This window comes from Delphinus delphis, chromosome 2, assembly GCF_949987515.2.
Source record: "Delphinus delphis chromosome 2, mDelDel1.2, whole genome shotgun sequence".
Taxonomy (NCBI): domain Eukaryota; kingdom Metazoa; phylum Chordata; class Mammalia; order Artiodactyla; family Delphinidae; genus Delphinus; species Delphinus delphis.
The window spans coordinates 76,962,544-77,068,084 of record NC_082684.1 but is presented as its reverse complement, the minus strand read 5'-3'; the positions used below and the strand labels follow the sequence as shown (position 1 = coordinate 77,068,084).

The following is a 105,541-nucleotide window of genomic DNA, read 5'->3' as shown; positions in this document are numbered from 1 at the left end:
TGGGAGGTAGAGACTATCAGAATGAGAGGCTCCCGTGGCTTTACCTAACCCTACACTGTCTTGGATGGTATGGCTCCTAGAGACAAACAGCTTCAGCAGTCAGCTTTGGGTGCAGAACAAGTAGGCAAGGGACCGTGGAAACGGGAAGCATAAGGGCTCAAAGCATGGGAATAAGACCCAAGAAGGTGGAAAAGAAGAGCTGTGGTTATCTGGCTTTGAGGCCGTTACTTAAGCCACTTGCTTGCGTTCCCTGCCCTGCCCAAGTATCATCTACCCAACACCCAGCCCGCCACCCCTTCTCACAACCACATATAGAACAATATCTGTCCATTCTCCTTCTAGCTGGTCCAGCAGCGACTCCTGCCCTTGGAAGAGGAGGAGGACGCAGAGGCACCTCCAAGCTGCAGTGGAGCTCTATTGGACTCGCGTCCTTCTGTTTCTGATGAGGATGAAGATGGGGCTGGGCGGCCTCGGCCCTCACCTGGGCTTTGGGTGGCTGGAAAGTCTGCTTCTCTGGGAAAGCGGGCAAGAGAAGTGCCTGCTGGGCAGGAGCAGGACTTAGATGGCCTGAGGGGGATGTGCAGGGATGGGAACACTCTGCCATCCCCCAGTGGCTGGGACCTGCAGCTAGAACTTGCAGCTCCACAGGGAACGCAAGGGCCCTTACGTATAGAGAGAAGAGGGTCTGGGAAGGTTACAAACCAGATAGCCCCACTTCAGGATGGCCACCTGGGAGGCGCTGAGTCCCCCGGGTGCTCCCTGGTGGGTGATAGGACTTCCGAGGCTCTGCCCCTTTGCTGGCAGGAAGGCCCCCAGTTCGAGATAGTTCTCAGTTTGGATGCTGGACTTGCAGAGCTGGCTCCTCTGCAAGGACAGGGGTCAGAAAAGCAGGCCCTGGGGCTGCAGACTGAACGACAGATAGGGGGTCTTGGAGTGGCTCCCCAGGAGACGGAGCCATTAGCAGTGCCCCAGGAAGGCTCTTCAGGGGCTATGTGGGGAGATGACAGAGGTCCTCCCACGGTTCAGAGTTACGACCAGAACCCTTCCCCTAGAGCAGGTGGGGATAGGGGCGGGGACGGGGCCTCCCTCAGTCCGGGAGTTTGGCTCAGCAGTGAGATGGATGCCGTAGGCTTGGAGATGCCCTTACAGATCGAGGAGGTCATAGAGAACTTCCATGATTGGGAATGTGTCACTGAGCACCAGCAGGGCGGCCAGGCATTGGGCTCCAGAAGCAACATTTCTCTGGGTCCTGGAGAAAACACAGCACCTGGGGATGTGGGAAGCAGCATAGTTAGCTGTGCAGGCACAGATGCCACAGCTGCCCTAGAAAAGAGAAACTACTGCAGCTCGTCAGGACCTCTGAGGGCCAACAGCCCGGCCTCAAGCCTTAAAGAAAATAGAGAACAGAGCCCTGAGACTCTATGGGATCCCAAGCATCTGTGGGTTGAAGGTTGCCCCCCGTTGCTAGAAAGCAGAATTGGTGCCTCTACACTGGGGGCTTCTGAAGAAACCCTCCTGCCTGCAAATCAAGGCAACATCCTTATCCTGGGGACCCAGGATACCTCCTCCTTCCCTGAGGCCAGCCCAGAGGCAGGGAGCGGAGGCAATTCCACTTCTCCCCTGGTGGAAGCCACAGATCAGGTCAACATACTAGATGTTAGGGATGCCGGTGGCCTCCAGCTAGGGGTCAGTAAGGATACCTGCCCACTAAGTTTTAATTCTTATGACCCCCAAGGAGAAGGCAGGGAGGATACTGATTTATCTGAGCCTAAAGACCTTGCTCCCTTACCAGGAGATCCAGAGTCTTACGCACATGGGACGCCCAAATCAACGGCTCCCCACCAGGGCCTTAGAAGAACTTCCCCTAGATTAGTTCTGAGAGAAGCCTCTCCTGTCAAAGAAACATGCAGCTCAGCAGATGGGGCCAAAGGCGAGGAGTGGGGGGACGAGGAGGACGAGGAATTCTCCAACTTTGCCCACCTCTTGGCCTCTAAACTTAGCCTCTCACCAAGGGGGCCTCCCCTCAGTTTTTGCCCTGCCTCAGGCCTGTTCTCCTCAGGGGGTCGGGGGGCCCAGAGAGCATCCCACTCCCTCGTTGCTGAGGCAAGAGGCCTCAGCCAGCCTCCGTATCCTGTTGCCAAGTCTGGGAAGCGAGCTCTAGTTGGAGGCCCAGCCCCTGCTGAAAAGAGGCCCTTCCAGGGAGCTGAACTTGGGGCACCTGGGAAGAAACCCCTGCCTCTGGGAGTGGTTCGGGCCGCACAGCCTCGTAAAAGAAGGCGTGATGGTTTCCTCACAGGCAGGAGGAAGAAACGATGTCGTACCCAGTAGGGGGCAGCGGGACCATCCTGTCCCACCTGCCAGTCCCTGCAGCTGGGGGGCCCAGAGTAGATCTCACCCTGGGGACACACCAACTGTTGTTCTCAGCCCTAAGTTGTTTTATTGTTCTGCAAAAGTGGCAAGCGTGGGAAAGGGCTAGGCTAGAGGTGGTCCCCTTGGTGAGAGGTTGGGGGGAGTACCTTTGGAAGTTGTATGGGGAAAAAAAAAAAATAAAGATTTTGTTGTTGGAAAATGCTTTCAGTGTGCCCCTTTGTATCATGTCTTTGCTCTAGCTGTGGTAAGATGCTGAAAAGAAGAAAGGAGGTGAGGGCGGCCTCGGATTTGATGGGTCCAGGTGACTTTCCAGCCTCTTCTAGGCCCTCTGATAAGCCCTGGCGCTGAGGGTCCCCCATGATTACTTTATTCCTCCCTCATCAGAAGCCTGGATGTGGTGTTCGGAGGGCTTCTCTGGATATCCTACCAGTATCTGTTTCTCTTTAAAAGTCCATAGATGGAAAAGCCCTTCTTTTTAACCTGTCAGATTTCTGGGATAGGTATCTGTTTTCTAAATCTAACTAATTTCCATAATTGTGCCTAGACACAGCACCTTCTTTAGGGGGGGGCCTTTTCTTCTTCCTTGAAAAGCAGCTGGACAGAAGGGACTTATATGTCCGCAATTCATCCTACGGCAGAAACCCCCTGGGCTGCAGGCAGGACGGTTAGTTCCTAACACAGGTCTCTGTCCCTACTATGGCGGGTGGAAACCAATCTCAGTAGGATTATTAAACATGAAATGGTAATTAGCTATTTTTTAACCTCTAATGAGGACAGAACAAGAGGGAATAAGCTGAAAAGAGGTTTGTGAGGAGGCCTGTTAGAGGGTATGACAACAGGAGGGAGGATACGAGATCTGCATGCTCCGTCTGGAAGTGACGAGGACTCATTGGCTGTGGCCAAGAGGACTGACCTTGAGAACCTTTGGGATCTTCCCATGGGCGGTCTGAAATCATGAGTCCCTTTCCTTCCCAGCTAATGATACCGCCAATGTGACTGAGCTTCGTTGTTTTTTTTAAATAGATATAGATATATATTTATATATAAAATAGTTTCTTACAAAATAAGACCAAACGAACAAAAAATGAAAACCAACTTAAAAAAACCAACAACGATAACAAAAAGTCAAGCAGGACAGAGACGGGCTTGAGGGCCAGGGTTGGCCTCTGGCGCTGCCCTGAGTCTGTGGGCGGGTGCGAGCTGGGGAGGTCGAGGTGCTCAGTCGCCCTTCTGCTTGGGGGCCTGCACGGCCCCGTTGGCCAGAGCAGGGACGCTGTCTGGGGAGGAGGCGTTTGGTGTCTGCGAGGGGCGCAGGTAGGTGCCGAAGAGCTTCCCGTGGAGCGGGTGGTGAACGGAGAAGTCCTGGAACTCACCTGCATGGCAAGAGCGAGACGGGAAAGTAAAGACCTGAAGAGGAGAGCAAGTGGTCCCCAACCCTCTTCTCAGAACTGGTATGTCCTGTTCCTCGCATCTCAGCCTCACTGTCTCAAATCCAAGTTGACATCCTCTGCCTCCCCAGCTGGTTCCTCCCAGCCTTGCCCCTCGGACGTCCTGTTCCCACAGGGTGGCTGCCGGTCCTGTTCCCTCCCAGCCCAGTGCCGGGGGCGCTCCGAGTGCCCGCGAGGGGCCTGGGAGGCCATGACTCACAGAGGGAGAGGCCCTGGCGGGCTCCTGCCTGGCACAGCTCGGCGTGCAAGGTCCTGGCAGCAGGGTGGGGCGAGCCCAGCAGCAGGTGCAGGATGGTGCTGAAGCCATCTTTGTACAGCAGGCGGCCGGGCCCCTCGGCTTGCTTCTCTTTCTCCTCGGCTTGCTTCTCTTTCTCCTCGGCAAAGAGCTGGGAGGGAAAGGGACGCAAGTCAATCTCTCTCCTCGTGCTGTCGCCCCGCATGTCTGTCTGACAGGCTCCTCCTCTTCCAAGAGTGTGGAGCCCAGGCCTCCTGCCCCCCACCTCCCACCCCGGGCCCTTTCGAAATATAATCGTCACGGCTGCTGCCTTCTTCCTGTTGCCAGCGAGGCCTCGGCAGAGACGCTGGGTCTCTGCGGTTCAGACAGCGTGGCCCTGGGACACCGAGCGCCTACCGTCCGGAGGCACCTGAGACTGTACACCGCACAGGCCTCCAGGCAGGGTGAGCACAGCCTCCACGTGCCTCCCACCCCAACGTCCTGATACCTCAAAGGCCAGGCGAGTCAGCTCCTCCAGGCTCCTGCCCCCATCCAGAGCCGCCAACGCAAGGGCCACGTCTCGGAAGTCCACCAAACCCCTGGCATCCTGGAGGGTGGAAGATAAACCAGGGCGATGCAGGGACCAATCCCGTGTGCCCCTTCCTGCTCTGGATCTCAGCTCCTCCCTCTTCTCGTCAGGCCTGGGGGGGACCCCTGCCTGTGTCCACTTCCCTCAGAACCGTGAGCCCTAAACTCTCCGGGATCTCGGACAGTCCTCTCGGGGCATGGGTTTGCCTGGTGACAAAGCTCTCCTATAAAGGGATCTCCTAGGAACGATAGAATCCCTCAGGTATGCTGAAGTTACCATCAAGTTTCTGATATACTATCAGGGCATTCTGGACCCCAAGCTGGAAAAACTGGTTCTCTTCTGACTTGGCCTATGTGGGAGAACGGGTCCAACAAACTAACAGGGGGCCACTGGCATAATTCCTTACCAAAAAACTCCCTGAGGATACCTGCTGTGTCAGATCTATGTGGGACTGGGGCACCTGGGTTTTGGTTCTGTTCTTCTACAGGCTATGATGGGAAGCTCCTTTCAGGGACTGTCTGCCCCAGTCCAAGGACTCAGCACACCTGGATCACTCTCTGTTCTCTGAGAGGATGTTGAGAACCATGGTCTGCATCTTAGGTCAAAAAGAAGTCCTTGGGACCACTGGGAGTTGTTCATAAACATTATGAACCTTCTGGGGTTATTATAATTGGACAAGACAACCTGGTTAAATCCCAGGAAATATACAGCTCACCAAGATTCTTGAGAAGGTTCAGGAATCCCCCAGAGAAGCTCTGGGATATGTTTTAAAAATCTGCCCAAGTATTACACATACTTCTGGGTCTCAAACCCTTAACTGTCTAACCTGTCCAATGTTGTCTCCTCTGTATGTCACCTTCCCACCTAACCCTCCCCCAGTGCCCCACAAGGTCATATGATCCCCATCTCTGCCGATCTCCAAAATGCCTCAGAAATTTATGGACCTCATTGACCATCATTTCTCAATTGTTCTTTTCCACAATGAGTAAAACATTGCTGTTCTATGCACTGGACACTCTCTATATAAAAAATGAATCTCCCAGCAGACCTCAGAAGATGTCCATCGAACAATAGCTGTTAAGAGCGTCCAGCCCAGACTCCATATTGGCCATCCACATGGCCCCTCGGATACTGTACTTATATCTCGAGCATCCCAGCCCCTTTACCTGCTGGAAGTAGCTAAAGGCACCAGCCACCATCTGGGGGTCAGAGAGCTGTAGCTGCCTGGCAAACTCTTCCTGGCTGATCATTCGACTCCGGCCTGGCTCTGCCTCAGTGTCCACACAGCCAGGGGACAGCCTACAAGGGAATTGTCGAAGGTGCAGAGCTGACTCAGTTTCCTTCTGGACGCATCACCCAGCAGGATCCTGGCCTCAGTGCGGGTACATGTGGTGTTTTTCTAAGATGTACTCTGACTCATAGTCCCCGGAGAGCCATTCCTACTTTTGTCACTGGGGTTATTACGTATCTTTCTTTTTTCCTCCTTCCTTTTACCCCATTATCTTTTAAAAAATTCCTCTGTCTTCCCACTTTTTCTTTTTTTCTTTTTCAAGACTCTTCTTCCTCCTACCCGTTCTCTTTTTTCTTCTTTTTTTCTCTTGCCCACACCCTCATCTTCAAGGTCACTTACCCAGCCTTCCGAAGCACCCTTCCCAGTTCCCAGAGCTGCGGCTCCAAGGCCACCTTCAGCCGGCCCACCACAATCACCGGCAAGCTCCCTACAAACTCACACTCGGTGGCTGGAATGCCCAGGGCCCTACAGGATGAAGAGGGATGGAAAGCAGGGGAAATGAGGCAGAATACTCGCCTGTGCATTCATTACTGATTCTGGCCTGCCGACTACGGAGAGATCAGGCCCCTTTCACTCTCCCCTCCCCCACCTCAGCTGTCCAATAGCCCTTCCCCCTGCCCTAGCCATTCCCCTCCCCACATGTGTGCCTCAAAACCCCAGCCCTCCTTCCCCTCCTGTGGTCCCTCTGCCCTGTATATCTGTTCTAGGAAATACCCTGTGGGACACTTACTGTGCCATAACCCTCTGGACGTTGTTGGCATAGAGGGTGGGGTCCCTGCTTTCCTCCGGGCTGGGGCGGTACACAGGGAGGAACTGAAACACACACACACAGACCTCTCATCAGGACCTCGAACCTAGGGGTGACCACTTCCACCCTCTTTCCGCAAAGCTTCCGGGCTCAGCAGGTGCCCACTCTCCCACCCAACCCACGGGGGGTCATACCTCCACATCCACGATGCTGCAGGGCTGAGAGGCTGTGAGCCAGAGGACTTTGAGTCTAAGAGAAAAGAGACCTCAGAGGCTCAGCAATCTCTAACTACGGGCTCCCCGCACCCCAAGGATGGAGTGGCAAAGTACTGTCCACCGACGTAAGAATAAACCACTAGCCATACAGTCAGCTGGATGACTATACAGCCGGGAGGCAGAGGGGCCAGAAAGGCGGCAGCATAAGAGAGAGAACGCTGCAGGTCTAGGCCAGGGGAAGACGTGCATGCGAGGGTTTTCAGTAACCGGCAGAGGAAAAGAGGCAAGCCGGGTGGTGCGGACCACCGAGCGAGAAAAGCTAGGCAAGTAAGTCAGAAGTCACTATGATTACAGCAGGAATGATTAGGTGGGACAGCTTAAAGGCACTTCCAGATTACAGCAGGAGATGGGAACAAAACAGAGGGACAGGGGCATCCCCTTCGCTAGAGTTCTCTCAGTCCCAGGACGAAGAAGGGCTATTCACCTTGTCTGGAGGGTGGAAGATGCACCAGGAATTCTGTGGGACCCCACTTCCCACCCTCACCCCAAGAACACCACTACTCACACTCCAGGGCCCCTCCATGCCCAGCTGGTGGTATCCTATGTGGTAAGCAGAGGTGAGGGGAGAAAGGCATTATTTTTCTTCCCCGGAACTGGCCAACCCTTTTGGAGCAGAGGCCCTGACCCTGACCCTGACCCACCCCACATGCACATCCCATGGTGGCACTAGGGGTTTTCACTGATTCCCATTCAGGGTGGACTTGTGCTCCCCCTCCCCCCTCTCGAACTAAGACTCACCAGACTGTTGGGGTAGCGGATGAGGACAGGCTGCACAGGCACCCCCGCGATGAAGGCTCCTAGATCCCGTTTCCACCCCCACCCCCCAGGCAGAGGTTAGAGAACGGAGGTAGCTAGAGGGCATGAAGTATAGGCATCTGGATCAGCTCTACAATGAGATCTGGGCTTGCTCCATTTCATTTATAATTTTCTCTGACTCACGGAGACTCTTCAGTGTCAGCTAGGAGGCTCCCCGTCTTCCTCCCACCCCCCCACCCCTCCACTTCTTGGGTTATTCCAGAGTCCCTCTCCAAATCCTGGGCTCCTTTTTCCTACAGCCCTACCATCCACTGCTGTTTTATTCACCTGGTTTGAATTTAAGCAAAGCCTTCTTGTTGGAACAGGTGCCCTCAGGAAAGAATAGTACCTGGGTAAAAAAAAAAAAAAATCAAGAGACCGGAATGCGGTGGGTGGAAGGGGACGAGAGGAAAAAGAAGCCTCTTCAGGAGGACATAAAAGGCGAGGAGGTTTAAAGACCCTTTTACCCACCTGGGGCCACTTGCCTCCTGAGGTAGCCCGCCTTCGGACCTCCTCCACCACCCTGCGCCGAGAAGCCGGGTCATGCCTGGACACTAGGATGGCTTGGTTGAAGCGAAGAAGGGCTGGGGTCCGGAGAGGATACAAGGAGTCACTTGGTTCTTCCCCAGGGGTAGTAACACCTGCAGCCTTCCCTTCCTCAACAGTAGGAGATGCTTCCCGATTATCTCTTTGCCCTGGGGACCCTCCTTTCCCGGTGTGTTATCCCTTTTAGGGTACTGACCAGAGCTCCCTGCTCTCTTCTAAGCACAGAGCTCAGAGTCGAAGAGGTTGCTTTTCACAAATGGTGTTAATTTGCATTTCATTTGCCAGCATCAGGCAATATCCCTTCTAACTTCTCCCTCCCCGCTTAGGGCCAGTCCTCTCCAGAGTCTCTGATTCCTGTCTCTTTCGCCCAGAGTGGTCATCTCCCCTCTTCACTCCTCTTAATCTCTCACCTCCAATGACAGGAACAGAAAGGTTCTCAGCTCGAGACACAACCTTGGGCAGGTCACAGGGCAGCAGAACAATGGGGTCAAAGAACGTAGAGTGAGGGGCAGCAACCAGGACGGGAGCTTGAAGGCGGGAGGCCCGCTGGCCCCGAACTCGAATCCGGAGGAAACCGAGCAGGAAAAAGAGCAGGCGGCTGAGGCCCAGCACCCCGTTGTGGCACACGGTCCTGCAAGGCAAGGCTGGGCATCAGCGGAGACCGTGATCCTGACCTTCACTCACCCCCCAGGCTCAGACACCCAGGAAAGCAGGTGTCCTTCTTTTGCCCTCTATTACCTGGCAAAGGCGCTAAAGTCTCTGGTTACTTTGGGACATATCAGGGTGCAAAATTTAGAGTTGAGGTCCTGGGTACCAGGGACTGGGCCTGGCTGACTCATCTCACCTACCCAGGCTGGGCAGGAGAGCTTCGGAACCCTCCCTCCTCCTCTCCTTCAAGAGGGAGCAGAATGGATAGCAAGGAAGAGGAATGAGAAGCTGGGTCTCCGGGGGCTGGTTCCTCACTTACTTTCTCCATCCTGTAATCGGCTCCTGAAGCTGCTCCTCAGTAAGACCAGCTACTTGCAGCCAGGCAAAGGGCCAGAGGAGAAAGAGGACGATAAAGGCCAGAAGCACTCGGATGGGGGCCAGCAGTGCCCCCAGGAGGCAGAACTGCAGAGGGTGGGAGAGGAGGCCACTTCAGGGTTGAGATGCTCCCTCCAGGCTTCCCCTCTCCCACAAGAATGGACCCAGGAGCAGAGGACCATCACCCCTGTATACCAGGAGACGAGTTGTGTGGGAACAGGAGATGGGACTGGAACCCAAGGTGGGATGAAGACACCAATGAGGGAAAGAGGATAAAAGATGAATGGCATCAGGGGCCTCACTTTCCCGTCTTTCAGCTGGTGCCCATCACACCAACAAAACTGAAAGACTGTTGAGAGGATTCAAGGATAACTAGTGTGAAAGCGCCCAGCACTGTGCTTGATGGAGGGTAGGCTAGAGATGGTTCCTCCTCCCACCACCACCTTCCATAAATAGCTCCTACGTCTAACAGAAACCAGGTGCACAGTCCTTCCACTTCGGGTCTGGGAGGCAGAGGGTTGGGAAACAGAGAGGTCTACTTTTCAGACCCAGGCCATTCTCTAGTTCTGCCCAGGAGCATTTCCCCAGTACTGGGGGAAAGGCGAGAAAAGAGATCGGCCCTACTCCACAGGGTAGGGGTTGCCAGGAGCCAGGGTGACTCCATGGGCTGCCCTGGGGAGAGTGCAGGTAAACAAACCGAGCCCCAGGAGCCGGCCTCAGGGGAGGTGAAGGCAACAGAAACCTCGGACACTCCCTTCTCATACCACTCCCCAGGCCGGCGCAGCCCTCCACTTCCTGTAGCCAACCCCCCTCTCCACCTCCCTCCCCCCACCCCAGCGGGAGGTGCTGCAGTGCATGGGGGGTGGGGTGGGTAGTGGAAAGGAGGGGTTGCTGGAAGAGCACGGGGGTTCAGGCTCCGGGCCCAGAAACCTCTTCCAAGTCAGAGCCTCCCAGAAGCACTCAGCACGCCCCTGCCCGCCCCCCCCCCCATCCGTGGCCTCTACCTCCATCCTAGCCCATCGGCCTCCGCAGGATGTAATCCGCAGTCTCCCGCGTCCTCCACCTCCCCTACCCGTGGGTCCCCTGCAATCCTCCATCCTCACCTAGTCAGTTCTCACACACCTTCAGCTTGTCTGTCGCCCAAGCCCGCGTCCTCCCCAGGACTCCTCGACCACCCCCTGCCGCCCCCACGTGCGCACCCCCTGACTCCCGCCCCGCTAGCCTCTCACCGACCCCTTTTCGGATCCCCATCTGTATCAAGGCTCCAAAAGGCCTCCTTTTTCTATCCCCACGAGTCCTCCCGACGCCCCCCGCCCATACCTTACCTTAACCCTCTGGAGGCGGGAGAGGTGTAACTCATGCACGAAGGGGTTGGGGGGCGCCGGGGGTCCGGGGGTGGGATAGAGGGGGGCCCAGTCCCCCGGACTTCCCTGGCTCATAGCGGCGGGAGAACGTGGGAGAGAGGGCACCCCAGCCCGGCCCCGGGCCCCTCTTTGCAGAGCAGCAGCTGCAGCTGCAGCAGCGGCGGCGGCGATCTAGCCCCGGCCCCGCCTGGTGCGGGGCGCAGAGGGGCGGGGAGCAGGCTGCGCGGTCGGGCCCGCGTTGTCAAGGAGCCGGCCGAGGGGCGGGGCTTCCAGCGTCCCGGCGCCCCAGCTCCCCCGCGCTCGCCACAGCGTTCGCAGCCCCTCGGGCCATTGTTACGAGGCGGCCGGATGCTGGAGCGCGGCGCCTGCCTGCGGGCTGACCCCGGGCCTGCCCCTCCGGGCGTCCCTCTCGGAAAACCCGGCCCGCGCCTCCCCGCAGGCCTCCGGCTCGGAGCGAGTTTGGGGCGGCGAGGAGCGAGTGGAGCTGAGAACGCCCTCAGACTCTGCCCGGGCGTCGAGGTCACCCTGTCAAGCACAAATCGGGGTGGGGCCCTCGGGCGGATGAGAATGGAAGGGCGGGCACGCAGTGCGCGGAGGCCGGCAGCTCGCGGCCGAGGCGGGGCCCACCACCTCTCGGAGGCCGACCACCTTTCCTTCCTGGTTGGGTCGACGCCATCGCGCGTGGACTTGAGGCGCTCGCGCCCTCTGGCGGCCGTATTGTGCCTAACAGCTCTCGGCATCCGCGTCCTGCCTGAGCTAGGCAGGGCTGCCTGTTCTGGTGTGAGGACTCCATCAAGGAGTGAGGTACCGGCAACCATCAAGACGCTGGTCATACATTTACCAGGGCTCAACCAGGCCTGAACGGGTAGTGCGAACCTGAAAATCTGGGATGACCCCGGACGCAGCCCTCTTTTTCCTCCTAGTCTCTTTTTTCTTTCTGTTTCTTTCTCTCCTTCGCTCCAGTGTGTAAGAGGACAAAGTGATACCCCTCATCCCCAAATTCCAAACTGTCCTAGAAAGCACATAAACTGGTTAGACCCTGGTCGTCAGGCCATGGTGAGATCAGGGAACTGGCTAGGCTTTGAGATCCACAGCCAGTAACACAATCAGAAATAGTGACAAAAAGGAGATAAGAGCCTCGTTGCTTGTGGAAAGAAGCTGCCTTCAGTTCACCTTGTTTTACTTCTCTCTTCTGCATCCCTGTCAGTCACCATTTCCTGAGGGTAATGGGAACAATGGCAGATCAATGGGCTATTGGGTCATTGGGTACCATTAATCTTTTATTGGAAGGGGGACCAGGCAAAAGTCAGAAGTCACTTTACTTCTATCTAGACCCCCTTCCCTCCTTCCTTGCCCCATAATTTACCCACTTATATTCCTGCCTATATCCCTAAGAGAGCAGCCAGCATTCTCAGAGAAATAAAAGGATATCCTAGTCAGATTTATTTCTTAAAGTTTTTAGAGAAGATTCCATGGCTCTTTAATTTTAAAATTTTATTTTTCCAGATTTTTTGAGATGTTATTGACATATATGTAAATTTAAGGTGTACAATGTGATTATTATTTTATTTTTTTTTTTTTTGCGGTACGCCGGCCTCTCACTGTTGTGGCCTCTCCCGTTGCGGAGCACAGGCTCTGGACGCACAGGCTCAGCGGCCATGGCTCACGGGCCCAGCCGCTCCGCGGCACGTGGGATCTTCCCGGACCGGGGCACGAACCCATGTCCCCTGCATCGGCAGGCGGACTCTCAACCACTGCACCACCAGGGAAGCCCCAGCCTTGATTTTATATTTGCACTAATCCTTCCTGGAGATAATGGTATGAATTTGAGTTGCTAGAGTGAGATTGGTTCAGAATAAAGTAAACAGTCTTGAATTTGGCACCACAAAATAGTTCATGGGACTGTTGTCCAGTAACTCCTTTGCTTGGGGCATATACCCACCCATTCTTTCCCATGTCCCCTCTGTCTAATGTTAGCTGCCCCCACAGCCACTCCCTTCTACCATTTCTTCATCCTGAGCTTTCCAGTTTTCTGGTGACAACCAAAAAGTTCTGTTTCCTGCCTTCTGCTTTTTCACTAAGAAATACCATTTAAATTTTGATGAAATATCTAAGAATTAGCAGTGATTTATGGGAGAGAACTAGGTTAGGGGCTGTGTGAGGTGGTGGTGGAATGTGTAAAGAGGCAAAGCAAAGCATGTATTCAAGTATTATCATCTCCATTAGGCCTAGCACAGTGTCTAGCAGAAAGTAAGTGCTTCATAATTATTATTGTTGGCTAAATGCATAGTAATATTTATTGCTTTTTTATGCCAGAGTTCACAAAATTCTCTTGTTGGCTCACAATCAGAAGATTTTTATCCTTTACTTCTTTATAATTTTTATCCTTTTATTCTTTTATTCTTCTTCAGTTGTTTTTCCCTAATTTCTTTTGTAGAACACTAAGCTTACAATTTTTTCTTTATTTTAACATGGTATTTATGACTAAAAAATGTTCTTTGGAAGTTTGGTATGTACTTTATTTGTATTACTCAGTTCTAAATGTTTTTGTCATTGTCATTATGTTTTTTTTTAACTCATGATTTATTTACAAAGCTCTTTTTCTTATTTCCAAAGACACAGGGTTCTTTTTTTTTGGAAGGGGAAGAGGGTTGGGTAAGGGAGGACTATTTATCATTTCATATTTTTATTGCATTGTAATTAGATAATGCATTGTATAATAATAGAGTTTCTGGTATTTATTGAGACTCTAAGGCCTGTATGTTAATCATGTTTTTGTAAATGTTACATGAATTCCCGGAAAGAGCACACACTATTTAATTTTGGGGTGTTGGTGTTCCTTAGATGAATCTTTGCAAATCTTTTTCTACAACAGTTGTTGGAGGACTGGTTGATTTGTAAGTTATTGAGAAAATGTGTTTAAACAGCAGCTTAGGCTAAGAGAATCTGCATAGTCACTGGAAATTAAGAAAAAGGTGAAAAGTAGGCATTTTTATTAATGCTTACATTACCATTGTTGCTTTGTTGTTGTTGGCAGGTGATTTATAGAGAAGATGGAGGCATGGCTGTGTGAATTGGAAGTGCTGACTAATACACTCAAAGGAAGAAGGTAACATTTTTCCTCTTAAAGCAGGCATTTTTAGAGTGCAATCAGGTTAGAACATTAATCTGAATCAATGTTTGAAAGTTTAATTCATTGTGAAACATTTTTATTGCAGGTGAACTAGGAAATGAACTGTCAGTCCAAGTGGCAAAACCTGTGATGTGAGCAGATTGCCTTATCTAATTAGCCAGAAATAGCTATCCCCCTAGACCACAGATAAAGGAGTGGTGATCTGGTTCAGGGAAAATCCTGAGTAAATGTTTCTGTGTAAATGTTTCTTTCCCCTTTCTTTTTGGGTATGTGTGCCTTACTAATGAGATTTAGGTAAAACAGGCACAAAGAAAGGCCAGTCTCAATCTGCCTTACTTGAGAGCTAGTTCATAATATATTCACATATTTCCTTTCTTTTCCTTTAGAGTAAGGAAAAGCCATGTAATCTCTTTGCACAATAATTATTTTAGTTGCTTCAGTGCAGACTTATTTTTCTCCATTTATGAAAGCCTATGTGAAATGAGAGATGATGAGATGCAAGGGAGAAGTAATTTTGGCAGCCTGACCCATATTCCAGTGACTATGCACTAGCTTCGCGGTTGTTGAGGGTATGAGGCAGTGGCAGTAGCATCGAGGCTTTTCCACCTTAAAATCTTGCTGCTGGGGTCTATTCTGGAACCCAGAAACTCCAGTAGTAGCCCCCAAGTCCTACTTTTCTAGCTCTTCCAATGATTTTGTAAGCATCTAATGCACTGTGCTAAGTCTGCTTAATAAACTCAGTGGTTTCTGTTTTCTTCGTTGAAGGCCAATCAATATAATTATATGCTGACAAGATGAAAAAGTTAGTAGAGATAGTTACATAATAATGTAAAAACAAATTCCTAATTTAAGTGTGCTTTCCAGCACTAGTATTTTCAGTCTAAGATACACTTTCTCCTTTCAACTTCCTTTTGGTGGTGGTAGATGAGTAAAAGGCGAAAGTTAAACTTTTATTGATGGCTTCACAATCTTAGCAGAATTACAAGGCAAAAAACAAAGTTAGGCAAATCAAGAACAGGCTAGTGATTAGTAGCCACAAAAAGGCTATGAGGGAAGGGAAAAAACCTGGAACCTCTAGACCTAAACATTTTCTTTAATAACAAAGTAACTTTTAAAGAGATAGTAAATGTAAATTTGTATACGTCTTCTCCCTACCTTGGCAGTGTAAATTACCAGAGTAAAATATAAAAATACAAACATGATACTTTAGTAAATGCAAGATGTTGGGATGCATGTATGTGTGTACGTATATATGTATGTATTTAACAAAAAAAAATCAGAAAGAAAAAGATAAAATGTCAATTAAGTTATACCAGCAATCATACAGACAGACTACATCAACCCATGATCCATGTCACAGTTCCAAACTTATTCGGATGTTGGTCCTTCTAACTCCAGCATAAGTTGTGCATATTTACCTCACAGTATAACTAATAGCATTAAACATAATTCACAACAAAAAGGTACACTGATCTTTACAAAATTAATCATCATAACAGGAGCATATAAGAAAGACTGTCAAATTGCTCAGTGGATTTTATTGGCATCTGAGAGTACATTCAAGAAGTTCCCATGAATTAGGTTTCCACGGCTGCTTTTTCCTCCTCGTTTTCAATCTGGATACATGCATCCAAAAATCACCATGCAAAACAGTAATAGGGAAGACACAGGGAGAGAAGAGGGTTATTTCAGCTCTCTCGTCAATTCTGCTTTAACTATTTTGTTTAAAAGCTCATTTGAAAAGCAAGCTTTCATTGGTCATTGTTTAAGTTTGGAAACATGTCTATAAAGAGTCTGATCATGTTCAAAAGATAGCATCTACCAAGAACTTCTTCCATTTGGCAACAGAGTCCAGTGATCACATTTTCCCAGGCCCTTATCAATATACAAAAATCTTCACATAAAACAGTTCATATACAAAATTGTACTTATCTATCTAAGTTACTATTCACTAATTTATGCCTTTATCTATGTCTTCACCTTAATAATACGTAGGATCAAACATCATCATTCTTATACTGATCAAAATTGTGGTGATAATCCTTCTAAAATCAATTATTTAATACTCATTGTAAAGAAGCAATCACATGATAATTAAACAAAATTTGGAATTTCTCTTGATTCACAAAAATTATGAGCAGTGAGGAAAACAAGTTTCTAGAGGCTTGAATTAGTATAAGAACCAATGTAGGATTGGGAGGATGGCGGAAGATTAAGACGCGGAGATCACCTTCCTCCCACACCAGAAATACATCTCTACACGTGGAACAACTCCTACAGAACACCTACCGAACGCTGGCATAAGACCTCAGACCTCCCAAAAAGCAAGAAAGTCCCCACGTACTTGGGTAGGGCAAAAGAAAAAAGAATAAACAGAGACAAAAGAATAGGGACGGCACCTGCACCAGTGGGAGGGAGCTGTGAAGGAGGAAAAGTTTCCACACACTAGGAAGCCCCTTCGCGGGCGGAGACTGCGGGTGGTGGAGGGGGAAGCTTCGGAGCCGCGGAGGAGAGCACAGCAACAGGGGTGCCGAGGGCAAAGCGGAGAGATTCCCGCACAGAGGATCGGTGCTGACCAGCACTTACCAGCCCAAAAGGCTTGTCTGCTCACCCGCCGGGACGCGCGGGGCTGGGAGCTGAGGCTCGGGCTTCGGTCAAGCGCAGGGAGAGGACTGGGGTTGGCGGCGTGAACACAGCCTGCAGGGGGTTAATGCCCCACGGCTAGCCGGGAGGGAGTCCGGGAAAACTCTGCAGCTGCCGAAGAAGCAAGAGACTTTTTCTTCCCTCTTTGTTTCCTGGTGCGCGAGGAGAGGGGATAAAGAGCGCTGCTTAGAGGAGCTCCAGAGACGGGCGCGAGCCGCGGCTAACAGCGCGGATCCCAGAGACGCCAAGGCTGCTGCTGCCGCCACCAAGAAGCCTGTGTGCGAGCACAGGTCACTATCCACACCTCCCTTCCGGGGAGCCTGTGTAGCCCGCCACTGCCAGGGTCCCGGGATCCAGGGTCAACTCCTCCGGGAGAACGCACGGCGCGACTCAGGCTGCTGCAACGTCAGGCCAGCCTCTGCCGCCGTAGGCTCGCCCCGCCCTCCGTGCCCCTCCCTCCCGCCTGCCTGAGTGAGCCACAGCCTTCGAATCAGCGGCTCCTTTAACCCCGTCCTGTTTGAGCGAAGAACAGACGCCCTCCGGTGGCCTACACACAGAGGCGGGGCCAAATCCAAAGCTGAGCCCCTGGGAGCTGTGAGAACAAAGAAGAGAAAGGGAAATCTCTCCCAGCAGCCTCAGGAGCAGCGGATTAAATCTCCACAATCAACTTGATGTACCCTGCATCTGTGGAATACATGAATAGACAACGAATCATCCCAAATTGAGGAGGTGGACTTTGAGAGCAAGATTTATTATTTTTTCCCCTTTTCCTCTTTTTGTGAGTGTGTATGTATATGCTTCTGTGTGGGATTTTGTCTGTATAGCTTTGCTTTCACCATTTGTCCTAGGGTTTTATCCGTCCGTCTTTCTTTCTTTCTTTCTACTTTTTCTCCCTTTTATTCTGAGCGGTGTGGATGAAAGGCTCTTGGTGCTACAGCCAGGAGTCAGTGATGTGCCTCTGAGGTGGGAGAGCCAACTTCAGGACACTGGTCCACAAGAGACCTCCCAGCTCCACATAATATCAAACGGTGAAAATCTCCCAGAGATCTCCATCTCAACACCAACACCCAGCTTCACTCAACGACCAGCAAGCTACAGTGCTGGACATCCTATGCCAAACAACTAGCAAGACAGGAACACAACCCCACACATTAGCAGAGAGGCTGCCTAAAATCATAGTAAGTCCACAGACACCCCAAAACACACCACCAGACATGGACCTGCCCACCAGAAAGACAAGATCCAGCCTCATCCACCGGAACACAGGCACTAATCCCCTCCACCAGGAAGCCTACACAACCCACTGAACCAACTTTAGCCACTGGGCACAGACACCAAAGACAACGGGAACTACGAACCTGCAGCCTGCAAAAAGGAGACCCCAAACACAGTAAGATAAGCAAAATGAGAAGAAAGAAAAACACACAGCAGATGAAGGAGCAAGATAAAAACCCACCACACCTAACAAATGAAGAGGAAATGGGCAGTTTACCTGAAAAAGAATTCAGAATAATGATAGTAAAGATGATCCAAAATCTTGGAAATAGAATAGACAAAATGCAAGAAACATTTAACAAGGACCTAGAAGAACTAAAGATGAAACAAACAACGATGAACAACACAATAAATGAAATTAAAAATACTCTAGATGGGATCAACAGCAGAATAACTGAGGCAGAAGAACGGATAAGTGACCTGGAAGATAAAATAGTGGAAATAACTACTGCAGAGCAGAATAAAGAAAAAAGAATGAAAAGAACTGAGGAAAGTCTCAGAGACCTCTGGGACAACATTAAATGCACCAACATTCAAATTATAGGGGTTCCAGGAGAAGAAGAGAAAAAGAAAGGGACTGAGAAAATATTTGAAGAGATTATAGTTGAAAACTTCCCTAATATGGGAAAGGAAATAGTTAATCAAGTCCAGGAAGCACAGAGAGTCCCATACAGGATAAATCCAAGGAGAAACACGCCAAGACACATATTAATCAAACTGCCAAAAATTAAATACAAAGAAAACATATTAAAAGCAGCAAGGGAAAAACAACAAATAACACATAAGGGAATCCCCATAAGGTTAACAGCTGATCTTTCAGCAGAAACTCTGCAAGCCAGAAAGGACTGGCAGGACATATTTAAAGTGTTGAAGGAGAAAAACCTACAACCAAGATTACTCTACCCAGCAAGGATCTCATTCAGATTTGATGGAGAAATTAAAACCTTTACAGACAAGCAAAAGCTGAGAGAGTTCAGCATCACCAAACTAGCTTTACAACAAATGCTAAAGGATCGTCTCTAGGCAAGAAACACAAGAGAAGGAAAAGACCTACAATAACAAACCCAAAACAATTAAGGAAATGGGAATAGGAACATACATATCGATAATTACCTTAAATGTAAATGGATTAAATGCTCCCACCAAAAGACACAGACTGGCTGAATGGATACAAAAACAAGACCCATATATATGCTGTCTACAAGAGACCCACTTCAGACCTAGAGACACATACAGACTGAAAGTGACGGGATGGAAAAAGATATTCCATGCAAATGGAAACCAAAAGAAAGCTGGAGTAGCAAATCTCATATCAGACAAAATAGACTTTAAAATAAAGACTGTTAGAAGAGACAAAGAAGGACACTACATAATGATCAAGCGATCGATTCAAGAAGAAGATATAACAATTGTAAATATTTATGCACCCAACATAGGAGCACCTCAATACATAAGGCAAATACTAACAGCCATAAAAGGGGAAATTGACAGTAACACATTCATAGTAGGGGACTTTAACACCCCACTTTCACCAATGGACAGATCATCCAAAATGAAAATAAATAAGGAAACACAAGCTTTAAATGATACATTAAACAAGATGGACTTAATTGATATTTATAGGACATTCCATCCAAAAACAACAGAAAACACATTTTTCTCAAGTGCTCATGGAACATTCTCCAGGATAGATCATATCTTGGTTCACAAATCAAACCTTGGTAAATTTAAGAAAATTGAAATTGTATCAAGTATCTTTTCCAACCACAATGCTATGAGACTAGATATCAATTACAGGAAAAGATCTGTAAAAAATACAAACACATGAGGGCTAAACAATACACTACTTAATAACAAAGTGATCACTGAAGAAATCAAAGAGGAAATCAAAAAATACCTAGAAACAAATGACAATGGAGACAAGATGACCCAATACCTATGGGATGCAGCAAAAGCAGTTCTAAGAGGGAAGTTTATAGCAATACAATGCTACCTTAAGAAACAGGAAACATCTCGAATAAACAACCTAAACTTGCACCTAAAGCAATTAGAGAAAAAGAACAAAAAACCCCAAAGTTAGCAGAAGGAAAGAAATCATAAAGATCAGATCAGAAATAAATGAAAAAAAAAATGAAGGAAACGATAGCAAAGATCAATAAAACTAAAAGCTGGTTCTTTGAGAAGATAAACAAAATTGATAAACCATTAGCCAGACTCATCAAGAAAACGAGGGAGAAGACTCAAATCAATAGAATTAGAAATGAATAAGAAGAAGTACCAACTGACACTGCAGAAATACAAAAGATCATGAGAGATTACTACAAGCAACTCTATGCCAATAAAATGGACAACCTGGAAGAAATGGACAAATTCTTTGAAATGAACAACCTGTCAAGACTGAATCAGGAAGAAATAGAACATATGAACAGACCAATCACAAGCACTGAAATTGAAACTGTGATTAAAATTCTTCCAACAAACAAAAGCCCAGGACCAGATGGCTTCGCAGGCGAATTCTATCAAACATTTAGAGAAGAGCTAACACCTATCCTCCTCAAACTCTTCCAAAATATAGCAGAGGGAGGAACACTCCCAAACTCATTCTATGAGACCACCATCACCCTAATACCGAAACCAGACAAGGATGTCACAAAGAAAGAAAACTACAGGCCAATATCACTGATGAACATAGATGCAAAAATACTCAACAAAATACTAGAAAACAGAATCCAACTGCACATTAAAAGGATCATACACCATGATCAAGTGGGGTTTATTCCAGGAATGCAAGGATTCTTCAATATATGCAAATCAATCAACATGATACACCATATTAACAAATTGAAGAAAACCCATATGGTCATCTCAATAGATGCAGAGAAAGCTTTTGACAAAATTCAACACCCATTTATGATTAAAAACCCTCCAGAAAGTAGGCATAGAGGGAACTTTCCTCAACATAATAAAGGCCATATATGACAAACCCACAGCCAACATCGTCCTCAATGGTGAAAAACTGAAAGCATTTCCACTAAGATCAGGAACAAGACAAGGTTGCTCACTCTCACCACTCTTATTCAACATAGTTCTGGAAGTTTTAGCCACAGCAATCAGAGAAGAAAAGGAAATAAAAGGAATCCAAATCGGAAAAGAAGAAGTAAAGCTGTCACTGTTTGCAAATGACATTATACTATACATAGAAAATCCTAAAGATGCTATCAGAAAACTACTAGAGCTAATCAATGAATTTGGTAAAGTAGCAGGATACAAAATTAATGCACAGAAATCTCTGGCATTTCTATATACTAATGATGAAAAAATCTGAAAGTGAAATCAAGAAAACACTCCCATTTACCAATGCAACAAAAAGAATAAAATATCTAGGAATAAACCTACCTAAGGAGACAAAAGACCTATATGCAGAAAATTATAAGACACTGATGAAAGAAATTAAAGATGATACAAATAGATGGAGAGATATACCATGTTCTTGGATTGGAAGAATCAACATTGTGAAAATGACTCTACTACCCAAAGCAATCTACAGATTCAATGCAGTCCCTATCAAATTACCAATGGCATTTTTTACAGAAGTAGAACAAAAAATCTTAAAATTTGTATGGAGACATAAAAGACCCCAAAGAGCAAAAGTAGTCTTGTGGGGAAAAAAACGGAGCTGAAGGAATCAGACTCCCTGACTTCAGATTATACTACAAAGCTACAGTAATCAAGACAATATGGTACTGGCACAAAAACAGAAATATAGATCAATGGAACAGGATAGAAAGCCCAGAGATAAACCCATGCAACTATGGTCCACTAATCTATGACACGGGAGGCAAGGATATATAATGGAGAAAAGGCAGTCTCTTCAATAAGTGGTGCTGGGCAAACTGGATAGCTACATGTAAAAGAATGAAAGTAGAGGGGCTTCCCCGGTGGCGCAGTGGTTGAGAGTCCGCCTGCCAATGCAGGGGACACGGGTTCGTGGCCCGGTCCGGGAAGATCCCACATGCCCTGGAGCAGCTGGGCCCGTGAGCCATGGCCACTGGGCCTGCGCGTCCGGAGCCTGTGCTGCGCGGTGGGAGAGGCCACAGCAGTGAGAGGCCCGCGTACAGCAAAAAAAAAAAAAAAAAAAAAAAAAAAAAAAAGTAGAACAGCCCCTAACACCATACACAAAAATAAACTCAAAATGGATTAGAGACCTAAATGTAAGACCAGACACTATAAAACTCTTAGAGGAAAACATAGGAAGAACACTCTTTTACATAAATCAGAGCAAGATCTTTTTTGATCCACCTCCTAGAGTAATGGAAATAAAAACAAAAATAAACAAATGGGACCTAATGAAACTTAAAAGCTTTTGCAAAGCAAAGGAACCTACAAACAAGACGAAAAGACAACCCTCAGAATGGGAGAAAATATTTACAGAAGAATCAATGGACTACGGATTAATCTCCAAAATATATAAACAGCTCAATATTAAAAAAACAAACAACCCAATCAAAAAATGGGCAGAAGACCTAAATAGACATTTCTCCAAAAAGGACATACAGATGGCCGAGAAGCACATGAAAAGCTGCTCAACATCACTAATTATTAGAGAAATGCAAATCAAAACTACAATGAGGTATCACCTCACACCAGTTAGAATGGGCATCATCAGAAAATCTACAAACAACAAATACTGGAGAGGGTGTGGAGAAAAGGGACCCCTCTTGCAGGCAATCTTCTCTATCCTTGATAACAGTACTTACCATAACCACTAACTCAATGTCTTCCTCGGTTTAATAATATTTTTCTCATATTTCTTATAATAACATATGCCCTCATTTTAAGGTTTGACTTTGGCTGCTTATTTCTTCCTAGAGACTTGGAGGATAACTAATGTTAAAATAAACTATCACACTGGTTATGTCCTTGTATCTGAGCAACTAGACATCTAACAGAAGTGCTTTACTTGGATTAATGGATTAACACAGTCTTATCCTCAATTATACATTTTTCTTTAAAACAGGCAAGTATAAACATTAAGTATATGAAAAACTACATTTAAAAATTAAATCTAAACACCTAAGAAGAATAGGCACTCTACACACTAACCTTAACTATTACAATTTTAGTCCTTCCTGCATTATCTCTTCCTGGGTTTAAATAAGAACACATAATTCCTTTCACTTTCTTACTTTGACAAAAGAACCCCACAAAACAGCCTGGTCTAGTGTCAAAAGCAGTAAACTTAGTGTCAGTAGACCCAGATTAAGCCCAGATTTACCATTCATTAGCTGTATGACCCTATTCATCTTAAAACTCTCATATTGCTATATCCAATACTAGAGTAGGTGTTCAGTCAACATTTATGAACTTAATCAGGAACTGAGTCTAGCAGAAACCAGTGAAGAAGTAAAAGAGACCTCCTCTTTGCTTGCCAAATTATGAATTGGGCTACAGCAATAAGCAAGTAAATAAAAGAAAAGGTATAGCCGTCCCTCCCAACTGTTCAACCACCCGGCAGAGCAGAGGAAATGGCCTGCGCCAGGGAAGAAGCACAAAGAGAAGCAAAGCTGGACAGGGCGAAAAGACTGGTAGGCTTACACCCTGACTAAGATTCATAATCCCCTGGGATGCGTAGTTTTCCCTGCCCACACCGGTAAACCACATACTCTCACATCTAGTGGGGCCATACCCTCAAGTCCCAGCATTCTGGATCTACTTCTACATTCATCTGATGGAATTCTGGTTAACATCTTCTACAGCCATCCTGCCCTGACCAAAGATAAGCAGGACTATAGTCATTTTGTTTACCTTCTCTATCCATATAAACACATAAAATACATGAACAAACAAGTAAGAACCTGATCTTCTAAATATAAACAACAACAAAACGTGTTCAGAGAATTGTAAGCAACATCAGAATGTTTACTCATTCAATATTTATTGAGTGTGTACTATAAGTAGACACCATGGTAGAGTTAGGGACACATTCTAGAAAGACACAGAAGAGTTCACAATCTCTTGGGAGATATAGATAATAATTTACAAATCACTTATATATTACATAGTGATAACAAATATATACATATGGTTGCTTTATCTAGAATGCAGTTCTCAAAGAACACTGTTGAAAGTATAGACAGATTTCTGTGTCTTTCTTGGTCTTGTCTCAAGACATAGCCTTGTAAGCAAGTTTATCTGTAGGATAACAGCTACCTATCATTCAGTATAAAAGTCACAATTCAACCCTCAAACAAGTGTTTTCCAACCTGTACCATAATTGTGGCGTGGTCAAAGAGTGTTGGTAATAAGGCACTCAAAGCCAAGTCTACTGTTGCGTTGCTTCTCCAAAAGTGAGCTTGTACAAGGACAATTTCCTTTAGCATTATCCATTTGTTAAAAAAGAGGTCACACAAATGTGCTTGTGTTTGCCAGAGATATATTTATTCTCTATCATAGCTTTAAAACCGTACTAAAAATAATTTTTAAATGTCATTTAAAAATATAACCCAAGAAGCCAACCTGAAAAGGCTACATACTCTTATGATTCCAAGTATATGACTTTCTGGAAAAGGCAAAACTATGGAAACAGTAAAAAGATCAGTGGTTGTCAAGGGCTAGGAGAGAAGGAAAGAATGAATAGGTGGAGCACACAGGATTTTTAGGGCAGTGAAACTACTCTGTATGATACTATAATGGTGGGTACAAGTCATCATACATTTGTCAAAACCCATAGAATGTACAACATCAAGAGTGAACCTTAATGTAATCTGTGGAATTTGGGTGATAATGATGTGTCAATGTGAGTTCATTGACTGTAACAAATGCACCCTTCTGATGCAGGATGTTGATGGAGGGGGAGCGTGTGTGTGTGTGTGTGTGTGTGTGTGTGTGTGTGTGTGTGTGTGTGTGTGTGTGTGTGTGTGTGTGTGTGTGTGTGTGTGTGTGTGTGTGTGTGTGCGCGCGCGCGCAAAAGGTATATGGGAACTCTCCGTACTTTCCACTCAGTCTTGCTGTGAACCTAAAACTGCCCTAAAAAATAAAGCCTAATTAAAAAATACTTTTAGGGTTTCCCTGGTGGCACAGTGGTTAAGAACCCGCCTGCCAGTGCAGAGGACACAGGTTCGAGCCCTGTTCCGGGAAGATCCCACATGCCACGGAGCAACTAAGCCCGTGCGCCACAACTACTGAGCCTGCGCTCTAGAGCCTGCAAACCACAACTACTGAGCCTGCGTGCCACAACTACTGAAGCCCACATGCCTAGAGCCCGTGCTCCACAATAAGAGAAACCACCGCAATGAGAAGCCCGCGCACTACAACGAAGAGTAGCCCCAGCTTGCCACAACTCGAGAAAGCCCTCACCCAGCAACCAAGACCCAAAGCAGCCAAATAAATAAATAAATAAACAAAATTTTTCCAAATAAATAAAATAAAAATACTTTAAAAAAATGTAACCCAATAATGATTATTGTCAAAAACTGTACAACTGGTGTTTTTTTCCCCTTCGGGCAGTGACAAACAGAAGCAGACACAGCAAGTTTTCCACAAGGCTTTTTGCTATAGAGGAGTCTGTGCACCAAAATGTCAAGGCTCACACTCCTCAAATGATAAGTTTTTCATTTACTCCCATCATTCACCGGGCCCATTTTGGAACCTCAGCCAGAAATCTCCCTCTCTGCTAGCAGGAACAAAAAGCTCCAGGCCACACACAATAGTTGGTAAAATCTAGAAGAAGTTGGCACTGTTCAAGCTGCCTCAGTGAAACCAATGCTCTAAGGATCCCTATACCCCCAGGCCTAATCCAAAGATAAGTTGTTTTAACATATTAGAAAAAAAAGTTGAAGGAGAGTCATAACAGAAAAACCTAGGGTCCCCAGGCACCAGTTTAAGACTCTCTGCAGCAGCTCTGCTTTGGTTGATTAAAGCAGGAGTTGGAGGCCCCTGAGAGCCAATTAAAAAAGGAAGTTAGGATGAGGGAGGGAGAAATGATTCCAGCAACTACCAATTAAAAGTGAATGGATCCCACAGCACGAAGGGATGGTGATTCAAACTGTTGCATCAGCCAAGTTCCAGCAACAACTCCCTGAACATGAAGAGAAAGCAAAGGGAAGGGGTGAAGGAGGGGGGCAGAGGTGTCCCACACTCTGGCAAGCTTCCACTGCTTATCTCAAGTGAATACACACCTGACAATTGAAGCGCAAGTGGAATCTCTTGATTAGCCATGCACAAAACCCCAAGACCATGCCATAAGAAGGACAGGACCTGGAGGCAGGGAAACATGCCCCAAAGTTAGGCAGGATGCTGCTGACACAACAGACCTGCTGCCAGTTCAGAACTGCTCTGTCAAATCAGATCACACGTCACTCAGAACAATACTACTTCCATCACTATCCCTCCCCTCCATCCTGTACTTGTAAAATACCTGATGATTTTCAAGCATGTTCACAAATACTACTTCAGTGATTGTCACTAACAAAATCCCTGTGGGTTCTGTCGGGTATGTATTAGTATTTTCATCTAGGAATTTTTAAAAGTTAATGCTGAAGTTCAAGAGATCTAAGAGCATAAAAGCAGTATTATTTGTATATTTTAAGTGATATGCCACTAAGCTTATATATACATAGAATATCTCTTGAACAAAATGTAAGAAAATGGAGCGGTTGCTACAGCAAAGGAACTAGGGGTCAGGAATGGAAATGAGGCTTTCTTTTTTGTGTTAGCTTTTTTGTAATTTTACACTATTGTATATATAATTTCCTGAAATTAAATGAAAAAGAAAGTTACAATTAGGGAGCAGAAAACCACAATCCAATTCTCTCTCCGTATAATGCTGCCTCCCATGTTGGGTAAACAGGACAGAACAGTTTTCTTTCTCCTGTATCTTGCCACTTATTCCCCATTCCATCACCACCATCCACATGTACGTATACACACACAACTTTCTGTGAGAATTTCCCCATGATTGCCTGGTCAATGCAAATCTGCCAGGAGCTGAGAGTGTGCTGAAAACCAACCAAGTGACAGGGAAATTGAAAATGTGATTTTGGCTTATAGGAAGAGTGATCCTAAATGATACATTTCATTTAGAAAAAAAATAGCATTTTTGTTCAAATATTTTGAGAAAACAGAAAAATAAGCTAGCACTTCAGCATGAAGGATCAATATTAGAAAGAATGAAGGCCACAAAATCTGCCAGTATTGGGAACGTGGTTCCCTAATACTCTACAGCCTGGCAAGTCACTGACAAAAAGGGAAGAACTTCTTTTCCCTGGAGATCAAGGGAGATTTCTTGGCCTGATACAGAGACAGGTTCCCACAAAAAAAAGGTGAGAGGCTATATGACACAATGGGAAATGTGGCTATGCACATCTAAAGATAAAATATATAAATTAAGCTAATGGAGTACTGGAAGACACTGCCTCTCAGGTCACACTCAGCACTGATACCCTGACTCTACAAATCACAGATGTAGGTAGATCAGTAAGTAGAGAAGGAAAATGCTAACAGAATCCTGACACCAAGAGGCAGTCATTACCACGGACTAAAGTAGGAGACTACCATGGGAACAGAATGCATACTCTTTTAAAATGTATTCAATGGTTCCATGTGAATTATTGAGCACTTGTGCCAGGTACTGAGCTAGGATTTAAGACCACTAAGATGAGTACCTTCGAAAAGTTCACAGCCTATAGGAAACTGGCAAATAATTAAAACACAGTAAGTGCTCTGAGAGTATAGAGACAGGCACATCAAAATCGAATATGCTCAGGACGGTTTTACAAAAGAGGTAATGTTTAAGCTGAATCTCAAAGGGCAATCAGGAGCTCTCCAGGAGTGAAGACAACACATTTCAAGCAGAAGGAATCACACGTGCAAAAGTGCTGAGGTATGAAAGAGCATGGAAATTTCCAGATATTAAAAATATGCTGGGGTTGCCGTGCATTAGGATTATTAAGAAGAGGGCAGAAATGAGGTAATATAGATAAGCAGACCAAAACGTGATGGCTGTGGCCCATGTGAAGGAGTGTCTTACTGGAATTAAAGAATTGCTGAGGGTTTTTAAACAAGGAAATTATATGATCAGATTTGTTTTGAGAAAGGTGAAACTGTTGGCAGCACTTCCCACTTCTGAAACAGCAGAAGAGCACATTAGCATAACAGGCAGAGTACAAGCTCTAGAGTCAGGAGGACTGGGTTCAAATTCCAGCTCTAATACAGCTGGAATTCCAGCATAATTGAGTCCTGCTTATCTCTACTTGTCATGTACCACCTGTAGGACATGTATGAGTTCATTTAATCCTCATAACAATCCTACAAGGTAGGTAGTAATATTACCTCCATTTTATAGATGGAGACCCTGAATCTCAGAGAGGTAAGAAACTCACCCATATGGGCTTCCCTGGTGGCGCAGTGATTGACAGTTTGCCTGCCGATGCAGGGGACGCGGTCCGGGAGGATCCCACGTGCCTCGGAGCGGCTGGGCCCGTGAGCCATGGCCGCTGGGCCTGTGCGTCCAGAGCCTGTGCCCCGCAACGGGAGATGCTACAACAGTGAGAGGCCCGTGTACCGCAAAAAAGAAAAAAAAAAAAAGAAAAAAAAAAAAGAAACTCACCCATAGCCTTTGAAGCACAATAACAGTAAAAATTTCAAATCATGGCTCTACTACTTACAAACTTATAAATTTGGACAATACTACTATTATGATCATTATTACTCAAAAGTGAAAAAAGTTAGAGAAAGTAAGATTTCAACTATAGGGAAAACAAAGACCACCATTGCCACAGTCAGGCAAGAAATACAGAATTACTGAACTAAGACAATATGAATGGACAGAAAATAAATGAAGAGATATTTAGGAGACATGATCAACATAACAGCCATGTGACACACTGGGGGATATTAGACATGAAGAAAGAATCAGAGATGACTTCCCAAGTTTCTGGCCTAGATAACTGAATACATGGTGATGTCAGCTGCTAATACAGAGACAACAGAGGTGGCTGCTAGAGATAATGAGTTCTATTTTAGATACGTTGGATTTAAAATGTCTATGGCACATATAGCCTAGTAAGCAGGTGTAAACTTATCACTAGTGCTAGGCAAAAAGATCTGGAAATATAAATTTAGGAAAATTAGTAATTTGGTAAGTGAACACATGGCTATGAATGAAATGGCTCAATGAAAATGTTTTGAGGAAGAAAAGCAGTAGGCCATGGGTAGAACTCCTAAGGCCACCACCATTTAAAGAGAGGATGAGGAAGAAGTGTCCATATAGGAAGTAGGATTCAATAAGATTCTGACTTCTCCACCAGGGCTACGCACATCATATCCACTGATCAAAAACCGTTTGTGCTTTGGCAATTACCTGGGTTCACTATGTTCACGGTTACCCTCTCATACTCAACACCCTAGGTCTTTATCCCTTCAGTTCTTCCCCTAATCACTGTAATTAGGCCTCTTTTCCTCCCATGTAGAACCAAGTTATAACCTTCAACTTCTGCTCTACTCTTGGAGTATCCTCCTACCAGTTCTACATGTTGGTTTGTACTGTGCCAACCTGCTAAGCTGGAACTACATAAGGTCTTTTTTATATAATAAATATATTATCATATAAGACTTTGCATGAGGTCTAATTTATATAATAAATCCCTTATCCCATAACTCATAAAGGTTCTGCTCCCCTGATTGAACCATGACTGATATATTCCATCCCCGTTTCCTAATTCTGACCTCCATGGCCCACCCCCCACCCAAGTATTGTGATAAAGAATAGCACAATTTCCACTATCTCTCTGAAGGCTAGAGACCAAGTGAACCTACAAGAGAAGCAATTACCAAAGCAGGAGCCCTGTTCTAAAGGCTCTTCAAGCCAACAGAATAAAGTTTCAAAATCATTATTATTCTGCATACAAGGTGTCAACACTCTCTACATTAATCTAATATATCTTGTTTTCCTAACCCACCATCTGTCCAGCCGGCCAGCCATTTGTTGTCAAATCAGGCAATGTCCAACACTCAGAGATGTATATAATAATGTCTAGAACTCAAAGATAAGTATGAGTTAGTGGCTGTCCTTTAAGAGTTCAAACCATAGAATCAAGTAATCATAATACAATAAAATGTGTCATATAATATAGATGGTACAAAGTGCTATATCATTTCCTAAACATAGCTCCCTAAATTTTTTTTAATACATTTTCCTCAGTCTTGGATGCTCTCTGTTACACATCAAATTTATAAGTAGCTAGCTAGTATTTTATTAAAAGATGTTCAACATCACAACTAAAGGAATGAAAATTTAAAACAATGAAATGTCATGTTGCCTGTCAGATACAAAAATTATATCCCAGCTCATGAATAGGCACTCTTATAACAGGAGAAAAAAAGGATATTATGAAGATAAAAATAAAAACTAATGAAAAAGAAAAAAACTACAAAAGATGAGGGTAAACGAAGTCAATTTCTTTAAAGACTTGTAAGAGACAAAAGGCTGAAGGAGAAGTGATAAGGTACAAATGAATAATACCAATAATACGTTAGAGAAAAAGGGGACAAAATGACTGATACCATAGAGAATAAACAAATAAGGAACATACTACAAATATTTAGGAGAGTAAATTTGAAAACTTAAATGAAATGGATAAATTACTAAAAAATACAAAATATCAAAACTTAATCAAGAGAAACTTGAATAATTCAATCCAATAAACCTTAAAGAATTTAAATCAGAAGTTAATCTTTCCATAAAGAAAATGCCAGGTGCTGATTGATGACTTTATGGGCAAGTTCTACCAAGAAAAAGACAAACTGATTTTATATCATCTTTTCAAATAAACATACAGGAGATACGCTCTTTACTCACTGTATGAGGCTAGCATAACTTTAATACCAAAACCAGACTAGAATAGATTAAGAAATAGTGTAGACTCATAAACTAATATCACTTGTGACCCACAGATATAAAATCTTAAATATTACACAAGTAAATCCAGCAATATAAAAAAAAATACATATCCTGACCAAGTAAGTTTTGTACCAAGAATGCAAGTTTGATTTATTAATCAAAAGCTGAGTACTCGGGCTTCCCTGGTGGTGCAGTGGTTGAGAATCCGCCTGCCGATGCAGGGGATATGGGTTTGTGCCCCGGTCCGGGAAGATCCCACATGCCGCGGAGCGGCTAGGCCCGTGAGCCATGGCCGCTAAGCCTGCGCGTCCGGAGCCTGTGCTCCGCAACGGGAGAGGCCAAAACAGTGAGAGGCCCGCGTACCGTTAAAAAAAAAAAAAAAAGCTGAGTACTCTAATCCACCACACTAACAGATTAAAAGAAAAAAAAGGTCATCTGCCATCTCAATAAATGCAGAAAAAGCATTAGATAAAATGTAATACCTTTTCATCATAAAAACCCAAATAGGCTTGAAATCTAAGATCAGGCATATGTAAAAACTATATAACAAACATCTTATTTAATACTGAAATTCTGAAAATATTTCCTTTAAGTATAAGAACAAGACAAGGATGCCTGCAATCATCACTTGTATTCAGCATACTAGAGATCCTAACTACTGCAGAAAACAAAGAAAATAAAAGGTAAAAGGACTGGAAAGGAAGACACAAAAAAGTTGTTATTTATACACAGAAAACCAAAAGGAATCAACAAATTATTAGAATGAGAGAGTTCTAAACAGGTGACAGCTATAAAATATATAAAGTCAATTTATATCTATTCCCAAGCACAGTTAGCAAATGTAATTTTTAAAATTATACTGTTTACAATAGCATAGAAAACTACGAAGTATCTAGGAATAAATCTAATAAAAGATATATAGGACTTTTCCAGAAAAAGTATACAATTATATTGAAATATATTGAAGACTTAAGTAAATGAAGAAAATCATGAATAAGAAGATTCAATGTTATAAACATGTCTGTTCTTCCTAAATTGATCTATAAATTCAATGCAACCCCAAGCAAAACCCAGAGGAGTTTTTCACGAAAATTTACGGATTCTAAAATGTAAATGGGCCACTGGTTAAGAACAACATGGCCCATTGTTATTCTGATTGGATACTGACTTTTTATAAAATGAGAAGACAATATGGTATTGGAATAGAAATAGACAAATAGATCAGAATAGATCAGAAGAGAAAGCTCAGAAACAGACCTATATACTATATATAAAAAGTTGGTTTAAGACAGATTGGGCTTTAAAGATCAGTGGGCAAAGGATAGATCTTTAATAAAAGGTGCTGGGGCAATTAATTACTCATTAAGAAAAAAAATTATATACCTACATCGTAACACAAGGAAAGGTCATAATGAAAGAAAAGGACAAAATGATAAAAATTCATAAATCAACAGAGGGGATATGTCTTGATGACTTCAGGATAGGGAAGGACTTCTTAAAACACAAACATCACTAGAAGTCTTCCAAATTAATCTGTATCCATTAGTGCACTCTCTGGTTATAACCATTCAGTTGGTTAATAATCCTCCCTCATATTTCCCTATTTTTCCACAAGGATATTAAAAGAAACTGTTATAAAATGTATCACTAGAACCTAAAGGAACTGAATATCTAGCTCTCTCTGGTCTTTCACCCTAGTAACACTATTAGAATAGTACTGCTGTCATGTTGGACTATGATAAGGGCCACTCCTAAGGATGACAGAATGGGGAAGTGGAAGGAAGCTGGTTCCCAACAACTTTGTGGAACTGCCATTCCTGCCCCGGGCTGCCTATTGCCCGATTTCTTTTAACTGAGAGAGAAGTAAACTATTTTGCTTAAAGAAAAAAGCGGGGAAGGGGGTATTACTCTAATGGATTGAAGTGATCCTAAAACCAAGAATTCAAGCCTAGAGAGAATGAAGCAGGCCAAACTGCACAGTATTTTTTTTCCAAACAAATTTAATTCTGTTCCAGCCCCAAAGAAGGGGAAGCACCTAAATTTTAAAAATAAAAACTGCTCAAAAACTAAGTCACTAAAAAAATTAAACCCCCTCCCTTAGCAATAAATACTGAAATGATATATACACATGAGGCTTAGGAAGGAGGCAAGAACAGGAACCTTGGGAATTCTGTCCCATGACAAGGTCCCAACACTTCTACCAACTCCATGCTCTTTGCCTAAAACATAGAAGAGCAATGGAAGAGGCAGGAGATATACCAGGGACATGTGTGGCCCCAGAGAGAGCTGGAACACAACAGGAAAGAAAGAAGACACAAAGTGTCTTACAGGGCAGAGGAAAGGAAAGTTGTCATCTAAAACGTCCCCCCAATTCCAGTTGCGTCACTGGATCTGGCTGGTACAGTTGCCAAGTGCCCTTGAGCTTTTCTCCTCGCCTCTACTCCCTCTTTAGCATGCCATCCAAGGAAGGTCATTCACACTGTGGCCTCGATGCCACTGTGGCAGCCGCCTGGCTGCTGGAGCCCTGAGGCTTCCCATTCACCACCAGCAGGAGGGGCGTCTCCACACGAACACTGGAAAAGGAATAGTCCTGGAAAAGACAAATATACAGAGGCTCATTACAGATCCTAAGATGGAAGAAACTCCAGCACAGGGATACACCACCTGTGGCTTTCTCACCCCCTCCTTTCTACCTCCCGCAGCAGATATACCCCTTACCTCCATCTCACATTAAACAAAGCTGAACTAACATAGGGGATGTAATTTTCCCAAAGTTTTCAATCTTCAGAAGGAAAATCTGGGACAGGTAGAGTGCCAGTAACTGTCATTACAAGAATGGGACAATTCTGATTCAAAAAGAACAGGATCCTGGCACTGCCCAACAAAACGGTCCCACCAGCTCTACAGAATCTTCCCTTCCCACAGTGTTTATCATAAATTATAACTAAATACACACAGCAGCCAAGCCAGAGCCAATAGAAAGTCTGAGAAACTCTTAGATCAAGTGTTTGTAAAGTTATAAATTAATCTGCCTAATATAAATTAGACTTACTTCTCCTTTAATATCAGGAGGAATTAACAAAATGTAGGTTTAAACATTCTCCTAATAACGGAAAACATCAGCTCAATTTATCAGTTCAAATGTACATTAAGTTGCAAAATGTGTTGTTAAAAGATCTTTATCCAAAAAATACTGTTCCACTTGGAGTATAAAGGAGGTTCTTTTGAGTCAAAATAAAGAAGTGAATTAAACAGTTTTCGTAAATCAATTTTTAAAACATCCTAACAGGAACATGGGCAAGTGACCAAAAAAAAGCAATTTATAAAAGAATTATAGTCAATAAACATATGATAAAATTTTCAACCTCACCAATAATCAAGAAACCAAAGCCAAACAATATTGATGCTATACTTTTCATGTAAAATCAGCAAATAATTTTTCAAAGGTTTCTATACAGAGTTGCAAAGAAAACCATAGAAAAACAATTACTGACATCCACGGTTGATATTAACTGGTACAACCTTCCAAAAAATAGTTTGGCAATATGTATCAAAAGTCTTAGAGGGACTTCCCTGGTGGCGCAGTGGTTAAGAATCCACCTGCCAATGCAGGGGACAAGGGTTCGATCCCTGGTCTGGGAAGATACCACATGCCGCGGAGCAACTAAGCCCATGTGCCACAACTACTGAAGCCCGTGAGCCCTAGAGCCCACGCACTGCAACTACTGAGCCCACGCACCACAACTACTACTGAAGCCTGCAGGCCTAGCCCTGCGCACTGCAACTACTGAGTCCACACACCGCAACTACTGAAGCCCGCGTGCCTAGAGCCAGTGCTCTGCAACGAGAAGCCACAGCAATGAGAAGCCCGTGCACCGCAACGAAGAGCAGCCCCCGCTTGCCACAACTAGAGAAAGCCTGCGCGCAGCAACAAAGACCCAACGCAGCCAAAAAAAAAAAAACCACAGTCTTAGAATTCTGCATACCCTTTGGAGCCAGGATTCTACCTTAGAAATTCACTTAATTTCTTTAATGAATTAATTAAATTTATTTAATAATCATGGATATGCACAGATATTAAAATATTTACTAAGGTACTTTTATAGTAAGGAACAATTATTAATAATCTAGATCTGGGGTCAGCAAATTTTTTCTGTAAAGAGTCAAATAATAAATATTTCAGGCTTTGTGGGTCATATAGTCTCTGTCACAGAACTATTCATCTCTGACACTAGCAGAAAAGCAGCCACAGACAACAGTAAACAAATGGGTATACTTTGTTTCAAAAAAATTTAATTACAAACACTGAAATTTTAATTTCCTGTAATTTTCATGTATCACAAATTATTATTATTCTTTCAATTGTTTTCATTAAAAAATATAAAAACCATTCTTGGCTCACAAGCCATACAAAAACAGGCAGTGAGCCAGAATTGGTCAACCAGCCAGAGTTTGCTGACTGACCCTTAATCTAAATGGGGAAAAAGCGGTTAAATATCTGCTCTTGTAGAGTTTTGTAAGGATTAAATGATCCAATGCAGGCCATAAAACTCTTTGCACAGTGTCTAGCAGTCAGTAAATTTTAACTATCATCATCATCTTCATCACCACCTCTATGTGTTAATTCAAAACAATGTTGCAGAATATGGAAAACCACAGGAAATGTTCACAAACATTTGCATATAATACTCCACTCATAATTAAAAATATACATACAAATGTGTACATAAATTTATGAAAAGACTGGAGGTTTACATACCAAACTGTTAACAGTAATAACATCTGACTGACAATATTTTAGTCCATTTTTTAAAATTTATTTTTATTGAAATAATTGGCATATAACATTATGTAAGTTTAAGGTATTAATCAACATGTTAATTTGATATATTTATATATTGCAATATGATTACCACCATTACATTAGCTAACATCTCTATCACATCACATAATTATCATTTCATTTTTATGGTGGGAACAATTAAGATCTAGTCTCTTGGCAACTCTGAAGTTTATAATACCATATTGTTGTCTATAATCACTATGCTGTGCATTAGATCTCCAGGACTTATTTACCTACTGGTTGCAAGTTTATACCTTTAAACAACATCTCCCCAATTCCACCATCCCAGGATAATCACCATTCTACTCTCTGTTTTCACAGTTCGGCTTTTTAAGATTTCACATGTAAGTGATATCATATGTATTTGTCTTTCTCTGTTCAGTCCATTTTTTAAATTCTTTTTGTTTACTAGTAGTTTTTTAGTAAAGAAAAGTAAAACTATTAGTAAAAAATAAATCACATATCCGTGTGTAAATATAGGATATCATACAACACACACACACATATATATGCATTATTTTATGTATATTTTTTAGAAGAGGTAAACGTGCCCCACTCTGAGAGCCTATGAGGTGAGAAAGAATCCTAGCCATCACTCACCTTTCCCTTGTGCTGAATTCGGTGAAGCCGAAGGTTAGGCTCAGGGATGGCTACAGAGTCCCCAATGAGCACTCCCCAGCTCTGCACCATATTATATACCATCACTGCACAGCAAGGTCCATCTGAATCTACCAGGCCAAATGTACTGCCAGGTTAAGATGGGTTAAGAGAGAGAAGAGAGAAAAAAAAAAAAAAAGCTTTCTTAGTTACTTATTTAGAACTCCTATGACAGGTACTATCATTCACTATGTACATCTGAGGGCTCATTTGTCTTAGATATGTATCTTTAGAGAACATGCACAAGACTCATCAATCTGTCACTTTTCTAAGAACTTGGGACACATTCAACAAATATTAATAATGAACTAGTTCGAAAGCAATTGTACCCCAATAAAGATGTTAAAAAAAAAAAATGAACTAGTTCGAAATGTTGCAGCGGAACAGTATTTCTGCTCTATCAATTTAACTATCACAACCTTCATCAAACTCGCTAACCATTACTGTCAATTTAATTTAATTCCACAAACTTTCACTGAATACCTATCATGTGTCAGGCACTGTGAGCGAGCTTATTAGTCTAGTGGGTGCCAGACAATTAGACCATCACTGACAGTACAACTGCAATAGGTGCCAGAATAGCTTTTTGCTTGTGATGAATTCAGTGAAGCCAAAGGTTGGGCTGTGGGAGCCCAGAGGAGAAATGTCTAAATCAATGGAAAGCCAGGAAGGTTTCTGTGAAGAGGAGACCCTCAAACTGAATCTTAAAGAATGAAAAACTACCTGGATTAAAACAGGAGAACTAATCCTCAGTGGAAATAAAAAATCTCTAAGGGAAGGGGATATGGCTTGACTGGGAAGGAACATAAGAGAACTTCTGAGGTGGTGGTAATGTTCTCTATAGGTGTTTAGGTTATATGGGTGCATGCATTTGTCAAAACTTAGGAAATATGCACTAAGATCTGTACATTTCATTGTATGTAAATTTTACATAAAAAGAATAAAATTATGAACAAATATTGAACTGTACTTAATGACTGCATGCTGAAGTATTTAGAGGAAAGTACACTAATGTCTGCAATTTACTTTGAAATGGACCAAGAATAAGAGAGACCAACAGATGAATAGGGGACTAAATAGATCGGTGATAAACTAAGTATAATAAAATATTAATAGTAGACTATAGGTACACAAATGTTCACTGTAAGATTCTTTCAATTTCGCTGTATGTTTGAGAATTTTTATAATAAAATGTTGGGGGAAAAATGTTATCTATATCAAGAAGCAGCAAGAAGATTATCCAGGCATAGTAACTGTGTGTAAAAACACAGAGGCATGAAAATAGCTGTTCTGAAACCTACAAAATAATCCCAAGGTTGGGACAAAAGGTACAAGCGTTAAAGTGACGAAGATAATGGACACGGGGAGGCAGGGAGAAAATCATAAAGCGTTTTGGGTGTTAAGCTAAAGAGTTAAAACTTCATCCTAAAAGCTACACAGTACCAGTAAGAGATTTTAAACAAGAAATAGCAAGGGTCAGATCTGCATCTGGGAAATATTTCTCTGTACTGTGGAACACTGGAGGAAAAACAGGGAACAGGGAGACTTGTCTGTTGATGTGTTAAGAGGCTTTATTAAATTAGTAAAGACAGGAAAGTAGGGACTAAAAGGTATATCTATTGGACTTGGTGATTGCCTCAAAGCAAGAGAATGGAGAAGTCTAGAACAACTTCCAAAAGTCTTAATTAAGTGACTGAGTAGAGGTGGCACCATTGATTGAAAAGGAATTCAGGGAGGACAAACAGGTTGCCAGAGAAAGATGAGGTGAGTAATTCTGAACATACTGAGTTAGAGGTTTCTTATTATAGCCCAGAGGCAGCTAGATAAAGGAATCCAAAAGTTGGAAATGAGCCCTGGGCTGGAGCTAGACCTGTGAGCATAGAAGAGGCAGCCAAAGACTTGGGTTTGTATGACGTCACCAAATGAGATGACCTATAAGTGAGATGGTGAAGAATCGATGCTCATGCCATCACTTGGCACACCCAAATTCACAGCAAACACTGCAAATCAAGCACAGCATTCTCCTGGTGAAACCAGTCAAAGCCTCAGAATCCTTCTTTACAGTAAATCATGCAGCCACTGCCAAGTGATCAAAGTTGGCATCTATTTGCCATCCTGACATAGACAGAAAAGAGGAAAGGAACAAAAGCAGAGTCCGCCTAGACCTTAACACTTAGAAATTGCACATAAAAAGAGGAGCAGCAAAATATTTGTTCTCAAGGGCCCCTAAAACCCTACCTTTGTCTATATTTCTTTCTCATTCCTCTTAACTCTAGGGTCTGCTCTAGTAACTACACTTTTCTCAACTATCTTCTTGCTCTTCAATTGTTCAAATTCATATACCATGAAAATGCCATGGAGGAATATCAGGCATACAATGGGAGTTATATTTTAGTTTGAATGGAGCAGAAGGGATATGAAAGGAAACAGTGACAGAGAAATCAGAATGCTTCCAGTAGAAGCTACTGGATCAAACACTGGTGATCCCAGAAACAAAAAAAAATTCAGTAGAAAACAGGAAAAGGAAACTGGTCAACCAGGGATTGGGAAGTGAGTGAAGGACCAAGGAATGATGATACTGATCAAACCCTCATTTTTCAAGAGTTAAAAATTTTCTAAATGAATATTTTTAACTCATTTCCTCTGCTAGACTATAAGCACCCTTCATTTGGGTGTGTTACTTTTTTTTTTTAACTCCCTACAACACACATAGCAGATGCTCAATGAATATTTGTTGAATAACATCTGAGAGAATCTCTCCATCAGGCCATAAATTCAAACTCAAAGCTCACCTTCCAGAACTGCTTAGGCATACCTAAGTCCAAACAGGACTTAGAATTCTTCCTCTTCGTGCCTCTATGATCATGAAAACACAAAGAGGTAGGAGAATTTTAAGGTTTCCATCTGTCTCATAAAAAAAAAGTAGCTGTCAAATTTCAGCTTCGAATATAGGAGTCCACAGAACACCAAGCTCAGGGAAAAAATGGACGGTGACAGAATCTATAGAGATTGTTAGATATCACCTAAACAATACTTGCTCACAGAAGGGAAGACAGTCACAGAAGGGAAGCAGAACTCACTAATCTCTGACCACGAACAATGTCCTCAACTTTTAGAGAAAGGCCAGGAAATAAGAGCAACTAGTTTAAAAGGATGAAAAAGAGAAAAGGCAACAGAAACTCACAAGGGGACTTTCTCCTCCGTAGTAAGGCTGAACACCACCTTTCCCAGGACCACAGCTCCACTATTTACACCAGGCTGCAGAGCACTCAGGGGCTTGCGCTCCAGGGTCACCTTCTGCCCAGAGGCTGACTGATAGTGCCCATCTCCACAAGGGCCTAGATGGGCTGGGCGCAAGCTTCCCAGCATGCTCTGTAACTTTCTGGTCTTCACCTTCCCCTGCAAAGGAAAAGGAAATAGGTAAGAAGCTGGGAACTGATGGGGAGGGTGGGAGGGAGGGAGACGCAAGAGGGAAGAGATATGGGCATATATGTATATGTATAGCTGATTCACTTTGTTATAAAGCAGAAACTAACACACTATTGTAAAACAATTGTACTCCAATAAGGACGTTAAAAAAAGAAGCTGGGAACTAGTCACTCTCCTTGAGAGTCTAGTCCTCCCCTCCCACCTACCCACTTCTATAGGGTCACTACTACGAGGCCTACTTTATTCTTATTTTATTGGCCTACAGCAGAATAAAAAAGCAGAATTCAGCATTTAGACATCTCTACCTTGCTCTCAAGGAGGCTGGTTAATCTATTCAGGAAATCCAGGAGTTGCTGCTCTCGCTGCTGGGGCTCTGGCCAGGCAGGGTCCAGTGCTGCAGCCCGAGAAAAGCCTTCCAGGGCCTCCCCATAATTCTCTTCGTATTTATGTAACTGCACAAGAAGTAACCAAAAAACCTCCCAATTATTAAGTGTGTTCAACACAAACTATCCGTGGGGTGGGGGGAGGGGCTGGGGAGAGATTAGTAATAGCACAGTGGGCTAGGAATCTAGAGAAATAAACTGTTTTCCTTCCCAGCTGTCTTCCTCTTCTACAGATGAACAGCCTGAAGAGCCAGTAAACACCTTACATCCTGGCCAAGGTGATCACAACCCCAAAGATGGAATCATTTCAAAGAAGCTAACTTCCAAACTCTACAACAGTTAAGTTGTATATATTGGGTGATTCTATTTTTATTTTTAACAGTTTACAATGAACACTTCAGGAAAGTCTTCTGAACTGTGTCCCCCATCCTCTATTTACCCTCCCACCAACTCAGCCCCTTTTCCTTTCCCTCCAGATACTTTACTCAAACTAAGCTAGCTTTTCCCAGAAATAATTTGGCTTTCCTCTCACAGTTTGTACCCAACCTTGTCCCTGTGAATACTCAGTCATCCTCACAGGCTAAGACCTAGATATCTTATGTATTTTACCTTCAGATGACCACTCCCCCACACAAATGATTTTTTTTTTTTTTTTACCGTTGCCCTGTTCAAATGAAGATCAGGATTGCTGGAAGCTGTCCTGTCAACCTTCTCCTATAGTGGGATAAAAAGATCATCAGTGGCTCTTGTCGCAGTCTTAAGGATGGCCATGCACAGCATGTCTTAAAACTCCTTACCCTGGAAAAATTTAAGTTTCTTGCTTGTCAAAATGTTTCCGAGGGCTTCCCTGGTGGCGCAGTGGTTAAGAATCCGCCTGCCAATGCAGGGAACATGCGTTCGATCCCTGGTCCGGGAAGATACCACATGCCACGGAGCAACTAAACCCATGCACCACAACTACAGAGCCTGCACTCTAGAGCCCGCGAGCCACAACTGTTGAGCCCACGTGCCACAACTACTGGAGCCCGTGCACCGAGAGCCCGTGCTCCGCAACAAGAGAGGGCACCACAATGAGAAGCCTGCGCACCACAACGAAGAGTAGCCCCCGCTTGCTATAACTAGAGAAAAACCCACACGTGGCAACAAAGACCCAAAAATAAAATAAATTAAAAAAAAAAAAGTTTCCTATACCCACACTGTTATACAGTAACTGCTTGTGTGGCACATACTACTCAATCCCTGAAACCTCAAGGATGAAAGGGTTTCGTATTTGCATGAAACTTTAAAATATGATTATAATTTATCCATGCAATAGTATAAAAATAGAAGAAATATGTGATTAACATCTGATAAAGGGACTTCCCCGGTGGCTCAGTGGTTAAGACTCTGTGCTCCCAATGCAGGGGGCCCAGGTTCAATCCCTGGTCAGGGAACTAAATCCACATGCATGCTGCAACTAAGAGTTCACATGCTGCAACTAAGGAGCCCACGAGCTGCAGTTAGGACCTGGCGCAACCAAATAAATAAATAAATAAGTCTGTCATACAGAGTGAAGTAAGTCAGAAAGAGAAAAACAAATACCCTACGCTAATGCATATATGTGGGATCTAAAAAACTGGTATGAACCTAGTGGCAGGGCAGGAATAAAGATGGAGACGTAGAGAATGGACTTGAGGACACAGGGCGGGGAAGGGAAGCTGGGATGAAGTGAGAGAGTGGCGTGGACATATATACACTACCAAACGTAAAATGGATGGCTAGCGGGAAGCAGCTGCATAGCACAGGGAGATCAGCTCAGTGCTTTGTGACCACCTAGAGGGGTGGGATAGGGAGGGTGGGAGAGAGGCTCAAGAGGGAGGGGACATGGGGATATATGTATACATATAGCTGATTCATTCTGTTGTATAGCAGAAACTAATACAACATTGTAAAGCAGATATATTCCAATAAAGATGAAAGAAAAAAAACCCTGGACCAACACAGGTTTGAACTGCATAGATCCACTTACATGTGAATTTTTTCCAGTAAAAACTACAATACTAAAAAAAAAGAAAAGAAAAAAAAAAAACTGATAAAAAATTTATTTTAATCAATAAGATGCTGGTATAAATGAGGAAAGCCTAGGAAAGAAATGATGTCAATTTAATGCATTTCCTCTGCCCATAAGCCTGGCTCCAGATACAAACATCTACATCCAAGCTCCCTTAAAACACACAGTGAAAGCCAAATTCTGATTCTCCAATTTCAATACAGGGCCAGAAACCACATGACAGTGCAGACAAATATGTTATGAAGAAACTGCTGGTGATGTTCATGGCTATGATCACTTTATTTTTTTAATTCTATTCATTGCCTGGCACACTGCAAAAGCACAAACAACATGAATTAAATTGTTTAAATGGTTGGTTCAACTATGTTTAAAAATGCAGGACTGATGAAGAAATTAAGAATTCAAAGCAACTGTTTAGCAGAAGCCAAACATAAACTTTTAAGGTAGTACATCATGCTTTAAAATGTAAACGTTTACCAGATTAAGAAATTAGAGTAAAATATAATTCCTCAGCCTGAAAATTTCCCTGATTGAAAAAAAGAACAACCCCACTGGCTATACAGGTTGAGTTAAATGCCACCATTAAGACTACAGTGAGAAGCATAGTGTGTGAGCAAGTCATATCTGTCATTTCTTAAAATGCCATTTTATTACTGCACACTTCTCTGTCATGAGTGTGAGTCCTACCAGTTGAGCTGCACTCATCGGTACAGCAGTGAGGGCAAGAGCACGACTGTGTGCCCACAGCTCCCGATTATGGCTGCATCAGAGTTCAACTGGGGTAATGCCAAACAAATAGTATGAGAAGTGTACTTTTTAAGAAATTAATCTGAGTTGAGCTATTTTTGAAATATAAAAATTGGTTGTATTTTTTAAAGCTATAATTCTTGTAGACGTCTTGTGGTTAAAAATTTGACTGTGCTTATTAAAAATGGTTATCTATGTTTTGCACTTCAGCTCTGTGAAAAATAAAGTTCCTGTGGGATGGTGAAAAAAGAACAGTTCCTAAACTGCAAACATGAATATAAGGTAGCTATATTCCTTATTCTGCCAGTCAGAGCAAAATAAATAATGGTAAGTTAAAAAGCAAGTCTCCAAGTCAAGAGAAAACAAAAGAAAGTGAATATGAAGCCTATATAAAAAGTGCTCAAAAGGTCAATGTAAACCTTGTAACAGCGAGCAGTCAGGCACTCAAGGCCTGAAGGAAATCCCCCTGCAAGTGGCTATCGATAGATATAAACATAGCCTGAAAGCTAAGGCAAAGCATGAGCTCCAGCGAATTAATCCCTAGGCTACAACATGGAATGGGCTACATGCTGTTTTCCATTTTAGTCTGTGGGAAGTCCAGAGCCATACTATCTAATGGTGAACCTGGGGATACTGCTTAATTTATACTTAAGTATCAGAGTTTTTATTTTTCTTTAAAAATGTACACGAATATTAACAAGCATTATTTTCACACAGAACATATTAAAGAGATGAACATGTTGGCATGGGCTCTGTGGTTTGGTTATGCACGCCTGTACGAAATCCAAACAGCTCAAGGAGCTACCTAGCACTGAGGCACACACTGCAAGTGGCTGCTAATACTCAAGTTATAGGAAGAGATACATCACCTTTGCACAACCAGGTCTGCGAAACTACGCACACTGGACGCCAGCGAACACCGCCCGTGCGTCTTGCTAAAAAGCCACGAGGAAGACTGAACAACACTCTTGTTTCTGCTGCTGTCTCTATATATCTTGCCTGGGTGACCATAAATACTTACTGCTTGGGCATAGGCACTGAGGGCTTGCTGGGAGATCTTAGGGTTCTGGCCAGTGTTAAAGTAAAGAGAAAGGTACGCATTCCCCAGAATATCTGAAAGAGAAACACAGGGTTCCGCATGTAAGGAGCTTGAAGTCGCCACTCAATCCTAACAAGGAAAAGGCCGAACAGACTAAAAAATCCACAACTCTTCTTGGATGCATAAGAAAGGGGATAACACAGGGCAAACTGCTGCCCCCAGAATTGGAGAGACCCGTGAATACAGGGAGTTATGGCTTAGCAGAGCAGAAACTTATGAGCTACCACAGGAACACTGCTGGGGTAGGAAAACCTGAACTGAAATTGATGAATTCTGGAGGCTCAGTGTGGACAAGCCCAGGGGTCCCAGTCACAAGGGAGTCCCCACAATATTGTGAGATTTACCTCCAGGAACTCAACCAGATTCCCACAGCAAATATCGGAGAAGAACATCCTCATATTTCCAGCAGAGGGAGGGGGCAAAGGAAATTTTTTTGAAATATGCCAGAACACTCTCTTCTTCTTCTTGTTTTTGTGGGTTTTTTTGGCCACATCACATGGCTTATGGGATCTCAGTTCCCCGATCAGGGATTGAACCCAGGCCATGGCAATGAAAGCCTGTGATCTTAACCACTAGCCTACCAGGGAACTCCCAAGCACTCCATTCTTAACAAGGCCTGCCCTCAGGAGAAACTAATTAACCAGAGTCTAACCTGCTATCAGTTATCAGAGGGTAACTGACCTAAGGAAGAGAAATACCCAACTCCAACCCACTCTAGCCATCCTGTCCCACCTAAGGGGGTTGCGGGGGAAGAGAAAAAAACTAAGAAACTCAATGATGGATCATCTCAGAGCTCAAGTTCAAAGTATAAATATTTTGGTTACCCTCAAAAGTCTATATGAAAGGCCCCACGTCTGAAACAAACCATTGATGACACTAAACTTACAAGTATACCCAAAATTCCACTGGGATAAAGAGGCAAACATGGACACAAAGGAGAAACTACAACCGACTGCACAAAAGCCCTGCCTTGCTTATATGGAAACATAAGCCTCCTCTCTTGGATGAAAAGGTCCAAGAGTTCCTAGAATAGTGGTTCATCAAAATATCTTTTGCGTTTCTTCAAAGCAAAGATGCCCTGGCTTCACACTTATTGGAGTCAGACTCAATAGATGGGCTCCAGATGATTCTGGTGTGCAGCCACAGTTGAGAACCACTGCTCTAGAAACTTGCCGGAGATCTTTTGAGAGCACTCACACCAAGAGCGGCCATCAAGGATGTCCATCTGCACAGCCAACTTAGCCTGTCGGACACTGTCCATGACATGGCGAGAATGTTCATCTCCAGAGTCAGTCCGCAGTTGGCGAAGCACCATTGACAGGTTTTGAAGGGAGACTTTGTTCTTGCACTGCAAATGCAGAAGGCGTATATTCAACCTTTGTGATTCTAGTTCCCCTTTCCAGATCTACTCTATCTCAATCTTATTTTAATTTTTCATCTTAATTCTTACTGCCATCTGTGTCTTAGACCCCCATTTACAGGACCAACTTGGTTACTAACTTTTCTTCACTTCTCATCTACCCCTGAACCTGATCCAATCATCTTCTTCCTTTCTCAGTCCCCTGTCCCTGTTTCCCCCACTTCTGATTCTGTTCTCCTAGTTCCAGTACAATTCTACTCTGGTATTCATGATCTAGGGAAACTCACAGAACCAAAGAAATCCCATCCTTCCCATCTGTGTTTTCCAAGGGCATAGTGGGTGGCTCACATGGGTGAGAGCTCCTGAGAAGCAGGTGTGGGCAGCTGCAACATCCCCTTTTTTCCAGTACACCTCACCCAGCTGGTTCCAGGCTTCCACCAGCTTGGGCTCCAGCTTCACAGCCTTTGACAGAAGCTCCTCAGCCTTAGGGCTATAGTTAGGAGTCACATTCAGTGCCTTCCCAGTTAGCATCAGAACCTGTGCCTTGCCCTGGACAGAACCTAGGAAGAAGGGAAAAGAAAAGTGGAAAGGAAAGTGGAAACCCAGCAGTCTTACAGGTAAGACTAGAGTACTCTCTCAAGGAATAACCCCATGCCAGTTCTAGGAATGAAATAATTGAGAAAATCTTTATGAACAAATCATTTATTGAAAACCTACCACATGCAGTGTACTGTCAGAAAACAGGGTACCAAAGAAAGCATTATCCCTACCTTTGAGGGGCTTACAATCTAGTGGAGAGGACAATGCATATCCATGGAAAATCAAAAAAACAATGACAAGGAGCAGATGGCATACACCCAATGAATGGACTTTACAAAGTGAAAAGGAGAAAAGACAAGACACTCCAGGGAGAAAAATGATGTAAACGAACAGGCAGAAATACATGTGGCATGTTCGTGGGAGAATGGATGGTTCAACCTGAATGAAACAAAAAGTTCCTTTGTAAGTAGGTAGTCAGAGATAAGGGTAGGAAAAAAAAAAAGTCAGACAATGGAGACTTGAATACCAAGTGAAGAGGTCTGGACTTCAATCCGTCAAAAGTAGGAATCTTTGAAGATACTTGAGCAGAGAGGCAGACAAGGAATGAGAGTAAATGCATGAAGTAAGGATTTAGAAACATAATGGCCATGGTCATTATTTAAGTTGATTTGGAAGTAAAAGAAATTAGAGGCAGAAAGGTCAGTTAAGAAGATTACTGCAATAGTAATCAAGCAACAAGCATGCTCTTTTTTATTTCATGGCACTGGGAAATGGAGTTTAGAGAGCTGAAAGGCTGCCATCCTTGCACAGGCACCTTTAGAAGAAATATTGTTGTACCATCTTGTGGCAGCCACAAATAGGATACCAAAGAGTCTACAGAGAGAGCAAAACTCCATCACATTTCAGTGAGGGACCAGGGGTTGGCATGTTCTTTTGGGACTCATACCCACTACTTCCTCCATCTGCTGCAGGGTCTTCTCCATCTCCTCCCGCACATCCTGTTGCTTCCTCCCAGCATCCTCAACACTGTGTGTCTCGAAATAGCACTCTCGAAATGAATAGAGCCGATCCACCAGTTCCTAGGAAGTATAAGAATGGTAGCATTAAGTGCAGAGAATACCAGACAAGTAAACTTGAGATTGGCGAGCCATACCAGCTTTTGGCCTGGAAATGCTGATTCTCTACCTTACCTAAGAATGACACAAGAGGCAGGTGGACAGGTCTATCAAAATACCACAGATCGTGAAGGAAAGTAGCCCAGCCCACTCTCACACTGTCCCAAGCCAGTCTGCACCATCATGATACTTCTCTCCTCCCAGATCCAGCAGAGCTTCCAAAATGACCAAGCACTTCACATACCATAGCCAGGAGGGAGGAAACGCTTTGCAACTTGAGATAAAACAAAGTTAATAAGATCATCCTATTCTGGTACTGGTCCCCAAAGTGTAAAACTTCGAAATTTACCTTTTAAAACTGGACTTCCTGACAAAAACAATACCTTACCCCTGATTATTCCTATGTCGGTGTCTGAAAATACATGACCACTGTGAACATGACAAACAAGTAAGAGTCGTTTTCCACAACAAACAGACCAATTTAAGCTTGATAACCTTGGTATTTTTTTACAGAGTTTTGAGTCTTTAAACACTTGTGCTTTTGTTTGTTTTATTTTTGTCAAGTCACCTTCTGGCTCTCTTGCATTCTTTCCAAGTAAATGTTCTCTTTCCTCTTTTAAATATCTCTATCCCTGAGTCTTCCTGGGACACCAGTCAAAGCTTTTCCATTATCTAGTCTTTTCCTAAAACAAAACAGCAGCAGAAAGGTATAATCTAATCCTACCAAGTCTTATCAACCACCTCCACATCACATCCCAAATCCGTCCATCTGTCTCCATCTCTCTATGACTATCCTCATTACTTGCCTGGACCATTTCAATAGCTTCTTAACTGGTCATCCTGCTTCTACTCTTTCCCATTCTCCTCACTATAGCTGGAGTGGCCTTACAGAAATGTACCTCATGTCACAACACTCAGATAGTTTCCCACTGCAGACAGAATAAAATCCAATTCCTTATCACGGCCTAGAAGACTGTAAGATCTGACCTCCCACCATTCATCCTGACACAGACTTCTTATCACTCTCCTACAATTCTCAAGCCACACTGGCTTTCATCTAGTTCCTCAAATCCACTAAGCCTAATCCTTAGCTTTTCCCTCTGCCTGGACATTCTTTCTCCTGACCTTTGCATGGCTCATTTCTCATCATTATTTAGATCTCAGTTCAAATATCAATTTTTCAGAGAGGCTCTCCCTGACTACCCAAACTAAAGTAACCCTTTCCTCCTCCGCCCCACTGTTAAATCACACTCTTACCTTCCTTCATGGTACTTATTTGAAATTATGTGGCCTATTCATTAATCATCCATTGTCTATCTCCACCACTGGAATGTAAGCTCCATGATGGGAGTATCTTAATCAGTTTAGTTTAGAGCTATACCTGAGCACTACCAGAGGGTGTGGGACATGATAGGCTCTCATTAAATAAATCAATGAATCTCCCTTTCTCTAACAAATACTTATGTACTATACTTAATTTAAAATCCTACCCAGAATGAAGAAGTTAGACTATCACTTTCTGCAGCAGTGCTTTTCAAGTTGTGTTGCGTGTATTATTTCCAGGACCCAGCTACAGACATTCTGATGTTAGTGGTTTTAGCAGAACCCAAAATTCTGCATTTTAACAAGCACCCTGCATGACTTTAATAAAAATGATCTGTAAAACACACTTTGAGAAAAATCGTTTTATATATTCCTTCTAACTTAAAATGTCTGTAACAATGAAATAAAGTTTACCACCATTCCTATGAATAGCAACATCACCATCCTTTTCCTCTCTCTACTGCATTCTCCTATTCCATCCCTGCACCTTCCCCACTCACCCCCAAGATACCCCAGGTATCCTCTACCTAGCTGCTTAGGGCATCTACCACAAATCAAAGCAGGAAAAGACAGCTCTCAGCAAATACTACAACCCATTTCCTTTTATCCTGCAATCAGCACAGCTACATATTAAGAATTATAGAAAAGGTCTTATTGTTTGTTTTTAGTTGTTATAGCAAACATGCAAGAAATTGTTTGATTTTGTTGTTGGTTTGTTTTCCTAGAGTGAACATTTTTAATAACTTTTTTCTCATGGCAAAAATCAATATATATTAGTTGTTAAAATTCAAATAGGTACATGTAAAATAGAAAAGGTTAAAAATTCCTCATAATTATTCCAATAACCTCAGAGATAACCACTGCTTAGTTAACCTTTTCAGGTTTTTCTCTACATATATACAAACATACATACACAAACAACGTTTGTAATATGGAGCCAGGATTGAGAATCTCTGATTTCAGTCAGTCACACTAGTGAATAAAATTAAATTAATTAGGGCTTCCCTGGTGGCGCAGTGGTTGAGAGTCCGCCTGCCGATGCGGGGGACACGGGTTCGTGCCCCAGACCGGGAAGATCCCACGTGCCGTGGAGCGGCTGGGCCCGTGAGCTATGGCCACTGGGCCTGCGCGTCCGGAGCCTCTGCTCCGCAGCGGGAGAGGCCACAGCAGTGAGAGGCCCGAGTACCGCAAAAAAAAATAGATAAATAAAAATTAAAGTAATCAAAGTCAACTGGATGTGAAATAAAGCTCACACTCTAAAAAGCGTTATTATTTTAATCTGCTCAGGAAACAAAGAAATCTCACCAATGTTTAAACTTTTGCAGTAGAAGCCTTTAAGAAAGTTACAAGCCTGTCATAAGCCTAATGTTTAAATTTCAGGCTGTCTTAGAACACAAAAAACTCAGTTTCTGAGGTTTAAGAAAAATCTTCGGTCATCAAAAGAAAGGTAAAGAACCAAGCAATTAGTTAGCTCCTACCTACCAAGTACAAAAGACTGTCCCACTCACCACAGTCAACTGTGGACTGGGTGAAGTCTGGAGACTTCTGCCCCAGGCCCCAAACTGGAATTGCACAGTGTGCAAAAAATCAAAACAGTTAAGTTCTAAGGGGAGTAACCAGAATACACGCGGTGCAAGCCACTACTGTGATCGCTGCCAATTTGAAAGCAGAAACGTACTGGTCTTTGTGGGGATCAACACAACATGCGATAGGTAACAGCTCCTGCAGATCTTCCAAACACAAGTGTATGCTATTTGTTGTGAGTGAATTGAGGGGACAAAAAATTCCCAAGAATGTACAGGAATAAAGTTAGCAATAAATCCTCTTCCCAACAGGTCTGAAATTGAGTGCAGTCAGGTCAGCAGCAGGCGGTTCCAACAAACTGGCTGCGCCCGTCCCCTGCCCGGGACCTCCCCTAGCCAGCTGTGGCTGCACCTTCGGGAGTTGTTATAGTAACCACACAGACACCAGCGGCGGGTATATGTCAAGAAATTCGAAGGCACTGCATAAACTGGGCTCTCTACTTCCTCCCGAGTAAGACCGAGTTTAATCTATGGCTTCACCTGCAATTTCGGCAAAATCTCCTTGACTTCTTCCTCTTCCTCAGCCATCATTTCCCAGACACCCTTAGCTTCTCCGCCCCCAACTTTATAACCACAGAGACGCATACCCGTCCCCACCATGGAGCCACAGCGACATCTAGAGCTCTGGAGGCTTACCGCGCCTGAGTTTTCAAAGAAGCTGGTTTTGAGCTGGTTTTCAAAGAAGGGCGTCGCTCCAAACCTAATTAACCCAATGCCTATAGCTCAAAGGAAATGGTCTGCAATCACTTTCGAATTCATAAACTTGTTTCTTTTCCAAATCCTGTAAACAAAATATTCTCAGATTGAGTGTATACATATTATTGTTTCGTATCTTCCTATTTATTTATACCAAGATTATAATACCCCAAAAAAGAAAACAAGCTAAGACAGTGGATGCCTGTGTTGTTAAGTTTAAAATTTTACAGGAAATGTAGTACAATGGTAAGGTAACTTGTCTGAATGTTTTCCAGGCCTTACAGTGATTTTCTATACATGAGGAATTTTATGAGTTTGAACACACTATCCTAATAAATCTACTGCACTTGGGATGGTATTAAGAAAGCCATCACGGGCTTCCCTGGTGGCGCAGTGGTTGAGAGTCCACCTGCCGATGCAGGAGACACGGGCTCGTGCCCCGGTCCACGGAGCGGCTGGGCCCGTGAGCCATGGCCACTGAGCCTGCGCGTCCAGAGCCTGTGATCCGCAGCGGGAGAGGCCACAACAGTGAGAGGCCGCGTACCACAAAAAAAAAAAGAAAGCCATCACTAATACACTAATAGTATATGTATTAGTACACTAATAATGCTTATATATTGATAGGCTTTATCCCCAAGGGTATTTAAAAAAACAATGTCTCTGGAGAGGGAAATAGGGGGACTGAGGGTTGTCTAGGCAAAGAACATTCTTTTCACTGGGTACACTTTTGAATGTTTTATCATGTACATGTATTACCTATTCAAAAACAAACATAATTTTTATTAAAAATTTTTTAAAAATATATTTATTTATTTTTGGCTGCGTTGGGTCTTCATTGCTGCACGTGGGTTTCTCTAGCTGCAGTGAGTGGGGGCTGCTCTTCGTTGCGGTGTGCGGGCTTCTCATTGCGGTGGCTTCTCTTGTTGTGGAGCATGGGCTCTAGACACATGGGCTCAGTAGTTGTGGCTCACGGGATCTAGAGCGCAGCCTCGGTAGCTGTGGCACAGGGGCTTAGTTGCTACGCAGCACGTAGGATCTTCTCGGACCAGGGCTCGAACCTGTGTCCCCAGGTGGACACAGGTGGATTCTTAACCTCTGTGCTACCAGGGAAGTTCCCAAACATAATTTTTACATAAAAAAGTATTTGCTTCCACATAGACTATCTCTGAAAGAGACACAAGACACTGGGAACAGTAATTGCTTCCAGAAAGGGGAAGTGAGTGGTTGGGGTATAGGGGTGAAAGGTAGAATTTTCACTCTGTGAATTTTTTTTGTACCTTTTGAATTCGTACCATATGAATGTATTAAACACTTAAATAACTTTTTTTTAAGTACCATGTAACAGTCCACCAGAGTTTTTCTTTACCTTTTAGTTTTAATTATAGCTTACTCACACTTCAAACTGATTCTGTGAACCTAACAAAGGAAGAAGCAAAGATTCAGGGCAGAACTCATGAATGTACAAAAATTATTTCTTCAAATCATTTTTTAACAAAATTTAAAACTTCATAGGGCAGAAAAAACTTTGCAATCTATAAAATCTGTGTAATTAGCAATGAAATAGGGAAAAATGTTTTTAAGCTTTTAAGTCAAGATTTTTTTCATCCTCTTTCTCAGACACCATTTTAACTTTGGGGTTCAGTAAAAAATAGTTTTGAAGAGATTTTATATTCTATACCCCTAAAGAAGAAAACATTACTTGCTTGCTATTAAATTATGTAAAGCAAGGGCATTCACTTGCCTTTCTGCAATAACTAAATATAAAATATCCTCAAATGATTTCAGTATGACTTTTATTACCTAAAAAACAATGGAATTTGGAATTTAGGGTAATTCCATTGTAGTTCCTCCCAAACCAGTAACAATAAATCATAAAATCTAAGAGGTAGAAAAGGCTGTAAGGATAATTTAATTCAATCCCTCACTTTACAGATGTAGAAACAAAGGCCCAGGAAATTTAAACTCAAACTTGCACAACTAACAAATGGAAAAAAAAAAAAACTGGAACCTTGATCTTCTTCCTCCCAACCAGTATACTTTCAAGTCTTGCCTCTAATAGGATGTAAAGTTACTGAAAGTGTCCTTCAAATTTCTTTCTTGGCTCTACATTTTAAATAAGTTTCCTGTGATAGTAGTCAGAAATGATCACTATTTAATAAAGAAAAACAAGGAATAAATCGTTAAAAGTATTTTAATTAGTATAATCTCTTGAGATCAACAACACATTGGTAAGTTTTCTGCAGTAGAAGTGCATTTCTAAATAAGTAGACCCAGGGCAACAGCTAGCAAAAGGGTAAAGAAAGTAATTTTATTCTAAAATAAATGCCAAAAAGTCAACTTTACAAAATAACTTTATCAATGTGAATTATTTTTAAATAGAAATAGGAACTAAACATACATGCATCAAATTGTACCTTCATTCACTGACATGAGCATACCTCCAAACAAGTTAATACAAGGGCAAATACATTAAATATATACAAATAAATGTACACACCCAAGTAACAAGCTACAGGCTCACTCACTATTTCCTGAAACCAAAATCTTCACATAAACATACTGCCAAATGCAGCAAAAAAACAATGTAAAGGAACATACATATACATGTATGTATAAATACCAGAACCCAAAGTGACATGTAGCCATATAACATAGGTGCTTATATAGTATGTTTAAAAACATGGCCTATTCAGAAATACCCCAGACAGAAACAAATGGTGATCTACAAAACACCCAATAATACTGTAAGCTTTTCACTACCAGTGAAAACTCAACAGTTCACCCTAAAATTGAGTTTAATAAAACGCTTACACCTTAAAGAATAGAAACAGAAAAGGAAACCTGATTCTAAAGCCACCCACCACTGCCACTGAATCTCTTATAAGTTGAAAATGTGAAGACAACTTCGAAGACTCAATACAAACACAGAGAGGGTGGTGACTCCTATCTAAAACAAAGATTATTTACTAAATGAAATCACTGAAAGTAAACAGAGAAACATTCTGTAAGGTGAACTAAATTCTTTTTACTTTAAAGGCCCTGCTAGAGACTTGCTGCTGCTCTAATTCATTACTTGGGGAGGCAAAACTAAAAAAGCTGTTGGTGGGTTCAGGTGCTGTGGGAGAACCCACAAAAAATGGTCTGAACTGAAAATCTCCATCTCCACCACCCCGATTTCGAACTGGTGTACTGTCCAAAGGAAACCTGGAGTTGTTCCCTAGGAGAAAAATAAGGGAAGAACTTAAGCATCTATTTCCTTACAGACCTTTTGGAACAAAAAGACAAAGTCATTCAATAAATATTGTAACAGAACTCAACTCCTATGAGATGGATAAAACATAAAGCTTGGATAAAGAAAAGGACTATGACGGTCCCCTCCCCTGACCACAGTATATATACCATACCTTCTTCTGTGTGCAGTTTCCAATGATAGCCATTATCTCATCACCAAAAGTAATTTAACGCAATGAAATACTTTAGTAGAGCTAGAATTTATAGTACCACAATTTCATTCATTATCTATTAATCTATATCAAAGGAATAACATATGTATTCGTGTGTGTGTGTAAACTTTTGTTTAAGAACAAATCTTTTTTTAGGATTTCCATAAACACTCTGGAAAACATATGACAACCATGAAAACCTGGCACATATTTATGACCCGAGATCAATTAGAATAGCCTTAAGAAAAATTGTACAATAGATCTAATAAAATAAGCATTTAACAACTTCCACTGAACGCATCCTTGGCTTTAGTTACATAACTAAAGGAGAATGCTGACTAGATCTGCTTCAAGCCAACAATGGTAGCAAGAGGTAAAAGTATTAAAAAGGTAAGTGTGCACAAAAAGAGGAACAGGTAAGAACTGGTGAAAATGAAAGAAATTGAAATAAATGTGGATCGTGACAAGGAAAAACTAGGAACACCTATAATGCCCACAAACAATAATACTTTGATTGACTAAATTATATGATTAACTGAAAATTAAGAAGAAACTTATTTTTGTTTCGATTCTCATATCTGATATTTTTCATCTCATTACTTCATGCCTTTTCTGGGACATCGTCTCCTCCCCCACAATAAAATTCAAAAAATGAGGTTTTATAAAAATCCAGCTCAAGATTTTTATTTTTTTGTGTGCCAAAATTTATTAATAGCATAGTAAAAACTATTGGATTCTGTTATATCAAGAGTAGTATAAAGGGGAGAACTCAGGAAGAGATATGAGATTCATTGCATCTGACAAGGCATCTAATAAGCAGAAAAGCTAGACTGTACATTTCCATGGGGCAGGAATCCTATCTGGATAATCCTTATATCTTCATTGCCTAAGATTATGCCTAGTAGCCTGGCACATGAATCATGTTTGGTAAATATTTGATGAATGTATGAATGAATAAACAGAAGAACAAACAAACCAAACAACCGACAGTAACTTAAGAACTGTACAGTCAGTATTGTCACGTGAAAGAAACTAAAACTTGGCCTTCTCAGAGGATAGCAAATACTTAAGAGTGTGGGCTCTGACGATAGCTCTGTGACCTTGACCAATTTACTTAAACTTTATGTTCCTCAGTTTTCTCATCTCTAAAATAGAGTGATGATAATAACACCTACCTCATAAAGTTTTGAAAATAACACAAATACATGTAAAGTTATAATAGTCTCTAGCACTTAGTAAGGAATCATTAAATGTCAGCTAATATTATTATTATTACTGCAACTAAATAGCTTTTCATTTGAAGTGGCAATTTGCAACTTTAATTTTAGAATTATTTACTCTGTTCAAATAAATTGAAGATATAACTTAAATGTAAGCAAATAAAATCGATAAAAGTAATGATGGGCAGGTTGACATGCAGATGAAGAACTTAGAGCCTACTACTACTCCAGGTCTCTGGAGTCTCCACTAACTGCTTGGAATTATGCAAGGCACAGTGTGAAAAATCACTGATTTAAAGAACAGATATTGGATATTACATGTCATTTCTTACCTAATGGGAAGCCAAAAACACCAGACTGTGCAATCATAGATGGTTCAAGGGTACCATCTTGGTTAGCAATAGTGATATTTCGTAGCCTAAGGCTATCATAGAGGCCTTGGAGCTTTTGATACTGGCGATTTCTCTCCATAAGTTTCTCAGAGATGTCAGTGAACTTTTTCTTGTATTCTTCTAGCACTTTCTTCATGGAGGTGACCTCCCCTTTCATAGAGGTCAATTCTATATCCTTGCTCTGTATTTGCTGAGTATATATCTTCTCCAACTGTTTCAGATGGCCCTCAGCCTTGCTGAAATTGTATTCTTGATAGAGACGCTCCTGGTGTACCTGTCCCAAGACAGAAAAGAAAGATTTAAGGTAATAAATGCAAAGTTGTATATTTTAACTTTATATTGATACAAACACAGAAAGAAAAGAAAGACACACATACTGAGATGTTATTACTTTAAAGTTTAGAACCAGGTTAAGAAGCAATTAGGATGTACAATAGGATGGTTATTATAGAAAATAATACGCCATGTCACTAAATGCATAGAAAAAAAATCTGGAGGAATATTCTCAAACCACTACAGACCACCGAAAGGTATTTGTTTAACCTTAACAAGTGACACGTAGCTCAAAGGTTTCTAATATATAATACTATATTTCAAGTAATCCATAGTGTGGATAACAGATTATATAAGATAGCCCGCCCCCAATTATCCCTGCCTCCTAGTACTTATATCCTCCCCCTGAGTGTGGACAGGACCTGTGATTAGAATACAGGAAAAATGACAGGATATGGCTTCATCAGTACATTACATAAGAATATAAGGTTTGTCTTACTAGCACACTCTCTCTCTTGCTGGATTTGTGGAAGCAAGAGGCCGAATTGGAAAGGCCAACAGGCAAGTAACTAAGAGCAGCCTCTGGGCAATAGCCAGCAAAATATTGAGGTCACAGTGACTTTAAGTATAGACTTTACAACCTTCACAAAAATTAACTCGAAACTGATTACATATCTAAATGTAAAACACCAAAACTATAAAATTCCTATAAGTTAACATAGGAGAAAATCTAAATGACCTTGGGTTTGGTGGTGACTTTTTAGATAAAATACCAAAGGCACAATCTATAAAAGAAATAACTGACAAGCTAGACTTCATTAAAATTAAAAATTTCTGTTCTGCAAAAGACAATGTCAAGAGAATAAGAAGACAAGCCACAGACTAAGAGAAAATATTTGCAAAAGACACATCTGGTAAGATATGTCCAAAATATTTTCAAAAGACACATCTGATTAAGAACTCTTAAAACTCAACAATAAGAAAACAACCCAATTTTATAAAATGGGCCAAAGACCTTAATAAACACTTCACCGAAGAATATATACCGATGACAAAAAAGTGTATGAAAAGATGCTCCACATCATATGTAATCAGGGAAATGTAAATTAAAACAATGAGATACGACTACATACCTATTAGAATGACACAAATTCAGAACACTAACAACCCCAAATGCTGTCAAGATGTACAGCAAAAGGAACTCTTTCATTGCTAGTAGGAATGCAAAATGTTATCACCACTTAGGAAGATAGTTCGGCAGTTTCTTACAAAAGTAAACATACTCTTGCCATACAATCCAGCAATTGTGCTCTTTAGTATTTACCCAAAGGAGCTGAAAATATATGTTCTGCATACAGATATGTGTAGCAGTTTTATTCATAATTACCAAAAGATGGAAGCAATCAAGATGTCCTTTAGCAGGTGAATGGATAAATCTAACAATGGAATAAAATTCAACACTAAAAAGAAATGAACACTATCAAGCCATGAAAAAACATGGAGGAAACAAACTCATATTAGTTAAGTGAAAGAAGCCAATATGAAAAGGTTACAAACTGTATTATTCCAATTATATGACAGTCTGGAAAAGGCAAAACTGTGGAGACAGTAAAATTATCAGTGGTTGCCAGGAGTTGGTGTTAAGGAGAGATGAATAGGTGGTGCACAGAGGATTTTTAGGGCCGTGAAACTACTCTGTATGACACTGTCATACTGCATACACATCATTATATATTTGTCCAAACTCATGGAATGTACAACCCAAAGAGAGAATCCTAATATAAACAATGGACTTTGGTGGGTGATAGTGATGTGTCAATGTAAGTTCATCATTTGTAACAAATGTACCACTCTGGTGGGGGATGTTGATAACGGGGAGGCTGTGCATGTATGGGGACAGGGCATATAGGAAAACTCTGCACATTCCTCTCAAATTTGCTGTGAACCTAAAACTGCTTTATAAATAAAGTCCATTAAAGAGAATAAAAACAGGCCCTCAGTCTGATAGTTCATTAGAAAGTGAATGCCGCCAACAACCACATGAGCTTCAAAGCAGATCCTTCTCCAGTCAAGATTCAGATGAAACTGCAGCCCTTGTCAACACCTCGACTGCAGCCTTGTGAGACCCTGAGCAGAATCCATGCATAGACTCTTTTTTTTATTTTTACTTTTTTTTTTTTTTTTTTTTTTTTGCGGTACGCGGGCCTCACTGTTTGGCCTCTCCTGGTGCGGAACACAGTCTCCGGACGCACAGGCTCAGCGGCCATGGCTTACGGGCCTAGCTGCTCCGCGGCACGTGGGATCTTCCCGGACCGGGGCACGAACCCGTGTCCCCTGCATCGGCAGGCGGACTCTCAACCACTGCGCCACCAGGGAAGCCCCCATGTGTAGACTCTTGATCCACAGAAACTGAGATAATAAACATGTGTTGTTTTTAGGCCACTAAATTTGCTGTTTAAGCCACTAAACTTGTTATACATCAATAGACAACTACTACACACAGAAACCAACTTTGGCTTATCTTTGGATTCACTGTCCTTTAAATATTGACAGAAAGTGAAATATGACCACTCTTTTTTAACCATTTTTTAATTTGCCCATTCTATATAGTTTGATGTAACTCTACCAAGTCTGGGTTACCTGTCCCTATAGTGTGGTCCCATAGCACTTTCTACTTCCCTTATCATTATCGGCATGAAAAACGTATTGTAAATGTTTGGGTTTTTTCTTTATCTTTATCACCACTAAACTGTAGCCTCCTTGAAGCTCCTTATATATTGTTCATTACTGTATACCCAGCACCTAAGATAGTGCATGAGATATAAGTGTTTCCTGGCATTCAAAAAACTATATGTTGAATATATATATATATATATAGAGAGAGAGAGAGAGAGAGAGAGAGAGAGAGAGGGAGAGAGGGAGAGAGGGAGAGAGAGAATGACTAATAGGAAAAAAAGTGAATAAATGAAGTAGAGAAAAATGATTTCTGGCTACTAGTTCATTCACTGGTTTCCACCACATCTGAAAAGATGAGAACAATACCACATGTTCATGTTCAATCAATACTACCCCCCCAAATTGGAATCTACTTTAAGACAGAATGTCTATTCATTCAGTCAATAAGTATTTACTGAGACTTAAGACCAGTAATGATGGTCACTGAGGACCCAGAGAAATACAGGAATCAAAACTTGACCTAAAGAGCTCTCCTAACTAGAGAAGATGAACAAATATATAAATAATTACAATACAGGATAAATAATACAACAAAGGTAAGCATAAGAAGATACAGGATCATGTAAGAAGAACACCTTACCTAGAAAAATATAATGATAATATTTACTTGACAGATGACAAATAGAACCTTTAAGAAGCATTATTATAAATGCATATACAAGATATAACAATATACTCAAGGACATGATAAAAGTTCTCCACAGGAAGGCCTTTCTAAGAAGGAGCCAAAGGCAGAAATCAAAAAGGGAAAGAAATAAGTATGTGAATTTGAAGATAAAAATGCTCATCACAGCATTTTTTAAAATAACTTACAAACAAATTATGATACAATCCAATCATTAAAATTATAATTACATCAAATACACAAAAATTTTAAACTTCTGTATGTCAAAAAAATCAATGAAGACTAATAAAAGATAAGTGGAAAAAAAATTTCTAGCAACATCTGAGTTAAGTATATGTATAGAAAGAATTCTTTCAAATCAGTAGGGAAAAAACTACAGCAACTAAAAAAACAAACTGAAACAGGCAATTAATAAAAGAAAAATACATTAAAAATACAAGAAAATGTGTTCATCTAAAAGTCATCCAAGAAATGAATATTCAGAGAGCAATAAGATTCTATTTTGCCCATATCTAATTGGTGAGTAGAAAGTATGGAGAACAAGCACCCTCCTACACTTCTTAAGGGAACACAAATTGACATGATCTAACTGGAGGGCAACTTAAAAATACTACAATTTTTAAAACTTTGACATGTTTAAATCCACTTTCAGGAACTTAAACTTAGCAAAATATTAAGGATATGAATTTAATGATAACGGCCCATCATAGCATTTTTTAATAATGGAAATAAATTATGATATATTATGACCATTAAAATTATGATTATAGAATGGCTAATTTTTAAATATTTAATAAAATACTCATAACAGGCATAATATATTATCAATTTACCTGGCCACTGAAACAGTGTCTGTGGTATTACCCTATTTTTGTACAGACAAAATATATTATTTTGCCTATATACAAAATATATAGACTATATATATACATATATATATATATTTATACGCAGAAAAAGTCTAGTAGGGACTTCTCTGGTGGTCCAGCGGTTAAGACTCCACACTCCCAATGCAGGGGGCCCAGGCCCAGGGAATTAGATCCCACATGCCACAACTTAAAGAGCCTGCATGCCACAACTAAAGATCCCGCATGCTGCAATGAAGATCCTGAATGCGGGAATGAAGATCCCGAGTGCCGCAACTAAGACCCAGAGTAGCCAAATAAGTAAATAAATAAATATTTTAAAAAGAGAGAGAGAGAACACACAAAAAAAGAAAAAGTCTAGCAATACACAAACAAAAATATATCAACACTGGTTATCTCTGAGCGATGGAATTATGGATGGTTTTTATTTTCTTCCTTTTGGATTTTCAACAATAAACATTACTTTAGAAAAAAAGAAAATTTATTAAAAATAAAGTTTTCCATACATTAAAAAATAAATACAAACACAGTGAAGGAAAAACATTAGAAGCTTTCACATGTGCCTCAAATCATACCCTCCAGAGAAACTAGTCTAAGCACTAACCTGATACGTCCAGAAGGCCAGTGCTCGGGAGCTAATGTCCAACACAATCTCTGGTCGAAGTCCCGCCAATACCATGGCTTTATATTCCTCTGATGGACTGAGTTCTGTGCGGACAATATCTAGCTTTCCAGAAAGAGTACTGTTGCAGGCAGGGCAGATAGCTGGTGAACGACTAAACTCACCACTGCCATGCTGATCACAGAATATATGAGAGCAGGCAGTGACCCATGCATAACCAGAGAGTTTGATGCGACACTTGCGATAGTTACAAAGTAGCATGTCTTCACACAAAGACATAATAGATAATAAGGTTTCCAGATGCTGAAAAGAATCCAAAAAAGGGGTAAATGAAAAAGTCAAATTGCAGTAAAATTAAATAAATAGATAAGTAAAACGTTTTTATTCTATTAAGACAAAATAATGTACCTTTTATTAGGCTTTTGTATTTATTATAAAAAATATATAATATTGATTTCAGTCACCCAAAAATACTGGGTTCCTTCTTTGTGCAAACCACTACCAAGGCCATGAAAAAACTTTTTAAGGAAAAAGTTAAAGACACAGGTGGTTCCACATCTTACTTACAAGTCAAAAATATATGTTCATGGAAAAAAACGGTTTGGGAACATTTACAAAGTACAAATAAATAAAAATTAAATTAGTGCTTTTTGCCATTCTTCAATACCTAAACAAAAATCCAAATTTATTACCCATTCATAGTTCGCTAGAATATTTTAGTATCCCTTCTCACACTTGGAAGATATAAAAGTCCAGGCACTGATTTCAGGCATTCTTTAATGCAAAGTATTTTAAGTTACGTTTTTAGGTTTTCATATATGCTGATTCCTCAGATTCTTTACCTGTGCTGCCTTGACTAAAAAAGAGTAGTAATCTGATAGTATTAAATGGAAACTAACCTAAGTCATCCAAGTAGTTGACATTATGAAGCCTGAAAATCTATGTAAAAGCAGATTTTATCACCAATTAAACAACTCACCTATTAATATAAATACTATTCAATGCTGCGCTTCTATTTCAAACATTTGTAAAAACATGTAAATACACAAGTTATTTTTCAATATAGTGTTCACTGTTACTGGAGTTTTACTAATCCAAACTAGGCAGCAGTATTCTGAATATACCAAAATTAGTCATATATTGTATAAAATAATAGTAACACACCAATTATACACCAAGGGAAAATGGTCACATTTATGAACTGATAAATTCCGTCAAGAATGTTGCCTTGGTCATAGGGGTGGACAAGAATGCTCTGACACCTTTACCCCAAATGCCCCAGCTGAGGGTGTCTCCACAGGTATAGGCACCAGGCGGCCGGAGTTATGAGGCCTATTTTCCCTCCGGCAGGGCAATATGCCGAGGGGTAGCAGAAGAGATGGAAACAGTTTGGAACCTGAGCCCCTTCTCAGGCAGAGCGAGAAGCGCAGCTAATTCCAAATTTTCCACAAGGTGGGAGAAAGAGCCAATTTAGTGAGCTGTCCAAGTTAGCGAGGACCAAGTTTTGAGGGTTAGACTCACGGAAACTTCAAATTCGCAGCCCGCTTTCCGCGCTCGAAAGAGAAAATACTAACAACACTAATACCAATAAAATATCTAACCGGAGGCGCCCAGGAAAAGCGCGGGAAAACGCCGTTGCCTCCTCAACTCCACGACGAGCGACGATTCGCCACGAACGTCGCCACTACGTCTGAGGGCGCATGCGCGGAGTCGCCCGGGAGCCTGCTGGGGGCTGAGCGCCCGGGTTCCCGCCGCTCAGGATCCTGGGACCCGCCGGGCTGTGGCACCCGCGCTGTGGGCGGTTCCCCCCCCCCACCACACGCCCCGCCGCCCGCCCCGGGTACGTGCCCCTCAGAGAGCGAATCTGACTGGGCCTGGCCTAGGTTTCCCACTTGGGAGCCCCGCAGATACTGTCATCGTGTGCTCTTTTCAGCCCTCGACTGGCACAAGAGTGACATCCTAGCTGTCATGGGCCTAACATTTGAGGTCAGAGCAGAGTGCGTACAGTTGAGAAGCTAAGAGCCTCTGAGTACCCGCAGGTGTTTGTCCTGGGAAAATTTGGGGAGTACCGACTGGGCAACAAAGGCTTTCTAAGTATTTAAGGGAAAAGTCCCCAAAATTGTACGATACCTATAATTTGACACCTAACACCTCTGTGTTGAGGTAGATTCTGCCGTTTTTTTTAATCCATCTTGAAATAGACATCTTTCCAGCTTTTCCACATCCTCTGTATAATATTAAAGAACTTTTCTTGATTCAGAGTCTGCATTATGAACATTCATTGCAGCTCTAGGAACGAAGCGATAGGATCGGGTGTCACAGCTGTTTTGAGGTCATCTGCCTGTGTGCTTTCCTGGACCTGCTTGTAATTGTTTAAATATCTGTACTGGCTTTATCCTAATGCTGTTACCTGTCACTTTTTCTGTTCTGTGCATACTGTATGACTTTCTGCTCAATCTATGAGTCTATTAGAATTCATATTAGAAATTAAGCCAAGAGCTTGAGGGGTCCTCAGGATACATGCCTTAATTAAAGGTGGTCTTTTGTCGCCACCTTTCCAGATTATGTGAAAACAGTATGAATTAGTAACAGAAACAACCCAATAAATCAGGAACACAATGGACACTAAGCCCTGCAAACCCCTTTATGGGTTGTGAATCTGTATACTAAACCTTTCTCCTTCAAACAGAAACCTATCCTATTAAACAACTTTCTGCTCGTTTTTTGTCTATTTGCAACTAGTTCATAGTAATCAGGGTCATCTTGGCCTTTGTATACTTTTCCTAAAACATCTGACAGTTTAGAATAGAAACTCAATTCTAGTGGTACAAAATAGGTTTGAAGAAAATTAGGGGTTCATGTGTAAACCATGTAATCCTTAACATGTTCTGGTTATCTGAGCCTTTTGTGCATTTTCTGGTTTTAACTATGCCAAATGTAGAAATACTACTTAAAGTACAATAAAAGGGTATAATCTCATTTCAAGTTATAAACACAAAGCATTCAAATTCTACCAGTACCTAACTTTATGATTCTAGCCAAGTTACCTTTGTGCTGCAGTATGATCCCTTCCTGCTTCTTCATCAATATCGATTCCCCAGTGATACTGATTCCCCAAACCTCAGTGTTACCCACACCATTTTCTCTCTGTTTCCAATTTCCAACCCATTTAGCTAAAAGACTGTATGAATTAAAACACACACACACACACACACACACCCCACACACATTTTGGGACGGGGGGAGAGAACCTGTTTTGCCAGATAGGAGAAAAGGGGGGTGGCTACAAAGTCTTAATATCCCAGTAGACTGGAACACCAGGAATTGACCTGTTTCTTGGTGGCATGTTGTTGGCAAAACTAGTAAAGTAGTCTTGTTCAGGCTTGAGGCAGAAGCAGGCCTCTGCTCGACCTGTGACCCTGCCTGGACTGCGTGCCTGCTTGCACACCTAACAATTGCTGCTAGCAAGTCAAGCGGTGCTTACAATAACAAAGGGAGTGGGTCTTGGAATTTCTGGAGTCCTGGGGACCTGGCCAGTCCCCCACATTCTGGAACATCTTGTGACTCACATGGTGAAACCAACAGCATTGTTGAATCCAGAACTGCATTTTTGCACACAAACTGATGATATCAGTTTGAGGCCAGGAATTATAAACGGAAGCCCCCAGAACTCCAATCTGAAGTCTCACCTGTGGGGTGGATGCACCATCCGGGACCCTTCCCAATTGGGGCCCCAGATTGCTGTCACTTGGGACTTTCCAGCTGCTGTTTGGATCTGGAAGTAGGTGTCGGCACAATTCGGTGATGTATATCCTGTTATGTTTCTCTAATATTCTTATTCCTTTCCTTCTAATGACTGTATATTAAAATTAAGTTTAATCACCTTTCATTAAAGAATTGATTAAAGCTGTTTATTTATGTGAAACAAGTGGTTATTTTGCCAACGAATTCAACAAACCTTAAAACTGAAAGCAGGCTTTCAGCAAAACACGTGTCCTGTTCTCTCATGACAGACAAAACCTTCAATGGCTCATTTCTAAGGTGCTCCTGGGGATGAGACCACTGAAATCAATCAAGGCTGGGATACAGAGACCCATCGACCAAAAAGAGCTCTTTAAAATATTGGTTTTTATTATTAAATATCAAGCTTATCAAAAATGTATGGAGAATGACCACCACTCAGCTTTAGTAAACCCAAAACTTTCTCACATTTGATATTTTTAATGAGGTAACAAATTACAGATACAGTGTACCCCTGTGTACACCTCAATCCACTTTCCTCTTACCTCTTCAGAGGTAAACTAGCCAGATTTTGGTGTTTATCATTCTCATGCATGCTTTTATACTTTTAATATATGTATGCACATCAAACTTGGTTGTGCATATTCTTTTTTTCTTTTTGTCAGCTTGTGTATTCAGAGCCCCATGGAGAGTGGCTCTTTCTCACATGGGTAAACTTACATCTCAGAATCTCCAGTGAACACCGTAACTGCCGTGTAGACTATTTATTTCAAGCTGACCAGTCTATTGTCTCCCTATCACATTTTAATAAGAAGCACAGAATTGTGAAATGTTGTGGGAGGCATGTAGGGAATTATTAAACTGTTCAGTGACAAAAGGCACTGATGATACCCTGATGCCATAACACTAATCATAGGAATAACATGGCCAGTGGATTGAAGATACTTAAAATCGAACAGACAAGGTGCCCCCACTTGAAGAGTGCCAGACTAGGCACAGGTGCCATTTGCTTGTGACACTCCTTTTCCTGTATTTTCGGGACTGACCCACCCTCTATATGATGGGCACTTCCCTCTTCACCTCTTTACTTTTTATTTGAATTTTATTTTATTTATTTTTTTATGCAGCAGGTTCTTATTAGTCATCCATTTTATACACATCAGTGTATACATGTCAATCCCAACCGCCCAGTTCATCACACCACCACCCCCACTCCCCACTTCCCTCCCTTGGTGTCCATACATTTGTTCTCTGCATCTGTGTCTCTATTTCTGCCCAGCAAACGGGTTCATCTGTACCACTTTTCTAGGTTCCACAAATATGCGTTAATATACGATATTTGTTTTTCTCTTTCTGACTTACTTCACTCTGTATGACAGTCTCTAGATCCATCCACGTCTCTACAAATGACCCAATTTTGTTCCTTTTTATGTCTGAGTAATATTCCATTGTATATATGTACCACAACTTCTTTATCCATTCATCTGTCGATGGGCATTTAGGTTCCTTCCATGACCTGGCTATTGTAAATAGTGCTGCAATGAACATTGGGGTGCATATGTCTTTTTGAATTATGGTTTTCTCTGGGTATATGCCCAGTAGTGGGATTGCTGGGTCATATGGTAATTCTATTTTTAGTTTTTTAAGGAACCTCCATACTGTTCTCCATAGTGGCTGTATCAATTTACATTCCCACCAACAGTGCAGGAGGGTTCGCTTTCCTCCACACCCTCTCCAGCATTTGTTGTTTGTAGATTTTCTGATGATGCCCATTCTAACCAGTGTGAGGTGATACCTCATTGTAGTTTTGATTTGCATTTCTCTGATAATTAGTGATGTGGAGCAGCTTTTCCTGTGCTTCTTGGCCATCTGTATGTCTTCTTTGGAGAAATGTCTATTTAGTTCTTCTGCCCATTTTTGCACTGGGTTGTTTGTTTTTTTTAATATTGAGCTGCATGAGCTGTTTATATATTTTGGAGATTAATCCTTTGTTGATTCGTTTGCAAATATTTTCTCCCATTTTGAGGGTTGTCTTTTCGTCTTGTTTATAGTTTCCTTTGCTGTGCAAAAGCTTTGAAGTTTCATTATGTCCCATTTGTTTATTTTTGTTTGTATTTCCATTACTCTAGGAGGTGGATCAAAAAAGATCTTGCTGTGATTTATGTCAGAGTGTTCTTCCTAGGCTTTCCTCTAAGAGTTTTACAGTGCCTGGTCTTACATTTAGGTCTCTAATCCATTTTGAGTTTATTTTTGTGTATGGTGTTAGGGAATGTTCTAATTTCATTCTTTTACATGTAGCTATCCAGTTTTCCCAGCACCACTTAGTGAAGAGACTGTCTTTTCTCCATTATATATCCTTGCCTCCTTTTCATATTAGTTGACCATAGGTGCATGGGTTTATCTCTGGGCTTTCTGTCTTGTTCCATTGATCTATATTTCTGTTTTTGTGCCAGTACCATATTCTCTTGATTACTGTAGCTTTGCAGTATATTCTGAAGTCAGGGAGTCTGATTCCTCCAGCTCTGTTTTTTTCCCTGCTTTGGCTATTCAGGGTCTTTTGTGTCTCCATACAAATTTTAAGATTTTTTGTTCTAGGTCCATAAAAAATGCCATTGGTAATTTGATATGGATTGCATTGAATCTGTAAATTGCTTTGAGTACTATAGTCATTTTCACAACATTGATTCTTCCAATCCAAGAACATGGTATATCTCTCCATCTGTTGGTATCATCCTTAATTTCTTTCATCTGTGTCTTATAGTTTTCTGCATACAGGTCTTTTGTCTCCCTAGGTAGGTTTATTCCTAGGTATTTTATTCTTTTTGTTGCAATGGTAAATGGGAGTGCTTCCTTAATTTCTCTTTCATATTTTTCATCATTAGTGTATAGGAATGCAAGAGATTTCTGTGCATTAATTTTGTAACCTGCAACTTTACCAAATTCGTTGACTAGCTCTAGTAGTTTTCTGGTGGCATCTTTAGGATTCTGTATGTATAGTATCATGTCATCTGCAAACAGTGACAGTTTTACTTCTTCTTTCCCAATTTGTATTCCTTTTATTTCTTTTTCTTCTCTGATTGCCGTGGCTAGGACTTCCAAAACTATGTTGAATAATAGTGGCAAGAGTGGACATCCTTGTCTTGTTCCTGATCTTAGAGGAAATGCTTTCAGGTTTTCACCATTGAGAATGATGTTTGCTGTGGGTTTGCTGTACATGGCCTTTATTATGTTGAGGTAAGTTCCCTCTATGCCCACTTTCTGGAGAGTTTTTACCATAAATGGGTGTTGAATTTTGTCAAAAGCTTTTTCTGCATCTATTGAGATGACCATATCATTTTTATTCTTCAAATTGTTAATATGGTGTATCACATTGATTGATTTGCATATATTGAAGAATCCTTGAATCCCTGGGATAAATCCCACTTGATCATGGTGTATGATCCTTTTAATGTGCTGTTGGATTCTATTTGCTAATATTTTGTTGAGAATTTTTGCATCTATATTCATCAGTGATATTGGTCTGTAATTTTCTTTTTTGTAGTATCTTTCTCTGGTTTTGGTATCAGGGTGATGGTGGTCTCATAGAATGAGTTTGGGAGTGTTCCTTCCTCTGCAGCATTTTGGAAGAGTTTGAGAAGGATGGGTGTTAGCTCTTCTCTAAGTGTTTGATAGAATTCACCCGTGAAGCCATCTTGTCCTGGACTTTTGTTTGTTGGAAGATTTTAAATCACAGTTTCAATTTCATTACTTGTGATTCGTCTGTTCATATTTTCTGTTTCTTCCTGGTTCAGTCTTGGAAGGTTATACGTTTCTAAGAATTTGTCCATTTCTTCCAAGTTGTCCATTTTATTGGCATAGGGTTGCTTGTAGTGGTCTCTTAGGATACTTTGTATTTCTGCAGTGTCCATTGTAACTTCACCTTTTTCATTTCTAATTTTATTGATTTGAGTCCTCTCCCTCTTTTTCTTGATGAGTCTAGCTAATGGTTTATCAATTTTGTTTATCTTCTCAAAGAACAAGCTTTTAGTTTTATTGATCCTTGCTATTGTTTTCTTTGTTTTTATTTCTGGTCTGATCTTTATGATTCCTTTCCTTCTGCTAACTTTGGGTTTTGTTTGTTCTTCTTTCTCTAGTTCCTTTAGGTGTAAGGTTAGATTGTTTGTTTGAGATTTTTCTTGTTTCTTGAGGTAGATTTTTCTTGTTTCTTGAGGTAGCTATAAACTTCCCTCTTAGAACTGCTTTTGCCACATCCCATAGGTTTTTGATTGTCATGTTTTTGTTGTCATTTGTCTCTAGGTATATTTTGATTTCCTCTTTGATTTCTTCAGTGATCTCTTGGTTATTTAGTAACATATTGCTTAGTCTCCATGTGTTCATGTTTTTTACGTATTTTTCCTTGTAATTGATTTCTAATCTCATAGCGTTGTGGCCAGAAAAGATGCGTGATATGATTTCAATTTTCTTAAATTCACTAAGGCTTGATTTGTGACCCAAGATGTGATCTATCATGGAGAATGTTCCATGCGCACTTGAGAAGAAAGTGTAATCTGCTGTTTTTGGATGGAATGTCCTATAAATTTCGATGAAACCTATCTTGTCTATTGTGTCATTTAAAGTTTGTGTTCCCTTATTAATTTTGTCTGGATGATCTGTCCATTGGTGTAAGTGAGGTGTTAAAGTCCCCCACTATTATTGTGTTACTGTCGATTTCCTCTTTTATAGCTATTAGCAGTTGCCTTATATATTGAGGTGCTCCTATGTTGGGTGCATATATATTTATAATTGTTATATCTTTTTCTTGGATTGATCCCTTGATCATTATGTAATGTTCTTCCTGTCTCTTGTAACATTCTTTATTTTAAAGTCTATTTTATCTGATATGAGTATTGCTACTCCTGCTTTCTTTTGATTTCCATTTGCATGGAATATCTTTTTCCATCCCCTCAGTTTCAGTCTTTATGTGTCCCTAGGTCTGATGTTGGTCTCTTGTAGACAGCATATATATGGGTCTTGTTTTTGTATTCATTCAGCAAGCCTGTGTCTTTTGGTTGGAGCATTTAATCCATTCCTTTTTAAGGTAATTATTGATATGTGTGTTCCTATGACCATTTTCTTAATTGTTTTGGGTTTGTTTTTGTAGGTCCTTTTCTTCTCTTGTGTTTCCCACTTAGAGAAATTCCTTTAGCATTTGTTGAAGAGCTGGTTTGGTGGTGCTGAATTCTCTTAGCTTTTGCTTGTCTGTAAAGCTTTTGATTTCTCCATCAAATCTGAATGAGATCCCTGCTGGGTAGAGTAAGCTTGGTTGTAGGTTCTTCCCTTTCATCACTTTAAGTATATCATGCCACTCCCTTCTGGCTTGTAGAGTTTCTGCTGAGAAATCAGCTGTTAACTTTATGGGAGTTCTCTTGTATGTTACTTGTCATTTTTCCCTTGCTGCTTTCAATAATTTTTCTTTGTCTTTAATTTTTGCCAGTTTGATTACTATGTGTCTCGGTGTGTGTCTCCTTGGGTTTATCCTGTATGGGACTCTCTGTGCTTCCTGGACTTGGGTGGCTATTTCCTTTCCCATGTTAGGGAAATTTTTGACTATAATCTCTTCAAATATTTTCTTGGGTCCTTTCTCTCTCTCTTCTCATTCTGGAACCCCTATAATGCAAATGTTTTTGCATTTAATGTTGTCCCAGAGGTCTCTTAGGCTGTCTTCATTTCTTTTCATTCTTTTTTCTTTATTCTGTTCTGCAGCAGTGAATTCCACCTTTCTGTCTTCCAGGTCACTTATCTGTTCTTCTGCCTCAGTTATTCTGCTATTAATTCCTTCTAGTGTATTTTTCATTTCAGTCATTGTGTTGTTCATCTCTGTTTGTTTGTTCTTTAATTCTTCTAGATCTTTGTTACACATTTCTTGCATCTTCTCTATCTTTGCCTCCATTCTGTTTCCGAGGTCCTGGATCACCTTCACTATCATTATTCTGAATTCTTTTTCTGGAAGGTTGCCTATCTCCACTTCATTTACTTGTTTTCCTGGGGTTTTATCTTGTTCCTTCATCTGGTACATAGCTCTGTGCCTTTTCATCTTGTCTATCTTTCTGTGAATGTCTTGCATGTTCTAAAACTACTAAATCTTCTCACACAACAAATATCAGTTGGCCATAATTTTAATTCATTGTTTTTGAGATGTAAAGCTAATACACATACCTTGTATTAATTCATTTTAATAGCCAAATGCTACAAACCACAATTTATTCATTCATTCTTCTAATGGATATTAGTTCCAGGCTTTTACAATTAAAAATACTACTGCAATGAACTTTCTGTACATGCCTCCTTGAATACACATGTCAAGAATTCTTATAAAATACTCAAAGAGCAGGTATAAGCATCTTCCAATAAACTAGATGTTGCCAAACCATTCTCTAAAGTAATAACATAAATTTCACTGCCACCAGCAAAGATGAGAGCCCACTACTCCAGCCTCGGCAACATGTTTAAGTGTCAAGGTTGTTTTGTTTTCATTTTTGCCCATCTGATGGCAGTGAAATGGTATCTCAGTGTTGTTTCAATGTGGAAATCTTTTATTAATAGTTAGGTAAAGCATCTTTTCATGTGAATTACTACTCAGGGATCCTCATCTATGAATTGTCCATTCATATCCTTTGATCATTTTCTTGATTTAAATGGAGACTTTGTCAGTTACCTGATGTGCAAATATAAGTTTGAATTTTAGTGTATACAAATTTATCGATCTTTCCTTTTTGTGCTTTAGGTGTACTCCAGTGTCATAGTCTTTGCTTTTCTACAGGTTTAAAGTTTTGCTTTTCATTTATAGATCTTTAATCCATTCTTCCTAAGAAGCCTGGATAAACTCTGAAAGCACAATTTGTGCTTACATATCACTTATACCATTTAACTGCAGGTTACTTTACCTTTCAAAATGGTATTTTTACCATGAAGTTTGATTTTGATCTTATTCAGATATTTTAAGTACATATTGGCTATATTATTTATGCACCATGTTTCTCTAAGAGCTTCAGAGATAATATTCTTCCCCCCTTATTATCTTTGAATCTGTCAGCATCATCTAGTCTAAAACTAATTTGATACTTATATTTGTTTTAATAGAAGAATCTAAAGAATAGGTTTCATATTCTAACAGAAGTTATTATAGTTGCATACCATTTGTGTGATTCTGGCATAAGCACAAGTATTAAATTTCATTCCAAAACACAGTGAAGTATACCAAACTTCCAATATTTGGATGTATATTTTGTACCCCTTGCATGTTAAATATACCCTCATGGATGTAAATAAGGAATATAGAGCAAAAAAATCTGTAAAGTATAATTTAGCCAAAACAATTGAGAATATTTCAACATTAAATATAAAGCAAAAAAAACCAAACAGGGCTTCCCTGGTGGCGCAGTGGTTGGGAGTCCGCCTGCCTATGCGGGGGACATGGGTTCGTGCCCCGGTCCAGGAGGATCCCACATGCCGCGGAGCGGCTGGGCCCGTGGGCCATGGCCGCTGAGCCTGTGCATCCGGTGCCTGTGCTCCACAACGGGAGAGGCCACAACAGTGAGAGGCCCGGTACCGCCAAAAACAAACAAACAAACAAACAAACAAGGACTTTTTAATCATACCTGAGTGGTATGTGCAGTTTAAATCAATGAAAAATTTCCAATGAAATGTACATAATAAAAGATATCCTACTAAATATTAGTAAGCTTTTATATATCTATTCCTCACATACACAGTTTGTTTTGGCAGCCATTCTTCATTGCCTCTTAAAGGATCAAGCATCATAATCAGATATTAAGTAGACTCATTGGTATCCAGATAGTTTATACATCAGAGTCAAAATTTAAGTCCCAGTTATTCCATGTAAATGTCTTGCTGAAATGCCATTAAAATGGTTGTTATTTTCCAGGGATTAAAAAATACAAAATTCTATGGAGATTTTAATTAACTTCAAATATTTTTTGAGTATCTATTCTGGGCCAGGCATTACAGATAAGCAAGTTATCCTGCTTTCATGGAGTTTACAATCTAGCAAACAATCAAAGAATAATAGAAGAAAATATTTTACTCTGTTTTTTTGCTGCCTCTTACATTTTTGAAAGTTGATTCTATAAACCATTTCCGGTGAGAAAAGTCAGTGTCCGTCTTTAATTTGAAGAATCATCTACCTTCATGCTGCAAAGAAGAAGATATTTTTAATACTTCCCTGAAATGTGTGAATAACTACTCAATAGAAAACTGAGTAAACCATTTAAAATTTATACATGAATGACTTCAGAGTATAATGTTACAATAACTCCCAGAATCAACTGACTAGAGCTCTTTCTTTCATAGCCCTAGATCAGTGCTATTCAAAAGCAATTGCAATCAAAACGTTCTCTATACATTAGATCCTCATGTTTTAAAATTAGTGGGTTTTTTTTTAATCACAGGTATATTTTCTTAACCTAGAATCACCACCTGCTTTGCAATTGTTTGACTCCGCAAAAATCAGATGGCACTAACGGACAGCCAACCCATCCTCATGGTGCCCTGAGTGAAGACAAGTCAGCTTAGATATATGACAGACTAAAATCCCACTACTTAAGGCTCTAAGCAGTGAGAGGAACAGCCGTCAAATATTATCTCTATTCATTTTAATAAACATTTTAATAAATGTTTTAAGAAACATCACTATAATCACTACATCTAACTTTTTAAAAAGTCAGTCAAGAACTAGAACCATTAAGTATCAACTGGACCAGCTAGATAGACAAAAAGAGGAATTAGATGATAAATAAATCAGTGCCAAAAACAAGATTAATTAAGAAAATGTTATTTGAACAGTTATATAGGGATATACACTATAGACCTTATTACCATAGTTTGCCTAATTCTGGAACTAAATTAGGCTTTGTGTGCTAGGGGTAAAGATGATGAGGGATAGACCAACTGGCAGAAAGATGCCATAAGCAATAAAAACAAAGAATTTCTGATAACCTCTTAGGCAGATGTCAGAAATTGCCAGGTAGTACAGTCTAAGATAAACATGGACTCTGATGATAAAATAGCTAACATCTATTGAGCATTTACCACATGTTAACAATGTTCTAAGCCCCACACATTTATTATCTAATTTAATCTTCCAAGTTAAGTATTATTCCTTTGAGTCAGGTACTATAATTATCACCTTCTAAGATATAAAGACCCTAAGACTCTGAGATGTTAAGAAACTTGCCAAGGTTACATAGCTGCTTAAGTGATACAGAATGGGTTTGAACACAGTCTGACTCCAGAAGCCATGTATAACTACTATGCTAAGCTACCTCTCAACATCTTTAGTTGACTTTTTAAAAATGAAATTTGTAGCACCTTAGCAGCTAGCCATGAAGTCACTAAGCTGAGTTCTCACAGATTCATATGTATGTCAAATTTCTCAATTTCAACATAAGCCTTACCATAAAACAAAAATGCTATTATTATCTATTGTATATCCAGGACTTACAGCTCCCAAGAGTTCCAGGCTGGGAAAGAAGTGAGACTCCAACCTAGTCTCCTGAAGTTTCATTTCTGCAAAAGACACAGCCAAAAGCTAAAAAAATTATTTCAAGTGATGTTACTTTGAATTATTCGTATTTCCTATATTTCACCCTCATATGTAACCCCATTCTGTGCTGAAACTTGCAGGTACAAGAATATGAGCCTGTCCCATCTGGGTTGCTTTAAATAACTTTAAATTACACATGAATATCATAAAGTCAGAAAATACTGGTTAACAAGATCACCCATACAACCCAATTCTAAAGACAATAATCCCTAGTATTTGAGTATATCCTTTCAAATGACTTCTCAAGTAAACATAAGCATATAAAAATGTTTAAGCAGGAAAAGGCTTATACATATTGCTCTGTAACTTGTTTTTAAATTAATGTATCATGAATACTCTTCCATTTCAAGAAAGACAAAACGAGTATCATAACTTTTAGTGATTATATAGTATTGCATTTTATTATCTTGATTTTAAAATTGACTTAACCAACTCTGGGGTTCTCTTAATCTTATATATAGACTAACAAAATAGTGATTAGTTTAATACTGTCAAGTTAAGCAGTTAATAGAATTATACCAGTTATCAGTGTTTTTTCTGTACTGTTTGAATTATTAGATTAAGGATTCTAGACCCAAGTTCTGTCTATCTCAAAGAGATATCACAAAAGATCAAAGCACAACAAAATGTTGTAGTAGCAAATTCATAATTCAAAGATTTAAGAATTACCTAACATCACAGGCTAGATTCCAGTAAAAATTTCAAGACACAGAATTCAATTCCAGGTGCTTACCCTAGCTTTAGTCTGCTCAGAGCATGTGTTTAATCAGGGCGATCAGCTGAAACATGAACTTAACATGCGTTTCATCATGGCAAACTGCAAATGACTGACTGGTAAAGGACAAACCACCACCAGCTCCTCATCCCTAAACCAGGGAAACTCTGTTAAGGTTAGAACTAAGGCCCCTTCGACTACCACTAAATTTCAGCCACTAAGGAAATTGAGCCCCTGGGGACTTCCCTGGTTGTCCAGTGGTTAAGAATCTGCCTTCCAATGCAGGGGATGCAGGTTCAATCCCGGGTGGGGGAACTAAGATCCCACATGCCGCGGGGCAACTAAGCCCGTGTGCAGCAACTACAGAACCCACGTACTCTGGAACCCATGCACCACAACTAGAGATAAGTCACGCACCACAGTGAAAGATCCTACGTGCCACAACTAAGACCCAATGCAGCCCCAAAAATAAATAAATAAATATTAAAAAAAAAAGAAAGAAAATTGAGCCCCCAAAATTGCTAGGTGATTAGAAATTCAAACAAGGTAAAAATGAAGGTTTTCTTTTATACTTACCTGTGGTATCAAATGAATCCAGCTTGTATCTAGGAATCAAGTTGAGCTATAGGATTTATCAACTATCTGGCATCATCTCTGGAAAATAAAAAATTAATAAATTTTAAAACATGCAGGGGCTTCCCTGGTTAAGAAAGTGGCACAGTGGTTAAGAATCTGCCTGCCAATGCAGGGGACACAGGTTTGAGCCCTGGTCCAGGAAGATCCCACATGCCACGGAGCAACTAAGCCTGTGCGCCACAACTACTGAGCCCACGTGCCGCAACTACTGAAGCCTGGGTGCCTAGAGCCCGTGCTCCGCAACAAGAGAAGCCACTGCAATGAGAAGCCTGTGCACCTCAACGAAGAGTAGCCCCCACTCGCCGCAACTAGAGAAAGCCCGTGCACAGCAACAAAGACCCAACGCAGCCAAAAATAAATAAATTAAATAAATAAATCTTTAAAAAATATGCAAATGCTCTGACTATAAAACTTGAATGCACACCAGCCTACTCCACACCAAGTCACACCCATATAGCCTCAAGGAAAATTAACCTCAAAGAAAACTGTTCATTCTTTATTTGAATCTCCATTCAGCAGTATAAATTGACCCATCTACTTGGAGGATGTCATCAAATGCCCAAACTCAGTATCAGACTAGGGCAGGACTTCTGTACAAGCTCCGCCATTTGTATAAATTTAAAAGTTTGGGTAAAACTGTGCGATAAATCTAACCAACCTCTGAAAGGTTATAAAACTCAACAGTCTAACAAAAGAATAGGTATGCAAAAAAGAAGGAGCCGTGTGCTGGCTGCAAACAGCTTGGCAGCCATGGGATAAATGGCATGGGTTACTGCCAATCTCTCCAAGTTCACAGGGTATGTGATGGCAGAAAACACTTGTAACCACCACAGGATAACCACAGTCACTAAATTCACAAAATCCTTTCAAAAAAAAAGGAAGGAGCTAAGAACTCCTAAGAGTCAAATAAATGAGAAGTCAACGTAAAATAGTCAGCTTTTTTTTCAAAGCATGTTTCAATTTCATTTGAGCCAGTGTCAATTATATTTAACCTCTACTTCTGTTAAAGTTTTATCAGAATAAACTAAAGAAAACCTTCCCTTGACACAGCAAATTTGAATTAGCATTCTTTGGAGCACAAATCGGCCACAAGATGGCACTGTAAGAAAGAGGCTTTAATTTGTTCTTCCAGAGCTTGAGTGTAACCTGAACTTTTAGGTGAAACAGACTGGACACAAAGCTCATCACCTAAAATGATGAGTGAAACAGACTAGACACAAAGCTCATCACCGTAAGCAACCTTCATACTATTCCCTACTCTTCACCTAATTACTAACTAGAAAATTGTATTACATTTAATGATCATTTAAAATTATTAACTACACGTTACACAGTTATATTTTTATCATGTTCCTTTTCATGCAGCAATGGGGAAATTTAAAACTCCACAATCTCAAATACAATCTAGCTAGAAAGACAACACTCATGAAAATTAATGTGTATGGTAAGTACAAAATAAGTGGGAGAGAGAACCAAGTAATGTTAAGAAGAATCATTGGTCAAGGAAGCCTTCATGAAAAAAAAAGGTAGGTCTTGAATGAGCCTCAAAATTGCACTTAGAATAATATTTATTATATATATATGAGAGTTGCTAAGAGAGCAATCTCAAAAGTTCTCAACACAAGAAGAAAAATTTGTAACTAGGTGTGGTGATGGATCTTAACTAGAATTACTGTGGTAATCATTTTATAGTATATACACATACTGAATTATTATGTTGAACACCTGAAACTAATATAATGTAATACATCAATTATATCTCAATAAAAGAGAAATTGCACTGTCCAATAGGTTAACACCACGTACAGCCTAAATTTAAATTAAACTAAAAATTAAATTCTTCAGTCACATTTTGATTGTTCGATAGCCTCACGTGGCTGATCGCTACCAAACTGGATAGTACACATATAGAATATTTTCATCATCACAGAAAGTTGTGTTGGACAGCAGTGCCTTAAAGGGTGGGTAAGACTAAAATAAGCTGACAGAAAGGAAGTAGTAGCTATCGTTCTTAAATATTCCTACAATCTGTCAAGAACTACTGAAACCATTTCAAACTTTACAACAAAAGTTTTTCTCATATTTACAAGGAAATTTGAGGCTCAGAGAAGTTAAATAAATTTCAAAAGTCCATCTAGCTATTAAGAGCTAGGATTTAAACCCAATTCTGTCACAACTCCATATTTTCACTTCACAATGCCACTTCCTACGTGAAATAAGAAGCAGAGCTACAAAAGATGGTTTGCTTTAGAACGTATTAAGAATGGCATACTGGCTCAATAGGTCAGAAAGAAAATGAGGTGTTTTAAGTAGCTCAGAGATATAATCAAAGTGTTATTTTACTCCTTCTTGTCCTATACTTGAATGGTGCTTTAATTATTCAAAATGTATTGGAGATCAGCAGCATGAGAAATTAACTAAGGGAACATAGGAAGCAAGACTTATTGCGAGATTTCACCATTTCTTATTGTGGGAGTTTCAACATTGTCTAACCTCAAAAGTCCGTGTCCAAGTACTTCTTACACGAAAATAATTATAGATTTAAAAGTGTAACTTCTCTATTTGTCTCATCTCACAAACAAAACCCAGATTGCAAAGGGCCTGGTCTTTGTGTCCTTGGCACGTAGCACAAAGCCTAGCACATAAATCCTGATGATATATGATGCCTTTCCCAATGTGTGATGCTCCCTGCAGGATTCTAGTCACGCTTCAGCAAGTGTTATTCTACCACCTGAAGGCCATTGTATATTTACTGAGTTGTTTAGGGAGCTAAAGTAAACATTCTGTAAATTTTATTCTGTAAATAAAAACAATCAATGACCTGCTCATTTTGTTTCCTGTGGCAATAAGTTCTTCAAAGGACTGGTGCTCACAGGCAAAAGGTACATTTTACATGTGAACAGATGCTTCATGAGGCCTGATAACAAACCACAAATTGCTAATACTGAATCAGCTGATGCTTCTATTTTAAGGTTATGTTATCACTCAATTTTACTCAGTTCCATTCCAACTTACTCAGTGCCTACTGTGTATCTCACACTATGGGATACAATTGTAACTCGACGAACATATCTTTTTTAGATAGAAAAGGCACATACACACGTGAAACAGAGAGCACTTTAAGGCATCATATCTTGGTCAAAGTTCAAGTACTTACGTTTATGATCCCATCAGCATTTAACCATTCCTACTGAGGATGTCCAAATCCAATCCCCCTTGATTTTTAGGGGTCTGCAGCAGATGTTACAGAGGCTTTCACACTGTTGCTTCTGGGCTGGCAGACACGGTGCTGAAGACCTAGGCCTTCCTTCCTCAGTGGATTCCATCTCCAACCTGAAGCAGAAGGAAAACAACACAAAACTTTGTATAGGAAGTAAAAGCTAAATTGGTTGCTTGGCACCGTCCTCTTCTAGAGACAGCTCTGTAACGCTGTACTATCAGAACAGACACCCACATTTTATTTCCAATTCACTGTCAGTTATTTTAGCCAAGAATACCGATTGTTTTAACCTCGTAGTGCAGGAGGAATCCACTCAGAGCACATATGAAATGAAAGTGGTGAGATCAGAAACACTGACTTATCATACAGCTCATCCCAAGAGACCACCATTTCACCCAATCCTAGTCCCACTGCTGGTGGAGCAAAATAAAAATGAAATAAAAATATAGTACCTGAGGGCTTTGGGTCAAAACAGCAATAAGGAATGATTTAAAATCAATATGAAAAGGCAACAAAACCTACTCTGTTAACTTCATGTTTTATCTATTTCATAATACTTTGCCTATCTTAGAATTTATAAAGCACTGTCCATATATGTCCACATAGTACCTCATTTTGCAAGTACTACGTCATCTCCATTTTATAGGTATACAAGCAAGGTTTAAATAAATGGCAGGCAACTTAGCTTAGTGGTTAAGATAATGGATTTTGAAGTTGGACAGAAGTGGATTTGAATCCTAGCTCCCCCATATATTTGCTGTGACCTGGGGCAAGTTACGCAACTTCTCTAAGTCTCAGATTCCCTTTCCATAAAATAAGGACAAATACCACCTACCTCTTAGAACTGTTGTGAAGATTAAATGACATAAAATAAATATAAAATACTTTGCACAGTAGCTGGCATGTAGTTAAATATTTAGTATGTTGTTTCTACTAAGTGTCCAAGATCAACTAGCTAATAAGAATGCAAATATTCTGCCTAAAATTTCACACTTTCACAATAATCTTGAAGCCAGGAAAGTCACTCATATACTCATAAATGCCCTTCCAAATCCAAGATTTGTGTCTTTTAAGAAAAAAAAAAAGTTTGCTTTCCCCTTCCTTTCATTCTTTACTTAGCAATGAAGACTCCAATGTATTCTAAATAAAATTACTCCATAACAACAAAAGCATACTTCCATTGAAAACTAATTTTTCTCCCAATCAGCAAAACCTCCTAACTGGAAAACTAGATGTTTCACAAGACATGATCTGGGCCTTTTAAGACTTTTAAAATAGGCTTGGAGGAATTCACAAAGGCTTCCTCTTTTATTTTGCATGTTTACAGCCCCCAAAACATTTCCGTTTTTCCTAACTTAATGCTAAAATATGAGTTTACTCACTCAACACCATAATTTCAGAAAGATATCCAGCCCGTATTTTGCCAAGTAAACATGGCAAGCATGCTCCTTCTGCACTTGTGAATACGAAGACCATGTGGCTTCTCTGATTCACACTGTCATTCCTTCTCAACATTAAATATGTGTTCACAACAAAATAAACCATCCCTTACTTAAACTGAAGTGGGCAAGGATATAGTCACATAAAGGCCATCAGCATGGTTTTGGTTTTGATAGAAAATCCTTTATTGTTCAATCAAGATATTTAGGGTGTTGGTTTCTAGTCATCACTATGTGCACAAAATAATAGGAAGTACTGCATATTTAGAGTCCTTATAAACAAGAATATATCAAAAACAACTGAAATGTCACATGTTGACAAATGACTTATGTACAAGGTTTTTCATTTTGAAGGGAATAACAAGATTGTAAACCACCTAAATGTACACCAACAAAGGTTAAATAAACTATGGTATGTACATACATAGATTTCTATGTAACCATGTTAAAGAATGTGGACCTTCTATATTTTCTCACTTGGAAACCCTAAGTGGGAAAAGTAAGATACATGGTAGAGTATGTATAGAAGAGGGGTATCTACATATATTTGCTTATGTATGCATAAAATATCTCAGGAAGGATACACAAGAACTTATTAACACTTACCGAGGAGGGGAATCAGGCTTAGGAGACTTCATTATGTACACTATGATCCCTTTTGAATTTTGAGCAATGTGAATGTATTACCTATCCAAATAACATAAATTTAACAGTAAAGCTTGAGAATTATAAGGATTATGGGGGATCTACACCTGGCTATTACCACATTCCATGCACTAGTTTATGTCTCTCTCATACCTTCTACCTGTAAGGATAACACATACATTATATTCAGACTAATGTATGTCACTCAAAGTCACTAGGCAAACTTTTTATGAGAAAAATAATATCCACAATAAATTTATTGCCTACTTCTAGAAGGTATGTCACATGGACTAGTGTTTGGACTTTGTATACTTTGATCTTCAAAAGCTAAGCTTGGGACTTCCCTGGTGGCGCAGTGGTTAAGAACCCGCCTGCTAATGCAAGTTATATGGGTTCGAGCTCTGGTGGAGGAAGATCCCACATGCTGCGGAGCAACTAAGCCGGCGCGCCACAACTACTGAGCCTGCGCTCTAGAGCCTGTAAGCCACAACTACTGAGCCTGAGTGCTACAACTACTGAAGCTCACAGGACTAGAGCCCGTGCTCGGCAACAAGAGAAGCCACTGCAATGAGCAGCCTGCGCACCGCATCAAAGAGTAGTCCCTGCTTGCCACAACTAGAGAAAGACCGTGCGCAGCAATGAAGACCCAACGCAGTCATTAATTAATTAATTATTTATTTTTTAAAAAGCTAAGCCTAAGAATAGTTCAATGACTCACCCAAGATCACTGGAGGAGTAAATTGTGGTGCTGGAATTTGATTTAGGCTTGCACTACACTAAGGCCCCTCATCTTTTTCAGTATATCCTAAGTTTTTTAGGGCACAGTGCCAACATTAAAATTGGGAGCCCCTTTTAGAGCTCATTAAAATCATCTGACTTCAGAGTTTGCAGCCTAGTCCCACTAAGAAAGCCGAACTGCTCTGAACAAAGACCAGGGCAAAGACAACATCCACTGCAGCTCCCACAAACCCAGTAAGAACCTGGGCCCCGAAGATACAGGAGAATTAAAACTGACTAGTCTGAACTCCTCCTCCCAAGATCTACCCTCTCACTAAGGGAGACAGAAGTCAAAACAGCACTGAGATAATAACAGTACATTTTCCTCCAAGCAAAATGAATCCAGGCATTTTGCAGAAACACTATGTACATGAAGCAGAGTCTACTGTTCCTAGGTCACCCTGTTTCGGAGAAGGAAGGCAGACCCAGTCCAGCAGAGGCCCACGTGGAAACAAGCCAGGCAGATCATTTCACTTCCTTCCTCCAATCTCCACACAGCCAAAATTAATCGCCTGTAGCTTACCCACACTCCAAGGCTGGCTTGAAATAAAGGCCTGCCACCAGGATACAATGGCTCAAATGGAAGAGAAATTCAAAACAATTAGGAAGCAAAATTAAGTGCACACTCACCAGCCCACCACTAAAAGGAAAGAGAGAAGGTGGAGAGACAGGAAGTAGCTTTGAGAAGTGGCCTCAGAGCCTGATTGGCTAATGATGATTCCCTCCTTCTTTACCTTAAAAGGTGCTGAAATGATGCAAGCCTCCCCCCCCCACTTCACCTACTTGTCTCTTTAAGGACCAATGATGCTACTTGCACTGTTTTTAGATTAAACTTTTTAAATCAAGTTTCCTTTTAATATACTTAGCACAAGCAAACATGGACTAATTCGAGCTATTTACATACGTTCTTGTTCAGTTGGACCTACTGCAAACAATTTTCATTCCTTTGGGATAATTTCGTATCCTTTGTGACCTCAACATGGTTAATTTATGCAAGGTGACAGGTTTCATTATAAACAGTCTAGATCTACTCAAGTTAGAACTTACCATCAGCGTAATATTCAAGTTAACAGGCTTAGCAGGAAAGATACTGGAAGAAGACATCCACCTGCAATCCAAGGAGAAAGGATTTATAAGAAAGCCACACTGGGTCTTCCCTGCTGTCGCAGTGGTTGAGAATCCGCCTGCCAATGCAGAGGACACGGGTGAAGATCCTAAATGCCGTGGAGCAACAAAGCCCGTGCACCACTACTGAGCTCTGCACTCTAGAGCCCGCGAGCCACAACTACTGAAGCCCACACACCTAGAGCCCGTGCTCTGCAACAAGAGAAAGCACCGCCCGCGCACCGCAACGGAGAGTACCCCCCTCCCCGCTCACCACAACTAGAGAAAAGCCCGTGCGCAGCAACGAAGACCCAACGCAGCCAATAATTAATTAATTAATTAAAAAAAAGAAAGAAACCCACACTGCCAACACCTTTATCTTGGACTTACAGCCTTCAGAATTTTGAGAAAATAAATGTTTGCTGCTTGAGCAACCCAGTCTGTACTTCTTAGTTATGGCAGCCCTAACAAACCAATACACTGTGTGACCTTGAATAAATTATTTACATTTTTCTAAAGTTCAATTTCCTCAACTGTAAAATGGAGATAGTAATAATACCTACCCTGTAAGGTTGTTGTGAGAATTAAATAATATATGTGAAGCTCATAGCATAGTAAGCACTAAATAAATTCTAGCTATTATCATTATAAAGATTAAATGAGGTTATGTATGTAGAGAGCACTTAGCTCAATGTCTAGTCCACAAAGAAAGTTCTACTCAGTATTAACTATTTTTAATAAACTGATTTTTATTGTCTTCCTATTTCCAAATTAATGCCTTTTACACCAGTCTAACTTGTTTGTGCCATAATTAAGTCAGATGCAACAGGCTTTGACATATCTCAGAAACAGATTAACCAATCCCATCCAATCCAACAAATATTTGTTGAACACTTATATTTTGTTAGATTTATTCCTAAGTACTTGATATGCTTTTATGTTATTATAAGTGGTATCTTTCCTAAAAATTCTGTTTCTCCTTGTTTGAAGCTCTTTTATAAAGATAAAATTTACTCTTACATGTTACTTTCTAGCAGCCTTGCTAAGCTTCCTTATTGAGTTAAAAAATTGATTCCCCAGTTTCTTCTGGATTTTTTATCCATAATCAAACCACATGCAAATAATGAGAAAAATTTATTTTCTTCTTTGGTGAACAAAATTTAATGCAAATAATGAGAAAAAATTATTTTCTTCTTTGGTGAACAAAATTTCTCAATTTTAATATAATTAAATTTATCAATATTTTCTCTCATACTCAATGACTTTGTGTCTTTAGAAACCCGTCCCTTCTCTCAAGGTCTAAAAGATATTTATGTGTATTTTCTTTAAATTTTACTGAAGTATAGTTGATTTACAACGTTGTGTTAATTTCTGCTGTACAGCAAAGTGACTCAGTTATAGATACATATTTTTTCATGTTCTTTACCATTATGGTTTATCACAGGATATTGAATATAATGTTCCCATTGGACCTTGTTGTTTATCCATCCTATATATATATTAGTTTGCTTCTGTTAATGGCAAACTCCCAATCCTTCCCTCCCCCACCTCTCTTCCCCTTGGCAACCACAAGTCTGTCCTCTATGTCTTTTACGTGTATTTTCTACCTAAGAGTTTTCAAGTTTATTTTTGAATGTCAGTCCTTAATCCATCTGTAGTTCTCTCTCACACACACACACACACACACACACACACACACACACACACACACATCCGTATTAGAACAAATCACAATTCTAGCCTTGACCTGGAAAGCCTGGCTTGCTGTGGGCCCTGGCTGCCTCTCCAGCTCGTCTCACACCACACTTCCCGCTTTCATTGCTCCAGCCACTCCGTGTCTCTCCTCTTTACTGACTGATTCTTCTGATACAGCTCAACTCCTGTCATTTACTTAGTGATGAGTTCCCCAGTTTGTTCTCCCATTAGAACTTCCCTTAGTACTGTGTATTTCTTATAGCGCTTGTTGCTGCTGTACTTTTGGTTGTGTAATTACTTGATTAATGTCTGTCCCCAACTAGACTCTAAGGTCCATGAAGACATGAACCATGTCTATATTGGCTAAACTACCATATCCCCAGAACCCACCAAAGTGTCCAATAAATATGCTGAAGTAATGAATAAATATCTATAATCTACATGAAAATCACCAATACACTGGTTGTTCTTGTTAAAAATGCAGGCTCTCAGTTTTTAATTCAGAGGGTGTGAGACAGAGCTTCAGGGATATGCTCCCAGCGGGGTGGTGGTACCCACCTTTTCTAATACTCACTTGACCAGATCTTCCGAGTTCATTAGCATTCTCTGTAGCTTCCACAGCCTAAAAGAGGACGGGGGGGAGAGTAGTCTGAATTGGGTTATGAGGCCCCCATACAGGGTACCTCACCTCAGCCATTGAACTCACTTCGCTGGCCGTGAGTCTGTTCCAAGCTCCGGCTAAGGAGGCATCCGCCAAACCCCATCCGCAAGGGCGGGGTCAATGGCATCTCCTGCCCAGTCTGCCCTCGCGCGGAGCCCCATTCTCTGGGAACTCACCTCCCCGAAACTCAGGGAGAGCCCTGTTAGGGCCGCTTTTTGGCCCTAGTCTCAGACCTTCCCAAGGGACATGGGACGGAGTGACTGAACGCACTCAGCTCGTGGCCCCATCGATGAGCTTCCCGCCGCCCTACACCGAAAACCAGGCTCAAGCCACATTTATAAGGCTCCCAAATCTAAGTACATTTGTCGGTTATGGTGACTTCCCGCACCACATTGCGACATGCAAATACTGCGGAGCGTCCCTCCCCTGGCAACTCCTCGCTGGGACGCACGCGCGCTACGTGCTCCCGCCTTTTGACTGCGCCGGCGATACTTGGGAGAGGGTTGATGACGTCAGCGTTCTGGCTCCATGGCAGCTCGGCGGCGGCGGGGGACAGGCGGCAGCCGGGCGCGAGGTTTGGAGTGCATTGTGGGGGGCAGAAGGTTGGGGGGCGGGAAATCGGAAAAGGAACGGTGCCCTCTGCTATAGCCCTTCCTACTTCCATCGCCGCCTGAACCAGCACTTGTCTTGGTACCGAACTTTGAAATTTTCTGTTCTCAAGAGCTTTTGGGATTACAGAACTGTGTATAACAGCTTGTTGACCTGTAACAACTAACTTAGTGCCAGCACTATCTTAAATACCTAATGTCATCCAGTTAAAAAAAATTAATTGTGCATCATTGTTTTATGTACCACTAAGCAAGGAGAAACGCTTCCAATTAAAACATTCACTACTTATAAGTCATCCGCGGTAAAATGCATCCCAGTTTCAGAGATAATAAAATGCAACTCTTAGAACTGACTTATGATGAGATATCATACCCTGTGTATTGTGTTCTTATGTGCATAGGTCCACCCCACAAATTCGGTACTGTGTTGTCTTCCTCTGGATTTATCAGTTGGGGCAACTGAGGTACTAAGAGATGAAATAACTTCCACGCGATTAAACAGATGAAAGAGACAGGGCTGGGCTCTAAGTTAGGCACAGACTCCAGAGCACTCTAGTAACCATTATCTCATACCACCTTAGGTAGTTTGAGGATAGATATTTGGGTGGTATTGGGGCACAAGTAAACGGAAGAGATAAGCAGGCTATGAGACTCGTGCCTCAGGCCATGAGCTCACAAGGACCTCAAGGCTCCATTTTGCTTTGTTTAGTTTTATGTGGCTAGAATAGCAATTCAGGAACTCACACTGTTTTCAAGAACAGTGGTGTGGCAGTTATTATTTCTTTGTAAATTTACAAAACCACCTCAATCTATTTCTTTAAAAAGATGTTTTTTCAAAGTAGCATCATATTCAGTGTGTACTCATTCTTTCTTTTGCTTCTTTGCCTATGCTTTTGCCCATTCTGTATCACTGAATGAAGCTGAAAGAGTTAATAATGGCAAAACAGCTACAGAAGACCCTCCACCTGCAAAGAAAATTCGAAAATGCCAGAAGATGAAAAAGGAGCCTGTGGCTGGAGGAAAGGCTGATAATGACAGGACGGAAAACAAGCAAGGTCAGCTCCTGGACATACATAGGCCAGGGAGCTCCTGGGCCAGCAAGCGGTCTCTGGGAGGGGTGAGGGTCGGGGGGTGGTATCTTGTTTTTTCAACTCTTATTTCTTCCTTTCTTGAAGATATAATTAACTTTCTATCTTTTGGGCATACCACAGGACTAAACTACTTTCTCAAAATCTTCAGTTTCCTGTATTTGAGATGAACTGAGACCTGGGCAGATCAGGAGTGCTTGGGAAGGGCAAAGTTAATTATGACAGGTTTCTGTCTAACCATGACAGATAATTTTGATTCCCAAAGAAGTAGATGTGGTACATATCTGTCTTTCCTCAGAGTCTTTAAAGACCTTGCTGTTAAAGGGCAAAGCTCCAGTGGACCCAGAGTGCACAGCCAAGGTGGGGAAGGTGAGAGACTCCCATTGATTTCTCAGGGAGCAGTTGTTCGTTTGTTATTGGGATTCCTGTCTGGAACATTGCTAGTATCCATTTTAGGAATGCTCTGCAAAATATTACTAGTGATTAACTCTCTCCAAGGCTGAGTGACAGCAGGGGTGGGGTTTGGGGGTAATCATCAGGGTGATTTTTGGCATGGTTAACTTCCGGAGTCGTCATCAGCTTTCCACACCTCATTCTCTTTCTCAGTTAGAAAATTGTATCATTATCAATGTTCTAATGAGAAACTGCCCTGGTATGTATGGCATGAGTTACTGATGAATGGGAAAAGGATTTGAAGAATACAGAAGAAAGGCTTCCTCTGGAACAGGTTTCCTTTAACTGAGTTAGACTGATCTGTATTTCTGTAATTACAAAAAGGCAACATGTTTTCATCATAGGAATGACAGTTTATGTGTAGAAGAACGTATTTTTGCATTTCTTTCCCTGGAAGATGCATGTTGGTAGAGTGGGAGAATACTACCTCGAGGCATAAGAAAATTTAGAGCCTCGCTTAGGATCTCATCAGGGCTGTGACTGTACAAATGTCACTTTTTTCCTTTTCTCTCTAGGCCCATGTATACTGTGAAGGAAATGATATCTATGATGTCATGCTAAATCAGGTAAGGGAAGAAACTATTTTATTTATGGGAATTTCTTCTTGATAATTATTGTTGACAGCGTCCCAGTGCCCAAATCTTTAATTCTGAAGTCCCTTATATTAGACCCTAGGGGTTCATACTCCCAAGTACTCAGCCCTAGTGCACTCTACCTGATTGATAGTGGAGTCCTCTATGAAAAGCAGATCTTTTAGCAGATTTTATGTCTTTTATTGAACCTATGAACCCTCTGTTCATATCATTTTGCACATTTTCTGATAGGTTGTTGGTCTTTTTTCTTATGGGCTTTGAGGAACTTTATATAATGTGGAGGATAGTCCTTTGTCTATAATATAAATTGCTTATATATTTTCCAAATTTGTCATTTGCCTTTTGATTTTCCTTATGGTATACTTTTTGCCCTTACTGAAGTTTTACATTTTTATGTAGTTAAATTTATTTTTTAAATTTACTTTTTATTGAGGTAACATGGGTTTATAACATTATATAAATTTCACATGTACAACATTAGATTTCTACTTCTATAAGCACCACAGGGTGCTCACCACCGAAAATTTAGTTCCCATTTGTCACCATACAGTTCTCTATGCTCATCAGAGATATGGGCCTCTAATTTTCTTTTTTGTGTTGTCCTTGTCTGATTTTGGTATCAGGGTAATGTTTTGTTTTGGGGGAGGTTTTTAAATTACTATTTCAGTCTCTTTACTAGGGTTTGGTCTATTCACATTTTCTATTTCTTTATGATTTAGTCTTGGAAGGTTGTATGATTCTAAGATTTGTCCATTTCTTCTAGGTTGTCCAGTTGTTGGCATATAGCTAGTCATAATATTCTTTTATAATCCTTTGTATTTCTGTGGTACTCATTGTTATTTCCCCTCTTTCGTTTCTGATTTTATTTATCAGAGCCTTATCTCTTTTTTTTTCTGAGTCTAGCTAAAAGTTTGTCAATTTTGTTTATCTTTTCAAAGAACCAGCTGTTAGTTTCATTGATCTTTACTATTGTCTTTTTAGTCTCTATTTCATTTATTCCTACTCTGATCTTTATTATTTCCTTCCTTCTGCTGACTTTGGGGCTTCCTTTGCTCTCTTTCTGGTTCCCTTAGGTGTGAGGTTAGATTGTTTATTCAGGATTTTTCTTGTTTCTTGAGGTAGGCCTGTATTGCTTTCAATTTCTCTTTTAATACCACTTTTGCTGCATCCCATAGATTTTGGTATGTCTTATTTTCATTTCATCTTTAGTATTTTTAATTTCTCCTTCGATTTCTTTGTTGACCCAATAGTTGTTCAGTAGCATGTTGTTCAGTCTCCACATATTGGTGGTTTTTCCGGCTTTCTTCTTGTAGTTGATTTCTACATTGTTGTAGTAGTTTCACGTGATCAGAAAAGATTTTTGATACGATTTCGGTCTTCTTATATTTATTGAGACCTGTTTTGTACCTCAACATATCAATATGATCTATTTTTGAGAAAGTTCCTTGTGCACTTGAGAAGAATGTGTATTCTGCTGCACTTAGATACAGTGTTCTGTACAAATCTGTCAAATCTGTCTGAGCTAATGTTTCATTTAAGGCTGCTGTTCCCTTATTAACTTTCTATCTGGATGATCTATCCATTGATGTAATTTGGGTGTTAAAAGTCCCCAACTATTATTATGTTGCTGTCAGTTTCTTCTTTTAGGTCTGTTAATAATTGCTTTACATATTTTGGTGCTCCTGAATTAGGTGTACATATATTGAAAAACTTCTCTTCTTAATGAATTGTCCCCTTTGTCATTATGTAATGTCCATCTTTGTCTCTTGTTACCTTTTTTCTTGAAGTCTATTTTGCCTGATATGAGTATTAATTATACCCGCTTTCTTTTGGCTGCCATTTGCTTGGAGTATCATCTTCTATCCCTTCACTTTGAGCCTGTTTGTCTTTAGAGCTGAGCTGAGTCTCCTGGAGGCAGCATATAGGTGGATCTTATTTTTTAATCCATCCAGCCACTCTGTGTCTTTTGTGGGGTTTTTTTGTTTGTTTTTAAATTAATTAATTTATTTTATTTTTTGGCCGCATTGGGTCTTCGTTGCTGCGCGCGGGCTTTCTCTAGTTGCAGCGAGTGGGGGGCTACTCTTTGTTGCAGTGCGCAGGCTTCTCATTGTGGTGGCTTCTCTTGTGGAGCATGGGCTCTAGGCATGTGGGCTTCAGTAGTTGTGGCATGCGGGCTCAGTAGTTGTGGCTCATGGGCTCTAGAGCGCAGGCTCAGTAGTTGTGGTGCACGGGCTTAGTTGCTCTGCAGCATGTGGGATCTTTCCGGACCAGGGCTCGAACCCGTGTCCCCTGCAGGCAGATTCTTAACCACTGCGCCACCAGGGAAGCCCCACTCTGTGTCTTCTGATTGGTGAAGTCAATACATTTACATTTAGGATGATTATTGATAGATGAAGACTTAGTATTGCCATTTCATCTTTTGTTTTCTGGTTGTTCTATATCTCCATTGTTTCTTTTTCCTTGTGTTTCTGTTTGCCAGTTTGGTTTGGTGGTTTTCTATGACGTCTTTCTCAGTTTCCTTTTTTTTAATGTTTAGTGGCTCTGCTCTAGATTTATGCTCTGTGGTTATCATGAGGTTTGTATAAACGTCTCGTAGATAAAATAGTCCTTTTTCCGCTGATAGCATCTTCATTTGACTATATGGCTTCCATCCTCTTCCTCTTCCCCTTTTATGTATTTGTTGTCTCAAATTATCCCTTTTTATGTTGTAAATTTGTTACCAAATTGAAGTAGCTATAGTTGTTTTTTCTGCTTTTTTTCCCTTTAACCTTTATGCTGTTTAAACCTATTCTGATAGAGTTGCAATTTTCTGATTCTGTTTATCACCTTACTCAAAGTTTTGTGTACCTTTGTCTTTTTCTTTCAAGTAGAAGAGCTCCTTTCAACATTTCTTGTAAAGTAGGTGTAGTGGTGATGAACTCTCAACTTTTGTTTGTTTGGTAAAGCCTTTTTTCTCCTTCATATCTGAATGATAACTTTGCTAGGTAGAGTATTCTTGGCTAACAGTTTTTATCTTTCAGTATTTTGAGAAAGTCATTCCACTCCTCTAGAGTTTCTTCTGAAAAATCTTCTGCTAGCCTAATGGGGATTCCTTTATAGGTGATCATACATTTTTCTCTGGCTGCCTTTAAAACTCTTCTTTTATCATCGACTTTTGACAGTCTTAATATAATGTGTCGTGGAGAAAACCTTTTTGTGTTGAGGGAATTAGATGCTCTCTTAGCTTCATGGAGTGGTCTATCAATTTTCTTGCCCAGGTTTGGGAAGTTCTCAGCTATTATTTCTTTCTGCTTGGTTCTTTTATAGTTTTAATCTCGTCAGAAAAGTATTCCTTCTGTTCATTAATTTTATTCCTGAGCTCATTGAACTGCCTTTCTGAGTTTTCTTTTAGCTCATTGAGCTTCTTCATGATAATTCTCTATCAGTTAGATCACAATATTATATTCTGTGACTTTAAGTTTGGTTTCTGGAAAATTGTCATTTTCTTTTCATGATACACTGTAATTGTGGTTTTTCATGGTGTTTGATGAGTTGTTCCTCTGCTAGTACGTCTGAAGTAGCAAACACCGCGCTCTTCTTTAGGTAAAGCTTTTTTTTAAATCTTGATTCTGAGGATTCAACAGGTTAGAAATTACAGGCCTTTCTTTTGCTTTCCAGTAGGTGGCGATGTAACACAAGTTTTTGGTTTCTCATCGGACCTGCCTCTAGTTACATTTGATAGCACTTTCCACCCTCCACCACCTCTGTCAGGGGTCACCCGGTGCCCTCCTTATCACTGTTGTGCCTCCAAGGTCATTGGTGCTTTGCTGCTGCTGCTGTCACTGGCGTCACTACCTGGGGCACCAGGATGGCAGGAGCCTCCGTTCATCTGGGATCTCCTAAGTCACAGGAAAAGGCGCGGGGAGCTGGGTCGCCAGTGCCTCTGAGTTGTCTGGTATTGTTGTGTTCAGCCGGGAGCTGCCACTGAGGGTGAAGGTGCAGGGGCCAGAGTCACGGGCCCTCCATGGCTCCCCTGTCACTGCTGCCCAGTTACCTGTGGCTGCCAGCACCACTGCAGCCAGGATGCCAGAGTCCTGTGCACCGCCTCACCTGCTGCTGCCAGGTTCTCTGGGGGAACGGAATCGCAGGCACCGCCTCCACTGTTGCCCTGGTTCCACCTCCTCTATGTGTCCCAGTCCACCCACCTTTAGATGTACAGATGTGTGGAATTCTCTGGCACCCTGGAGTGTAAGACAGAGGCACCTTTGTTGAGTTGTGGATTTTTTTACTGGTTGTAGATTGAAGGGGAGAGATGAAGGGAGCATCTTTTCTCCACCATGATGCTGATATCCAATTTTTTTCTTTTTAATCTTTTTTCTCTTTGTTTATTTTTGTTGTTTTAGGTAGATACTACACATGCCTGGTTAATGTATTTCCTGAATATGTCTTCATATTTGACTTGATTGATCTATCATATATACTTTTAACAGCTACCTAGTATTCTTTTATTACCACTTTTTTCAGTTAAAATATCATGAGCAGATAGAAAAGATCCTAAGGCCCCTTTTTGTTCTACCATCTGCGACTTTATAATGTGAGCAGACAGGAGGTAGGAACAGGAAACACACTTAACAAAGAAGACTGCATTGATGACCAGGGCTTGGCCTTACAGCACAAGCTGCTGTTCCTTATCATGGACTGCTCACTCTCTTCACTCAGAGTAAGTTACTCACAGGATACCGCTTTTTAGATACTAGTCACATTTTCTCTGAATGTCTCCAGCTCAGGTCACGTTAGGTACGGGGCAGACGTGGCAGTGGTTTCTGCCTGTCCTCCCTCCCCTCCTAACATCCTGCTCTCAGCTCATTGTCAGATTGCTGCAGCTGACAAACCAAAGCAGTAAGTGGAACTATTGAAGAATAAGTTGTCTAAACAAACAAGCATAATAGTTACAGATCTTTGGGGCATCAAAATTGTTTTCACTTGGAAAATAATTATTGGGAATGGATTGGGAGCTGGAAAATACATGCGGCCTCGGAACCATCTATGGAGGGAAGTGATGATATTTGAGGTTGGGTAGAGGTTTTAGGAAGCGTCCAGCCTTTAATTCTAGGAACTCAAAGTTTAATATAGAAACCCTTTTCTTCCTTTCTTATATCCTTACTCTTACATGAACCTGATTTTCTTGTCCCTTGCTGTCCTTTCCTCATGGCAATTACTGGTACCTGTGACCAAGGAAGAGTCATTAGTTTATGTAGCTTTCATTTGCAAACTTCTGTCCTTTTATGTTCATATTTCTATCATCGTAGACCAATCTCCAGTTCAACAACAACAAGTATTATCTGATCCAGCTGTTAGAAGATGATGCACAGAGGAACTTCTGTGTTTGGATGAGATGGGGCCGAGGTAATGACTTTTATTGTGGATTTTATGAATTATTATTCAGAAAGCCAAAAGCAACTAAGTGAGTAGCCAAAGGATCCTCTGGGTTTAAATTGGTGAAGTAGAGTTTCTATAACCTGTCAGAGGCTTAGGAATCAAACTGTGCTGCTTGAAATTGGGGAGTGGCCAGCATCCTCATTTGCAAGTTCCCATCGGAAAAACTACTAGCAGCCTGTTGAGGCTGAGAACTCTCCTGCAGTTGGGCTGCTAGTGCTGTTCAGAGGCAACAGGATCAGTTCCCTAAGCCCTTTCACCTTTTCCTTCTTCCTTCCTGCCCATTTGTCAGATGCTAAGTGGAGAAACCTTAGAGAGCTGGCTTGTTGCTATCAGAGAACTGTTCTTGGGTTGGGGGGCAGAGAACCATCTTACACGTGGCATTTACTTTGCAGTTGGAAAAATGGGGCAGCACAGCTTGGTGGCTTGTTCTGGGGACCTCAACAAGGCCAAGGAAATCTTTCAAAAGAAGTGAGTGCTAAGAAATGAGTACAAAAAAATACCCTTCTTCTTCTTGGATATCTCTTCTTTAAGAATTTTATAGTAAGTGTGATTTGGCCTAAATGATAATGTCTTTCCACTGTGACACTGTATGATCGGAACACCAAATTACATCCTTAGTTAGTGATTAAATCACCTGGAACTGTGAAATTGACTAAAAAGAGAAGAAGCTAATATATTCAGCACATGACCAACAATTTAGGAAATTTGGGAAAAATGAGATGAGACTATTCAGCTACAGTTTGAAAAATTATTTTACTATGATATGAAAAACTTTCTGGAGTCTCTGGGAATGTTTCTTTCAGAGAAAAGGATTGTATAGGGATCTTTTGTCTTAAATCTCAATGACTTTTGTGATGTTTGGGGCCTTTGGGAAGCTCAGGCGTCTTTTCCCATTTTTTTTGTTCCCTTTGTCTCTAGAGCTTTTCTGTCCATTCAGGGTCCTAATTCAGAATCCAGATTTATGGAAAATTGATGTCGCAGGAAATAAAAAGTTTGAAGATGTTCTTAGGAAATAACTGTAAGCCCATCCCTAGTAGTAGACCCTTGTTTGTAAGATTTTCTCACCACCTTGAACTTTACAGATTCCTTGACAAAACAAAAAATAATTGGGAGGATCGTGAGAAGTTTGAGAAGGTGCCTGGAAAATATGATATGCTACAAATGGACTATACCACCAATACTCAGGTAAACTCTGACTATACGTTTAGGGAAGAACTGTTTCCTCTTAACCAGGGTGAAGTCTAGCAGAGTGACTTAGATGAGGTCCTAGTCTCTGTTATTTACTAAGGTTCTTATAAAATCTTAGGTCCTGTTTCCAGAAGTTTAATATTATGAGTCAAGAGAGGAGTAATCAATAGTCAAACTGATAAAACTACATTTAAAGTTGCCTTCACTTCTAGTTATATACCACAGTTTAAAAAAAAAAAATTTAATTTTGAATGCTGAGTTATAACCAGGATGCTAAAAGGATCTATCCTGAAAACTGTCACATATCTGAAAAATGAAAAACCAGTCTTTTTAAGGTGAGAAGATTTGAGATCCAATAGCTTCTTTACATACTTAATGACATCATATTTGGAGGGCCTTTTAGACTTACTCTGAGTGTTTAACTATGGGAAGCAGAAGTAGGACTAGAAGGTGGAAGTCACACTGAGTACAACTAGGTTAATAATGGAACAGGCCTGTGTTCAAGCAGAGGCCGATGTTGACCTGGCAGGAATATTGTAGAGCCAGTCCTTGCAGGGAGCGTAAAATAGATCCTTTCAGATTTTATGACTTTTTTTTTGCTGTAGAGTGAAGAGGAAACAAATAAAGGTGAATCTCTCAAATCCCAGTTGAAACCAGAGTCACAGCTAGATCTTCGTGTACAGGAGCTGATAAAGTTGATCTGTAATGTCCAGGCCATGGAAGAGATGATGGTAGAAATGAAATATGATACCAAGAAAGCCCCACTTGGTAGGACTTCCGATTCGATCACTTCATACTCTAGTTCCTTTACCAGGATATTTTATCACCATCATGATTTAAAGCTTGCTGATATTACTGAACAAAGAAAGAGAGATTTGGGGTGAGAGGTTGCGTGGGGGGAGGAAGAACAATTTTGAAAGTTGAAAGGTGAGAGTCTTTGTTGGGCAGGGACACAAATACAGTTGACAGGCTTGGGACCCTAGTTGTGGAGTCTGATCTCTGGCTGGGTCTGCAGGGAAGCTGACAGTGGCACAAATCAAGGCAGGTTACCAGTCTCTTAAGAAGATTGAGGATTGTATTCGGGCTGGCCAGCATGGACGAGCTCTCATGGAAGCATGCAATGAATTCTACACCAGAATACCACATGACTTTGGGTAAGGCCTGTGCTGTTACTTCACTTTGGTCTTCTGCCCAGCCATATCCCCTACATCACTCAGCAGCAACTATAATCTTTTTAATTTTTCATTTCTAAGGAAATGATCATCTTGAATAGCTGTAGAGCGAAAATGATTTATAGATAGCCTATTTAATCAGCTTATGAGTATGGGATGTGATCTCCTGGCCTGATTACAACCATATTCTCTGACAAAGTGGAAGTTACCAACTCAAGAGAGAGTGGGGTCTAGCTATCCAACCAGCATGTAAAACACCTTCAGGCCTATCACCCTGTTTCCTATTCTTTAAGGTGACAGTAACACACTAACACCATTTCTGTGAACTCAAAGGATATTAAGTATATAAAATACATTTTATCTTTGTTGATTCTGCATTCTGGTGCTTCCTTTATTTTTATTCCTCTATTGCTTTATAGAAGCCTGTGACCTAGAAATAACCCCGAGTGGTCAATAGGTATATTTCTGCCTCAAGATAGGACTTCATCCAAACTATTCCTTATTGATGTCAATACATCTTATTTTTATTTTATTTTTTTAATTTAATTTAATTTTTTTTTTGGTACGCGGGCCTCTCACTGTTGTGGCCTCTCCCGTTGTGGAGCACAGGCTCCGGACGCGCAGGCTCAGCGGCCATGGCTCACGGGCCCAGCCGCTTCGCGGCATGTGGGATCTTCCCGGACTGGGGCACGAACCTGTGTCCCCTGCATCGGCAGGCGGACTCTCAACCATTGTGCCACCAGGGAAGCCCCATCTTATTTTTAAAAAGTTCCCATAAAAAGGAATTTTAACTCTAGTCCCAAATGTCAAAATCTATATAGTTTGTTCATTTTATCCTACTCAGAGTATATGCATAATATCTCTTTATACATTTGGAAGTTAAAATCTCTTACAGATCTCTATCAAATGGAAGACCCCAGTTTCTTATACCTATTTTCTAAAGGACCTATCTTTAGTCTGTTATTTTTAGTCATGTGCCTTTTGGCCACACATCAGAGAACTAATTATTGGTTATATCTCTGTCCTAGACTCCGTACCCCTCCATTAATCCGGACAGAGAAAGAGTTGTCAGACAAAGTACAGCTACTAGAGGTGAGATATGTGTGGATTGGGAAGTATTACATCTCTTGCCCCAGGTTCCTCCCACACTGATTTTCTGTCTCATCTTGTCAGGCTTTGGGAGACATTGAAATTGCCATTAAACTGGTGAGGACAGAACTGCAGAGCCCAGAACACCCACTGGACCAACACTATAGAAAACTACATTGTGCTTTGCACCCTTTAGACCACGAGAGTTATGAGTTCAAAGTAAGAAAAATGATCATTTATTTTCATAACAAAATAAATGATCCACCCTTCCCCATCCCCCTGTTCTCTGACTACTTCTGGTTAAGAGAAAACTTGAGGGCAGAACTTCTATTTACTAGGAATTGGGAAGGTAGGGCTCTTTCTAGCTGCCCTTGTGAGACCATTTGGGCCATTTACACCAGAAGCCCTGAGGTTCTTCAGCTCACCATGGTCTCTTATAGAGTCCGCATCAGCCATTTCTTTCATTCTTCTTCACAGGTGATTTCCCAGTACCTGCAGTCTACGCATGCTCCCACACACAGTGACTATACCATGACCTTGCTGGATGTATTTGAAGTAGAGAAGGAGGGTGAGAAAGAAGCCTTCAGAGAGGACCTTCATAACAGGTCTCCATTTAGCTTTGGGTTTGGGAAGACATTCCCTTGCCTGAAGCGCAGTTATGGAACTTATAGAGAAGGACAGCAGAGACAGCTGTTGGTGTTTTTTTATGCTTATGGCCTGTGTTTGCAGGAGAGCAAGAGAGAGTACAATAATATTGGCTTTTCCTTAGGATGCTGCTATGGCATGGTTCCAGGCTGAGTAACTGGGTGGGAATCCTGAGCCACGGGCTTCGAATCGCCCCACCTGAGGCTCCCATCACAGGTTACATGGTGAGTAGAAATTGAACCCTGGAGGTAGGTACAAGGGAAGAGAATACAATTTTCTCAGTCCTTCCCTCCCCCCTTTCTTTTTTTTCCTAGATTAGGATTAGGTGGTGACCTGGCATTGACTATGACCTTCCTTTCTTAAATTCCTAAGGATATCCCTCCTTTCTCCCCAGCAAGCAGAGATTCGTTGATGCTTCTGCCTTCTCTTGGAACAGAATTGTGAGGGGAAATGGAGAAGGGTCTATATTGTATTTAAGATAATAGAACACAGGGTCAGTGGTATGAGCCTCCCTTCTAACACAATGGGTTAGGCAGTTGACCTTGTTTTTTTTTATTTATATGTTTCAGTTTGGAAAAGGAATCTACTTTGCTGACATGTCTTCCAAGAGTGCCAATTACTGCTTTGCCACTCGCCTAAAGGATACTGGACTGCTGCTCCTGTCAGAGGTAAGGCAGGAACACATCCGTGATTTCTAGTTTATTATTAGTTCCTATTTTTCCAGAGAGAAAAGTTCAGCCACAGAACCAAGAGGTTCACCTGGGAGAACCTGAGAGGGAAGCCAAGTGCAATTTCCACTGCATTCGATTCTGCTGGAGTAGGAGAAGAAAGAACTGATGGAGTTTTCTGTTTGGCTTTAGAGCCATTCATTTCAGTAGGATGTGGTCATTTAAAGATCCTTTTCTTTGCAGGTAGCTCTAGGTCAGTGTAATGAGCTACTAGGGGCCAATCCAGAGGCAGAAGGATTACTTCAGGGCAAACACAGCACCAAGGGGCTAGGCAAGATGGCTCCCAGTCCTACGTGCGCCATCACCTTGTAAGTACTCAGAGCCTGGAGGGTCAGAAAACTCCTTTTGGCCAGATAAGACTCTCTACTTTCTCTATTCAAACTTCTGAACCAGAGGCAGATGTTGACACACATTCTTCCATTTGGCAGGAATGGGAGTACAGTGCCCTTAGGACCAGCAAGTGACACAGGAATTCTGAATCCAGAGGGTTATACCCTCAACTACAACGAATTTATTGTCTATAACCCCAACCAGGTCCATATGCGATACCTTCTAAAGGTTCGATTTAATTTCCTGCAGCTGTGGTGAATGTTGATATTAAACAAACCAGAGAAAATATGATCTTCAAGCAAGAAAACAGGCAACGTTGTACTTTCGATTTTCTCATATTTTCTGTAATAAAGACGGTACAAATCTTCCACTGGCTTCTTCGGGCTTTACTTCTGCAAGCACATATTTCTTCTGATGTTAGTGTATCTTTATTTCCAGGACAGAAAATACAGCTTCTCTGCATATGCCACAGCTAGCTGCAGTTACTCAGGATCCTGTTCTGTTCTTTCACAGCAGAATAGCCTCTGTGCATTGAGGGAGACTAATGGAGGTTAATGTTTTTCTCCATTTAATATAGTTTTTCTGCAAACTGGAGTTTGTTGGGTAGTATTATAGGAAGGGTAGAGGCAGCAAAGACTGAATTGTTTCCCATACAAATCTTCTCACTTGCCTTTTTCCCCTGTTTACCACCTGCTGACCAGGTCTCCCACCACTTAGCATCCTAGGTCTCAGCAGATGTCCAAAATTTTGGGTAGCACTTGGAGGACTGTCACTAAGCCTAAATATATCTCAGGGAGGAAGGGAGAGGAGAATGATTTAACGTACCCCACTCCATCTAAGAAGTACTGAAGTCTAAAACAGATCCAGAGACTTCTTGACTATTTGTAAACACATGCAACACAGATAAACACACACATACAACATACTTCCTTAGTAACAATGAAGGTTATTTAAATGAAAACAATAGTTTGTAACTTTTTAGAGACCAGATTACCAATATCTATCAAAAATTTTAAATGTACACACCCTTTGACCTAAAAATTACAGATGTACATGTTTACATAGATGATGTCACTGCAGAATTGTTATATGCAAAAAAAACCCATAAATAAGGAACTAGTTAAATATATTCTCTCATTGAAATAGTATGCTGCTGTTAAAACTAGACTATACACTTCAAAAAAATGTAAGAGAAGGGAATACTTCCCAACTCATTTATAAGGCAGCATAAAACTAAACCCAGATAAAGATATCACAAGAAAATTATAGACCAGTATCCTGTAAGAATGTAGATACAGGTGCAGTGGTTAATAATCCACCTGCCAATGCAGGAGTCACAGGTTCAAGCCCTGGTCCAGGAAGATCCCATACGCTGCAGGGCAACTAAGCCCGTGAGCCACAACTGCTGAGCCCGTGTGCCGCAACTACTGAAGCCCACGCGCCTAGAGCCCATGCTTCGCAACAAGAAGCCACTGCCATGAGAAGCCTGCGCACTACAACGAAGAGCAGCCCCTGCTCGCCACAACTAGAGAAAGCCCGCGTGCAGCAATGAAGGCCCAACACAGCCAAAAATAAATACATTTATTAAAAAAAAAAAAAGAATGTAGATACAGGGACTTCCCTGGTGATCGAGTAGTCAAGAATCCACCTTCCAATGCAGGGGACATGGGTTCGATCCCTGGGTGAGGAACTAAGATCCCGCATGCTGCGGGGCAACTAAACCTGTGTGCCACAACTAGAGAGCCTGAACGCCGCAACTACTGAGCCCGTGCACTCTGGAGCTCGTGCGCCACAACTAGAGAAGCCCGCATGCTGCAACTAGAGAGAGAAGCCCACAATGAAGAGCCCACATGCTGCAATGAAGACCCAGCTCAGCAAAAAAAAAAGAATGTAGATACAAAAATAAAATACTATCAAGCCTAAACCAGCAAACCATAAAAAAGGATTATACAGCATGACCAAATGAGATTTATTGCAGAAATGCAAGGTTGGTTCAACATACGAAAATCAACCAAAATTGATGGTTGTGACTTTTGCCAAATGTAGGGCAAAAGTCACATGACCATCTCATTAGATGCAGAAAAAGCAATTGGCAAAATTCAACACCCTTTCACGATAAACATTCAACAAACTAAGAATGGAAAGGACCTTCTTCAACCTAATAAAGGATGTCTATGAAAAACCGCAAAAAGACTGAAAGTTTTTCCCCAAAGATCAGGAACAAGACCAGGATATCTGCTCTCACCACTTCCATTCAGCATTGTACTGGATTCTGGGCACAGTAATTAGATAAGGAATAGAGGGGAAAAGACATCCATATTGAAAAGGAAGAGGAAAAACTATATTGGCAGATTACATGATCTAATATATATATAGATTAGATTACATGATGTAATATATATATATAGATTAGATTACATGATCTAATATATATATATTAGATTACATGATCTAATACATACATATTAGATTACATGATCTAATATATATATAAAGCCCTAAACAATACATACAAAAGGAAATTAGAGATAATAAGTTCAACAAGGTTGTGGGATACAAGATCAATATACAAAAATCAGTTGTATTTCTATACACTAGCAATGAATAGTCTGAAAAGGAAATTAAAATCCCTTTATAATAGCATCAAAAAAAATTAGTAGATTTAAATCACAAAACTTGTACACTGAAAATGACAATACATTATTGAAAGAAATTTAAGAAGACCCAAATAGATGGAAATACACTGTGTTCATGGATTGGAAAATTTAATATATCTAAGATGGCAATACTCCCCAAAGTGATCTACAGATTCAGCGCAATTCTGGTCAAAATTCCAATAGCCTTTTTGCACAAGTGAACAAGACAAACCTAAAATTCATATGAGATTGCAAAGTGATCTTGAATAGCCAAAACAATCTTGAAAAAGTTGGAGGACTCACACTTTCTGATTTCAAAACTTACTACAAAGCTGTAGTAATCAAGAAAGTGTGGTACTGGCATAAAGATGATATATAGATCAATAAAATTGGAGAGTTGTGAAATAAATACATGTATCTATGGTCAACTGATTTTCAACGAGGATGCCAGGACTACTAAAAGGGGGAAAGAATAGTTTTTTCAATAAATGGTGTCAAGACAACTTGGATATCCACATGCAAAGTAATCAATTTGGAATACTACCTCACACTATATGCAAAAATTAACTCAAAGTGTGTCAAAGACTTAAATGTAAGAGCTAAAACTATAAAACTTTTAGAAAACACAGATGGAAATCTTGTGACCTTGGCAATAGTTTCTGAGCTATGACACCAACAGCACAATCAACCAAAGAAAATAATAGTGTTCATCAAAATTTGAAACTTTTGTTAATCAAAGGACACTATCGGGACTTCCCTGGTGGTCCAGTGGTAAAGAATCCACCTTCCAATGCAGGGGACACGGGTTCGAACCTTGGTCGGGGAACTAAGATCCCACAGGCTGCAGGGCAACTAAGCCCACATGCCACAACTACTGAGCCCATGCTCCTCAACTGGAGAGCCCACGTGCTGCAAACTACAGAGCCCACGCACTCTGGAACCAGTGTGCCACAACTAGAGAGAGAAAACCTGCACACCACAACTAGAGAGAAGCCCGTGCGCTGAAACAAAGAGGCCACATGATGCAACAAAATACTCCACGTGCCGCAACGAAGACCCAATGCAGCCAAAATAATAATTAATTAATTATAAATAAATAAATAGATATACTAGGGGAAGAAAAAAAAGGACACTATCAAGAAAGTGAAAAGGCAACCTATAGAATGGGAGAAAATATTTGCAAATCATAACATGATGAGGATCCAGTATCCAGAATATATAAAGAACTCTTACAATTCAACAATAAAAAGATAAATAGGGGCTTCCCTGATGGCGCAGTGGTTAAGAATCCACCTGCCAAAAAAAAAAAAAAAAGAATCCACCTGCCAATGCACGGGACATGGGTTTGAGCCCCGGTCCGGGAAGATCCCACATGCCGTGGAGCAACTAAGCCTGTGCGCCACAAGTACTGAGCCTGCACTCGAGCCCACGAGCCACAACTACTGAGCCAATGTACCACAACTACTGAAGCCCGTGTGCCTAGAGCCCATGCTCCGCAACGAGAAGCCACCGCAATGAGAAGCCCGTGTACTGCAACGAAGAGTAGCCCCCGCTCGCCACAACTAGAGAAAGCCCACGTGCGGCAACAAAGACCCAACGTAGCCAAAAAAATAAATAAATAATAAATTTATTTACAAAAAGATAAATAACCCAGTTAAAAACCAACCAAAGAATCTGAATAGAAATTTCTCCAAAGAAATACAAATGTCCAATAATAAGCACATGAAAAGATGTTCAACATCATTATATATTAAAGAAACAAATCAAAATCACAAGATACCACTTGACAAACACTAGCAGGGCTGCAATTAAAAAGACCAAAAATAACAAGTAGTGGTGAAAATGTGGACGAATTAGAAACCTCTCATGTTACTGGTGAGAATGTAAAATGGCTCAGCTTCTTTGGAGAATAGTTTGGCAGTTCCTCAGATAGTTAAAACATATAGTTACCATGTGACCTACTAATCCTGATCTTAGGTATGTAAAGAGAATTGAAAAGAAATGTTTACACAAAAACTTGTACGTTGACTGTTGATAGCAACACAATAATAGCCAAAAAGTGGAAACAACCAGAATTTCTATCAATTGATGAATGGATGAACACAATATGGTGTATCTATACAATGGAATATTATTGTATTATTTATTGTTATATTGTATTATTATTATAAAATGGAATAAAGTATTGATACATGCTACAAAATGGATAAACCTTGAAAACATGCTAAGTGAAAGCCACACAAAAGGCCACATATTGTATGATTCCATTTATATAAAATGTCTTGAATAGGCAAAGCCATAGAGATGAAAAGTAGATTAGCAATTGCCAGTGGCTGGAGGAAGGGGTGAGAGGGGAGTGATTCGGTACAATGTTTCTTTGGAGGTAATAAAAATGTTCTGGAGTTAATGGTGATAGTTGCAGTGTTGGAATATACTAAAAACCACTGAATTATAGGGTGAAAAACAGGACTCCCCTAACACCACTAGTCCAGTGCTTAAGACTCCGGGGAAGGGGGAACGGGTTTGATCCCTGGTCAGGGAACTAAGATCCCGCATGCTGTGCAGTGTAGCCAGAAAAAAAAAAAAAAAAAAAAAGGTGAAAATGAATTATATCTCAATTAAAAATGCTATACTAAATTTTTGTGATATATATTTTTCCTTTAAAAATAGTGGCCAAAAAAGTTGCATTGAAATATACATACTATGTAGTTTAAGTAATAAAATGCAATAGGCTCCCAAAAAGTAAAATAGATATTCATGAGTCCATACTGATATGTGAATGACTCAATATATAAATAAGTGGGGAAGAGGGGATAAACATTCCTTTTAGAATTTCAATTAATATAGAAGGGCTGAGGGAAATAGAAAATCATCATTAGAAAATCACAGTCATAATTGCTCAGGCAAGATTGATGCATGAATATTAAAAAGTCAGTGAAAACAGAATATTTGCATAGTCTAAAAACACTTACCTCAAAATTTATTGATTTTGTGGTGATTACCACAAATTCTTTGATATATCTCCCTCTTAGAGGCTTAATCCCCTTCCCCTTGAGTGTGAGCTAGACTTAATGACTTGCTTCTAACAAACAATATGGAGAAGGTACAGTAAGAAAAACCTGGCAAACATCGCGTCAACCTTACAAGTGATCAAGGTTAACACCACTATGTTGTTGATATCATGTTGATATCATGTTGATATCATTGCTTTTGATATGATGTAACAAGAAGGGCACATCATCTCTTGTATTCTTCCTTTAAATTCATAATTTCAGTCTGTTCATGAGAAGACAGCAGACAAAGCCAAACTGAGGGATATTCTACAAAACACCTGACCAGAAATCTCCAAGAATGTCAAGACTATGGAAAGTCTGAGACAGGGTCACAGCTGAAGGATTAGACTAAGGCGCCATAATGACTAAATGCAATGTGGTATTCTGGATTGGACCTGGAACAAAATGAAGATACTAGTGGAAAAACTGAGGAAATCGAATCACATATGTAGTTAATAATATTGTATCAATGTTAATTTTTTGGTTATGTAAGATGTTAACACTAGAGGAAGCTGGGTGAAGAAGGGTATGTGGGAATATTCTGTGTAAATCTTAACTGATCTTTTTTAAAAAAGGACTAAGAGCCATTCTACTGGAAAAGCATCAACACAGGTTCTTTGAGGGTATAACTGTGTATCTGGTTCCTAGTTCTTCCAGATACATGGTAGGATGACACTTCCCTCCCCTTTGACAATAGGCAGAGCCGTGTGACTTGCTTTGCTCACATATATAAAATATGAGTGGAAGTGATGTGTTTTATTTCCAGGTAGATATAGAGCCAACAAGTGGGGTTTTTTTCTTTTTTAAAAATTCTATCAGTTCCCCATATATATATTTTTAACTGAAAAATTGAGTCCAGATTTCATCTGACTGATTAAATATATACCAATAACCAAGACATTTTTGAGAAAGAATAACAAGGTGATACTTGCACTAGTGGATAAGGAGAAGAACAGTCAAGCACTTCCTGAACATTTACCATGTAAGTGTCAACTACTGTTCTAAGTGTTTCACATGTTTTAACTCATTTAATCCTCACAACATCCCTAAAAAATAGGCAATATTATTATGCCTATTTTACAGATGGGGAAAGGGAAGCAATCTTGTTAAAACAAATTTCTGACCTGTCATGGAACAATACTTTCGTAAAATATAATAAAAATGAAGTACCAGGAAAATGAACCATCAAGAATTTGTGGAACAGCACTGGTCCACAAACCAAACTTTGTTTTTGTGTCGTGGCCTCTCCCGTTGCGGAGCACAGGCTCCGGACACGCAGGCTCAGCGGCCATGGCTCACGGGCCCCGCCGCTCCGCGGCATGTGGGATCTTCCCGGACCGGGGCACAAACCCACGTCCCCTGCATCGGCAGGCGGGCTCTCAACCACTGCGCCACCAGGGAAGCCCACAAGCCAAGCTTTGAATAGATATGTTCTAGATTTCAAAAACAAATTGTGGTGAGAGTTCCCCGATGGCCGAGTGGTTAGGATTCTGGGCTCTCACTGCTGTGGCCCAGGTTCATTCCCTGGTCAGGGAACTGAGATCCTGCAAGCCGCACGGCACGGCCAAAACAAACAAACAAAAAAACCCAAACTGCACAGATGTGTAAAAACAGATGTTAAAAACTGACACATGAAAAAGGTGCTTCTGTGGGTTGAAGAAGACTGTTCCAATGTCCTATGATCCTATAATC

General features: G+C 40.9%; 5 protein-coding genes, 1 long non-coding RNA gene and 2 other non-coding genes across 10 annotated transcripts in view; 2 read left to right on the top strand and 6 right to left on the bottom strand.

Moving 5' to 3' along the window:
- Positions 1-2,328, top strand: part of NUTM1 (NUT midline carcinoma family member 1) — a 9,685-nt gene extending 7,357 nt beyond the window's left edge. Inside the window, exon 7 of the mRNA XM_060003539.2 lies at positions 343-2,328. Within this exon, the coding sequence (XP_059859522.1) occupies positions 343-2,328 (1,986 nt within the window). The remainder of the gene's footprint in view (positions 1-342) is intronic.
- Positions 2,329-3,410: 1,082 nt separating this feature from the next.
- On the bottom strand, positions 3,411-11,009 carry LPCAT4 (lysophosphatidylcholine acyltransferase 4). The gene is made up of 14 exons (XM_060003538.2): positions 10,625-11,009; positions 9,244-9,386; positions 8,687-8,907; positions 8,202-8,314; positions 8,019-8,079; positions 7,674-7,732; positions 7,441-7,475; positions 6,855-6,909; positions 6,643-6,725; positions 6,252-6,377; positions 5,788-5,920; positions 4,541-4,639; positions 4,018-4,204; positions 3,411-3,743 (listed from the first exon to the last, which is right to left on the bottom strand). Exons 1-14 carry the CDS (start codon positions 10,736-10,738, stop codon positions 3,589-3,591), a joined length of 1,584 nt encoding a protein of 527 aa, XP_059859521.1. The 5' UTR covers positions 10,739-11,009; the 3' UTR covers positions 3,411-3,588.
- A 21,592-nt stretch (positions 11,010-32,601) lies between these two features.
- On the bottom strand, positions 32,602-50,283 carry TTC5 (tetratricopeptide repeat domain 5). The gene is made up of 10 exons (XM_060003536.1): positions 50,222-50,283; positions 46,667-46,799; positions 45,529-45,740; positions 45,018-45,168; positions 43,743-43,834; positions 40,582-40,638; positions 39,847-39,993; positions 39,297-39,511; positions 36,056-36,200; positions 32,602-33,202 (listed from the first exon to the last, which is right to left on the bottom strand). The coding sequence occupies exons 1-10, from the start codon at positions 50,270-50,272 to the stop codon at positions 33,083-33,085; spliced, it is 1,323 nt and encodes a 440-aa protein (XP_059859519.1). The 5' UTR covers positions 50,273-50,283; the 3' UTR covers positions 32,602-33,082.
- A 2,384-nt stretch (positions 50,284-52,667) lies between these two features.
- CCNB1IP1 (cyclin B1 interacting protein 1) lies at positions 52,668-62,283 on the bottom strand. Its single transcript, XM_060003535.1, has 4 exons — positions 62,216-62,283; positions 60,597-60,917; positions 55,433-55,766; positions 52,668-53,654 (listed from the first exon to the last, which is right to left on the bottom strand). The coding sequence occupies exons 2-4, from the start codon at positions 60,891-60,893 to the stop codon at positions 53,452-53,454; spliced, it is 834 nt and encodes a 277-aa protein (XP_059859518.1). The 5' UTR covers positions 60,894-60,917; positions 62,216-62,283; the 3' UTR covers positions 52,668-53,451.
- A 9,683-nt stretch (positions 62,284-71,966) lies between these two features.
- Positions 71,967-85,161, bottom strand: LOC132419639 (uncharacterized). 2 transcript variants are annotated; one of them, XR_009518219.1, is made up of 6 exons: positions 84,762-85,161; positions 82,436-82,496; positions 78,465-78,640; positions 75,248-75,325; positions 73,855-73,919; positions 71,967-72,545 (listed from the first exon to the last, which is right to left on the bottom strand). It is a non-coding gene; the product is annotated as an uncharacterized lncRNA (long non-coding RNA). The 2 variants fall into 2 exon arrangements; XR_009518218.1 differs by having other exon boundaries at positions 84,746-84,811.
- LOC132421462 (small nucleolar RNA SNORA79) lies at positions 72,840-72,987 on the bottom strand. The gene has a single exon (XR_009518708.1). It is a non-coding gene; the product is annotated as a small nucleolar RNA SNORA79 (small nucleolar RNA).
- Positions 74,699-74,775, bottom strand: LOC132421477 (small nucleolar RNA SNORD126). The gene has a single exon (XR_009518721.1). It is a non-coding gene; the product is annotated as a small nucleolar RNA SNORD126 (small nucleolar RNA).
- Positions 85,162-85,333: 172 nt separating the features above from the next.
- PARP2 (poly(ADP-ribose) polymerase 2) lies at positions 85,334-98,545 on the top strand. 2 transcript variants are annotated; one of them, XM_060004931.1, is made up of 16 exons: positions 85,334-85,422; positions 86,377-86,511; positions 86,843-86,913; positions 87,513-87,563; positions 92,879-92,975; positions 93,401-93,476; positions 94,091-94,193; positions 94,802-94,964; positions 95,212-95,350; positions 96,397-96,460; positions 96,542-96,676; positions 96,935-97,062; positions 97,227-97,326; positions 97,672-97,770; positions 98,014-98,138; positions 98,259-98,545. In XM_060004931.1, the coding sequence occupies exons 1-16, from the start codon at positions 85,377-85,379 to the stop codon at positions 98,416-98,418; spliced, it is 1,692 nt and encodes a 563-aa protein (XP_059860914.1). In that variant the 5' UTR covers positions 85,334-85,376; the 3' UTR covers positions 98,419-98,545. The 2 variants fall into 2 exon arrangements, with proteins under 2 accessions (XP_059860914.1, XP_059860915.1); XM_060004932.1 differs by lacking the exon at positions 85,334-85,422 and adding an exon at positions 85,901-85,920.
- The last annotated feature ends 6,996 nt before the right edge of the window (positions 98,546-105,541 follow it).

What these genes read in the sequence shown, in the direction of transcription:
- LPCAT4 (XM_060003538.2), bottom strand. Translation starts at nt 10,738, where the DNA reads ATGAGCCAGGGAAGTCCGGGGGACTGGGCCCCCCTCTATCCCACCCCC. An exon ending in CCGATTACAGGATGGAGAAA is followed by an intron (nt 8,908 to 9,243) that starts GTAAGTGAGGAA and finishes CTTGCCTTGCAG; the next exon opens with GACCGTGTGCCACAACGGGG. An exon ending in TTCTGTTCCTGTCATTGGAG is followed by an intron (nt 8,315 to 8,686) that starts GTGAGAGATTAA and finishes TCCGGACCCCAG; the next exon opens with CCCTTCTTCGCTTCAACCAA.
- TTC5 (XM_060003536.1), bottom strand. Translation starts at nt 50,272, where the DNA reads ATGATGGCTGAGGAAGAGGAAGAAGTCAAGGAGATTTTGCCGAAATTG. An exon ending in GCAGATGGAGGAAGTAGTGG is followed by an intron (nt 45,741 to 46,666) that starts GTATGAGTCCCA and finishes CCTTCTTCCTAG; the next exon opens with GTTCTGTCCAGGGCAAGGCA. An exon ending in CCAGCCTCCTTGAGAGCAAG is followed by an intron (nt 39,512 to 39,846) that starts GTAGAGATGTCT and finishes TTTCCTTTGCAG; the next exon opens with GGGAAGGTGAAGACCAGAAA.
- CCNB1IP1 (XM_060003535.1), bottom strand. Translation starts at nt 60,893, where the DNA reads ATGTCTTTGTGTGAAGACATGCTACTTTGTAACTATCGCAAGTGTCGC. An exon ending in TGGCCTTCTGGACGTATCAG is followed by an intron (nt 55,767 to 60,596) that starts GTTAGTGCTTAG and finishes GTCTTGGGACAG; the next exon opens with GTACACCAGGAGCGTCTCTA. An exon ending in TGTTTTTGGCTTCCCATTAG is followed by an intron (nt 53,655 to 55,432) that starts GTAAGAAATGAC and finishes TTTTTCTCCTAG; the next exon opens with GGAACAACTCCAGGTTTCCT.
- PARP2 (XM_060004931.1), top strand. Translation starts at nt 85,377, where the DNA reads ATGGCAGCTCGGCGGCGGCGGGGGACAGGCGGCAGCCGGGCGCGAG. An exon ending in ACTATACCACCAATACTCAG is followed by an intron (nt 94,194 to 94,801) that starts GTAAACTCTGAC and finishes TTTTTGCTGTAG; the next exon opens with AGTGAAGAGGAAACAAATAA. An exon ending in AGAGAGGACCTTCATAACAG is followed by an intron (nt 97,063 to 97,226) that starts GTCTCCATTTAG and finishes GCTTTTCCTTAG; the next exon opens with GATGCTGCTATGGCATGGTT.